Source organism: Meles meles, chromosome 11 (genome assembly GCF_922984935.1).
Source record: "Meles meles chromosome 11, mMelMel3.1 paternal haplotype, whole genome shotgun sequence".
Taxonomy (NCBI): Eukaryota; Metazoa; Chordata; class Mammalia; order Carnivora; family Mustelidae; genus Meles; species Meles meles.
Genome location: NC_060076.1, coordinates 6,059,062 through 6,196,406, shown reverse-complemented (window position 1 = coordinate 6,196,406; position 137,345 = coordinate 6,059,062). Strand labels below are relative to the sequence as shown.

At 57.1% G+C, this 137,345-nt stretch overlaps 5 protein-coding genes across 14 annotated transcripts; 2 read left to right on the top strand and 3 right to left on the bottom strand.

Annotated features, from left to right (window-relative positions):
- Window positions 1-19,894: 19,894 nt before the first annotated feature.
- Window positions 19,895-26,635, bottom strand: C11H9orf50 (chromosome 11 C9orf50 homolog). Its single transcript, XM_046022923.1, has 8 exons — window positions 26,140-26,635; window positions 25,797-25,887; window positions 25,581-25,694; window positions 22,292-22,455; window positions 21,507-21,627; window positions 20,621-20,782; window positions 20,269-20,442; window positions 19,895-19,934 (listed from the first exon to the last, which is right to left on the bottom strand). The coding sequence occupies exons 1-8, from the start codon at window positions 26,633-26,635 to the stop codon at window positions 19,895-19,897; spliced, it is 1,362 nt and encodes a 453-aa protein (XP_045878879.1).
- Window positions 26,333-38,785, top strand: NTMT1 (N-terminal Xaa-Pro-Lys N-methyltransferase 1). 9 transcript variants are annotated; one of them, XM_046022926.1, is made up of 6 exons: window positions 29,843-29,987; window positions 34,763-34,995; window positions 35,305-35,545; window positions 35,873-36,076; window positions 36,821-37,073; window positions 37,900-38,785. In XM_046022926.1, exons 4-6 carry the CDS (start codon window positions 35,915-35,917, stop codon window positions 38,154-38,156), a joined length of 672 nt encoding a protein of 223 aa, XP_045878882.1. In that variant the 5' UTR covers window positions 29,843-29,987; window positions 34,763-34,995; window positions 35,305-35,545; window positions 35,873-35,914; the 3' UTR covers window positions 38,157-38,785. The 9 variants fall into 9 exon arrangements, with proteins under 9 accessions (XP_045878888.1, XP_045878882.1, XP_045878884.1 ...); XM_046022928.1 differs by having other exon boundaries at window positions 35,262-35,497; XM_046022925.1 differs by having other exon boundaries at window positions 35,262-35,545.
- Window positions 38,786-38,927: 142 nt separating this feature from the next.
- Window positions 38,928-44,941, bottom strand: ASB6 (ankyrin repeat and SOCS box containing 6). 2 transcript variants are annotated; one of them, XM_046022921.1, is made up of 6 exons: window positions 44,224-44,927; window positions 42,607-42,788; window positions 41,541-41,647; window positions 41,323-41,431; window positions 40,616-40,702; window positions 38,928-40,492 (listed from the first exon to the last, which is right to left on the bottom strand). In XM_046022921.1, the coding sequence occupies exons 1-6, from the start codon at window positions 44,334-44,336 to the stop codon at window positions 39,825-39,827; spliced, it is 1,266 nt and encodes a 421-aa protein (XP_045878877.1). In that variant the 5' UTR covers window positions 44,337-44,927; the 3' UTR covers window positions 38,928-39,824. The 2 variants fall into 2 exon arrangements, with proteins under 2 accessions (XP_045878877.1, XP_045878878.1); XM_046022922.1 differs by lacking the exon at window positions 41,323-41,431 and having other exon boundaries at window positions 40,388-40,492; window positions 44,224-44,941.
- Window positions 44,942-61,962: 17,021 nt separating this feature from the next.
- PRRX2 (paired related homeobox 2) lies at window positions 61,963-103,618 on the top strand. The gene is made up of 4 exons (XM_046023350.1): window positions 61,963-62,650; window positions 101,529-101,716; window positions 102,359-102,537; window positions 103,207-103,618. The coding sequence occupies exons 1-4, from the start codon at window positions 62,383-62,385 to the stop codon at window positions 103,340-103,342; spliced, it is 771 nt and encodes a 256-aa protein (XP_045879306.1). The 5' UTR covers window positions 61,963-62,382; the 3' UTR covers window positions 103,343-103,618.
- Window positions 103,619-113,560: 9,942 nt separating this feature from the next.
- Window positions 113,561-124,880, bottom strand: PTGES (prostaglandin E synthase). The gene is made up of 3 exons (XM_046024008.1): window positions 124,507-124,880; window positions 120,820-120,902; window positions 113,561-114,109 (listed from the first exon to the last, which is right to left on the bottom strand). Exons 1-3 carry the CDS (start codon window positions 124,633-124,635, stop codon window positions 113,860-113,862), a joined length of 462 nt encoding a protein of 153 aa, XP_045879964.1. The 5' UTR covers window positions 124,636-124,880; the 3' UTR covers window positions 113,561-113,859.
- Window positions 124,881-137,345: the final 12,465 nt, after the last annotated feature.

The following is a 137,345-nucleotide window of genomic DNA, read 5'->3' as shown; positions in this document are numbered from 1 at the left end:
CGATAACACCTGATTAAGGCAAGTAAACAGTGAGAAGATGGGAAATGCCATGGGGGAGAAATAGAGCAGGGCGAGTGGGATAGGGGATGGAAGAGGAGTGCGCGCCGCAGGGCTCCAGCGCGGAGAGGCCTCTTTGCAAAGCTCTGAGCTCCCGGCTCTGCTCTCAACCTGCTGGCTGCTCAAGGTCGCGGGAAACCTGCAGACTTGGCATTCTCTGAGGAGGGTGGTCAGGAGGAGGGAGAGAAAGAGGAGGGAGAAGGCAGGATATGGAGCAGGGGAGTCAGAGGGGGGCCGGAGAGTAGCGAGAGTGCAGGCTGGAGGGGGGCCAGAGAGAAAAGGGCTGCAGACTGAGGGAGAAGGGAAGATCGAGTTCTGATGGCCAAGGAGTCTAGGACGGTTGGGGTCAGAAGGGACTCGGGTCGCTGACCTGTCCCAGCTGCGCTATTGAGGCTCAGAGAGGGGCAGGGGTCTGCCCTATGCCATTTATGTGTGAAGGACAGAAGTGGGCTACTGGGTCCAGTCTCCAGACCCTGGAGGGGAGAGAAAAGAGACTCCTGGAGGGGAGGGAGTGGTGATGCGGGGAGCAGCCCATAGTCTGGGTCAGGAAATGCTCCAGAGCCCTGTCCTGCCTCTCAGGGGCCAGCCAGAGCTTCCCTGGAGTTTCACTGGTTGTGTTAGCACAACTCCTACAACTTTGGAAGGATTCAGAATGCCTGGTTGGGGCTCAGGGAACCCCATCTGCAGACCAGATCCTCCCCCCTGCTCCCCGCCCCCACGGCCTGCCGGGCAAAGGCAAACAGGTTACCAAAATCTGACTGAGAAGTCCTAAAGCTTCTTGCCCACAGGGGTAGGTGAGCCAGGCAGGGGTGGGGACCCAAGGCTGCTGCGGGAGTAGGGGTGGGGCAGGACTCGCCCCCCTGCCTTGGTTTCCTCATCTTCAGCAAGGTCGGGCCGCTTGAGGCTCCGAGGCTCTGTCAGTCTTTCTTCCCTCCAGATTCCTGGCACACAGACCCGGCAAGGAGTTGAGAGCAGTGACTCCGCAGAAGTGAAAGGGAGATTGCTAGCAAGCAGATGAGGCTAGCCAAGGAGGGGAGTGCGGGGCTGGCTGGCTGGGACTCGGAACAGTATGGGGCTAGGCCCGGCCCACCTGTTCGTCAGGCTGTAGCTGTCTCCCCCCTACTTCATCCACCCACCCGGACACCCAGACACCCAGACGCTCAGCTCAGTCAACCAGCGTGTACTTAGTTCGCACCAGCTGTATGTGAGACCCTCTGGCGGGGAGTGGGCCTTAGGTCCCCGCCTGTCCCAGCCTCCTCCTCTCCCCACAGCCCCCACGTTTTCTCTTGAAGTGTGTTCATAGGAGCCCTGGATTGGGAGTCAAGGCTGGACTCAGGCCCCCCGTGGTGGCCGAGGCAGGCTCCTTGGGCTCTCTGTGCCCTAGTGTTTTGGGGCGCTGGGCACAGAACCCACAGCGGGTGAATGGTGCCAGGAACAAGCTGTGGTCGCGGGATTGCCCCCCTCAGTCCCTTCCAGTACAGCCCCACCCCGTTGCAGTTGTGCTTCTCCTCCCGAAGCTTTAGGTTGGTAGGGTCAGAGGTCCTGGTTACCTTGGCTGGGGGAGTGAGAGGGGAGTGCGGAAAACAGGAAGCCCAGAACAGGGCAGATCCCCAGGAACTCTGAGCAGGTGACTGCCATCTCACTGCTCTGGGGTCCTTGTGCCAGAGTTCAGCGGGCAAAGAAGGGAGTCACTGTTCAGGTGTGGGCAAGCGACCCCAGACGCAGCAAATTGTCTGCGTAAGGTCTTAGGGAGTCTGCAGGTAGCCAGCAACTTGAAGGGGACTCCGATGGCCTGGACCCCGTTGGAGGACAGGGACTGAGCTGAGTGCTGGGTCTGAGCTGAGTGCCACAAGGAGCAGAGAGAACATCTCCCCCGTGCATGACTTCAAACCCCTTAATTCACCCTGGGGCTTTCCAGATGCCCCGTGTGGACACCCTTCCGCGGCCCAGTACCCACTCAGCAGCCACCCAGCTGCGACACCCTAGGGGCCAACCCTTGATGGGGCAGGGGATGGAAACGGAGCCATGGGGTAAAAGCCTCCCCCTCTCTCTTCTTCAGGCACATGGTCCGGAGACATACTTCATAAAGAATCTCAGACAGTCCCGGGGGACCGGCCACCCAGACTTCCATAATGGCGAGCTCAATAATGTAGGTTTGTATCTGTTCTTTCCTGCTTCACTGGCCGCCTCCCCATCCCTTGCTCTTGCTCCTGGGAATATACTCGCAAACAAACTCCCAGGCCCTTCCTTTAGCCTGCTTCCAGGGAACCCAGACCAAAAGAGGCATCATGGACAGCATTGGGTCTCCCCCCCGCCCCACCGATCCATACGGTGAAGTCGTAACCCCAGCAGCTCAGAATGTGACTCTCTCCGGACATAGAGTCTTTAAAGAGGAAATTAAGGTTCAATGAGGTCATCGGTGGGAAGGGCCCAATCCAATACGCCTGGTGTCCTTTAAGAAGAGGTAATTAGGACATAGACACGCACAGAGGAAGGACCATGTGAAGACCCTGGGAGAAGGGGGCTGGCTACCAGCCAAAGATAGCGGCTTCGGGAGGAACCCAACTGGCCCACACCTTGATCGGGCACTTCCAGCCTCCAGAACTGTGAGAGAATACATTTCTGTTGTTTAAGCCCCCCAGTATGGGGTACCCTCGGCTGCCCTGGCAAAGTGAGACACGGGTATGTTCTGTCATCATCCCATTTTTACCACCAAAGAAACTGAGGCTTCGAAAGGCAAAGAACTTAGCCAGGGTCACACGACTGGCAAGGGGCAGGGCCCAAATTCATACAGGGGTCCTGGGCGGCAGAGGGCCAGCCTTTGACGCTAGGGATGGTAGGGAACCAAGGGAGACCGTCTGGCCCAGAAATCCTCCCCTCCTCTCCGGAGTTTGGGAAACCCCTCCCTCCCTCCAGGGCCCCCCACCCCGAGCTCCACTCCCACCCCCAAAACACAGGCTTTGATTGCACTGCCCTTGTGAAGGCCCCTGGAGCTCCCTGCCTCTGGGGCCTCTGGTTTCGCTGAGGCTGTAGTACTGAGCCTTTCCAGCTCATTCCTTTCCTCCCCTCCTCTGAAGGCTCTTCCACACCAGCTCGCTTGCTCACAGCACACACACTCACACACACACACACACACTCTCTCTCTCTCTCTCTCTCTCTCTCTCTCAGTGCTCACCTCCTGTTGGCAGCTGCTAAGGCTCTTTCTAGCACCTTCCCTAATGCCTGCTGCAGACTAGCTGCAGAGTGGCTTTGGGGGGTCCCCTGAAGACCACACCTTGTCCCTCCCTCTGCCCCTGGTGCCCTTGGGCCCTCTCCTGCCTGAGCAGCATATGCTCTACTGAGCTCCGTACTGAGCACCGTGGGGGAAGGGTACACGCATGGTCTCATTGACGCGCACCCCCCTGTAGCAGGGACCACTGTTGTCTTCATTTCATATATGAGGACCTGAGGCCCAGCGAAGGGCAAGGCTTTGCCTAAGGACACACAGCGCTGAGTGGTACGGCTGGGATTCATCCTGGCCAAACTCAGAGAATGGAATTTATCCAAAATGTCAGGGCTAACACAGGACCTCCCCTGAGAGCAGGCTGCAATTTGGGGCAGAGGGCAGGGCTGAGCAGTGCAGCCAGGGGCACCCCCCCCCCCCCCGCCCGCCGGCTGCCCATCACCACCTGCCTCTTTGGAGCTCCATTCCCAGAAGGACAAGTATGAACCTCTACCCAGTCCACACTCACTCCTCTGTGGCCACCTGCCCTTCAGGCCCCAGGGTGCTCCACAGAGACCCTCAAAGACCTCCATCCAGGAGGAGGGAGACTGGCCATGACCAAATTATGTGAGCACCCCCTCTGTGCCAAACTCTACTGGATGGGAAGGATGGAAAGAAAGGGGATGGAAAGAAAGGGGAGCCAAGCCCGGCCCGACTACTTGGTCTAGTGGAGAAAACACACCCTATAATCCCTCGAGCAGCTATCACTTTCTGATTCGGGGTGCCTGGGTGGCTCAGTCCTTTAAGTGTCTGCCTTGGGCTCAGGTCATGATCTCGGGGTTCTGGGATGGAGCCCCACATCAGGCTCTGTGCTTGGTGTGGAGTCTGCTTCTCCCTCTCCCTCCACCCCTCCCCCCGCTCATGCACTCTCTCTCTCTCAAATAAATAAATTATATATATATATACCTTTCTGACTCAACAAACGCTGGGAGGGATGAAGGCAGTCGATAATGGGAGTGGCAGGTCTGGAGGATGAGTAGAAGTTACCCAGGTGAAGAGCGAGAGAACAGCATGTGCAAAGGGCCTGTACAGAGAGGCTCAGAGAAGAGGAGAAGTCCTGTGCCCTGGAGCTGGTAGAAACTTCTGGAAGAGGCCGAAAGGGCTCCCCAGGGCTGGGTTGTTCAGGGCCCCCGTGAGCCACATTAAAGGCTCTTGACTTTATTCAGCAGAGATCTGTGTTTTGAAGACCCCTGGCCCGACTCTGTGTGATAGAGAATAGGGTCAAAGCATAGAAGCAGGTAGAAAGGCGAGAGGTTGGCTTGTGTCCAGGTGAGAGAGGGCTTGGGGAAGGAACAGCTGGCATGAATATTCAAAAGAGAGAGCGAGAGAGGGAGAGACCCAAGACTCCGCAGAGTAGCGACACAAACACCCAGCCTGGATTTCAAAGTGGGAGGGACCTCGGAGATTCCCCGTTTGTGGACACCTGGAGGCTCAGGGAGAGGAACTGTCTCGTCCCGGCGCAACTCTGCCGGTTCATTCATTGGACACTTACTGAGCACCTACTAGGTGCCAGGCCCTGTGCAAGAAGCTGGGGGTAGTACAGAGGTGAATAAGGCGGGTCAGGTCTGTCCTACTGTGCCAGCGTGCACCAGCACCAAAGGGCATGGTCCTGAGGGCTGGGAAGGAGGACGAGGGGGAGGGAAATGATACCGATGATGACAAAAATATCCTTACTGAGCATTTTCCGTTGCCAGACATTGTGTTAAGCCTTCTGTAACCATGATCTCATTAATCGCCGCGCGGCTGCAAGGAAACGCTGTTGGGCCATTGCACGGACGGCAGGATTAAGGGTCAGAGAGGTGCAGTGACCTACCTGAGGTCACACCAGGGCAGGCGGGGCCAGGCCCTCACCCCACCCTCCCACAGAGCCTGCTTTGCCTGCTTCTGAGCCTGACCTGAGCCCCTCCCAAGGCCCCAGACCTAAGGCTGGGGGATGGTGGGGGGAATGGAGGGACGGTGGGACAGAGGGGAATCCTGAAGTCCTTCCCCAGGGGAACGGTAGAGGCCCCTGTCCCTTCCCCCATTGGGTGGAGGGGCCCCGGGCCAGCTCGAGGTCAGAGGGAGGTCAGGGAAGAAGGAAGGAGAATGTGGGCCTCCTCTTCCCACTCACGCTGCTCCGCCCTCCCCTTCCAACAACAAAGCGACCTCAGTAAGTCCACTCAGTGCAGGGGAGAGGGGACTGGGGTGGGGAGATGCACAGTCTGGCCCCACCCCTGCTCCAGCCCCGTCCAAGGCACAGTCTAGGCCAAATCACTGCCCCCCTCCATCACCAACTGCGGGACCCGTATGTAATGGCAGCCTCCTAGGTCCTGAATCCAGATGCACGCACTCATTCATTCATTCAATAAAGTGTTCGGAGCCCCTGCTCTGGGCTGGACCCTGGGCTGGATGCTGGCAACAGGGAAGGACACAGCATTCCAGGTTCCTGCCGTGGGGCGTACCTGGCCTCAGAGGGAAGGACAGTCACGAGCCATAATTGTACAAGGTGATGCGGAGACCAGGGGTAGGACACAGGAGGGAAGGACCATGTAGTGAAACGGGAGAGACAATCACCCCAGCATGGGTGGCAGTCAGGGAAGGCTGCTTGGAGGAGGTGATTGCTTTCCAAGACCCAAAGATTGAACAGGAGCTAGTCAATGAGGAGGAGAAGGGAAAGGGGAACCAGGCAGAAGGACACAGTGTGACCAGAGGCCTGGACTCCCTTGGGAGCATGCCCCCCTCGAGGAATGGATAGGAGGTGGGCAGGGTTGGATCTTAGGGTTCACGCTGGGGAGTTGGGGTAAGGCTGAGGGGCTGCTGGAGGGACACCAGGCTGGGTCTTGGGGAAGATCTGAACTTCTCCCTTGGGCAATGAAGGCAGTGAGAGGGGGAGTGATGGGTGAAAGTGAATTTTGGAATGCTCACCCAGGCTGTGTACACACCTGCACTCACGTTCCCGTGCAAGCCTGCCCATGAGTGTGTCCGTGTTCACAAGGACCTGCACAGCCAGACACATACAGGGCACCCAGGCAGGCCCAGAGATGCACGTGTTGGCTCAATGAAACAGAGACTCCTGCCAGACAGGCTGGGGATGTCTCCTGGGGAAACAAGAGATGGAAAGTCCCAGATAAGGACCCTCGGATGACCAGGGGGTTCATGAAACCCCCCCTCCTGTCCCTTGGCTCTGTAATCCTTTACAGCGCAGGGTCACTCATATTATTTCTTTTCTTCCTGGAACATCAGAGTTGGCTAAGACCTGGGTAAGCTGGAGAAGATCTGCTCTGGCCCCTCTGTATCCTGTTGCTGTTGTAACAAAGGACCACCAATGCAGCGGCTTAAACAACACACATTTATTCTCTTACAGTCTGGAGGTCAGAAGTTCCAAAGTCAGACTGTGTTCCTTCTGTGGGCTCTAGGAGAGAATCTGTTTCCTTGCTTTTTCTAGCTTCTAGAGGCTGCCCATAGTCCTTGGCTCGTGGCTCCTTCCTCCTTCTTCAAAGCCAGAAGCAAAGCATCTTCCAATTTCTCTAACTCTGACCTTCCTGTCTCTCTTGGGACCTTAGAGAAGTGGCCAGGAAGGTGGGTCAGGAGCCTGCGGAGGTGAGGGGGTGGAATCTGGCTGGAACCTGGGTGACTGAGGCAGACTCAGCCCTGGAGGCCACAGCCCAAGTTCTGAGGCAGGGGCAAGGGGGGGAGCCCATATGGAGGGGCTCCCAGTCCATTTAGGGGGCACATGGAGACAAGAGCAAAATCGATCGGGTCATTCGCTCATCCTACAGCAAATCCTCCGTGCAAGCCAGCACTGCAGACATAGAGAAACACCAGCTTTGGAGCCAGTCGATCTTGGGTTCGAATCCCAGGTCTGCTACTTATCAGCTGGGGGGCCAGGGACCCCTGATTTGACCAATACTGCCCCCCCCAGTGTCCCCACCTTGAGTTACGGTGAGGATTAAGTGCATGACTTCAAAGGACAATACTAAATACGTATCTGCTTTGAGATGATGGTGACGATTATTACCTTTATGATTATTACCTTTATCCTTGTAAGCCGGGAGGTGGGGACAGGGTCTCAGGCCCTTAGGGCTCTTTTCTCGTCCTCTAGAAGAGGTCGTCAGAAGAAAGGGTGTTCTAGGCGAGTTCTACTTCCCCTGCACTTTGGGGCCAGCGTCTGCCAGCACACCTCCTAAAAGCCTAGCTTCCAGTTTTTCCATTTCCACCTCCTGCCAGGCCAGTCCGTTCCAGGAGGGGTCGGAAGTCCAGGCTGGGATTTTCTTCTGCCCCAACTTAATCCTTCCTGCTCCTGTGGGTCCCGCCCCCTGGGTCCCCTCACAGGAAGAGGGGGAGCATCCTGGGCTGGATTCTGTGGGATCCCGGGTCCTACAAGGTCCTGCTCCACCTGACCAGCACCCACCCACCACCCCGGCCTGTGTCGCACCAAACTGCCCCTCCCCGCGGCCAACAGCTCTCTCTCCCACTCACACAACCCTTCCCACTCACTGTGCCCTCTGCCCCTCCCACCACTCACTTTCCCCACCCCAGCCTCCGGTTGCAAGGAAGCCTTGCCGCTTTCTCCAGGAAGCCTCCTTGATGCCCGTGGCAGCATTAGAGCCTTTTCTCCGAGCTCCCCGTCATAGCCGCCCCCCCATCATAACCCGTATTTATGGGTCCATTTTGTGTGTTTCTCCCGCTCCATGATGAATGCAGCCTCCCACAGGCTGACACATAGTAGGTGCGCAGGAAACGTTTGTTAAAGGCAGGCAGTAAGGAGGAGGTTAGTTCAGACCTTCAGGAAGCAAGAGAAAACAGCCCAGAAACTTGATGGGGGAGGGGGTGGGGAGTCAGCTCTCAGCCTGCCGCCCCCCCCCCCAAAAGAGCCCTCTGTTCCCCTCCTCTCTCCCCTCGGACTGCTGAACCCCGCAGACAGCAGACTGGAGGCGTTGGGGCAGCGGGGGGAGTGGTGGTCGGGGAGCTGCAGACCGGGTACCCGACGGGGAGGGGGGACGGGCGGGGGGGGGGGGGGGAGAGACACAGCTGGGAAGGCTGAGCTCTGAGGTCTCTAGAAAAAAAGCGAGCTGGCGAGCAGGCCGGGAGGGGAGGCTGAAGCTCACATCTGGCTTTGCCCACCCAGGCGGCAGCTCCTGCGGGCCGCACAATCATCCCTGCATGGCTCCCTCCTCCTCCACCCCTGCTGAGCCCCGCTTCGCGGCTCCTCCTCCTGGGGAGGCCCTAGACGGCCCCTTTCACGGCTGCCCTTGGGCCTGTGAGCTTGTGCCGCCAGTTACACGGGCTCTGCGTGTGAAAACCTCAGTTCCTGAGGCAGTGGAACCAAACCGAGGTTCCTGGCCCATTTGCTCCTGCGTCTGACTTACGGAAGCCCCTCCCCCACCCCACCCTCAAAGGATGGTGCCTGGGCCGGCTCCCTCTCCCAGTCGCCTGGGTCCCACAGAGTCCTAGGATGGAATCTAGCCTGGGGTGAGGGAAGGGGGGGGGGGTCTTGGAGGCCTCGAAAATCAGCAGATTGGGCAGAGGGTTCGGGAGGGAGCTGCCCAGCGTCAGGGGACTCTGGGGCGGGGAATCAAGAGGCTGGAGGTTCCTAGCGGCTGTCAGTGGTTGATTCCAAGGGCCCTGTGCGGTGAGGGCAAGGCCCCGCCCGGAGAGAGGGAGAAGGGCCACCCAGCTTGGTATTCCAAGGATACGGGGAACCAGGAACCTGTGATGTACTCTAGGAGCCGGAATTCTCTGCGGCCACCCTCACGCTGGCTCGCCCCAAGGGCTTATGATGATCGTGACCGGTGTTACCCCTTTTCCCCCAGCACCTGCCCACCCAGGTCCAGGCAGGCGGCCGCGAGGGTGCCCTCCTTGAGCTCCCAGCTAGGGGTCTGCAGGTGGAGGATTATGGAGTCTGTGCTGCTGTGGGGGTCGCTGAGGCGGCGGACCTGGAAAGGAGACGGCGGGGGGGGGGGGGGGGGGCGGAGGAGTGGCAGGAAGCGGTTTCTGGGAAAGCCCACACCAAGAGCTGAAGCCCAGAGCCAGGAGCTGACCCCGAGGCCGGGTAGTCAGAGACAGGAAGGGTGTTTCTGGCAGCAGGATCATGAAGTGCTAGGGCCCGAGATGAGGCAATACCTGGGCACCACGGTTATTCTGTAGGAACCCAGCGGCCCAGTGGAAGCGTGGCAACGGGTGGCGGAGGCGGGGCACCCACGGGCAGGGCCTTGAACGCCGAGGACAGCCCGCTCTCTCGCTCCTCGGACCGACCTTCCCGCCCCCCCCCCAAACCGGCGCCCCTCCCTCCCCCCCGCCCCCCCGCCCCCACCCCCGCCTCCCGACTCTCTGCCGCCTTCGGGCGGGCCCGGGTAAGGCCGTGGACGGCCGCGGCTGCCCTTTCAAGTCGGCCTCCCCGAGGCTCCCGGGCCGGCCGGGCGCGGGGGCCGCTGCGCCGACATCAAAGCCCAGCGCCCCCAGCCAGATCCGGTTGCGGCAGGGGCGGGCGAGCCGGGGAGGGAGGCAGGTTTCGGCGGATTCCCCTTTCATCCCGTGGCTCGGCGGGCGCGGACCTCCGGGAGGTCCCGCACGTCCCTGTTGGGCAAGTCCGCGCAGGGCCGCGAGCTGCGCCGCCGGGTCGGGCGGGGCTGTGTGGCTCCGGGCAGGTCCCTGCCCTTCTCCGCGCCTCCGGCACCTTCCCTGCCCTGGAGGCCTTGGCGCGGGGCCTTCCTGGGAGGGGCGTTCGGGGAGACTCGGGAAGTTTGGCTCCCCGAGATCGGCCGGGGGAGCCGGGGCCGGCCGGGGCGCACCTGCACCTTGCTCCCACTCGGCCCCCCTAAGAGGGGCGATCTCAGAGACCCCCCCCTGCAGCGTCCCCGCCCCCGGCTCCCAGCTGAGCCGGCCCTGCCCTCTGGCCTCCGCTTCCCAGAAGCGGGAGGGAGCAGACCTTGCGCGTCCTTCTTCACGGTGGAGGCCGCACGCATCCCTTCTTGCGAAATGGCTCCACTTCAGTTTTTTTTTTAAGATTTTATTTGATTTATTTGAGAGGGCGAGACCAAGCACACGACCAAGGGGGGAGGGGCAGAGGGGGAGGGAGAAGCAGACTCCCCGCCGAGCCGGGAGACCGACGCGGGCTCCATCCCCGCATCCGAGATCGTGATCTGAGCCCGCAGCAGCCGCCAACCGCCTGAGCCACCCAGGCGCCCCATCGCTCTACTTTCTGATGTCACAACAGCAAGAATGACAATGGCCACACGCTCTCCCACCATAAGCCGCCCAGTGCGGTTGATTAAGAACAGCCTTTCTCAGGTGAACAGCCTGCGGCTCGGAGAGGGAACTCGGCTTGCCCGGGGTCCCACAGCCAGGAAACCCAAGTCAGACGCAGGCGCGGTGGACAGGATACACTTGGTTTCCGCGGATTCCGCCCTCCGCGGTTCCTGCCCGCTGTCACAGTATTGATCACAACACAGGCACGGAGCAGGCTGAGGCCAGGCTGGGCATAGCGAGAGCAGACACTGATTTGGCAGCAGGGGACGCGGCGTCTCTATCGCCCCGTTCTACAGACGGGGAAGCAGACACCGGGAGGTCATCTAAGGAGCAAGGCTGGGATGGACCTAGTTTTTTGACTCCAGGGAATTGAGTCTTAGCTACTGCGGGTGGGACGTGGTGAGAAAGGCAGAGAGAGCCCTTGACCCCCAGAGCGCTTTCTGGGTCAGCCCCAGGCCAGGAACCCGCTGAGTCAGCTGAGGGGGGGGGGGTGGTTGCTCTGTGCCTGCTGTTCCAACAGAGGGACCGGGGCACAGAGAAGTGAAGGATGGGCCACACCGGACGGGAAATGACAGTCAGACTTGGCTCACAGTCTGTCTGGCTCCCGAGCCCCAGTGCTCGCCTTGATAGCTTTGGTGGCAGAGAGGGGGACAACCATGGCCACCTTGCTCCCACCCCCGGAGGGCCAACCCACACAGTCACAGAGCCCTTGAAGGGCTTCTCTGGGCAGGGCCTTATCTGCCAAGAGGGGGCACTTTTAATGGGCCTCCCCAGGATGCCAGGTGCACTCAGGCTGGTGGGATGGGACGGGTGCCCGGGTATCAGGCAGATGCCACCCCAACCCAGAGATTTAAAATTCCTCCCTGGAAAATCAGATAATCAAGGAAGTCAAATACCGTGAAATGAGTGTGATCCTTGCCAGAAATCCAGAGGGAGCCTCAGAAAATCATCACATGGCAAGTGTGGGCCTGTGACCCACCCCCAACCTCGTTTCACAGGCAGAGAAACTGAGGCACAGACCCCACCAGGAAGAGTCTCAGAAAGAGGATCCCCTCCTTTTGCCCAGCATCTATTGAGGGCCTCCCTTGTGGCTGGCTGTGCGTTGGAGCCTACTGAGTGCCTATACTCCCTGAGTTCGGGGCCTGCTGAAAATGGTTCCTTGTGTGCCGGTAGTGTTACCATTATTCAATTCTGATCCTGGAGGGCTCCCCTGAGGAGAAAACATCTAAGCTGAGACCTGAGCTTAAGTAGGAGTCAGTGAAGCTGGTGAGAAGAACATTTCAGGCAGAGGGGGGAACATGTGCAAAGGCCCTGGGGCATGAAGGTGTTTGGCTCAGAAGAGTAAAGAAGCCAGAAGCCTGTTGCAAGAGTGGTGTTGGTGAGGGGAGGCACATGGATGGAGAAGTTAGGAAGGAGGCAGAGGGTCAGTATCTGGGGCCCGGAGGAGCCTGCCTAGGCCAAGTCAGTGCTGGATGTGGGAAGAGGCAAGCAGTTGGAGTCAAAGCTAGTGACCAGGAGTCCAGCCCACAATGACCACCCCAGGACTTCCAACCTCAGGAGAACCCTGGCTGGGAGCAGGAGAGAGGTGGGAGCTGTCTCCAGTCCTCCTGTTTTAAACCCTGCTCTGTGGAGCTCCTGAAAGAAAAAGGGAGATCAAAAGGGAAAATCTGCAAGTTGGATTTACCCTCAATTCTATTAAAGCACCAAAAGCTGTTGAAAAATAGTATTAGGGTCTTAACTTCACAAATGTTGGAAATCCCAGCCTGGAAGGCCCATGGAGGTCATGCCATTCCCTGTCCTCCCCCCATGAGGGAAGGAGGAAGGTGCAGCAAGAGGTCCCAGATTGGGCAACCCTGCCTAGCCTGGGGGCTCAGCTAATGTGGGCAAAGGGGCGGCCTCCCAGGGAGACCCCCGGGGGGGGGGGGGGCCCAGCCTGGGTTTGGGCTTCTCCCAAGTGTGAGTGCGCTGCAGAGAGGGTTGGACTATTTCAATGGCTTATGGGGGTGGGCAGATCTTATCCCTGGCCGCAGATGGGGGAGGAGGAAAAGGGAGAGGGAGGAAGCGGGGCAGAGAAAGAGAAAAGGGAGAGAGAGGGAAGGAAAGAAGTTCACGTGTAGCAATCACTACAACAAGCATCTCCCGTGTGTGCCCCCCACTGTCTGTTCCTCCCCTGATGGTAACATCAACTCCGATGACAGGGGGTGCCCCTGTGCTGGTCCCAGGCCAGGGGAATCTCCAGGTGGGTCTCAGCTCAGCTGACCCTCACAAAGTTCTGGACCCCAGTCACCTTGCTCGGACAGACCCCAAGCCTGGGCACTTAACCTGGCGAATCTGCACCCCAGTCCCTCTCTGGGTCTAACCCACAGGTTTACTCAGATGCCAGGCAGTGTGTGTGTGTGTGTGTGTGTGTGTGTGTGTGTGTGTGTGTATACGTGCACGGTGTTAGGTTAGCAGTGCAGACCGGACCATAGTGCAGGCTGGGCCTAGATCTCGGCTTAGCCACTTGTGAGCTATGTGACCTTGGGTGAGGGACCCAACCTCTCTGTGCCTTAATTATGAGGAGGTAATGAGATAATAATGAGAAGGCCCATACCATAGCCCCTGAAAAAGGCTGACAGTAAGATTCCTTTAGGAAGGGGCTCTAAACTGAAGGGAGAGGGTCTCAGAAGGTCCCTAGAAACTGTGGGAACCGACTGGCAAGCTTTGTGTGTGGGTATGTTTTTCGGAACAGAGAAGGTCCTTAGCTTTCATCACAGTCTCATGACCCCCCAAAAGCTGGGCACCCTTGAGCCAGCACTGACAGCCTCCCCTGTGCCCGGAGGGTCCCCCTTCATACAACTTTGGAGGGGCCTCCTGTTGCCTGGCTGCAGGTGGGTGGTAGGTTGTCCTGCAGACCCCCACGGGCGCCCACGCCTGGGGGGGGGGCACGTGTGCGCAGAGACAATGAGCGCCTGACTCGGGGAAGAATTGTTTCTCTGGCTGAGACATCGTCGTCGCACAGTCGTACCCAAACCAGCTCCTTTCTCCAGGATCGGGAGGCTAAAAAACAGGCTTCAAAGGCAAGCTCTGAATAAACAAAACACAATAAAAATAACTCTTGGAACCCAAATGCTGAATCACAGCCCCAGGCGCATTAAACCAGCTGATGCCAGCCCTCCCTGACAACAGGCACGGGGCCTTAGGGCTGGGACCTGGGGTGGGAGACATCCTGTGCCTTGCCCCCGAGCAGGTCACCCTGCCCAGTCCCGCCCTCCTGGCCTTCCCTGGGACTCTATCCCGGTGGCTTTCTCAGGCAAGAATGTCCTTTGCCCAATTCTTACCTGCCCAAGTGAGGGGCATCCCCATCTGGCATCGGGGGCAGGGGGATCGTCAGGGGGCAGTGCTGTCCTGCATAAGATGACCCTGCTCCTAGAAGGGAGTGTGGCTTTGAGGATTCCTATCTGGGTTGGGCTGTGTGACCCCAGGATGGTGGCTGTACCTCTCTGAGCCTTGTAGAAATGGGAATCACGCAGTACCCCCTCCCCCTTGCGGCAGTCCTGGCAATGAGGACAGGAGAGGGGCAGTGGGGGAGGCCTGGATATATGGCCAAGGCCAGGCGCTGTGCGTGGGTGACCTGAACACCCACACTTCCGGGGAGAAACTCAGTCCCAACTTCTTCATCTATAAAATTAAATGACCTTGAAAGAGCTTTTGATGACATCTCAGATTGTGGAGTGAGAACCCTAAGTGCAAAATAGTGTGTACAAGATAGGACGTAGGTAAGATTGACATTACAAAATCAAAATAGAGGCATGGTGGGCGTGGCGCAGTCGTTTAGGCTCTTGGTTTCTGCTCAGGTTGTGATCTCAGGGTTCTGAGACGGAGCCCCGCGTTGGTCTCTGTCCTCAGCACAGACTCTCTCCCTCCCTCTGCCCGTCTCCCCCCCTGCTTGTGCTCTTTCTCAAATAAATAAATAAATCTTTAAAAATACAAGCATGTCTGTGCTTCCTTGTATGTGCACAGAATATCTCAAGACGGTGCCCAGGAAATGGGGTTACCCAGTGGGAGGGGCCGTGGCCGGGTGGGTGTGGCTGGGAGGGGTTTGGGGCTTGTGCCTGTCCATGCTGTGCCCCACGCCTGCACTAGCTAGCCAGTCAGAGACACAGGGGTATTTTTTTTCTAAGATTTTATTTATTTATCTGAGAGAGAGAGCATGAGCAGAGGCAGAGGGAGAGGGAGAGGGAGAGGCAGGCCCCTCCGCTGGGCAGGGAGCCACTCAGGACTCCATCCCAGAACCTGGGGACCATGACCTGAGCGGAAGACAGATGCCTAACCAACGGAGCCACTCAGGCACCCCCAGGGGTATTTTTTTTTAAAGTCCTTTTGGAGCTTTGCTGGTCCCAATCTCCTGCCTGACACTGACCCAGCCCCCAGGGGGCTGCCCTAGGGGATCCAGGGACCCAGGACAGGGATTTGGGGTCAGGACAAAGCCCACTCCTTGGCATCATCTCCCAGGATCTGCTTCTCTGCCCTGCCTCACTCTGCCCGGCCAGCTGGAACTTTCCACAAGCCTTCCAACCTGTGTGGGGGGTGGGGGGGGGTGGGGGGGTCCTGCCTTCAAGCCAGTGTACCTGCTGGCGGCTCTAACTTCCTCTTGCTGGGCGGTCTAGGTGGCCCCCATGCACCATTTGCACAGTTTAATATCTGTGTCCAGGACCAGCCACACAATTAGCCAGGGCCCAGCTCGAAATGAAAATGCGAGGCCCCTTGTTTAAAATCAATTGACAATTTCCAGAAGACACCAGAAAACCATTAAACAGGGTGCAGGACGCTTCTCCTGCGGGGGTCACACATCTGGGAAGCCAGCCCCTTCTGTATCTCCCTCACCTTGGGAGGGCTCCCTGAGGTAGGAACACTGTCTCTCTTGTTCATAGAGCCCAGGACACAGCCTGGTATGCCGTAGATGCTCAATTAATGTGTTCTGGGAAGGAAAGAAGGAAAAAAAACCAGAGGAACTGAGGAGTGGCAGTTTACCAGCCACAGCCGCCTGTGTACGCGGGCTACAGCCCTGCTCTCTGGGCTGGAAGAAATCTGAGCCAGCTTCCAGGAGGAGGAAAAAGCTCAGCCTTGGAGGCGGCTGCCCTGTGCTTTCCCCCATCACAGCACTTAATCACTGGTTTCTTCTCTGGAGCTCAGCTGTGTGACCCTGTGAGAGTGACTTACCCTCTCTGTGCCCCAGTTTCTTTATCTGTAATATTGGGCTAGGGGCAATGCCTCGCTCGTCATAGAGCAGTGCCCTCCTTTCTGGGTGTTAGGCTTTAAAACTGGCAGTCTTCAGACCCCATCAGCATATGGTACCAGCTCAGTAATGTCCGTCATGATTCCTCTGGGATTCCTGGCCACACACTCAGCTCATATGGATTCCTGCTCACCCTAGTTAATATTACAGAGCGGCTGTGGCTGTTAGAAGTCACCCACGAGCCTGAGACGACCCGGGAAGGCATCGTTCCCTGGAGAACACAGTCTGGGTCCTTAAGGTGGCTGGAAAGTGCCTAGACGACAGGTTCCTGTAGGAAAATACTTTTGGGGGATTTGCCAGGGTGCTGCAGCCAGGAGAGCTGGAAGTCTGCCCAGAGCCCAGTGGGGGGCTCCCTGGAAGCTTGGGGGTATCACCACAGTCCCCAGAGCTGCCAGGTGCAGACAATAAACCAGGGAAATCCTGGTGGGTGAGTCATTAGTAGTCCCCAAGACCCCATGATGGGAGATGGCAGGCGGCTGCTCCTGGCTACTACTTCTGGGGTCTCACCATTCACCATTCTGGAACCATTCTGGGTTCCAGAGCCCAGCCTGGTGGGTCCAATCCCTGCTTCTGGGTTGGACTCTGCCCAGCGCCCAGCACCAGTCCCGGTGGGTCCCAGAGGGACAATGATCACCACCAGGGTCGCCCCTGCTTCTTGAGGCTGTTTATTGGGGACGTCGAGGCTTACACAGGGCTGCTTGGAGGCGGCAGCATAGCCAGTCTCTGTGGAGGGCTTTGATGGCCTTCCGCGGTGCCTGCTTGTGCGCCTCGGGCCCAGCATGTGCTCAGCACACGGTAGTTGCTGCGGCACAAGGAAAGTGGGCGAGTCTGTGAGGCAGCTCCTGCCCCCCGGAGCTCTAACCCCCACCCCTATTCCAAAGAAATCTCTGTCTCCCTGACTTTGCCCTGGTCCCCCCCACCCCCACCCCGTGCCCCTTGTGCTGGAGTATGGACCCAGGAAGGAAGGGTCCTCCAGATCGCCCCATTTTGCCCCTGGGGATGGGGGAGGACGGAGCCCACCCAGCACAGCTGTGTGTTGGAGTCAGTCTCCAGACCCCCACTCTTAATCTGTGTGACCTTGAGAAAGAGCTTAACCTCTCCCGGCCTTGGTTTCCCTCCACCACCAATGGTTATACTCAGCGTAGCTTATGAGAAGAGCTGGAAAGGCTGAACGCTGGGGTAGGACACAGGGGGACCTAGTCTCAGCTCCAGCTGCCATGTGTGTGCCAGCGGGGGCAAATCCCCCTAACCTCTCTGGGCTTTGGAGTCCTGATCAGCAAGCAGGGCCAGGGAGGGAGGGAGGGAGCTCTCCGGTGGAAGGAGTGGTGATTTTCCTTCCTGCCTCTCCATCACTTCCTTCTGCCCTGGGTAGGGAGTCATTCCTCCGTCAGGAACCAGCTAGACCCACTAACACAGATCAGCCCAGGTCTGCACAGGGCCCAGGGCGGGGTCAGTGGTTCAGGGAAGGAGAGGAACCCCGGGAACGCTCAGGGTGAGATGGCAGACAGGAACAGAAGAGCTGGGATGGGCAGGGGGAGGGGGAATACACCTGCCCTGCCGCACCCCCTCATGGGGGGATGTTGGGGGGGGGGTGAGGTGCCGTAGCCGAGGTTATGGGGGAACAGAAGCCACCACAACCACTTTCCTGGCCTTCCCGACATGCTGACATCCTGTTGCCTGGAGCCCAGGAGGGGCTGGCCACCTGCCAGCCCTGAGTGGAAATGTACCAGTAAAAAGGGCCCTATGGGGACCCCTGGGGAGAGGACCCTGGGTGCTGTCAGGGAGGAGTGAGAGCCCAAGAACCTGGGGACCGCTGGAAAGGGGTCCGTCCCCATGCAGCGCTCCCTCCCACCTTCCTTGTTGCTCACCCACGTTCAAGGACCCTCGGGTGGCCCAGGGGCACGGCTGGCCGACCGCCGTGGGGAATGCACGGGGAATACGGGCGCTGGGGTCGCTGGGAGGGTGCGTGAATGTGCTTCCCGCTGTGTGTGCTGTGGGTCTCCGTGTGCGTGTGCGGCGTCTCTGTGCGCTGTTTCTCTGGTGTCTGTACAGTGTGTCTGATGGTGTGTGTGTGTGTGTGTGTGTGTGTGTGTGTGTGTGTGTGCGCACCAGCGCGCTGCGGTGGCCTGTGTGCCTTGCGTCCAGGGGGCCTGCAGGCCGGTGTCCCTGGGTGTCCGCGCTGTGAGCGGCCGGATGGGAGGCTCAGGGTCCCCGCTCAAGGTCCTGCCGACACAGAATCCATGTTGTCGAGGAGGGAGAGAGGGAGAGGGGAGACAAGGAGGCGAGCAGGCCCCGGGAGAAGAGCCTGGCGCGCAGGGAAGGGGCCGGGGGAGACGGGGCGAGGCCGCAGGGAGGCCAGGAAGGGCCGACCCGGGGTGCAGGTCGCAGCGGGACGCCCCTCGCCCACCCCACATGTCGCGGGGTACGGTCGCGCGCCCCACCCCACCCCGCGCGCTGCACGCGGGCCTCGAGGTCCAGGCTCGTCGATCGCCGCTTAGTAGTTTTTGGCTCAACGGCAACAAAAAGCAGCGAGGAGAAGTTGCGGGGTGGGGAGCGGGGCGGCCCCCCCAGGCCCGCCGCGACCCCGGGGCAGGTGGAAGGCGGCGGCGCGGGCCCGCGGCGGGAGGAGGGCGCGGGCGGGAGACACGAGCGCGGCGCGAGGGGAAAAGTTTCCGACCGCGGAGCTGGAGGCGGAGAAGTTTCCGCCGCGCCGGGCGGCGCCAAAGCCAGGCCAACACTGCCCCCGCGTGGGCGCGTGGCGGCGCTGCAGCGGGCGGCGGGGCGAGGTCTCGCCGCGGCCCGTGGGGAGAAACTGAGGCTCAGAGAGGGCGAGGCTGGCGGCGCAAGGTCACCGGCGTGGGTGCGCGGCCGAATCCGGCCTCCTCTGAGGCCCGCAGACTCTCCAGGAAATGGAAATACTAGGGCGGGGTGGGAGGCTAGTGAAAGCGCAGGAAAAGGGGTGGAGGGGAGCCGTCCCTGAGATCGAAACCCCAGCCAGTCCCCCGGGAAGGGGAGTTGGAGCGCTGCCCCCATCCCATCCCCCACAGACTTTCTCCAAACTGCCTAGATCTGTGGTCTTTCTTCTGGAGGCAGAGCGCCCCTGCAGAAACAAGTCCTCCCCCATTCACTACCCTCCTGGCCCTAAGATTCCCACTGCCTTTCCCCGCGCCCAGCACCCCCCATCTCGCCCTTTCATTCTGCCTGGTGCCTGGGTGTGGATTCCGTGACTGTTTCCTCACTGGCCAGGAGGTGGCGATAAAGATCCGGATCCTCGGCGTGCCGAGGGGTTGGGGCCAAAGCGTTGCTTGGACAGAAGGGAGGGGGGCTTCAACTTTGTCGGGGAGATTGGAACCCAGGAGTGGGGCTGGCAATGCTGGGTCAGTGCAGCGATCAGACCAACGCCACCTGGTCTTTTGTCACCTCCCGATGTGATTTTGAACACTGCCCACCCTTCTTCCTGCCACCACTAGGAGAGAAACATCTGGTCCCCACCCATCCTGGATGCTTGCCCTCCAGGGACCTGGGGAATGCAGAAGACAAACGTTTGTCCACCCCGCTGGAGTCTGGACACCCTCATCCCACGACAGAAGTCAGCAAGTATGCTTTGGTTCCAGTCAAAGAGGGAAGCTGGGGCCTGGGCTCAGGACAGGAGCCTGTTACAGGTGTGGCTTGATCAAGGTTGACAGAGGCTTGGTCCCAGGTTTGAAGTGTGCGGCAGGGCCTCCCCGCTTCCAGAAGAGAGGTTCACCTAGAACAAGCCCTGGTCCCTGATGATGGCCTGCCCCCAACCCTCAGCCTCATCCTAGCCATGACTTTGTCCTCTCCCTCTCCTTGGCCCAGGACCCCTGGAGACCAGTAACCTGGCACCCAGAGAGGCTTGTGGGGTGAGACATGGTAGCAGGTCCCAGCCATCTAGAATGCATGTTTATTTGGGGGGGTGAGAAAGGCTTCTCCTCACCCCCTGGCCCGTGTCCACGCACGGGCCTGGGCTCCAGTAGCCATTCACCTGGGAGCCCCCTCCAGCATTGTGGAAGGCAGGAGAAGCTGGTAGCCCTTAGGGCAGCTTGGCTTCAGGACTGGGTGCAGCTCCAAGCTGGACGGGAAGGATTCCTAGAGAGACCAGGAGGACCCGCTGATGCCAGATGCTGTGGGACAGGCTAGGGGAGGAGCTGGGGGGGTCTGAGCCGGAAACAAGTCTCCCTGGGCCCTGGGGGGATTCCCTACCCAGCCCAAGGGGGCAGACACTGGAGTAAGCCCCACTGTACACACGTGGGGATGCAAACCCCCGAAAGACCCCAGCGCTTGCAAGGATGGGGCTGGGAATCCGGACCCAGCTCAGCACGAGAGCCCAGCCCTTAGCCACGTGCAGGGAGGCCTCATCTGGTACCCCACGGCCCCATTGCGCAGGAGTTCTCCGGGCGGCTGGCTGCCAGCAGCTGCTCACCAGTGTCTGGCCCCAGGAGTAGGGCGATGGCCCCCCTGCCCCAGGATGTCGTCCATGTCCCGCCAGGTTGGGAGGTCCCCTTGCAGCCTCCATGTGGTGGCCCTGGGGATGCCGGGCAGGCTGCATTTCATGGAGGCATCCTCAGGGAGGTGACCTGGTGGCTCCTGGGCAGACCTGTGGAGGACAGGAGCCTGTGAGCTGCGTGGGCCCTGAATCCCCCGTCCACCCATGGCTGGCAGGGCCCTCAAGCCTGCCACCCTTCGCCTGCCCACTGCTGGACGGGGTCGTCTACAGGATGAGGAGGGGTGCCTGGCAGTGCCTCTGAATCCTGTCCCCTTCCCCGAAGCCTCACAGGCCAGGGCAGTCCCAGCCGAACGAGACGTTGGCCACAGCATCCTCCTCGGACCTGCGCACGGGGTTATGGGCAAACTCTCTGGTCATCTCTGGACGCTCCTGAGCACCCGCTCCGATGTTGACCGGGGAGCTAGCCCATTCTCGGTGGTACCCTGCCGGACTGGAGGAGAGAGGGCTCCAGTGAGATCTCCACCTTGCGGGGGGGGGGGGGGCGGGGGGGCGCCAGCACCCCCCCTCTCCCCTCCTCCCTCTCTGGCAGGCAAGGCTGGGCAGAACCCTGTCTCCATGGCAACCCAAGGCTCCCCAGTGCCCGATGGCTGCCTCCAGAGAAGGCTCAGGTTTTAAAACTATCTTGCGTGACTGTTTCTGCCTTTATTACCCAAACTGTGCCCCCCCCCACCCCCCACCACATACCCCTCCTGCTGCAGCCCCAATGGGCCTCCTTTCCCATAATGGGAAGGCCAGTCAGGCCACTGTGGAAATCCAGAGACAATGGCGAGATCCTGCAGGGGTGGGGGGTGCTAGTCGGCTGCCTTCCTGGCTGGCCAGGGACCCCAAATTCCCCAATGGCTGCCTCAGGATGGAAAGGGCTGGGGAGCGGTCAGCCGAGAGCCCCGCTCTGGGGCCCTGGGACGTGACCACAGCTCCTGTGGCCACTGGCCCTCATGGAGGCTTCTCTCCTGAGCTAGCCAGCTGCCATTCCCACGGAACGGTCTCCCCCTGGGGGCCCCCAGGTCACCTGCTCTCGGAAGCCTTGGCTTGCCTGTCAAACCACAAGCCGCGGGACAAAACTGCAGCTTCTGTCTCCAACTTCCTATGACCCTCAGGGGCCCCGGGGAGGGTCCCTCCTGAATCAGCAAAGATCCTGGATCTTAGGGCTTTACCCACAACTAGGCTCTGGAGCAGCCACGTTTCCTGAAACTGCACACAGTAGTTGGTCAATAAACAGATGGAAGCTCTTGGAAGCCCTGGGGCTGCCGGTCCCCGAGAAGTGAAGAGGCCGGGCTGATGGAGAAAGGGGCGGGACGGGGTGGGGGGTTGGTAAAGGTTATACCAGAGCAAGGACACGCGTTCTTCCCACCTGCTTCTTGACACCCACTTCGGAAAACACTGGAAACTGTGCCAAGCAGACACCACCACATCCATCCCCAAGGAGCCGAGGGCAAAGTTGCATCTCAGAACCGGGGCCTGGTGGTTCCTAGCTTCTTTGCTGGACCAGTCAGTGCCAGCCTCCCCCAGAGAGAAGGTCTGATCTTCTGGACCTTTCTGGGTCTCTCCTCAGCAGGGCAGGCCTTTGGGTATATGGGAAGATGCTTTAGGTGACTTGCCAACTTCTTCAGCCTCCATAGGCCACGGAGGGGGCCAGACTGGGGGTCGGGAGGCTGTGCGTGCCTGTTCCAAGGCGGGCAGATCTGGCACTTGGGAACCAGTGGCAGTGAGAAGGCCTTTGGAGGTAGCCAGGCCTGGGCAGCCATCGTGGCCTCCACGGTGACTGCTCCCTCCTGATACTCCGGAGAAGCCAGCCCGGGTGCCGTCCCGGCAAGGTCAGTGGATTCCTGGCCTCTGGAGGTCCGCCCTGACTCCTGGGCCCCAGGGCCGAAGCATCTGCTCTCTGGACTCCAGGCTGAAACTTTCTGGAGGCCCGAGGCTCCCCGCGCTGTCCGCTTACCTGCACAGCTGCGCTCCCAGTAGCGGAGCGCTGTGTCCCGCAGGGTCTCGTCAGCGAATCGCACTCGGAAGGGGCAAAACCGCTTACGTTGCCCTGAGCTTTCTCCCGAGGAGCTGTGGGAGAGCACGGTCTTGAGCTTGGGGGCCTGCGCACCGTGGAGCCTGCTGAGGGTGACCAGAGGGGCAGGGGAGGGTCAGGACCTGAGCCCCCAGCCCCACACCCCACCCCTGCAAAACATAACCACGGGACCAGAGCTCACTGGGTATCCTGACACCCACAGTAGCTGGCCTTTTTGGGAAGTACTGCCTGCCGGCCAGACCTTGCAGCACCCGCGCACCATGCCTCAGCCTATTACACCCACACAACCCTGGGAAACACGACCCTTAGTCCCATTTTACAGAGGACCAAACTGCGGCACAGAGACGCTTTGCAACTTGCCCAAGGTCACACAGCCGGTAAAGGATAGAGCCAAGATTTTTTCTTTTTTTCTTTTCTTTTTAAAAATTTATTTATTTATTTATTTATTTATTTTTAGCTAAGATTTGAATCTTAGTTCCAGAGCTGACCGTCCTATATACCAAACAATTCAGCAGCGAGAAGGAGAATACGAACTTGAGAGTCAAGGAGGCCTGGGTTTCCACCCTAAGTGTTTGAAGCCTCACTTTCTTTATCTGTAAACTGGGCATCAACCTTGTGCCCACCACACGGAGTGGCGGGATGAAGCGGACGCCCTAGCACTGCACCCAGGCTGTGGGCTGCCCAGGGTAAGCATCTATAACTTCAAACTGTTCTTACAACCGTCAGTCTCAGCTACGCCTCCTCCCAGGCACGTGAACTTGGGGAGACCACACTTGAGTCCTCCATGTTGCAGTTTTCCCCTCTCAGCTATATATGATACAGTGTAGGCGTGATAATACCCCGCTGATAAAAGTTTGGTAAGTATGAAATAACTTACGGGAGGCATCTTGTGCAAGGCCTGGCATGGGGCCCGCCCTCAGTAAAGGGCATTCTGTTGTCGTTACATTTATTGATTTCAGCCTCAAGGGCAAGGCTGCAAGAGGGAGGGCCTGCTTGATCCATCCATGGCTGTTATTCGGAAACGCCACGTTCCACCTTAAGGACACATATATTGATGTGTCCCTGCATCCATTTCTCTGACTACATCTTTCTGTCTGTGTGGGCATGTAAGAGACGCTTTCATCAGCCCAGCAAAGAGCTAGGCAGCCGGGAGGTGTCCCAGACGGCTACAGGCATGGGGACCCAGGGATCCAACACTTGTCTGCTTATCAGCGTCTGGTCCGTGCTGGCCTCGGGGCCAAACACAGGTGCACCCGGTTCTGCCCGGGGGACTGAGGTCTCAGTTCTCCTATTAGAAGCTACCGGAGTCTATTCCAAGGTAGCCTGGTACCCCTCCCGCAGGGCCTACCAGGGGATCTTGCCCACCATGGGGTGCTCGAGTATTAGTTCTTAAATGTGAAACTCCGTGACTGTGTCCACCCCCGCTGTTTGTCTATTTGTCTATTTGTCTAATTGTATATTTGTATATTTGAGCTAAAGAGTTCCATACTTTTATTTATTCTATCTTGTGAGACGTAGTCTGTCGATTGGATTGATTTAAAGTTCCTGGCTTGGCAAATGTGTTTCACTTCTGGCGCCTTCTCTGAACCATCGGTGGTGTCTGCCTGGAGCACTGTGTCGGGGAGGGTTCGAGGCCCAGTGCGGGGACAATGACGGGATCACATAGTATGGTCAGCCGTGGGTCCAGAAGGACAAGGGATGGCAAGTATATCGTGTGTTTACTCTCTTTGGTTTTTAAACTCGTGGGCAACGCTCTTCACCGTTCGCCTCAGTTTAACCCTGTTAATGCCAGAGGAGCTTTTTCTGCGTTCTTTTCCCCCTTCATTAGAGCTATGGCACTGAGGCCCAGGAAGCTCTAACGTCCAGGCTCTTCTACCTGCATCCCTTATCTTATTTCCTCCAATTTCTGACTTATAACAAAACCTATTAAAAGCTAGAGGAAGAAACGGACAAATGAATGGTGGGATGGGTAAAAGGATGGAAGACTGGGTGGGCGGATGGATGGATGGATTCGTGAATGAGTTAATGAAAAGTTCTGATAGAAGGACTGGAAGTTAGGAGGATGGGTGTATGGATGGATGGGTGGATGAGTGCCTCTGTATATGGACTCGTAGATGGCTTCATGACAAAATTATAGATGGACTGTACCCTGGATTTACAAGTGCATGGAAGGATTTGTAGATGACCAGTCATTGGATTCATGGACAGATGGATAGAATCATCGGAGTTTGTGATTAGGAGGATGACTGGCTAGATGGATGGATGGATGGATGGTTGGATGGGTGGATGGATGGTTGGATGGATGGATAGATGTATAGATGGATGGATGGATGGATGGATGGATGGATGGATGGATGGATGGATGTTTGGGTGGATGGATGGATGGATGGATGGATGGATGGATGGATGGATGTTTGGATGGATGGATGGATGGATGGATGGATGGATGGTTGGATGGATGGATGGATGGATGGATGGATGGATGGTTGGATGGGTGGATGGATGGTTGGATGGATGGATAGATGTATAGATGGATGGATGGATGGTTGGGTGGGTGGGTGGGTGGGTGGGTGGGTGGATGGTTGGATGGATGGATAGATGGATGGATGGATGGATGGATGGATGGATGGATGGATGGATGGTTGGATGGATGGATGGATGGATGGATGGGTGGATGGATGGGTGGATGAATGGATGGATGAATGGATGGATGGTTGGTTGGATGGGTGGATGGATGGATGGATGGATGGATGGATAGATTCATGGATGTGTTGTAGAAGACCTGATTCACAGAGAAGATGTATGCAAGGATGGGTAGGTGAATGGGAGCAGGAATATCTGAATGGATTCATGGCTGGACTATGAATATGTTGGCAGAAGACCTGATGAGTGAGTGGATAGGTTCATAGATGTTGATGGATAATCCTTGGATAGGCTGGGAGGAGACCTACTCTGGGATAGATCTATGTATCGATAGGTAAGTGGATAGATGGATGGATGGATGGATGGATGGATGTGTGGATGGACAGACGGATGGGTGGATTCATGAATGTATTATGAATAGTTTGTCAGAAGACCTGATTCATGGATGGACACATAGACAGATGTACAGGTGGACAGATGGGTAAATTCATGGGTGAACGACAAAAGGAAAGAAAAGAAGAGATGCTCTTTCTCCCCATTCCCCTACCGCCAGTCTCCTGTAACTCACTGGTTGGCTTTCTTGAGGGTGAATTGTGAGTGATCTCTCCTCAGGGTCCCCAGGGCAGGTATCTGATGGAGCAAAATCTTCTTAAGACTATTCTGGATGTACGATGACTGGCCCCTTAAAGACAAACAAGCCACACCTGTTATGAGTGGTCAGGGTCGGCCATCCTCAGAGCACCGTTGGCAACCCTGTCCCCATCAGCGGGTAACTGACACTTACCGCAGGTCTGGAAGGAACCGACAGTGGGGACACTGGGGGGCATGGTGGCTGTGCTCTGACACACTCCTTTTTGGTCGTGATGCCCAGGATGCTGGGAGCCAGGAGGACATGAAAATAGCTATACGCCTTCGCTTGGGGCAGTCCTTACTAGGCTGTTCCTAGTTATAGGGCCTTGGGCCTCAGTTTCCTCAACTGTACAACAGGGGCAATGGCAGACCCATCCTCAAGGGATTGTGCCAGACCTTCCCCTCCCCACTAACAGTAGCTCCATTCATGACTCCGCCCCGCGCCTGCCCCGCCCCGCGCCTGCCCCGCCCCCTCGGGAGTCCTGTAGAGGCCTCACTCGGCGGCCGGGGTTCCGCGCACTCTGCCCCCAGGTGGTGCAGGAACTCCCGGAACCTGCAGGGGAGAAGCTCTCCTAGGAGGGCGCGCAGGGAGTCCGGGGCCTCCCTGGCCGCGCCCCTGCGGGGATCCTCGCGCTCTCCAGGCCCCCGGCGCCGGGGCGCGAGTTCCCGGGGCTCACAGGCCAGGAGCAGGGGCGGCAGCAGGAGCGACCGCAGCCTTGTCCGGTTCTGCGCCCCCCGCTGGGCCAGGGTGGGCAGGGCGGGTAGTCGCGGTGAGGGGTGCCGCACGTCTGGGTGCGAGGACCCGCTCGGCCACCACGCGCCGCCGCCCTCCGAGGCCCTCCAGCCGCCGGGGGACCCCGCGCCGAGGACGGCGCGGAGCTGGGGCAGGGGCAGCCTGGGCAGCAGAGGGTCTCTCCTTCGGCGAGCGCCGTCGCCAGGGAGCCCCTGGGGCTCCACCCGCTGGGCCCCGGGGTTGGGGGGACGCCGGGGCATGTCTGGCCCGGCGCTCAGCTCAGGGCATCCTCACGCCAGTTGGGGGTGACGGGGGTGCCGTGCGACCTGAAGACGAGGGCATAGGCCAGCCCCCAGGCCATAGTGCCTGGAGGGAGGTCCTTGTAGTTTTGGGGGGGTAACACCACTGCCTCGTCCGGCAGCGAGTGGCTTCAGGCCAGAGCTCGCCCAGCCTCTGTTTCCTCACCTGCCAAATGGTCACGTAAGAGTACACACCTTTCTGAGTTGCTGTGACGTTTAGGGGAGCCAGCATATGTAAACGGCCTAGAATAGTACCCGGCACGCTGTTCGTGTTCAGCAGAGGCTAGCTGCTATTACTGTCATCATCATCATCATCATCATCATTATCATTATTTTAGAATTATTATTATTTAGGATTTCGCCTGAGTCCCACTACTTATTAGCTTTGCGACCTTGGACAAGCCAACTGACTAACTTGTCAGTGCCCTTACCTGTAGAATGGGGATAACAGAGCACCTGTCCCTTTGTGACTTAGCCATTGGAGAGTTCAAGTCCTATTGGGCTCTTGGCACTCCCCTGGGAATTAGGAAACCTGGAACCAGTTTGGAAGGAGAGAACTGCCCACCAGTTGCCCAGTCCTGCTGGGGCCCCTTGAGGGGAGAGCTTGTTGAAAATACAGGTGCCCCAGATTCTGACTCCGTAGGTCTAGGGTGGGGCCAAGACCCATATTTTCTTTTTAAGATTTTTTTTTTTTAAATCTCTACCCCCAATGTGGGGCTCGAACTCACAGCCCTGAGATCAAGAGTGGCAAGCTCTACCAGAACTACTCAGCCAGGAGCCCAAGACACATATTTTTAACAAACTTGCCCTTCGGGAGACAGAGCCCCACGCCTGCCCCCAGCTTCTGACACGAGGTGGGGGCGTCTTGAGCCTGCTTTCTCCCTATCACACCCCACTCCCAGACTGTTGTCAGCTCTGAGCTGGCTCCTGGTGTCACACTCACCGCAGGGGACTTCGGGTGGGTCCAGAGAAGGTCCCTTGAGTTTAGAGCCCCCTAACCGGCGGGCTGGTCCTTGGGAGAGCCCATCTTCCCAGCCTGGTCCCTCTGGTGGACCCTCCCTGCTGCCTCCTGGGTCTCTTCAGGGTCATTGTGATCCGCCCCTCACCCAAGGCCATGTGAGGAGTCCCCCACGTGGGCTCCCAGGCCTAGAGACAGAAGGTGGGGCTTTATACTCGGGAAGTCAAGGCTGCACTCACAATGGGGTGGTGGGACACCTGACAAGAGCAGCCAGGCCCAAGCCAGAGGCGGGAGGGCCCAGGGGTCCACTGCCCTCTCTGGATCTGGGAGGCCCCGGTGGGTCAAGTTCGGGCTGGGCACCTCTGGAAGTACAACTTCCTCGGGAAGGCTGGGCAGCAAGAATGCAAGAAACTAAGCAAAGTAATTTCAAATCCAGGTTCCACTTCTGTTTGCTACGCAATGCTGGACGAGTTTGTCCATTCTTGGGGCTTCATTCTGTGACTCTTGGCTGGGACGAGGCAGGGGGAGAAGCTTGTACTGTGACACTTGAGTGGGGGAGGAGGGTTGTTTGGACCAGAAGTTTTGCTGGCATGGTGTCATGTTACAATCTGAGGAGTCTGCCTGGAGGAGGCATCATAGCTGATATATCCATTCTCTGCACATGCTCCTCAATGAGGAATGGAAGGGCAAACCTCCTTAGGAAGTTAGAATATTGAGTGGGAAAGGTGAACGTGTTTTATATTTATTCTAAGAGTACGTGAGTTGGTTTTTTTTGTTTGTTTGTTTTTAATGGATGAGGAACACTGGACTAACTAGATGATTTCCAAGGAGCCCTCCAGCTCTTGCCAGCTGCAAACATTTCTTGACCAACTACTGTGTGCAAGGCTTGGGAATTCAGAGATGCAAAAGGCTCTGAGGTCCGGGCTGTGCAGATCTGGAAAGGCCTCAGAGTCCAGGTGGAGGGAAGGGACTTTCTCTTCCACTGACAGGAAAAAAAAGGTAGGGGTGGATTTTGAGGCACCCTAAAAGAGCTGGGCTGAGAGCTGCCCCCAAAGGAAGATTACAGGCACGCCCAGCAATTGAGATTAGGACTTATCCCCTTCCCTTAGAGACATGGACAACAAAGCTTGGGAGAAGGGCCCAGGCCAGGGGAAGCAAGTCTGACCTGGAGTACTCTGGAGAGGATGCCATATACTCTATACGTAAACAGATTTGGGGGACTCAACAGCAGCCAGTCCCCCACCCCCCATAGCTTTTACTTCGTTAGAGCAAACACACTTTTTTTTTTTTTTTTTAATTTGACAGAGAGAAATCACAAGAGAGGCAGGCAGAGAGAGAGGAAGGGAAGCAGGTTCTCCGCTGAGCAGAGAGCCCGATGTGGGACTCGATCCCAGGACCCTGAGATCATGACCTGAGCCGAAGCAAACACACTTCTTTTTAAATTAAAGGATTTACTTATTTATTTATTTGACAGAGAGAGCGAGCGAGCACAAGCAGGGGGAGCTGCAGGCAGAGGGAAAGGGACAAGCAGGCTCCCCGCAGAGCAGGGAGCCCAATGTGGGTCTTGATCCCAGGACCCTAGGACCACGACCAGAGCCAAAGGCAGAGGCTTAACTGACTGAGTCACCCAGGCAACCCGAGCAAACACACTTTTAAGGACCTCCTGTGTGTAAAGCCCAGAGGAAGGCACTGTAAACCTAAGACCAGGGTGTCAGTTTCGGAAAACTCACAGTCTATCAAGGCTGTTTCCGGGACCCCTCCAAACTTTCTGTATATGGGAGGAGCCTATGAGAGGGCAGGATTTTTGGAATGGAAACCTCAAGGACTTGTTCTGTTTATTTGGGGTAACAGTGCCTTGGCACTATCAAAGGTACTTCTTTCTTTCTTTCTTGGATCTGTATATTATTTTCAGATGCAAATTGTTATGGGTACGATTTGTAGAGTAAGGCTTTCCCCCCGCCCATTTTTACCGAGTAGAAAAGCCACAGGACGCTCGTTTTTATAAGTCCAGCCTTCAGCCTCTAACCGGACCCGCGCACGTGCCGGAGACAGGACAGGCTTGGAGCTGAGGCTCCTTAAATCCGAGAGGTCCTTCCAGGGACCCAAAAGTCCACTGAGGTCAGCCGCCCATGGGGCGGAGCGAACCGGTCGCGGGGCGGGGCTAGCCTCGGCCCCGCCTCCGGGCGCTCGGAAGTGACGTTTACGGACAAAGGCAGCGCGCGCCGTGAGGTGTCGCGTTTGTCCGTGGTCGGACGGAGCTGGTGGTAGTCTGGTGGGTTCGTCGTCGCCGCTGCCTCCGACTTCCCTTCCTCTTTCCCGTCCTCTTCTCCCGGGTCCCGGGAGCCCCCGCCCGGGGTGAGTAGCGCGAGGCGGAGCGGGGGGCGGTGGCCGGCGGGGGAAGGGAGGCCCCCAACTGCCTCGGCGCCCTGAGGCCCCAGCTTGTCACGTGACCCGGCGCGAGCTGCCGGGCCCCCCCGTGTGTGCTCCGGGGTGGTCCGACCTGGGCCTCCGGTGGCGGCGGGTGGAGGAGGAAGGCCGAGGCACCCGGACCCTGGACGAGGCACTCCCCCGCGCCGTCCCGGGGCGGTACGCTAGACCCTTCCCGCTCTGAGCCTCAGTTTCCCCTGTGAGAAACGGGGATTAAGGCGAGCACGCACTCCGAGGGTAGGTGTCAGGATGCCGTAAAATGGTCATGTCAGAGCCGGGCACAGAATAGTGCTCGTGGCGTGGGAGCTGGTATCCTATTTCACCTTGGACCCAACCCCAGTTACGGCTGGCCACTGGTGCCGCCTAGAAGACAGCTCGCAGCCTAGAGCCCTTGGAGCCAAGGTCAGCCAGTTTGCGGAGGGACTGCCATGTCGAACGAAAGGCCCCGGCTCTGTTGCCCATCACCGGTAGGGTCTCTGGAATAGAAACAGCTGGTGTCAGAGGCCCTGACGGTGCGCTGCAGTGGGGCAGTCTTGCAGATGGGTTGGTCATTGCCAAGAGAGAGCGGATGAGCCCCTGGAGGACTAGGGCCTTGACTGTGTTAAGAAGTCCGGATTCCCTCCTTATGCTGTTCCTGATTTCCTGTGTGTGTTTGTGTTAAGGCACATCACTCCTTCAGTAGAGTGGTTTTCTGTCCCTCACCTGGGTTCTGGGGAAGGGTTGGAGGTACATGGGGACTAGAAGCCATAGAGTCACAAAGATAGCATCTCCGGAATCTCTGCAGCATTTCTGTGCCTGCACGGATGGGAAGCTCACTCTCCTCTCCCTCAGGTTTGCAGAGCTGTTTGCTGGATTGACCCCCAGCATCACTAATAATCCCTTAGGTGTGTCTAACACACTGAAGTTTATAGGGCATTGCACTGCATTTTTCCCGTTTGAGCCGTACAGATGGCAGAGAATTGATGAAAATCTCATTTGACAGAGATTTCTAAACTTGAGATAATACAGTGCCGACCACTGTACAGGTCACTGGATGCTTTCACACCCACCTTTAATCATCACAGTGTTCTTGTAAAGTCAGCGTTGCTGTTCCCATTTCATAGATAAACTCACTTAACTGGGGCTCAGTGTCTTAGGGAGCTTAACATAGCCAGAGAGAAGCAAAGCCAGGATTCACACGTGGTTCGTTTGACTCCACCAGAGTCTTTGTTTTTAAACACTCCCATCTCCCCTCCGCCCTCTGCCTTTTTAAGTCTTCTTTACTTCCTCCTTCCTTTTCTTTCTCAGAGAGCACCTTGCCATTCCCACGTATCCAGCTGCTGTCCCAGATCCAGGGCAAACAGGCCCTGTCCAGCGGGCTGCAAGAGGGAGGCGGTAACTTCAGGCAGGCTCTTGCCTCCTGTTGCTTCCAGAGTTTTTCTTAGAGGCTGGTCAATGAAGAGGGTGTGATGCCTCCCCAGAGCATGGACGGTGACAGTTGAAACACCATTCTTTCCTGTGGATCCTGGGAGAAGTAGTAGCTGGGGAGGCTGCCCACCCGTCCCCCTAAAAACCTTGGAGGGGAAGAGGAGGTGGCCAGATGACTGTGAATGCAGCATGACACGTTCCACCTGCTGAGGAGCAGAGTCCACGAGCAGAGGGCTTCTCGTCCAGTCCAAGGTAGCCGAGAGCGCACGCAAAGCCAGATTGTGCCCAGGCCCTTTCCCTCCCCTGCAGCCAGGTAGCTTCTCACCACATCCTGAGCAGAGTATACGAGGACTTAGTGCTATTTGACTGACAACCCCACTATTCCCCAATTCCTAGAGACCTCCTGCCCGCTCCAGTCTGGACACCGGGAGACAAAGTATAGACAGAGCCCCAAGGAATCATGTTTACTAATGAATCAGCTGTTGGAACAAATGTCAAAATTAGACTTGCCATTTCCCGGCCTGGATGTTCCTCCCCTGGCTTGTTCCTAGAATCTGCCTGTAAGTGGAGTTCTTTCTTGTAAATTAGATTATTCAGAGGACCTTGACATTTAAAGAAATCATCTTGTAAGGCTTTTGGTAAAGCAGAAAAATTACATTGTCGGTAATGGCCTTCAGTGTTACGTTTTGAGTGGTTGGATTTTTTTTTTTTAAGGTTTTATTTATGTATTTGACAGACAGAGATCACAAGTAGGCAGAGAGGCAGGCAGAGAGAGAGGGGGAGGCAGGCTCCCTGCTGAGCAGAGACCCTGATGTGGGCCCGATCCTAGGACCCTGAGATCATGACCTGAGCCGAAGGCAGAGGCTTTAACCCACCGAGCCACCCAGGTGCCCCATGGTTGGATTTTTGTAGGCTTTTCTCAAAAGTGGAAAATGTAGCCACACAAAGCTCATTCTTTGGTTTATTTGGCAACCAATGAGCAATTCCCCACCTCGTGTCCGGTGCTGGGCTAGTCGGGAATGAGGTCATGTCCCTGTCCCCAGGAAGTTTACCTCCTTGGGAGTGAAGGCACACGGACAGTGTCCTGCCAGGGGAGTGTGCCCCACACCTGTTCATTTCGTGGGGAGTGAACTTTTTGTTGAATCCTACATGGACTGCAAGAGAAATACAGTGGTACATCTCAGGTCTTGCCGCTGTTCAAGGAGCTCCCAGGCCAGTGGGGAGATAGATAAGAGGACAGATAGATAAGAGGACTGCCATGTCCGGTGGGCAGTGATGGGGACAGGGTCAGTGCTGCCGAAATTGCGTCTGAGTCCCGAGTGGAAGAGCCGGCTTTGATGCTGTCCTTCCTGGGTGATGGTGGAGAGGCTGTGGCGTGGTGGCTCTGGGGCCTATCGGCGGGGGTGGGCAGCCCCCAGACTGAGCTCCGTGGTGACATTGAGGCCGGTGGCCCTCTTTCCTGTCAGCTCGCAGGGAGCTACAGTGATGTCCACGCTACTGCAGCTGGGATTCCTGGGCACGGGCAGGTTTCTGCATCCTTTTGCTTTACTGTGTGACTCAGAGCGGTAATGAACATTCATTCTCGTTGCGCAGTGTGCCCCTTTCTCTTTTGGGGGTGGGAGGGGATAGCCTCAGGTGCTAGGACACTGGTGTGGGACATGGCGGCGAGCGAGGGTGAGGGGATGCTGTGTTTAGAACCAGCTCCCCCTGCCCCCTGGCCTGTTAACCCAAAAGGCCCTTTGATTGACATAGTAGTTGGAATTTGCCTTCACTGTGGTCCCAGACCCTTGTTCCTGGACGCGGAAGCTGGAGCATCAGCCCAAGAGCTGATTCAAGAATCTGAAGGGGGTTGGGGGACTCTGTCCACACGAAAGAAGGGCTCTAGAGGGCGGAAGCAATGACAGTCACAGAAGGGGCTGGACCTACTAGGACATGGAGATGCTGTCACTTCTCTTCTGCTTCCTCGGAGGGCCAGTGTGGCCTTGCCCATGAGCAATGTCCGAATCCAGGAAGGAGCCAGGGAGCGGGGAGGAGGGCCCTCCCCCGTGCCCCCGCTGGCGAGCTGGGTTCCCTGGAAAGGACTGACCATGGCAGAAGCAGGATTGCACCAGTGAGGAGCATCCTGAGTTGTTGGGCTGAGGTGGGCCTGCTGTTTCTGGAAGGTTCCTTGTCTTCTAGGGCAAGTTCAGAGTACAGTTGTGCATGGGGGCTAGTGACAAACGTGACTAATGAGAATTCTTCATCTCTTCTCCTTCTCTCCTTAGTCAGTCTCTAAATTATATATCAGGGGCTTTGTGCTTGTCCTCAAGGCATGTTCCTGTTTCCTATCTGATGACTTCTCTTGAAGCCTTTAAGGCATTCCTCCATCTCGGGGGTCTCTCACTTGTTTTTGAGCGTGATCCCAGGGTCCCACATGAAGCTTTCTGTGTCGCCCTGTGTTCCGGGAGTCAGTGGCTTAGTTTGCACCCAGTGGAGTGGTATAAAGGTGGAAATGAAACCCCAGGAGCACGGTCGTGCACAGTGTTCCTGGGGCGTGAGGGGACTTTCACCCTGCGCAGAGGGACTCCTGTAGGCTTGGAGCTGGGGTCACGGTGGCGAAAAGGCAAGGTCGCGCCTCTGGAGCCTCCATCCCGTGGAGGCTAGACAGTAAGTAAATGGTGTAATTTCAGACAGAAATACACATTCTGAAGGCAGGAAAGCGTGGGGATTGGATCTGGGTGTTGGAGAAGGCCACCTAACCGGGCTGGTCAGGGAGGGCCTCTGAGGATCTGAGCCCGGAGCTGAGAGCCTGCGATGGGAGCGTGCGCCTGTACCGTCTCCCCACAACGCCGCTGCTTCTTGTCCCAAATGCCACATGGCTCCTGTTGGTCCCACCGCCACTTACATCCTGGCCCACCTGGGGCCCTTCGGAAACTCTCAGCTGATTGGCTTTCCATTGCCGACAAGCCAAACCCCTGGCCCCCAGCCTGTCACTGGGGCCTCCCATGATCCAGGCCCAGGCTGCCTGTCTGAGCTCGTCTCCCATAAATACCCTCTTCCTCTGTCTGCATTCCAGCCGGCTCAGGCCATCATCAGGAGCGCCTTCTGGGTGGCACATGTGCCCTGCTCCTCTGATCCTGTTCGTGCCGGCACGCCCCCCTCCCCCCCCCAGCATCCTTTATCTTCCAGGGTCTGGCTCAGGTTGCCTTCTCTCGGTGGCTGCCCTGTCTGCCGTTCGGAAGAGTCATCCGTTCTTGGAGTTTCCACAGCACTTTGGGCTCAGTGGGCGTCCTCACTCTTTCTGCCTTGTGTTTTAGTTGGTTCCACTCGTTTCTGGCTCCCGCTGGACTGGAAGCTCCCTGAGGGTCGGATGGTTTCTCAGCAAAGCCTCGGGGCAACTAGGACAGCTCCTCTGTCCGGTGTGATGGTGCTGTGGGGCCGGTGCCTCAGGGCAGAGATGCGGCGGGGCTGGCTGGGTGTGCAGCTGCCAGGCCCTCCCCCTTCCCCAGGCCCTGGCTCCTGCCTTGTCGCCGGCCCTCCACCTGTCACGGTAACACCCTCTTGTGTCTGCTTTCACTGTCGCCCCAGAGCCCCCACAGCTGCCAACAGTCTTGCAGAAACACACATCTCTTGTCACTTCCTGCTAACCCTAGAGTAGTTCAAGCTCACTGCTCTTTAGTGGAGAGTCTAATCCCAAATGTGTGCCCCCACCCCGCGTTTCCAGTTGCCGGTGCTCTCTGTGTGCCTTTCATGCCCGTTGGAGGGAGCAGGCGTGCCCCGTTGGCTTAGTGAACTCTTCGTCGTCCTTCCTTTCAGCTGATGGGCGACCTCCTCGGGGATGCCTTCCTTGACTCCGCAGGGGAGCGTGTCCTCTGGGCTGGGCTGTGCCAGCATCTTGTACTTGTCTGCGGCCCCGAACGGTTGCCCGTGTGTGTGTGTGGAGCTGTCTGCCTGCCTCCTGGCACAGTGCCTAGCACCCAGTCCCGGCACGTTGTTAACCAAGGACCAGACCCCACAGCGAGCTCCGTTCTGTGCTCGCGAGTGAGTGGGAGGTGAGTGGGCTCCCCAGGCCCCTCCCAGCATCAGCCGGAGCATCCACGGTAGGAGCCTGGGGTTTCCTGCTCCATTTCCTCACGTGTCAGTTGGGGGTTCTCTACACTTTACAGTTAGAAGCCTTCAGGTCGGGTGTCATGTCCAATAAGGAAAGGACTAGAAGCCCAGGACTCTGGGTCTCCTCCTCTGATAAAAAGGTCACTTGGCAGAATGACTTGAATACGAAAGACAGGAGGCCCCGTCATCCAAGGGCTAGAAGCTGTTTTGGGGACACTGGACATTTCTCTGCATCAGGCAGGGTTGTATGACCTTGTGAAGCATGGGGTGAGACCCAGGCCCTCGACCTGGCTGATTTGCTCATTTTTGTTGTTCAGCTGCTGCTGTTTGGCGCCTGAGCTGCCTTGGCCAGTGACAGCATGACGAGTGAGGTGATAGAAGACGAGAAACAGTTCTATTCGAAGGCCAAGACGTACTGGAAGGAAGTCCCACCCACCGTGGACGGCATGCTCGGGGGGTATGGCCACATCTCCAGCATCGACATCAGCAGCTCCCGGAAGTTCCTGCAGAGGTTTTTGAGGGTAGGCAGGTCTGGCGTGCCGGCCAGGAGCAGAGGATGTGGCCCTGGTGGCCCGGCCTGGTCCGCACGGGGTGCCACCTTTTACACGCGCCATCATGGGGCCTCCGGTGCTTGGTTGGGGTCAGTCCCCCAGGCCTCGAGGGTGGGGCGGGATGGCGTGTGGATGGGGCCTCTGTCTCAGGCTTGCCACGTCGGGGAGCTGGCCGCTGTGCCGGGTCTCCCGGGACCAGAACGTCGGCTTCCTCTGACTGTTAAGATTTGTCTTCCCTGTCTTGCCATGTTTGCGGGCTGTCGGGCTGAGGGCAGGCTCCTCATTCCTCCCCTGCTCTGCCCCCTCTGTGCCAGGCTGGCGTGTCAGCATCAGAGGCTGGTGCTTGCCCCGCACACCATGGGGTGTCTCCCCACCCACTTTCTGCCTTCCCAGATCCGTGAAAATCACCACCGCCTCCATTTTTTCACTGCTTGAATTCTGTTCATCCTGTGGTTGTGCTGGGGCGTCGTGAGAGATCAACGCACCTATTCGTGAATCCCCTTTAAGTGGCCGTCGGCTTGCGTTTTAGTGTGTGGCCCAGGACAGGAATGTCTATGGTCCTCCCCATGGGCGACCCCCCGTGCCAGCCCCTGGCCTCTGCCCACTCCTGATTTGAGTAACCGGGAGCTTGGGAGGAGCAGCCCCCTTCTCGGGGACACGGTCTCAGGCTTTCAGAGCCTTCCCTCCTGAGCCTCTGCCTTCCCCACTTCTCAGGAAGGCCCGAACAAGACGGGCACCTCCTGCGCCCTGGACTGCGGAGCCGGCATAGGTAGGATCACCAAGAGGCTGCTGCTGCCGCTCTTCAGAGTGGTGGACATGGTGGACGTGACGGAAGACTTCCTGGTTACGGCCAGGACGTACCTGGGAGAGGAGGGCAAGAGGGTGCGGAACTACTTCTGCTGTGGCCTCCAGGACTTCAGCCCCGAGCCCAACTCCTACGATGTCATCTGGATCCAGTGGGTGATAGGTGAGCTTTCCGCGGCCCTCTGTGCCTTCCACAGACCTCCCGCACGCCCCCCACCGCAGAGGCGGGTTCCGGGCCATGGAGGCCGCCGGCCAGCGCCCCCAGGGGGGTTTCTCCAAATCCTCCTCAGGCTCGCCTTCCGGGCCTTGTCAGTACCGTTATGACCCACTCCGGTGCAGTCTTTGTTGAAAAAATGTAAACAACCAATAACTACACTCAGAGAACGTGGAAATGAGTTTTAAAAGTGTTTTTTAATAAGAGGAGAAAGTGAAGCCTTGGCCGCCCCGCTGTTCACAGCGAGGGAGCCATGCCTTGCCGCCCCATGGTGCACCGGCTCAGCCCCGCAGCACACGCAGGGTGCTCTTCCCTGGCCGCTGAGCTGGCGGGCGGGCGGGCCACTGTACCAGCAGCTGGCCACCCACTCCACAGCAGACACCGCAGCCCGGCTGGGTCTGGCCCTGTCCTTTGTGGTCCCTCAGAGCCAATCCAGAGATCTAATTAGGAAAGGAACAGGTTGGTAAGAACCCCTAATCCAGGCCTCAGGGCAGGGGGATGGCTGGAGCGTAGGTGTCAGGCAGGGCCCAGAAGTCACCCAGTCAGGGTGTGGTCCCAGCTTCTGCTTTGTGACAGCCCGTGGGTGAGTGACTTCTGAGCTGGCTTCCTCGTACACAGAACGGGACTTGGTAAGCATCTCTGGGCTGCCCAGCGCTGGGGAGGCCCCGTGTGTTTAGACAGAGCAAGTCTGAGCGGAGGCTGAGAGACACGCCAGTGGCATGTGCATGCTTGGCACCACTCTCTCCCTCGTGACCCCAGCCTCTGCTGTCCCCAGGCCACCTGACCGATCAGCACCTGGCCGAGTTCCTGCGGCGCTGCAAGCAGGGCCTGCGCCCCAACGGCATCATTGTCATCAAAGACAACATGGCGCAGGAGGGTGTGATCCTGGATGACGTGGACAGCAGCGTGTGTCGGGACCTCGACGTGGTCCACAGGATCGTCCGCAGCGCGGGCCTCAGCCTCCTAGCCCAGGAGCGCCAGGAGAACCTCCCTGATGAGATCTACCACGTCTATAGCTTGGCCCTGAGATGAGCAGGGCCCATCAGGAGAAAGGGACTAGTGTGGGGTGGGGGGCTGGCAGCCGGGCAGGACCCAGAGGCTCCCCAGCGACGGTCTGGGAGTGTTGACCGAGACTGCCACATGTACCTGTCTGCCGTCCGTCACTAGACTCTTTCTAAAGGCCTCATGGGACCCAGTGGGGAGGGGCGCCCCTGACCGAGCACTGAGGCTGCAGCCTGGCTCTGCTGCTGTGAGAGGCGGGGACCAGACAGTGCAGACCGCGGGACTCCAGGGTCCCTGGTGCTCCCCGTGTGGGAATACAGTGATCCCCTCAGAAACGGAGAGTTTCTGGTTCTCCCTTTCCACCACCCAGCCTTCCAGCCACAGGCCTGGGTGCCTTAAGAGGAAGAGAACTCTCGGTTGTTGGGACTTTCTCCCCTCGGAGGGAGGCGAGGAGCCGGGCCATGGAGCCTGCAGCTGCCGGGGGCGACCGTGTGCTGAGGCCTATTTGGCGATGAGCCCTGGTGTCCCTGACGCGATCATCACCGAGGTCTCCAGGGAGGGGGTCTGCGGCTTCATTCTTGGCTGTGCCTTGCAGCTCCTCCTCGGTGAGCGTTTTCATCAAAGAATAAAAGGGTGACTCCTGTGCTGGGAAGGCCCTAGCCGGTCTGGACCGGTGCTCTTCTTTACTGGGCCTGCAGCGCGTGCTATTTGGAAACCGTCCCCACTAGATGCCGCCGTCCCCTCATGCCTCTCACTTCTCGGTGGGAGCCTCGGTCCTAGGCTGGGGAAGGGCGGGGAGGGAGCCAAAATGTCATACAAGGACCTTCACGGCCAAGAGCAGGATTTTACTGTATCACATATCCTTTAGTTGCCTCAGCTCGCCTCCCCGGCATCCACACAACTCACAAGGACCCACGGGACTGGGAGCGGGAGCGTGCGGGTGTGGCGTGGACAGCGCAGTCAGCCTGCAGTATTAGTAGCTTTCATCGTCAGATGAAGCCCTCACACGAGACATTTTGGAAAGGGCTGTCCCTGGTCACACAGGATTGCTTTTCAGCAGAAGGCACGTCCCCTGAGATCCTGGGTTTGGCACAGAGCTGCTGCCGGATTCCAGTCCCGCGCCTTGGGCCGGGCCATGGGTAATCTGGCCCCAGAGCGGCCAAAGGCGGCAGAGTCAGCTCAGCCTTCTCCCTAGCCCACCGAGAGCACTTCTGCAAGTGACCTAATAACCTAGTGTGGGGAGAGACGGGAGTGATGGGCCTCAGCGGGGTTGTGCCCCCACAGGCCCAGCACACGTCCTCCCGGCTTCAGCGGGGCCCCATGCAAGACAGACCAGCTCCCTGCGGCTCTCAGGGGCCCGAGAGAGCGACCCTGCCCCATACTCCCCGCAGAAGAACAAGGTGTACACTTGTCCCAAGTCTAAACCCGGTCCCTTTTCCCAACGTGGTTGAGACTTGGGGGTTCTGCCAAACAGAAGGGGAGTGGTCGCCCTGGAGGAACAGGGCCCTTTCCCACTGCCATGACTGCGGCTGCGGGGCTCCACCTGGCTTTCCTGGTACACAGTAAGGATCAAGTTCTGTCTCCCAACCTCGACCTTCCAACGGAAGGCCAGAAGGTTCTCCCCTAAGGCTGCTGCAGGTACAAAATCCACCAGCAGGCAGAGCTGCCCAGACCCTGCTCCCCTCGGTCTGGGGGTGGTCAGATGTCCTCGTCAATGGTACCGCTGTGCTCACTAAGGAGGTACCACTTCAGCCTGTCGGGTAGAGGCAGGGCTTTGACCTTCACGTCCACGGGCCAGGGCTGAAGATAGAGCCGGATGCAGACGCGACACAGGTGCTTGAGGGACGGAGGGTAGCTCTCCAGCTGCCTCAAGGAGAAGTGAAGGGCCTGGATCTTTTCTGCCAGGCTGCCCACGGGATGGATATCGAAGTTTTCAGGCAGCTGAAGTTTCTGGGAATTAGTCACCATGAGATCCAGGACGGTCTCGGCCTTGCGCAGGAGGTCCACGTGGCTCTCGTCTTCGGCACAGCCTGGGTGGGAGCAGAGCCTCTCAAAGACGACGTGGAAGCCGGACCAGCAGGACGCCCCGTGCAGCGAGCAGTTGTAGGCAGCCCCGGACTCCAGCAAGAAGCGCAGGAGCGGGAAGTGCGGTTTGAAGCCCTGGAGGCAGATGTGTGTGAGGGACTCGTGGGCCGGGCACTCGCTGGGGTCGGCCCCGTGGGCCAGCAGCAGCTGCGTGACTTGGAAGCAGAAGCGGCTGATCATCTGGGCCTCCTCTTTGTCCCCTCCCACGGTCTCCCCGAGCAGGAAGATGATGCAGGTGAACACCGTGTCCCCATCTTTGGTGGTGGCCTTGACATCTGCCCCTGCGAGAGCCAGTCAGGAAAAGAGAAGACGGCGGGAGGTCTTAACCCCTGCAAAGTAAGGCCGCCTGTGTGATGGGGGGAGGGGAGGGAAAGGCCTGGGAGCAGGCGGCAGGCGAGCCTCACCTCCTTCCAGCAGGAGCCGGATGTTCTCAGTGTTGTAGATCTGCACGCCGTCGCTGCTGGCCAAGGCGTGGAGCAGGGCGGTCTTTCCTATAGAAGGAAGAGGAGGAGGGGGAGTGGGGACCAGGAAGCCGCGGTCAGGACAACCCCAGAGGTGCAGAGGAAGCCACTCGGGATGAGAAAGTGAACTTCGTTTTTTTTGTCGTTTTTCCAGGATTTTATCTTGAAGTCATCTCTACACACAACGTGGGGCTTGAACTTGTAACTCTGAGCTCAAGAGCTGTGTGCTCTACCGACTGAGCCAGCCAGGCGCCCCCGGAAAGTGAACTTTAAAAACGATGGACCTTTCAGCTGAGGCTAAGGGTGACCGGTGTTTGGTCACTCTCTTTCTAACCACACAAAACCAGGAGCAGAATGGGCAGAAGAGGTGGAATTTTTCAGGACACTCAGACGCTACCTGAGATCCAAGAAGATAGTCGTGGCTCGCCCTCCCAGAAATACGGCCGCATGCACACCCTACTTCCCCCTACAGACAGACCTCAGGGGGCTGGCGTGGGGCCAACGGCTGCATCACTTCCCGAAAGCCTCTGCAGGTCGGCAAAAGGCACCTGCGGGCCTGGCCGCGCTGTGTCATCAGGCCTACCCACCATCCTGGGGGGCTCTGGCTCTCCCTCCCGAGGCGGCCGGCTTTCCCCGGGGAAGGCACCCACCATGCTTGTCAGCCGCATTGACATCTGCTCCGAGGTCCAGGAGGCGCTGCAGGCAGGGCAGGCGCTCGGGCTCCTCACTGGCCAGGTCCAAGGGGCTGCTCTCGTGGATCTGAGCCAAGAAAGCACAGCACGGTAGGCCTGGGGGGCTGGGGGCCCGGGAGGCCGCTCACGGCCACCCACCACACCCCTGCTTCTGAGTGGGCCAGACCCGCTCTTACCCGGTCCCTCCGGTTGATGTCGGCCCCGTGGCGCACCAGCAGCTCTACCATGTCTGGCTGGTTCCGCAGGACGGCGATATGCAGGGCCGTGTAGTACGTGACAGGGTCTGAAGGCACAGACACGGCTCGTGTCAGTCCTGCCTGTCCCCACCTGGCCTCCGGCTCAGCCCCAGCCCTCCCAGCACAGGGGACCCGGGCTTCTGGCACCACGAGGGGTCAGGACGGAGCCACTCCCCCCAGGAGCTGGAGCACAGGGGCTGGAGTCAGACATGGGGCGGGTCCCGGGGCGCAGGCAGCCCCTCTGTCTGGACTGGAGTCTCTTCTGTAAAACGGAACCATAAGACCGGGTGCCTCTGCTCAGGCTGCTGGGAGAGGGACCCCAACTGACGGCACCTGAAGCCGGGCAGTAACAACCACATTCCCAAAGCCAGTCTCCAAACCACAGACTTCAGAACGGCCCCGCCCCTCAGCTCTGCTGCCCTCCAAGAGCCTAGTGGCCTCTGAGCCTGTCCTCACGTGGGAGCCGAGGCAGGCCTGGCCACATCCCATGTCAGCTCCAGGACCCGCACTGGTCACAAGTCAGCCCTGCCCGTCTCCCGGCTGACCCTGCCCTCCCCGGTGAGAAAGCCAGAGAGGGAAGGAGAATGGCTCCATCTCCATCCCCGGGCACCTCCAGCCCAGAAGCCGACCGCGCCCTGCCACGATTTACACCCAGGGCTGCTTCTGTGCCTCCCTGTGGCATGGGCAGAAACACGAGATGGCTCAGAATAAGTGGCAGAAAACTGCTCTCCCTGAGCTCTGGGCATAGTGCCAGCAGCCGCATTTTCACGTTCACAGAAGCAGGGATTTAGCTGGGAAAGTTTGCTGATCAATCACATGGTAGAGGCAGCGACCAATTTTCTCTCGGACCAGCGGGGTCAGAGCCCCTCGAAAGCCCACAGGGGGACTGGGTTCCGCAGTCGCCACCCACGGAAGAAATAAGGGAAGCGCCTCCCAAGAGAACAAGAAAGGCAGAGCCACACTTTAAGCCACGTGTCCCCCTTAGCCCCTCTGGGCTCCAGCTGACCTTCGAAGTTGAGGCTGGCCCCGCTGCGCAGGAGAACGGCGGCCGCCCGGGTCAGCCCCAGCTCCGCCATCCTCAGCAGGGCACTGCTCACGCCTTCCTGGTAAAATGGAGAGTGGGCCTTTCTCTCCAGCAGCTCGGTGAGAACAAGGATTCGGCTCTCCTCGCTGGCAACATAACCGGGCCTGGGGCAGCAAAGAGGTGGATCGGTTGGCGGGGGGTGGGGGAGCAGCTGTGGGACCAGCTAGCCTGGGCACCCTGTGGGTGGGCGGTCTCCTGCTGTCATCACCCCCCCCCAAGGTAGGGCCCTGGTTCTGTGGGGCAGAAAGTCTCCGAAAAGGCCTGTGGTTGCAAGAGAGCAAGTTGCATCTTTTAACTCAAGCTGACTCCTCGGGTTTGCTAAGAAAGAACTGGGGCTGTCTCCAGCCTCCTCCCCAGTTGCCCAGACAATCTGGTCCCGCTCAGGTACAAAGCCTCACACAGCTGTGCGGCTGGGCCCGAAGGGAACCGTTGCAGCCCAGAGCAGGAAGCGGACACTGACAACCCCTCCGCGGACACTGAGCATCCCTGAGCTGCCGAGGGCAGCCAGACCAGACCAGACCAGACCAGGCAACCCCCAGGCCCTACTGCCCCCCCGCTCACACTCAAGAGACGCTTAACCTCCTGGTCCCCAGAAGGCTGAGCGTACACAAGGCCCTTCACGCCCCAGCCCCCACCCCACCTGCCCGCCAGCAGTGACCTCCAGAACTTCTGTAGCTTTCCACTAGAGCTCAGGCCCACAGACAGCTCTGTGAACCTGCAATTACCGGGATCAAGGTGCCATCCTTACTGCTTGGGCAGGATTCCATCTCCTTCCCCAGCCCGGGAGGATGCCCAGGGCACCATGGATACAAAGCAAAAATTCTGGAACTACAAAAAGGCATGTCGCACCCACTTTGCTGCCCTGCTCTCAAGCCCAGAACAGCCTCCAAGTTAAGGAAACCCCTTATGCTGTTTTCAGAACACGCCTCCAAGTGAACAGAGCAGTGATGAAGAAAGCCTGTTTCCACCGAAGACCCTAGAGACACGCATAGTACCCACTGCCTCTGAAACACAGCCCTACCTCTTCTTTCCTCTGCTCTTGCCTCCATTGCACCGAATGTACATACACCTGACTCACGCTCGTGTGTCTCTGAAGCACAAGCATCGCGGACGCTGGGGGTTTGTTTAGCTCACTGCTGTAGCCCTGAACACCCTTCCCACAGGTGCGGGGATACACCGGTTCTTGTCGTCAAATGCAGACTCGGCTACAGAGCTCATCTTCGCACCGTTCTGGGGTAAAAACCGAGGCCCTCGCAGACTCCACCCTGCTCCCTCGCAACCCGCAGCAGGCACGCTGGGCACTGGGTGGGGCACCGAGGCCGGCCTCCCTGCGCGGGCCTGGAACACCCTCCGCCCTGCAAAGGGCAAGATTTGGGCGGGGTGCAGGGGCTCCCGCTCAAAGCAACCCAACTCCGGCCTCCGCCTGCCCCTTCACCTGTCCACTGGGGACACAGCCACCCCCACCCCCACCCCGCTTGTGGTGACAATTCAAGGGAAGCAGCGCCAGCTCGGCCCGCCCGCGGCAAGGAAGCTAGTTACCCGTCCAGGGGCTCCTGCCGCTCGGGGTCCTGGATCCCCAAGGAGCCCAGAATCGCATCCACCAGCGGCTGGTACTCGAAGATGATCCTCCGGAAGCCGTGCAGGAACGGCATCGCGGCGGCCTGGGGCGCGGCAGGACGGCCGCACCTTCGGGCGAGGCAGAGAAGCAGACTGAACGCTTTTCCGAGGCCACGGGCTTGACCCGGCTTCTGCTGGTCCGGCCCCCGCGCCCCGCCGCCCACCCCGCTGCTCCGCGCCGGAAGTGACCCTCGCACTTCGCACTTCCGGCCCGCGCCGGCCGGGGAAGCCACCGATGGCGACAGCGCCCCCTTTGGGGTCGGAGGACCACGGCGGGCCCCCAGAGTGAGCAGTGGGTAACCCGGAGGTGTGCCCGGGGGGAGTGAGTAGAGCGCGCGGACCACCCTGGCAAACCGGATCCCGGCCCAAGGCGGGCCCGTCTCTGCCAGCCCCAGCCCGGCCCGGCCCTGCTCCGCCCTGCGATCCCGCCCGCGGCCGCTGGGCGCCGTCCGAGCTCCGCCGGCCTCTGTCCGAGTTCCCCGGGCGGTGGAGGTGACTCGAACCCCGGGAGCTGCCGAGCTCCCTGGACTCGGATCCGACCCGGGCTCCTTCGGGCTTCGCCTGGCTCTCGCCGTCCCCCACGCTGAGTGGACGCCCACCAGCCCCGCCGGGCGGCGGGGCAATTCCTTACTTTCTGTCCCCTGGAGCTCCTGGCCCTGCGGGCTACCAGCGCCTTCCACTTTTCTGCCTTGATGGACTCGATGAACTTTAATTTACTCATCCGTAAAACGGGGGTAATCGCACCCACCCAAGTTCTTGGCTCAAGAGCTCTGTTAGTGTCAGGGACGTGGAGTCTACAAGGAAGGAACCCAAGTCTGGGGCCCCTCTGGGGCTTAGACATCTTCCCTTAGCCATCCGCTGGAACCTCAACCACCTCGAGTCCCCACATCCGAGCCCTGATGTCTTCATGATTCTGGAAAGTCCTTTCTGAAGAGGCGTGGGGGTCCCAGCGTTCGCATCGCGCCTTGGCCAACCGCCCCCTCCCCCCCCGCCCCCCCCCCCCCCCCCCCGCCACCGCCCCACTCCATGCGCCCCTGGGAAGTCTCTCCCATCTGGCACCTGCCAGAGATGAGAGCTGTTGAGGGAAGGAGAAAAGGTCTAGAGAGGCATTTGAAGACAATCCGATGTGTCTGTTCGGCTCCCCCACCAAGAACAGAACAGATCCAAGAAAGCCAATCCAAAGCACTCCCCCCAGGTCTGGCTCTGGGGGGGCCCAGGAGGGGCTAGCGGGCAGCAGGGGCTGCATAATTCATTGCTGGCTGTTATTGTTGTTAAGTTTACAAGGTTGTCTGCAGATCAAATGACAAGCTATAAAAATCCCCACCGGGCACTCAAAACACCTTTATGCCTCTACCTCTACTGCCTAGAAGGGCCAGAAGGAGGGGTGGGTGGGCAGCTTGGGCTTGGCAGAAGGGACTGCAGACCCCCAGTCCACGGCTCCCAGTAAGTGCCTGCCTGGGTTCTCGCTCCAGGAAAGAGAAATGTCTTCTTCCTTCTCTTCCCCGTCTCCTCTACCTCCTTTTTTTTTTTTTTTTTACGATTTTATTTATTTGAGAGCGAGAGAGCATGAGCAGGGTGAGGGGCAGAGGGAGGGAGAGAAGCAGATTCCCGGCTGAGCAGGGAGCCCGATGCAGGGCTCCATCCCAAGACCCTGAGATCATGACCTGAGCCCAAGGCACATCCTTAACTAACTAAGCCACCCGGATCCCCCAAGGGGTGTCTTCTCAAGTGACATTGGGAAATTCTGCCCACACTGATACGGATCTTTCCATCTTATCTTGTAAAATCAGAAGATTGGGCACCCGGGACCCAAACTCCCATCTGGCAACAACGAGTATCAGAATGGGGCCCTTGCTTCAGTACGCCTCAGTCTCCCCAGGGTTACCCTGGAGGGGGTGCTTGGGCATGTCTACCCCTATTTGAAGGGTCCACACCCTGCTTCTCGATCCCAAGGTCCTGAGTGGTGTAGCAGCCGACAGGCAACCCAAGGAGCTTCTCAGCCCTTCCCATTTGATTCAGGGTCACTAGCCCCATAGCACAGGTCAGGGAACTGGGTGCCTCTGGGCACGTGGTGAGTAACTGGAGGAGGCCTGTTTAGAATGGGGTCCAGGACAGACGTGGGGGTACCACCTGGGCTGAGGCTTGTTTCTGCATGGTTCCACCCGTTTCCTAAGGCTGTCATAACAAAGCATCACAGACCAGGCAGCTGGAAACAACAGAAATGGATTCCCTCCCAGTTCTGGGAGCCGGAAGTCTGAAATCGAAGTGTCGACAGGCAGGGACGGAGCTCGGTCCAAAGACCCTAGGGAAAGTTCCTTTCTTCCCTCTGCCAGCTTCTGGGGGCCCCAGGCGCTCCTTGGCTTGTGACAGTTCCACTCCCATTTCCACGCCCCTCAGTGTTCACCTGCCCTTCCTCCCTGTGTCTGTGTCTCTGTCCAAATCTCCTTGTCCTTTCTTTTTTTTTTTTTAAGATTTATTTATTTATTTGACAGAGAGAGAGATATCACATAGGCAGAGAGAGAAGGGAAAGCAGGCTCCCCGCTGAGCAGAGAGCCCGATGTGGGGCTCGATCCCAGGACCCTGAGATCATGACCCGAGCTGAAAGCAGAGGTTTTAACCCACTGAGCCACCCAGGCGTCCCTCCTTGTCCTTCCTAACTGACACCAGTCATGGGATTTAGGACCCATCCTCATCTGGTAGGAATTCATTTTAACTTGATTATATTTGCAAAAACAATAACAAAAAGCTCTATTTCCAAATGAGATCACAGTCAAAAGTACCAGAGGCTAGGATTAGAACATGTCTCTTTGGAGGACACGGTTAAGACAGCTCGGATGGGTGACCCCGGCACGTCCCTTCTGGTCTCTGGGTCTCAGTTCCTTGAACCCTGTAACCTGAAGGGCCTTCAGCTCTGAGAGTCTCGAAGCCAATAAAGGGGTCCTTGATGTCGCTGGTGGGCTCTGCCAACAAGAAAACTCTAATTGTCTTGTGGCCAGGAAAGGAACAGTGATGACTTAGCTTTTCTTTACTGAGCCTTTCTGATGTGCCCAGCACCGGGCTAATCTTAATGAACCCCATTAGTAAATGATGGTATTATGCTATTTTTCAAACGAGGAAAGAGGCTCAGAGAGGTTTGGAGGCTGGCCCAATGTTGCACAGCTAGGTTGAGACTCCAGCTGAGGCCTGGACGTGGCCTACATCTGGCCTTCAGTGTGGAGTGTCCCACAGCTCCTCTGGGTGTGGGCCCAAGAGGGTCTGCCCAAGCAGGAGTAAGGGGCTGACCCCTGCTCTGTCACAGGCCCTGAGCAGTACACTGTGGAGCCAGGGCCTGTCGCCTGCCTGTCGCCCAGGCTCCTGTCTTTAGAAAACTCCTTGACCCCTGACCTCCCTCCTGTCAGCAAGGGCAACCTTGTTTCCTCCATCTGTCTCCCATTAAGCCTCTGTCACTCAGAGCCTCTGATTTAAGTTCGGAACCTTCTCTCTTCTTTCCTTGCCATTGCCTCTCCCTGCCCTGCCAGCCTAGCCACTTTCCGCCACCGAATTCCAGGATTCCCAGGCAGGTTGGGGGGTTCTGGAGCCAAGCACCCAGTGCTCCGACTCTGGATGGGTCTGCCCCTGCCCCAGGGAGTTTGACTGTCCAATGTACAGAGAGGGATAACCTTAATATATAAAGAACTCTAAAAATCAACAAGAAGAAAGCAAAAACACTGCCAGAAAAATGGGCAAAGGACATGCAACAGGTGAGTCCCAAAGGATGAAAAACTGTTAACAAACACGAGGGGAGAAGTTTAGACTCTAGCTGTCCAGCCAACAGTGGTAATAACCAGCACCCTTCACACAAGATTCTGCCTTATAGCAGTTCAACGAAGCGAGTCAGAGAATAGTAGGTACTATATGATTCCCACCGAGGGAAAAGTGGTGTTTGTATGTGTACCCATATATGCACGGGTCCCTAAGCAGGGGTCGCTGTTGAGGGCCACATACTATGTTCGTGGTGGCTGATCCTGGGTGCTGGGATCTGGGGCACTTTGATCTTCTTTGTGTTTCTGTGTATTTTCTATCTTTTTACTAATGAGCGTCTTGCCTGGGACTCAAGACGCTCAATTAGCCACAGGCAGGAAATCAGGCCGTGCACACTCCTCCGTGCACACTGCCTAGAGTTGGAGGGCAGGCCGTGAGCGCCAGGGCCAGGCCCCGTTCTGTCCACAGAATCTAGCTCCTTCTAGCACACAGGTCACCTTCCCAGCATACAGGTCACTTGCCCTGGAGGGCCCCCCAGTCCCCAACCTCTGGGCCCTCCCAGCCTGGATTAGCACATCATTCGTTTGCTTCCCCGGTCCTCTGGGACACCACAGGGCCCAGCCTGACGATGACTGATACACGGAGAACAACGGCAGCCTTTGGTCGAGTACTTCCTCTGTCCCATGAATTAGATTAGAAGCTCGACGTGCGTGATCTCATTGACGAGTCATAACACCCAGGAGGGACGCAGGGGCAGGATTCCCGCGTCATCCTCTGAGGCTCAGAGACAGGACTGGCCCACTGGGGGCCGGTGAGCTCCCGGGGTGGGGGCAGGGAACCCAGTCAGAATTCACACCCAGAGCCTGGCTCTTGACCTTGGAGCCCCCGCTCAGGACGCCTGCCACCCCCACCCCGCCCCCGGCTCTCACACGCTCACACACACTTGCTCTCACACTCAGACACGCTCACGCCCCTACCCAGACAACAGACTCTCCCACGTCATCCTGAACGCTCACACGTGTGCGTTGGTCACACTCACAAGACATTCTCACACCCTGTCACACTCCCGCCAACATATTCTCACACACACCGCCTCTCTCACGCCAATGCATACTTGCTCAGACACGCCATCGTGCACACTCACGCCCTCTGTGACTCTCTCACGCACACGCTCCCACGCAGGGCGGGCGGCCCCGGGGAAGGGCTGGTCCTGCCCCATTCCCAGGACTTTCCCCCTCCCCAGACCCCTCTCAGCAGCCAGGTCGGTCCCTTATAAGGCCCTTGAGGGGAACGTGGGGGGAAGGCCCCCCTTTTATTGCTCCTCTTTTGATTTGGCTGAGTTTCCATAAAGTGAGATATTTGGACAACATGGCAGTCCGCCATAAGGAATATTCTTTTCTCTACTTGGTGGACGGCCTCCAGCTTCAGCCCCTGGCACGTCCCAGGGGCACTGAGGCGTGGAGATGGAGGGTTGGGGGTATTTGTGAAGGGAACGGGACCGGAGCCCCCCTCCTTCCCCAGCTTCCTCCGGTCTGCACTTCTCCTTTGGCCCCCCTCTCCCTTCCTCTCCTTCCCCCTCCCCTACACCCTGACCCCAGGCTGACCCCTGACCCTCATGACCTGAGCCTGCTCAGCCCTGTTTGGCAGGACAAGGCCCCAATTCTCTGATCCCAGAGGCCCAACCCTCTGTGGGCTCAGGGGGGAAACTGAGGGACCGGGAGGCCAGGAGGAGGAGTGGGTGATGGGATCTTGGTTGGGCTGGGGAGGACTCTCCTGGCCCCTCCTTCCTTCCATCTGCTCCCCTCAGAGGCCCTGAAGAGCATTTTGGGGACCCTGACTCCCAGGAACCCTGCCCCTGCTGGCCAGAGCCCCCTGCTCTAAGGGCAGCCAGCTCCCTGACATGGTCTCCGCTCCACACAGTCACTGCCAGGCGGTCCTGGTGCCAGATTCTTCCAGACCAGGTGAGTCCTCAGGGCCTCAGAAGCCCAGGGGGACAGGCTGAAAAGGCACTTGGAGCCTGTCTTAGCTGCTCCTGCCGCCATAACAAACTACCATAGCCTGAGGGACTTAAACAACGGCCATTTATTCCTCAGCGTTCTGGATGCTGGGGAGGGAGTCCAAGATCAAGACGCCAGCAAGGCAGGTTTCATCCGGAGGCCTCACCATTGTCTGGCTAGGGGCTCCCCTCTTCCTGGGGGGGCCGCTGATGGCGCTTCCTCTTCCTGGAAGGGCGCGGATCCCATCCTGGGGGCTCCCCCTCGTGACCTCATGGAACCTCATGACCTTCCAATGGCCCGACCTCCTGACATCATCACCTTGGAGGTTAGGGCTTCAACATATGAACTTGGGGGACACAAACGTTCAGTCCCTCAGACCCCTCACCCCAAGACAGGAGGCCTCCGGGGCTCAGGCTCTGGCCTGGCCCTTTCTCAGCCTCACTGGCCCATCTACACAAGACAGTGGTGGTCTTGGGGCTTGACTCCATGCTTTCTTGTTCCAGAAATCAGGGGCCTACTGAAAGTGACCTTTAGCTTTCCATGGGGGAACCATCCTGAGAAATAGCGCCCCCCTTTCCCTGGCTTACCCTCACCTTGTAAATGCTGGTCAGCCTGCCTGTGTTTCTCCTGTCCCTGGCAAGCGGGTCTGTGTGGTCTTGGCCCTGGCCTTGCCCTCTCTGAGCCAAATGGGGTGTGGGGAAGGTCCCCAGGAGGTCTGAGCCTGCCCCATCTCTGGCTGGTCCATGAGCCCAGAGTCTTGATCCCAGAGACTATCCCGTCGTCTGAAGACGGCTGGTGCCCAGTTGGCCTCAGTTCCTGGCAGGCCAGCCCAGAGACAGAGAGCTCAAAGGAAGGGACCAGTGGGCCCCCTCCAGCCACTGTAGCCAGGCGTGGTCAGGCTCTGCCAAGGGAGGGCTCAGAGCCCTGGGGGAAGGAGGGAGGGCAGAGGCGGGCACAGCATCCTTCGTGCCCCCCCCCCCCCCAGAAAGCCCTCCACTCCACCCCCCCGGCCGTGCTTGGCAGAGCGGACGCAGGAAGAATCTGGTCGGCCATCCGTCAGGGAGACAGAGTGGGCCCGCTCGAGGAGGGGAGCCGGGAAATTTGATCATTAAGAAACCCTCCTGGCTGTCTGGGGGAATTTAATTAAATTGCTGGAGAAAGCTAGGAGAGAAGACCACATCTGGAACCAATATGTGGGCTTTGATTTTTTCCTCCTCTCTCTCTCTCCCTCTCTCTCTCTCCCGCTCTCTCGCTCTCCTTCCCTCCTTCCCTCTTCCCATCTCACCACGTAAAAGGAACACAGTTGAGCCCTGGAGTACTGGTTCCTCTGGGACAGGATTCCTGGCAGAGGCGGAGAGAAAACCACAGGCGGGGACACAGACCGAGGGGAGGGAATAGAGATGAAGTCTGAGACGGAGATGGGGCGGGAGAGCTAGGGAAGAAGGGGTGTGGGGCCAGGCTATGCCTTGAGATTTGGCTGTGGAGGTGTGAGCAGTGATAAGAGGTAAAGGCCCACTCTGTGGACCAAGAGAGTAATTCCGGAGGATTCCAGAAATCAGCACACCAGGCCAAGAGTCCTTCAGGCAGCCAGCATTTATGAAGGCCCTGGCCTGCTTGAAACACCCACTGTGGGGTGAAATGTCCCCACACCCTGAAGCGTGGATCCCCCAGTTACAGAGGAGAGGGAAGGGACTGGCCTAAGGTCACAGGGCACGTGAATGGCAGTGTCGGGAGGAGGGACTCGAACTCAGGCCTGTCTGGACGCCGTCGAGATGGGCTGTGCGAGCCCCTCTGACGGCTCTTACTTCACTCAGTGGCAGCCGCGTGGAAGGCGGGCAGGAAGCTCACTGGGTCCGGGAGGAGCAGAGGCGTTGCGGTGTCTCAGTTGTCCCTGTGGAGCAGGACCCCCAGGCCCCAGGCCCCCGCCCGGAGCTGGGCCAGAGTGGGTACTCAGAGGTGTGGGGATGCGTGGGTAGCTTCCCACCCTTGACCCCATGACTGAGCCATCGGCAAGGGCCTAGTCCCCTCTTTCGGCCACTTTGGCTCATTAACAAACCTGCCCCGGGTCTCAAGCCTACCCCGTCCTGCAGGATCCCAGAGCCCTCAGGCCCAAACAAGGCTCCCAGAGGCTCCTGCCAGCCAGGGCTATAGAAGGAGAACATGGTCCCCGGCTCTCGGCAGGCAAACTCTGGGGTAATTCCCTTCCTACCCCCAAACCCAGCTTCTTCCCTATAGCCCACATAGTGTGTGTTTGGGGGAGGGGACATCCCTTGATCACACCCGCCTCAGGATACCGAAGTCCTACTCACATCCAACATCTATTTCCCTCTCCCTCTGCAGGCAGTGAGCCCTGAGGGTGGGAACCGGCCTGTCCCTAGAGTAGCCCCAGGCCCAGGCCTGAGCGCTGGCCCAGGACAGAGCGGAGGCACACATTTGTGGAACGGGTGTCTCATGACCTCGGTGCGTGCAGGGGAGTTAATCACTTAATTCAAGCTCAAGAGCTTGGCAGGGAGGGGAAAGTGAGTCACAGTGAGACCAAAAAGGATGCTGTGGCAGGGCTCAGGTCCCTTGGAACCAGTCAGGTGGGAGGCTGTGTGGGTTCTCCCCACAGGCTGGGGCCCCTGCCCGGGTATCCTAGATCCAGCCGCCTTTCTTCTGCTGGATCCTGCTTGTGCCTCAGGAGTCCACTCAGTGCTCCTTCCTCTGGGAAGCCCTCCCTGCCTCCTCCCGGCCATGATCCCATGGTCCGCAGATCTTGCTGCTTCTCTGTCTTCTCTCTCTGGGCTGTCTGGGTCGCTGCTCTGTCCCTGTGCCCCAGCCCGGCCCCAGCCCCGGAAGGCACTCAGTGAAAACATGTCAGGGGGTACTGAGCCCCGCATTCAGGTGCAGCTGGCTTGTGAGCTGGGGGCGGGGCGGGGGGGAGCCGTGGGACAGGCCGATCCTGCCCACAGCCTCTGCTCTAGGTCTGGGGAAGCAGGAACAGTGGTGGTGACCGTGGGCTGCAGCCACAAGTGACGGCAAGTCCTGGGTGCCGGGGACCAAGCACATGCGAGGCATGTCCGGCAGAACCTTCCTACAGTCTCGGGGTCACCCCAGGGGGAGGGAGAGCGGGTTGCTCTTGTCAGCCCCATTTGGAAGATGAAGAAGGGAAGGTTTGGGGAAACTGGGCAGGGTTGGAGGCGGGGCTGGGACTGGAATTCCGTATTTCTACCTGGTGCGGGCAGGAAGGCCTCCTGCAGCCAAGCGAGCAGCACTGAGCCTGGGGTGAGGCAGGTGGGTGTTGGGGAAGGGAACGGACCCAAGGAGGCCGAAGGGCTGTACCGAGATCTGGGTGACTCGATGGGGGTGGGGTGGCAGGTCAGGGGCACAAATGCAACTTGGTCAAGACCCCAAGGGAGCAGGAGACCATGGCCCGCAGGCCATCCGGGGCCCCACTAATCTGAAACAAACACAGAGGGAGACGGCGGCGGGGTCCCTCTTGCCGGCCCTGACAGGGTGATGATATACAGAGTTTTAAATAAATGTATCTCATTAGGGACCTATTGTCTGGCAGGAGAAAAATGATGCCCTTCCCCACCCCTGCCTCCCCTCTTACCCCCCGAAAAGGGGGCAGGGAATCCAACGCTACAGCTAAAAAGGAAATTGCGTTAGTACAGATTGTTTTATTTAAAAAACCTTGACCTCCACTTCAAAAAAAGTCATTAGACATTCTCCTTCTCAAAGGCCGCCGGAGCTGTTATGGGGAGGTCTGTTCATTCTTCAATGACTTACTGTTCCCGCGCTGGGGGAAATGTGTGAGGGTCCGGGGGAGTAATTTAAGGCTCCCTGCAGAAAGGTGTGTAAATCTTTGCATGTCTAAAGAAACTTTACCAGACCACTAAGCCAGAGGAAAAGAAAACGGGCAGAGTCGCCCCCTGCCCCGAAACCCACCCTTTTTTCCGTTTCTTGCCTTTGGAACTCTGATCTCTTTGATGGTAAAAATGGTCATATTTCACCCCCAAAATATCAGCAATCAGCGAACGAAGGAAGTAGAAGCCCATGGGGAGTTTCACCGCCGATTAGGCCCTTGGTTTAATTATTTAACGCCTGCCTGGATTGTGCAGGCTGTGAACACACTCTGCTGGCGTGGGTTCAAGAACAAGTTATAAATAATAATAACCATTATAGCCCCAATTAAGCTGGTGAGCTGAAAGCCTCGTCCCCGCCCCCCTCTCTGCCTTCCTTCCCCGCCTTGTCCTCACCCGCTGCCTCCACCTTTGAGGCACATGCCCCCAGCACCCCCCCCCCCGCCATGCTGTGTGCTACGAGGAACCCCACACGCCTCACCCCGCTCACCGCAAAGTAATCACAGCAAGCTGGTGCGGGGCCCGGGAGGGAGCCAGGACAGGGCCCGAGGGCTCCGGAAGCCTTTGTGAAGGAGGCTCAGGTCTCCCTGGGCCTCGGCCTGTGCCCCCGGCCCCAGGACACCCTTCCCCTGACTCCCAGAGAAGGCGAGACAGGCGTGCTAAGGACAGTGTTCCAGAAGACAGCTGCGGCGAGAGACCGGTCCCCAGTTTGGAATTGGTCATTTCCCTTGTGAGCCTCAGTTTCTCTACCTGTAACAAGAGGGAGTTCTCCATCGGGGTCGCAACTGGTTGTCCCCGGGGTCCCAGCAGTCCAGAGCCCACGGCTTGGAAGAGGTGTTTGTTGGAACAGAGTGGGCGGCCTGTCCGAGTCTATCTAGGCCTGGGGTGCTTGGGCTCCGCGACTGGACAGCACGTCCCCAGCCTTCAGGGCCTTTTCTTCACACCCGTGGACGACGTTTGTCAATTTCTTCCCACACGCCAGGCCCACTCTGCCGGTGACGTAGGCCCTGTCGTTGCCTCCGGCCGACAGACCAGGGAACCCAAGTCCAGAGAGGGGAAGGGGCTTAAAGGGACCCATTGGCCCCACTGGAAAGTGTCCAACACAAGGCCACTGCATCCCCCAAATCTAAAACCGAAATGGAAAAGCAGGAAGGCCACACGGAAGCTGGTCTGGAGGTAACGGGGTACTCTGTTTCAGCCAACCACAGTCGAGCTCCTTGTTTCCCCTCTTCTCATGACTGCATTTGGCTAACCTTAAAAAAAAAGAGGGGGGGCCTGGGTGGGTCAGTCATTAAGTGTCTGCTTTTGGCTCGGGTCGTGATCCCAGGGTCCAGGGATCGAGCCCCACATTGGGCTTCGTGCTCAGTGGGAAGCCTGCTTCTCCCTCTCCTACTCCCCCTGCTTGTGTTCCTGTTCTCACTCTCTCTCTCTCTCTCTCTCTCTCTGTCAAATAAATAAATAAAATCTTTGGAAAAAAATGCCATGTGGAAGGAGAAGAGAAGAGAAGGTAATACACTGACTTACCATAGGGGCAGATAAAGTTGCTGTGACTTTGTCTTCCAAAGGCAAGGCAAAAAGGGAAGTGCAATGATTGGCCAGGTCTCATTATTTTGTTTGTTTGTGTGTGTGGTTTTTTTAAAGATTTTATTTATTTACTTGACAGAGAGAGAGAGAGAGAGAGACAGAGTGGGAACACAAGCAGGGGGAGTGGGAGAGGGAGAAGCAGGCTTCTGGCTGAGCAGGGAGTCAGATGCGGGGCTCGATCCCAGAACCCTGGGATCATCACCTGAGCCAAAGGCAGATGCTTAATGACCGACCACCTAGGCACCCCCATATTTGTGGTTATTGTTGTTGTTTGTTGTTTTCTTTTTTAAGAATAGACCATAATTCTTCAAGGGAAACACTAAACTTCCTACTCCTAAATTCTCATAGAACAGCTTGGCACAGTGGTTAAGAGCCTCACAAATCTAGTGGGACACAGAGTGTAAGCTTTCTGAGCCTCAGTTTCCCCTCCTGGCACGGTATCTGTGAGGATGTTGCAAGACCGTGTGGTCAGTAGATCGCCTGGCTCTCAGAAACGCTCGTGAGATGTGAGCCCCTCTCTTAGAGGGAGTGTCTCTATCTCTGGATTTCCAGGTGAGGCAGAAACATTTTTCAAAGGGGCATAATATTTCAACCCTTGCCAAGAGCTGAGAACCAGTCACTTCAGCAGGATATCCCGGCCGGGAGATCCCCCAGGGAGGAAACTGAGGCTTGGGAAAAAGTCTGGGCAGCGAGCTGAGGGAGCGAGCCCGATGTCCTGCCCCGTTGGGCTTGGCTGTACTTCCCACGGGGTGGACAGGGGTCTGGGATGCGCGGGGAGCCCCGCTGTGATGGCAGCCTGACACAATATTTACAGAACCCTGCCATCTGTCACGGTCATGCCTGGTCACGTCTGAGTCACATCAGCCTGCAGTGTTTACGATTCCCCAGACGCGCAAGAGTGAACACTGCTGAGCCTGTGTGGCTCTGTGGGCCGTCCCTGAGAAACCATCTCCTTAAGAAGAGGCTCCTGGGTTTGTGGCCACTGGAACCGATCAGGTGACCCGGAAGAGCCTCAGGATTCCATGTCGTCCCTGGTCTCTGCTTACCCATCTGTGAAATGGGCCTGGTCCTTGAGTGATTGACAGCCAACGGTCTTGCCAAGGTTGTTGTGACCAAGGAATGACATTGATATAACTCCGGGAGAAATAGGAAAGCATTGCAGTAGAAACATGGGTAGTGACCACAAACAGAAATTTTCGAAATGAGAGATGCAAAAGGTCATTAAATACCAAAAATCTGGGATGCCCGGGTGGCTCAGTCAGTTAAGCTGCTGCCTTTGGCTCAGGTCGTGATCCCAGGGTCCTGGAATCGAGTCCTGCATCCGGCTCCTTGCTCATCGGGGAGCCTGCCTCTCTCTCGCCTGCCGTGCTGCCTGCTTGTGCTTTCTCTCTCTCTTTCTCTCTCTCTGACAAATAAATAAAATCTTAAGAAAAAAAATTTACCTTCAGCAATAATTCAATGTATGCAGGTTGAAACAGGAAATGCCTTTCAAAATTGAGAATAAATTATTATTACCCCTCTGGCTCAGCCCTGCTTACAAAAAGGGGCAGCCATCAACACCCGGGTGTCACGCTGCCCTGGGACCCGTGGTGAAGTCCAAGATCATCACAAAGAGAACCAAGAAGTTCATCTGGTCCCAGGGAGACTGATAGGTCAAAATGAAATGTAACCGGCACTGGCCAGTTGAATTCACTGGATTCAGAGATGGCTTGGGGGCCAGTTCTTGAGGCCCAGCGGTGCTTATAAGAGCAACAAGAAAACAAAGTGCATACCACCCAGCGGCTTCCAGAAGTTTCTGATCCACACCATCAAGGCGCTGGAAGTAACGATGGTGCTGGCGTGAGTCAGGCACCCATCCCAGCCCCAGGCTGCACGGGGAAGAACACGAACATATTGCTCACGTGCACGTTTTATTTGTGTCCAATAAATCCAGAAAGACATTGCTGTAAACAAACAAGCAAACCAGCTCACGTTAACCGGGGCCGCAGAGACCCAGGAGTAGACATTGATACAACCTTTCTTGAGGCGATCCGGCAATAATGATCAAAAGTCTTAAATCTTTGGCAGCATCTTTGACTCAGGGTGTGAGTTCTGTATTTGCTGCTGTAACAAATGATCCCAAGCCTTGTATTTTAAACCGATACGAATGCATTAACTTTCCAGCCTAGAGATCAGAGAGTCCTGGGCTGAAACAAAGTGGGGCTGGGCAGGGGTGCATTTCCTTCTACAGGCTCTGGGGAAGACGACTCTGTTTCCTTGCTTTTCCAGCTCCTAGAGGCTGTCCACCTTACTTGTGGCTGCTTTCCTCCTTCTTCAAAGCCAGTGAGTTTTTCTCACATTGTATGGCTCTGACCCTGGCCCCCTTACCTCCCTTGTCCACTTTAAAGGACCACGTGATTACACCCTGTAATCTAAAAGGATCTCCTTAACTTAAGGTCACCTGAGAGGCAAGCTTAATTCCATCTACTACCAAATCCGCGAATTCCGGGGATTATGAGGTGGACATCTTTGGGAGGCTATTATCAGCCTACCATATTGACATCCTAGGTATTTATTATCAAGAAAAGAAGTATGGACGTATAACAGTAGGGACTGATGCGTCCCTGGGCTTTCATTAAAGATAGTGGTGGACGAGACAGTCAGCAACTTACAAAAGGTTGTTACATTGTAGTTCGACTTACAATATCTTGACTTACAAGATGATCTTTGTCTATCTAGAATATAGATAAAAGCTAGAAAGATATACTCGAAAATTATTTTTAGCTCATTCCTTTTCCTTGTCGTATTGCTTTCCTTGGCCTTCAATATTGAATAAATACAGCGATTATCCTCAATCTCTCTCCTTAAACCAACTTTAAAAATTTTTTTTTAATTTTTAATTAACATATAGTGTATTATTAGCCCCAGGGGTACAGGTCTGTGAATCACCAGGTTTATACTCTTCACAGCACTCGCCATAGCACATACCCTCCCCAGTCTCCATAACCCCACCACCCTCTCCTGACCCCCCTCCTCCCCCACCCCCCGCAACCCTCAGTTTGTTTTGTGAAATTAAGAGTCTCTTATGGCCTTAAACCAATCTTTAAAAAGTGTATTGAGTACTTACTCTGAGTCAGAGAGCTCTTACAATGGGATATATGTGATTTTTATTTCCTTAATTTTATTTATGTTTTCTAAAATCTCTAAGCATCTTATTTCTGTGGTAAGAAAATTAACTCTTTTTTTTTTTTTTTTAGCACATTAGCTTTTGAGACTCAGGTAAATATGCATTTCTTTTTTTTTTTTCTTTTAAAGATTTTCTTTATTTATTTGCCAGAGAGATAGAGAGAGCGGCAGGGGCAGAGGCACAGGGAGAAGCAGGCTCTCTGCTGAGCAGGGAGCCTGACGCGGGGCTCAATCCCAGGACCCCAAGATCATGACCTGAGCCAAGGGCAGATGCCTAACCAACTGAACCACGCAGGTGTCCCAAATATGCACTTCCACTCATGGTCAGACCTAGGATCCCCCTTCCAACAGACCCACCAATTAAGCATCAGCTTCTTCTCCATGGAATCTTCTCTGGTGAGCCAGGATCGTCTCTCTCCCCTTTATTTCTCCCCATCCCAGCTGCCGGGAGCAGGCCTGGTTCTATAAGCCCTCTTCGAACCAAGGTTCCCAACTGGGATCCTATTTACCCCTCATTCCCCGCTCTGAGTTAGCATCACAGCATTGATCTGTATGACCATGGAAATTATTTCTTTTCTAGCCGTATCCCTTTGGGGTAATGAGTTCTGTCCTCTTGGGGTTAACTGGAGTTTCCTTGGGTGCGTTTCCTTGCCACGACAGGCCTGGAGCTCTCTCTTGCTTAAAGCCTGAGCTTTGGAAAGAGGCTATGCCTCTCCTTCCCCACTCTGCCACGCCCGTACCACCCCGGCCCCCAGCCCCAGGACTGGTGAAGGTAGCAACAACTGAAGGGCAACAGCAGTAATAATAATAATAATAATAATAATAATAATGCCAAATTCGCAGGAATTCTTTGGGTTGGTCCCTTTATGATCCCCATGTACAGATGATGGGCCAGCCTCGGAGGGAACCAGTAAGTGACCTCCCCAAGGCCACACAGCTCGTAAGTGGCGGGGAAAATATCCAAACCCATGCCCCCCCCCCCCCACCAACTGCCGCTCCAGAGTCTGACTTCGCTACCACTGCCCTCCACTGCTCCTTGGAAGAGAAGTGTGGGAGTTTTTTTGTTTTGGTTTGTTTTTTTACGATTTTATTTATTTATTTGTCAGAGGGAGAGTGAGAGAGAGTGAGCACAAGCAGGGAGAGAAACAGGCTCCCCGCTGAGCAGAGAGCCTGATGCAGGACTCGATCCCAGGATCCTGGGATCATGACCTGAGCCAAAGGCAGATGCTTAACTGCTGAGCCATCTACACATCCCTTGGAATAAATGTTTTAGAAGTGGTAATTGTTGGGGCACCTGGGTGGCTCAGTGGGTTAAAGCCTCTGCTTTCGGCTCAGGTCATGATCCCAGGGTCCTGGGATCGAGCCCCGCATCTGGCTCTCTGCTCAGCGGGGAGCCTGCTTCCCTTCCTCTCTCTCTGGCTGCCTCTCTGCCTACCTGTGATCTCTGTCTGTCAAATAAATAAATAAAATCTTCAAAAAAATTTTTTTTAAAAGTGGTAATTGTTGACACAGTGCTCACTGCATACAAGGTTCCCCACAATATATAGATCGATCTGTTGACCTATTGATCTATATCTATATCAACTTACTCAATTCTCCTAACAGCCCATTTTACAGATGAGATAACTGAGAGGAACAGTGTAAAGAGACTTCTAAGGTCCACAGCTAGGAAGATCAAGGCCTGGATTTTAACCCAGAAGGCTGGGGCCAGACCATCCTCATCGCACAGAGATCCAGGACATAACCTCTCTGTACGTGTAGGATGAGTGAATGACCAAGCTGACGGAGGAAGCCGCTGTGACTGAGACTCACTCACTATACCTCCTGGCCCTGGGCCTCACTTTACCCACCTGTTCAATGGAAGAGCTTGGACAAAACAATCTGGTTCTCCGAGCTCTAGAAGGAGCCTCTGCCTTTGCTGCCTCAGTTTCCTCATCTGTCATCCAAGGGAATGGGACATAGACCATTTCCTGGGCCCTTCCCAGGTCCACAGGCCCATCCTGACAGTACCCTCCCTGTATTCCAGGCCCTGGGCCCAAGATTTCACCTGCAGAATCCCCCTAGTGCCCAGGAGACTGGTACTTCTTTCGGCGCAACCTATGGGGGAGAAGCTGGGGGTCAGGAAAGGGAAGGCGACCGGCTGGAGGCCAGCATGAGACAGAGCTGAGCCTGGAACCTGGACTCTGACACCGAAGCTGTTTGAGACACTCAGCAGCCCTTTTCCTGGGATGAGCCCCCACTCTTGGCTTGGTGGGCGATCCAGGAGGGCGGGGCACTCCCAGCAAGTTCCCAGAGCCGGTAGCTGCCCCATTCTGCTCGGTCCCTCAGAAAATGGTTCAGCCACACCCACTGTGTGCACTGCCCCTTCTTTCGCTGGCTTTTCTCACTGGGCACTCCTTGGGGGGCAGCTTTCCAAGAGAGAAACACCATAAGCTCCGAACCCTCAATCCGCCCATGTGTGCACCTCTGAGGACTGCCCCGGTTGACACCATCTGGGGGACACTCAGCCTCATTTTAGGGGTTTTTCCATTGTCTCTGGGGGAAAAATGTGACTCATGCAGAATCCACTCTGCTGGGCTGCAGGCTTCCAGGGAGGGGCCCTGGGCTGGGTCTCCGTGCAGAAGCACAGAAAGAACACCCTGAAGGCTCGCTCCTGGTGGGCTTGTTGCCGTGACTCCGAAAAGATGGCTGTGCAGGGACAGAGCCAGGTGGCCCAGCAGCTGCCTGCGGAAAGGCCCGTGGCACCCGGATGGCTTTCAGTCTCAGTTCTGCCACCAGAGGCATCTTTTCCACGCTCTCCTTGAAAAACAAAAACAAGAGCAGAGACCCAAGCCTGCCTCTCTCTTACCTTGTCCCCCATCTGTCAGTCTGGCTGTCGTCTGGCTGTCTATCCTCTCTGTGTGTAAACTAGGGATTCTGGAGGGGAAAACTCTCTCCTACCGGCTTGATTTTCCTTGGGGAGGGCCTGGAGCTTCCTGGAGGTGGGCTACCAGGGGTGCGTGTTGGGGTGCCGCGCAGTGTCTACGCCCCAGAAGCTTGAGAATGAGCTGCTTCCTGGATGGGGGTGGGGGGGAGGCAAGTGGAGTGACCAAGGTGGACCTCGGCTTCTTTCCCGCAGATGAGGAAGGCATTGGGGTGCGTGGGGGAATGAGGGTGGAGTTAGGCTCTTCGCTGTCAACTGTCTCAGAGTCGCCCCCCTTCACCCTTGCGGAGGAATTTGTGAATGGAAGGGGCAGTGGAGGGGGGAGTGTGTGCGCTGCTAATCCCTCCACGGTCGCTTCCCACCCCCTCCCCAACACGCACACTTGTTGGGGATTTAACCAACCCCAAACACTGAACTTTCCTACTCCTTATGACGGGGGGGAGGGGTGGAGGGAGGACACCCCTCCTTCCCCCTCTCCCCGCCCCCAGCCTCCCGCCGGACTCGGCGCGGGACCCCCTCCCCGCCCCCCGCAGCCGCAGGGTGGGGGCGGGCGAGGCGCGGCGGAGGGAGGAGGAGAGGCAGGGGCGAGGTCGGCTTCAAGAAGGGGCGTGTGGCCCGAGGAGCTCGCGTTTTAGCAACTTGGAGCGAGCGAGGCGGCGGAGGGGAGGGCGAAAGTTTGCTTCCCCGACGTCAGCGCCGGGCGGGCCGCGGCGGCCGGGGGGCGAGGAGGCGGCGGGCAGCGGGGCCCGAGCGCGGGGCGGCCGGGGCGCGCTCGCTCCGACCCGCGCCTGCCACCCGCGCCGGCGACGCCGGGGCCCTCGCGGGCATGGACAGCGCGGCCGCCGCCGCCTTCGCCCTGGACAAGCCGCCGCTGGGCCCGGGGCCGCCGCCGCCGCCGCCGCCCTCCGCGCTGGGGCCCGGCGACTGCGCCCAGGCGCGCAAGAACTTCACGGTGAGCCACCTCCTGGACCTGGAGGAGGTGGCGGCGGCCGGGCGGCTGGCGGTGCGCCCCGCGGCCAGGGCCGAGGCGCGGGAGGGCGCGGCGCGGGAGCCGTCCGGGGGCAGCAGCGGCAGCGAGGCGGCGCCGCAGGACGGTGAGTGCGGGCGCCGGGCAGGGCCGCGCCGGGGTCGCCGGGGCCCCGGGGGCGTGGGAACGGAAGCGCGGGGCCCGGGGCCGGCCGGTGGGGGGAGCTCGGGGTAGGGGGGGAGAGTCCCGGGGCGCGGGCGCGGCGCGGGACCCGCTGCGGGGGGGAGGCTGCCGGGCTGGCCCCGCCGCGCCGCGGGACGGTGGAGGTTGTGTGTCCGCGACCCGTGATCGCGTGGGCGGCGGGCACCAGGGGTCTCGACCCCGGGGGAGGGGCCCGGCCGCCTTCTGGCCAGAGCCACCGCCGCGAGTCGTGGGAACGGCGGGGAAGTGGGCCGCCTTTGTGCCCGGGGCGGGGGCGGGGGCGGGGGGCGGGGGACAGCCCTGGGGCCGCGCTGCCGGATGAGTCCCCTGGGAAGTGGGTGTGATTATTGCCGCGGCACAGCTAGGGAAACCGAGGCTTGCGAGGGCCAGAGCATCCAAGCCACACAACTGGGTTCCGTCCGAACTCTGCCCGCCTGCCTCCCATCCCACTCCAGCTACTGCTAGGTCCTCGGATGGGTTCCCTGGCTGGGATAGGGATGCCGGCCCCCACCTCCAGTCTGCCTGCCCCAGGAGCAGCTTCCTCGGTGGAACAGCCCAAGCCCAAGGAGCCAGCTAGGCCTCTCTCCTCTGCCGAGGTTAAAGGTCATCAGAAAAGGGCTTTAAAAACAAACAACCCACCCAAGTGGCTTTTTTTTTTTCCCCCAGAAAGTCACACTGGATCACAGGGGCCTGAGTCCTTGGTGAGAAGGGGGAGGGGAGGAGGAGCCAGAGCGGGAGAAGATGAAGATAAAGCCCCGGTCCCAGGCCCTGGCTGGTTTGGGGGGTGGGGGGGGAGGTCAGAGGAGTCCCGCCTGCTCACCCACACCCTGTGGAGGAGATAGGGTGGCTGACACCACGGTCCCCGCCCCTAGCTCCGGAGAGCAGCCTGGCCTGCGGGAGGACCACTTCCCACTCCTGGGGACCCCCACGTCCTGCACCAGCCTCCAGGTCTCAGACAAGAGAGCCCCCGGCTGGCCACATGCCCTGCTTTTCCCGTGCGAGAAGGTGCAGGGAAAGCAGAGGTGACTTCAGCCTCATCTGAAACCTGGTCCAGGAGCACGTGCGGACGCGAGGCACGCCTGACACGCAGCTGCGCCTCGGTACCCAGCTGCTGCCAGCTGCGTCCGGCGGTTACTGGCTCCCTCCCAGGGGCGCCCGCTGCCCACCAGCCACGGTGGACCGGCGTCTCTCTGCTCCCTCCAGGGTGAGCATGAAGCCGGCCGACCCACCCCCGGGAGCTGGGGTTTCCCTGAGGGAAAAGCAGAAGGAAGGTGTCTGGTTTGGACCAGGGGTTAGGTGGGGGACCTGCTGGTTCAGGAGGAGAGGGGCTCTGTCCCCCTGAGTTTCTTGCAGGACCTCGGGTCTCCTGGGAGGAGCACAGCTGGCTCAGAGCTGGCTTCCCGTAAGGGGAGAGGAGAGGGCTCTGGTGAATGCGGGACCCCCTTGGCAGTGGGCAGAGGAGGAGCAAACTGAAGGCGAAGCCAAGAACGAAGGGAGAAAAGGAAAGGAGAGAAGAGAGGAGGGCGGCAGTAACGAGGGCGGAGGGAAGGAGGCACAGGCGTTCTCTATACTCAGGTCCTAGCCAGGGGCTGGTGCCGGTCTCCACCCTGGCCCCCAGCCGTGGGGAGAGACAGTGGAAGGCATTGCTTCTCTTGGACACAGCGTAGAAGGTTTCCAAACCCAGGGTTTTTCTGGGGAGTTCCAGAACAGCTCATGCCAACTGGGGACATTAAGTGCCTGGACCGGGGGGGGGGGTCTCTGGCAGCCCCCCAGGCAGCTTGGTGGGTAGTGGGCCTCCCCAGCGGCCCCCTGGGGCCTCGCCACTCTCCACTGAGCCCTGGAGGCCTGCAGGGCCTTTCCGGAGGTGGGGCTTCCACACCCCAGGGGTACGCGGTACTGGGGACAGAGAAGGCACTGGGTGTGCAGGCAGGTGGGACGGGACTAGAGCAACATCCCCCACAGACTGGCGTCTCCTTCCCCTCACCAGTGAGGGACAAAGGGCTGAAGGCTCAAGGAGGGGCTCACGGCTGCCTCCTACCTTGGAATCCCCGCCCAGCGCTGCTGGGTCTGGGCCTGCAGAGAGAGGACAGAAGCCAACCACCCTGCTCTCCTTCCATAGCCTGCCCTCTCAGGCAGGTGCCCCCCGCCCACTAACACTCACCATGGATGCGTGTCTTGGTCTTGAGGTCTCCAAAGTGGGGGAGAAGGAACCTTTCCTCCCCGCATCTCACTGGACCCCTTTCCTAAGTGGCCAACTAAACCTCGGGGTGCCAGGACTCTGGACCCCAGGCCAGCAGGCATGGGCCCTGGGCTGCGACTTCTGCCCCCTAGTCCTGGGCCTGCGGGGAACGCTGGTGCCTGCTGGAGATCGGGACGTGCTCAGAAGTGGGTTTTCGTGTGGCTTCGGGAGCGGTTTCTGGGCCCAAAGAAAGCAACTGACATCACAAAGAGATGGAGGACCCCGTATTAAAAATGAAGGGTCTGTGGGGAGACTCATGCGTTAAGAAAATTGATCCATTTTCAAATCTGCGAGGGTAGCAAGGTTTCACGTTTTTAATTTTTTAAAATATTTTTTGCTCTTTTGTTTTCCCAAAGCCACCAGTACATGTACCCTACGCTTGCCAATGATTTTCCCAGAGCAGGCGCCCCCGGAACTGGCCGGGAAGGCTGTGGCTTCGCTGGTGACTCAGAGCAAACCGGGGTCTCGCGTTCCTCCCAAATCAAACGCTGAAGTCTGCGGCCGGTGCTGAGCTATGCCAAGCACGTTAGGAAAATAAACCCTCGTTTGCTGCCTTTGCAATGACTTACAACAAAAGAAACCACATTAATAACTGGGATTTTCTTTAAAGCATTCCCTCCTGTGGGCAGGGCGGAAACAGGGATGCGGACACACTGGGAAAATAAACAAAGCTCCTGGGGCCGGGCTGGAGAGCCCCACCCCACCCCAGCCAGGGAGCCCCCCCGCCTCCAGCCTCTGGAGGGCTGGTACCTGTTTCCGAGACCTCAGGACCAAGAGAGTCAGAGCAGCCCCGTGCTCGGAAGCTGGGGGCACAGGCTGAGCCAGGGTGACGAGAGCCCTGGGGTGGATTGGGTGGAGATCGGGGGCTCCCTCCACAGAGCCGATCCCTCAGCCACAGCTGCTAATGGGGGTCCAGGAAGCCGAGCGTGAGCCTGGTTTGGGGTGGGGACCTGCCCCTTCCCCTTGCCAGTGATGGGCGGGAAGGGCCGAGTGTCTGAGCGGAGGACCTGAGGGGACCATCTAGGGCTCAGCAGAACTTGCCTCTAAGTTCTGAAAACATTTATTGTGGAATATACCCAACGGAGGGTTTACCCCTTGTACCATTTTTTTAAGCACACAGTTCAGGGGCATAAAACACATTCACCTTGTCGGGCAACCATCAGCAGCTTCCATCTCCAGAACTTTCTCATCTTCCCCGGATAAAACTCTGCACCCATGAAACACCGACTCGGCATCCCCCTCCCCGCCCTTGGCACCCACCCCTCTCCTGTCCGTCTCTGTGAGTCCCACGACTGCAGGGACCTCATGGAAGGGAAGCTTGTCACATTCGTCCTTTGCTGTCTGGCTTATGTCACCTAGCGTGACATCTTCCACGTTCCGCCACGTGGCCCGGGTGTAGGGATCTCCTTCCTCTGGGGGGGCTGAGGAATATTCCAGTGCACGTGCGAGGGTGACGCCGCGTCACAACTCTCTGTCCCGCTGCTGCCGGACACCTGGGTGTTTCCGCCTCGAGGCCGCCGTGACTAATGCCCGTGAACATGGGTGGGCAAATACCTCTTCCCATCCCTGCTTTCTCTTCTTCGGGGTTTGTGCCCAGAAGTGGAACGGCTCCTGGGTCACGTGGCAATTCTAGGTTTCATGTTTGGAGGAAGCGTCACACTGTTCCCCGCAGCTGGCCACGGGGTTCGGCCACCTGCCTCCCCCAGCTCGCTGTGACAGGTGGCCACGCAGCCCCTGGGCCGGTGATGGCAGGAGCCCGGGAAGCGGGCGGCCGGGACAGCACAGGCTGGTGGGGGAAAAAGACAAGAAGGCTTTCTTCCGCGAAGGGCCTTTTTCGGATTAAACCTGCTGTTCTTCCCTCTTTTGCTTCTCTGCCTCCATTTCCGGGAGGCGGGGAGGGGGGTAAAGTCTCCCCTTCCACGGGCGAGGAGCCCTGGCTTTTGCTGCCCCCTCCCTGCGTGACCTTGAGCATGTCCAATCCCTCCTCGGGGCTCAGTTCCCACCTGAACAGTGGGAGGCAGGACGCAGATGTTTGAGAGGCCTCTCCTGTCCTTCATCGCGGTCTGACCAGGCTGAGAAGATGCCCCAGGAACATGGAGTCTCCGGGCTCTGGGTCCTGGTGAGGGCGGCCCTTGGCACCCGCCCTGAGCAGGAAGAGGAGGCTGAGGGAGAGGCTGAGGAACCAGGTCTGGAAACGGCGAGCCCAGGGTATTCAGCGGAGAGAACTGCCCGGTCCACCAGGGTGGCTGGTGGGAGGGGTGCCCCTCCGGCTTTTTCTCAGAAAGCCGGGCCCTCGTGTTAGTTCATTGTTCTCGGCTCCAGGGTGGTCATGCAGATCATCTGCGTGGAGCTTGGGGCTGTGGCACAGGAGCCTTGGACCCGCCACAGCACCCCATGAGGGCCCTTCCCCATGGGCAGAAGCTCAACAGGGCTGGAGCTGTCTCTCTTCCCTCCCAGAAGACTCTGGAAAAGTAGCTTGGGAGCAGCAGTGATAACGCCTGTCTGCACACCACACTCGAGGCCCAGAAAGCAACCCGAGGCTCAGTGTTGCCATCTGTGAAATGGGCACCATGGACAGGGATGTCCCTCTAGGTGTGGTAAGCCCCGAGTGGGTGGTGTCCACAGCTGCCCTGTGAGTCAGGCAGGACTAGTGACATGCCGTCCCTATTTTTTGGAGGCCCAGAGAGGCAAAGCCACCGGCCCAAGGTCTCCTAGCTGGGAAGGGAGGGGTGGGATTTTTTGGGGAACCAGAGGGGACAGAGAGGCAGGAAGGGATCGGCCTGGAGGGCTGCACGGAGTCGGGCTATTACACGGCCCTGTGCCGCACTGAGGGCTTCTAAATGGGTAAAGACAAGAAGGAGGGGGTTTGGTGGCCTGTCCTAGGCAGGAAGGTGAGGTCAGATGGGATAAGGCGAAACTTGACAGGCTCACGTGTTGTTCAAGACCCAAAGGACAGTGGCTGACCCCAGGTGCAAGTGAATCTTGGGGGTGATTTAAGGGAGAGCCCGTAGGTCCCCTGAATGCATCCTCCAAATGGCACATCAGGGTTGGAACCTGGCCAGGGGCTGGGCTTGGAGGCTGTGGGAGGGGACAAGGGACAGGGGTCATGCCAGGGATGCAGGGAGAGTGGCCAGCGGCCTTCACAGGCTTGTTAACTGGGCGCTCGCCGTGTGCCCCCCAGGACTCCACCTACCTGCCTGAGCCCTGCTGTCCTCCCAGCACGGAAGTGGGTCCTTCCATCATCCCCATTCTACATGGAGGGAAATGAGCCCCTGGTCGAGGTCCCATCTTCCTGAGGATTTAGGGTTCCAGCCCAGATCGGTCCTGTTCTGAAGCCCTTGTTTTCTGCTACTCCCCAAGGCCATCCCTGGAGCCCCTGGGATGCGCGCTGGTCTCCCAGGCAGTTGTGGGCTGCACTCAGGGGGCCATGAGGCAGCCCGCCGAGGGGGTCCCCTCAGCGGGATGGCCTGAATCACAGGCCCATGGGAGGCACTGTCGGGGTCTGCCCAGCTTGGGTTTGGGAAGGTGTGAAGTGAGTGGTGGGGGGTTCCTCTACCCCGTCTGTCTAGAAATACCTAGAATGGTCTCCTTCTGCCTATGCAGGCCCGTCTGCAGCCTCCCAGACCCAGGAGAGCAGCAGAGGGTGCCTGACTCAGGAACATCGACAGGGCGGCCCCCTTGCTCCGTCTGGCTCAGCTTCCAGGCTAAGTCACTCGCTCACTCCATGGCCCTTTCCCGAGGGCCGACTGTGTGTCCGGCCTCGAGCTGCTGCCACCTGCGCAGACCAGACCCTCAGACCCCAGGCCCCGGTGAGGTTTCCAGGGGCTGAGAGCCACAAGCACGGGCAGGGGGGGACGATGGCGAGAGTTGCCCAGAAAAGCCACTGACTCACAATCACCACCGTCCCGCGGCCGTGGCCGTTCATCCGAGAGAGAGCCCTGCGGCATCTCGGAGTCAAGGCTGGTCCTCAAAACTGACTTCATCTGGCTTAACACAGCCACAAGTTGCCTCTGTTTTTCTCGTCCTGTGGTAGGTCACTGAAGACCTTGTCACGGGCTGGCATTTTGGGGACCACGTGATGGACTGTTTTTCCCAGACACACAGTCAGAGATGCACTCCCACGCACAACCCCCCACACACCTACGCACACTTACACACACACCTACTCACACACACAAACCCCTCTCACTCACACATGCACACACACGAACCCACTCATGCTCACACATACAACCCCACTCACACACACACAAACCTACCCACACACACGCACACACAAACCCACTCATACTCACACACAACATTCCCAAATGCACACACAACCCCCCCCACACACAAACCCTTTCACCATCGCCCCCCCCACAGCCCAGTTCACACACTCACACCCACACAAACCCAGTCGCTCACACACACACACCTTCATCAGCACACGCTCACACGCACCTGCACACTCTCAACACCCAAACCCGCACCCACACACTCACGCCCCTTCAGCAGGGCTCCAACCGGGGCCCAAAAGATCAAGTCCAGGCTCGGAGTGGGCAGGGGGCCGCAGGCAGCTGGTGAGCGGTGAACGGCCCCTAAGACTCCGGGATGGGCCAAAGGGTTAAGTGGCTTTTGTGAGGTGGTGAGTAGGAGAGCACCGGGGAGGGCGGCTTCCTGCCTAGACAGAGGGGGACGTTATCCGGCCTGCTCCCATGCTGAGCAGTCAGGGTGCTCCAGGGGCCAGGAGAGGGCCTGGGGGCGGGGGCCACGCGGCAGGGGGCTCCTCACCCGGGGGCTCCCTGGTGGCAGTGGGGGCAGAGCTCGCCCTGGCCAGAGGGCAGGAGTCGTGGAATCTCAGGTTCGCTAAACAACCCAGCTGCTCTCACTGCCCCTACGAGGCTGTGTCCCTCCCACATCTGGGAAGCTGCCTGTCCCCAGCCTGGCTCCGAGCGCCACCGTGATGACAGGCGCTGTCCACATGGGGCACTTTACAGCCAGTGATATCTTTTATTAGATCCTAAAAGACGAAGCAGGCTCTGGAAGACATTATTTTTGGTCCCTCCTGTGATCCATTCTGCTTTTCCGTGCATGGGAGGGGCAGCTGGGACCTTCCGGTTGGCGGGGTGCAGGGGGGCCTGGGGGCCAGGAGGTGGACAGGAGCTGCCGGGCAGACTGGTCTTTGGGGGACGGTCCTTGGTGTGAGGCAGTGAAAGGGTGGGGGGCCGGGGCAAGAAGACTGGAAGCTTCCACAGGGGCCTTTCCACCCCAGAGCCGAGCACGCACCTTGTAGCCTGAGAGCCGACCAGGCCAGGGGTGTCACCTTTGTGACGCTGCTCCCCAGGAGGCCGTAGGTGGGGCCCCGGGCACGGCCTGTCGCGGGTCTGAGGGAGTTTGCACCGTCTGTTCATCCGCACGTGGTCCCAGAAATCACTGATGAGAGTCACCGGGGCAGCCGGTTGAAATGCGTGTCCTAGGGCCGCACCCCAGCCCGCGGCATGACGCGCCACGGGACCTGGGCATCTGCATTACGTAGGTTCCCATCATCTTTCTGTGCATGAAGGGGTGAGCACCCCCGGACTGCCGCAGACCCTCCAGCTGCCAGCGCTGGGGCATGGCGGGGGCGGGGGCCCTCTGCCTCTCCTGGCACGGCCAAAGCCCCCTCCCAGCATCCTGCCCGCCCGCCGCTGTCCCGTGGGGTCCCCGGGGCCGGGCTGTCTGCCGGCCCCAGGTACTGCCCCCCGGGCCCCCCATCCCACCTCCTGGTCCGTCCTCCCTCCTTGCCGTGGGCGCAGACGTTTCCACACCAGAGATGGCATTATTAAAAGTGACATTTAACCAGAGCTGGAATTACCACGCGGATGACTGCAACCCGCGGAATCAAAGCGGGAGCCGCCCGGCACGCCTGGCAGGGGCCCGGGGCCTCTCCTGTACCAGAGCTCGGCGCGGGCCTCCCATATAAAACCCCCGCAGAACGCCGAGGTCTTGAAAGCCAGTGCACCTCCTTTCATTAGACTAACAAATAACACGTAACAGAAAACATCTGTTAACAGCAGCCCCTAATGCTCTCAAGATGGTCTTGCGGGCGGCCGGTCCAGCCAGCGGGCAGCCAGGCCGCGCGGGGCCCGGGGTCTGGCTGCCCCCTCCCCAGGGTGGGTGCGGGGCCCTCGGGGGAGCCTGGCCCCCGTCCTGGTCTCTCCTGGGCCTCCTGCCTCTGCACCCCTCACCCCTGCTGAGACTCTCTTCTTGCTGATGACAACGGGTCAACCGAGGGTCTGTTTGCGTGGGGACCGTCCACACCGGCTGTGTGACCTGCGCAGGTTTCTTCCTCTCTCTGAGCGCCTGGGTCGGCAAGGGGGAGAGGAACCGTGCCTCCTAGCAGAGCGGACAGACGCAGGGCGGTGCTGGAGTACAGGTGGACACGGGTGTCTGCTGTTAGGATTCCAGTGCGGGAGCAGTGCGGGAGAGGGCAAGCGACTCCCCCCAGTTCCACGGCGTGTAGAGAAGCGAGCCTTAGAGTCTCCCAGTCCACTTTTTTTAAGATTTTATTTACTTATTTGACAGACAAAGATCGCAAGTAGGCAGAGAGGCAGGCAGAGAGAGAGGAGGAAGCAGGCTCCCCGCTGAGCAGAGAGCCCGATGCGGGACTCGATCCCAGGACCCTGAGATCACGACCTGAGCGGAAGGCAGAGGCTTTAACCCACTGAGCCACCCAGCGGCCCCCCAGTCCACTTTTCCACGATGCTGAGATGCACAGAGTGAAAGGCGGCCGCCTCCCTGCAGCTAAGGGCAGAGAACGAGCTTCTCTAGAGAGCATGGGCTGACCCGGCCCTCACTGAGGCCCCACGTCCCCTCACAGCCCCCCACCCCTCACCCGGTGGGCTGGCAAGCCAGAGGGGCCTCCCGATGCCACGTCTTCCCAGCTGGGGGCCTGGAGACCTGGCTTCCTCTCTGGGACCTGGAGACGGAAGGGCTGCCTCCCACACATGGGGCCGGCTGGCCGGAAGGACATCCCAGGAACGGGACAGAAGACAGCTTGGCACTTTGTCCCCTGTTTCTCCTCAGGGTGAATCTACAGAAAACAGGCCTTTTGCCTTCCCCTGAGAGACTGCTCAACTCCTTCCCCTCCCCCGCCAAGAGACACCTTGCCTTGGGGTTCCAAGAACACTGGATGGGACCCCTTAATTTGCTCATTCATTCGGTGCACACGTGTGTTGTTTTGAGACACCGTGCTGGGAAAACCCAGGGGACAGGCGCGCTCTGGCCCCTGACCGGGGAGTGGAGCACGACGGCAGTGTCGTTTGCTTGCTGCCCGATGTCCTGCCCAGCCTTTCCTATCTGCCTGCCTCCCCTCTTACAGATAAGGAAAAGGAAACTCAGAAAGGCCGAGTGACTTGCCCAAAGCCAGAGTCTCGGGGCAAGGCCGACCACTCCATGCCGGGCCCCCAGATGGCCAAGGAGTCACAGTGACCTCTTGCTGGAAGCGTCCTGGGCCCTGCCAGGGAGAGGCTGTGCCTCCCGCCTTCCCAGTTCTCATCCGGAAACTTCTGCAGTGCCCTGAGGAAGGCACGGCTTTTCCAGGACCCCCTCGTGCAGGGCCTGCCCCCTAGCAGTCAGGCAGGAGGACCCCAGGGCTGTGTGGGGCCGGAGGGGACCAGGGGGGGCTGGGGGCTGGGGAGGGACCCCAGCCTTTGGGACTCTCGTGTTTCCAAGGGACATTGTGGGGGTTTTTTTTAAAGCAATCTTTTTTTTTTAATTTTTTAAGATTTTATTTATTTATTTGACAGAGATCACAAGTAGGCAGAGAGGCAGGCAGAGAGAGTGAGAGGCAAGCAGGCTCCCTGCCGAGCAGAGAGCCCAACGCGGGACTCGATCCCAGGATCCTGAGATCATGACCTGAGCCGAAGGCAGAGGCTTAAACCACTGAGCCACCCAGGCGCCCCGGGACATTGTGTTTTAACTGAAAGGCCAGCCTCTGCCACCTAACCGGCCGCCCAGCCAGGGCAACTCCGGGCCCAGAGAGTGTCAGGGCTCCAAGCGGGAAATGGCTGGAGACAAGAAGGAAAAATGGTCTGGTTTCACTGGGAAGGAATGAAGGGAAGGCGAAGATCTAAGTGGCCGAAAGCGAGGTCACTATTTCAGGCAACTGTTGCTGGTGCAGTGAACTCAGGGCTGGGCTGGGCAGGGCTCCCAAGATGGTGACCTTTTCAAGGGGCTGACGTCGGTCTCACGGGAGGAAGGACGGGGGAGGCATCCCAGGGACGCTGCCCTCCTTCCTTCCTTCCACAGATATTTCTTGAGCACCTGCCCCGTGTCAGGCATACGCTGGATATCGGGGTCCCAGCTGGGATCAGGGAAGTGCGGTCCCTGCCAGGAAGGAGATGTCCTGGTTGCTCAGAGAACAGGCCCCCTACTTGGTCTGGAGGGTCAGGGAAGGCTTCCTGGAGGAGTGAGCCAAAAGACGAGGTGGTGAAGGGTGCTTCAGGTGGCGGGATGAAGAGATGCAGAGGCTCAGAAGTGAGAAAGAGACTGGCCGTTCCAGGAGCAGAGGGACGGGAGGGAGCGAGGCAATGAGCGAGGTCTGGTCCAAGACTTGTCCTCGTATTATCAAGAGCAGCGGGAGTGCCTTCTGCTCGTCTGTGCGTGTCCGGAGTCTCCAGACCGCCCAGGCCCTCTCCGGGAGCTCTCTCGGTGAGCCGGTATTCCCCGCCGTGTGGGAAGTGAGTGGCTACCTTGGGAACCATGTCCTCAGTAAGGCGCTTGTCCTCGACGTATTCCTCAGCCTGGCTGGCCCAGAGCCTCTGCGGCTGTGCCCACTCCGGCCTCACCCAGGCTCTCCGGGCTTGCCCAGGAGGAGATGGACAAGGGGCGCCGTGATGCTGGATCCGAGGCTGGAGCTCGACCCACGTAGGTGCCCAAGATCCTGGAACAGGGACAATCTCCCTGGTCCCCTGTGCAGCTCAGTGGCGGCACTGGTTTAGAAACAAAGCTGGCCCCAGAGAGGTCCAGTGGGTCCCCTACCTTCTCGGGGGCAGGACATGCTGCTGATAGGGCCTGAGTTGGCTGTGGGATTCTGGCCCCAAATGCACCCCCGATTTCTGACGATCTTGGGAAATCACCTCATTTCCCTGAGCCTCAAGTTGTGCATCAGCAAAATGGGCATAGTGGTAGCTCCCGGAGCTTGGGCTGTTGGGAGGAGCTGATGAAATCAGGCAGGCAGGGGCTCAGGGCTACGCCCATCTGGCCAATTTATTTTCTCTCTCATTCTCTCTGACACTTGGGAAGAGGGGGCAGACACCCAGCTCAGGACCGCTAAGCCCTGTTTCCCAAGACCCCACTGGAAAAGGAGCTGAGGTTAGGACAAGAGTTTTGGGCCCCAGGAGCTTGCTAGCTCTAGTGGCCTTTGCTGGTACCTAACTCTGCTTTCCAAAGAGGGGACAGATTATCCAGCCCTGGGCACCCCCCCCATCCCCACACAACCCCGCCCAGTGACTGGGGTCGCCTCTCTGGAAGGATGGCATGGACCTGCCGCAGCCCCAACCTGGCTGGGACGGACTGCTACTCCCAGGCAGAACAAGCATCTTGCTTTATTTTCCACGGCCCAAACTGTAACCATGTATAATTTCATGACAAATACCGCCTATAAAACACAACACAACTATTTTTATAATGTGGCATTTGAGGTTAAAAATTCAAATTAGAGATTAATTGCAACTTCTAGAAGTTCTGTGGATAAGATGGTTCAGGGAGAAAGGCTGAGATATTCAGATATGCTCCCTCAGGGATCGCAGACGGGTTCTTACCACATAATGAGAACATGTGCGTGCTCACACTCACACGCACGCGCAAACACACACACACACACACCACACTCAGTGATCCCTGGGCTCCAGCAGATCCCAAGTTTAGACATGGTGTTTGCACTCATGGGAAAGCTGATCTTGATGCTGGTTCCTTTCTCTGCCTGGGACCCCAATGTCCAAGTGGCCATCAGAAGCAGGTTCCATGTGGATCTGGGTTTGTAGGCGGGTGGCAGTGGGGGGGGGGAATGCACAGAGCTTGGGGCACCAAGAAAAGAAGTGAAGGTACCAGATTTGCCTCCACTGGGAGCCAGCTCTCAGCTTCTCCCTAAACCCTCTCCTCCCTCTGCCTCTCAAAAACCAGAACCAGATGGGAATCTAATAGGTCTGTGGACAGGGCAGACAGCGTGGGAGGGAGCCCCAGGCAGGGAGGAGGGAGAAAAGCTGAGGAAGTCCCATTCCAAAGAGATCAGAGGTGGGCTGTATCTCCTTTGGCCCCCAGGGGCCGGCCTGGAGGCCCCGCAGGAGAAGCTCAGGGTTCTGGAGAGCTCTGTAGCAGCTTCTTGGGCTCCGCGGCTTGTGGCGGATGTCGGCTGCTTTCTGCAAACCAGTGTCCTCTGCACAGCAGATTTTCATCTACAGGCAGGCCTCTGAGAGGGGGCATGGTCCCCGTGAGGAAGGCAGCAGTTCTGAGGAGTTCCTAACCAAGGGCTGGGGCCTCGTGGCCTTGGGTGTCCAAAGGGTGCCCACGGAGAAGAGGTCCAGAGTGGGGCCAGTGAGTCGGACCCAGCCCAAGTGGTTCCCTGGGGCAAATCTGCCTTCAGGAGCTTCCCGGCAACCTTTGACAGGTTGATAATGACAGCTGATAATGACAACAAGTAATGGATTACAGTGCTAGTAAATTCCACCAAGTTGAGGAGCATGGGGCCCCCTGGGGCTCAGAGACAGGCGTTGTCATCCCAAGGCTGCACAGCCAGCATCCGGCAGAGGTGGAGTCAGATCCCGGAGCCCTCCCATCCCAGCTCTCCCCACGGTGCAACGCTCTGTTTGTCCAGAGCCCCCCCCCCACCCCCCAACGGGATGCAAAGACCCACATCCCAAATCACTTGGGAGACGCGACCATGACACCACATGCATCAGGGGCAGGGCTGGAACAGAGGAGGCAGGATGACGAAGGCCGGCCCACAAGTCCCTGGAGTGCTGTACTTGGGGGAGGGGGTTCTCCTAGTGGGGGCACCCGTTCTAGTTCTGCCAGGGCAAGGGCGAGGGTCCAGGTGTAGGTGAGGCTCCAGCTGTGTGTAGTCAGTGCTGTCACCTACGACGGAGAGAAAACCGGCCCCAAGTGGCTTAAGCGGAAGTAAAACCATGACGCGCATCACTAAAAAATCCAGGGCGGGACTTCAGGCACTACTGGATCCAGGGCTAAACCGAGCAGCCAGCTTCTCTCCCCCGGTCTTGCTCTGCTGGGATTGGGTCCCTGCCCACCTTCGAGCCAATCACAGAGGAGCTGCGTGCTGATTGGCCGAGAGCGGTTGTGTGGGTTGGGCTTCAGCCAACCCCTCTGACCTGGACCCAGGGAGGCTCCTCTCCAGGGAGTCGCTGCCTGGCGTCGCAGAGCTTACGCTTATGAGGAAGATTCCCCCAAATACCACCGGTGCCTGCTTTACGTGCTTTATACGTATCGTCTCCCCTAACACAGAGGACCTTTATATGCCCTCTTTATAGATGAGGCAGCGGAGGCTCCGAGAGTTCGAGTGACTTTCCCAAGGTCTCCCGGCTTGTAGGTGGAGGAGCAGGAACCCAACCATGACCCTCAAAGCAACCAACGCCCATCCACGTGGCCTGGGCAGCTGGCCCTGGGACCACTCTTCTGCCATCTTGTCCCCTGCCACGGGGGCAGACTGCCATGTCCCTGAGACCCTGCACGCCTCTCCTCCGGGGCTGAGTGTGTCCGTTTGGCCCCGTGGGTCTGTCCAGCTTCCGCAGAGTCTGCGCGGTCTGTGTCCTGGGCTGAAGGCTGGTGGCAGGAAGCCATGGAGGTAGCTTCAGAAGGGGGTGGTCCCTGCCCTTGCGGTGGAGCTGAGCATGGGACCCCCTCCCAGTAGCAGTGACCCCCTCCCATGACGTCAAACCCTCCATGGCAAATGCACTTTCTGCACAGCGAAGAGTGACAGTGGCTCTGGGCTGCTCAGCGGACGTGCCGTCGCGTGTCGCCAGCATGTCATTACCTGTTTGTTAGTTACCCTTCCGCAGTGTATTCTGGAACCCATAAAAACTGTATTCCTATAGGAAGTGGTGCCTAAGGTGGGAGGTGAAGAACTGGGCTGGCTTCAAAGCAAGGTGGAAAAGTGTTCTAGCCAGAGGGAACAGCATGTGCGAAGACAGGAGGTGACAGAATGCAGCTGGTGGGAGGTTTGTGGGGGGCGTGTAGGGAACGAGAGGAGGTTCTGGAAGAGGGAGTAGGTCCTGAGACCGGGATTCAGACTGGTCTGGCATTTTGGCTCTTCTCTGGGTCTCGGTCGGGACCAGGGAGAGGAGAGTGAGGAACTCAGGGTGCAAAACATCGGGAGACGCTCACTGGCGGGGCTGTGCCGGGGGAGGGCGGACATCTGAGAGGGTGGCCCACCCTGGCTCAGCGTCTGCTCACGCGCAGAGAGGTCCCGGCTCATCAGGAGCCTCAGACTCTGTCTTCACAATCAGCAGCCCCTCCCCACCTGCCCTCCGCTCTGCAAACACTCCAGCGTCCTGATTTGTGAGTGAGGGGCCTTCTTCGTGGATCTGGTGGTGGGGGAGGGTCTCAGCAGAATGCTAATGAAATCAGAGCTGCCCAGGTGGGGGCCAGGCCCTGGCTAGGGGAGAATTAAGCAAATGTGCCCAGCCTGTTGCAGACTCTTTTCCATACTTGATTGGCGCCGGCTGAGGGACACCCACCCGCAGCGCAGCCCCCCGCAGAGGGGGATGGGGACATATGACTGTGGGGGAGCAGGTTGCTCCCTCAGTCCTGGGAGCCTGCCAGGCGTTGGACATTAAGAGACGCTTCATAGAAGGGAGGGGCAAAGATGGGCCTCGTGGCTTGGCAGGGAGCTTGGCCAGTACAGCCCGCCCTCTCTGGAGAGGTGAGGCGTACAGGGGGCCCACATCATGCTTGTCAGCCCTAGTGACACTGTGAGTCCCGGATCTTGACTGCTTTCCAGATGTCATCCCTCGGAGCCCTCACAACCATCCCTGGATCACGTGTGATACAGACAGGGAAACTGAGGCACGGAGCAGTGATGTGATTTGCCCAGGCTAGCCTGATTTGTGGCCCCTTTTGTTCATTAGACCCGAGTCCCTGGAATCATCATAACAACCCGGTGGGGAGGGTCCTCTTATTATACCCCCTCGAGATTTGGAAGGAGACAGGTGGCATGGCCCAGGAGCTAAGGGCAGGGAGACTCTAGCTGAGATTCCAGCTGGGCAAGATTGGGCAGGCCACATGGCGACTCTCTGGACCTGTTTCCCCTCTTGAGAAGCAAGTTAACAACCGTATTCCCCTTGCACCGTCTCTAAGGGTGGGTGAGAGAGAGTTTTGAGGGTGGGAAGGGCCCCCCGATGTGAAGGGGAGTTGTCTGAAGAGCCCTCCTCTACCCAGGCTCCATGGCAAGGGCACAGAGCGTGAGCTGCCCACCTCCCGCTCTGCCTCTCCTTCTTCCTCTCCCTCTGTGCCTTCCTCCCTTCCCTCTGTGCCCCCTCCCCAAACACCTGCAACAGCACACATCAACCTCACCGTTTTCTTGATGATGCACCATTGACATCAGGACAAGGTCTAACCGACTCTGAAGGAGAAAGGCGGGAGGGCTCCCTGGGTCCATGTTTCAGCTGCTCCGTCTACCTCCGTTCAATCACACGGGGCCCAGAGAGGCAGCTGGGAGCTCACAGCCTTGTAGAACTTGGGACAGGGGCGCAAGCATAAAAGTGAGTCACGAGAAGGCAGAAGCAGACATATGCGCAAGGCGTTCCGGGCTTTTCACGTGGGGTCTTGCTGGATGAGTAGGAGCTTGTGTTCACCATTCGCGCCTCACCACCCTCGGCCACCTGGCTTCAGATCGAGCAAACCCCTCCTTCTCATTCATAGAACGGAACAGAAAGTGCCTGGTCTGCTGAGACTCCCCAGAAGTTAAGGACAATGAGGGTCTCCCAGGAAGGAGGTGAGGTATGCATAGAGCAGGGGTGTTCCACCTTGTTCTTTTCCGAGAAGCCCATGGCTTAGGGCTGCTGGGCCCATGGCACAGGGAGACACTCCTGTTCTCCTTAGCACACCCCTACCTGCTTTCCAAATCTCTCCTCTTCCAGCTTTCCCGTCTTCTCTGAGCTGAAGCCTGCCCGCTCTGGTCTGAATCCTGACTCTGCCAACCAGCTACCTGGGTAACCTCGGCAGGTCCTCATTGTTCCTGAGCCTTGGTTTTCCTGCCCGGAAAAGGGGGATCAATTAGAGTGTCGATCTCCCAGCACGGTGCATGGGGCTCAGCGCCTGGCACACGTGTGCAGACCGATTCCAGCATGTCTCGTTCTCCTGCCTTATGCCCGGTACCGGGATGCTTGGTTACCTGAGTTACCACCTGGGACAAGCCACTTTGCAGGTGGAGAAATAGGTTTATTTTGGCTAAGTGGCCTGTGGCCACAGTACAGGGGCTCGACTAGGCGAGTTGGATGGCCCAAGACTATGCACTTGGCATTGTCAGGAAGTGGTTCTCGACCCCCCCCCAACTGCACAGTGTGAGTGCTCGATGAGTGCTCATGGCCAGGCTCTGAGCCTGAGTCAGACTCTGGAGGGCGGAGTGTTGGGGGAGGGGGGGACTTGGCCTCTTATTTTAAAATCTCCACCCAGGGACTGTGCTGAGCAGCTACCGTGAGAACCCCAGTTCTGCCCTGCGGCCTCCATCCCTCCCACCATGCCCACCCCATCCTCCCCTTCCCTCTCAGCTTCTGCTTGGGGGGGGGATGCACCCCCTTCCCCTGATAATTGGTAGGAAATCTGAGTTTTTCTCCGTAAGGACTTTTCGGCCATCTGGACACACCCTTGAGGGTAATGAGTCACTTTAGAAAGACCCCAGCGTTCAGCGAGGTTTTTGTTAGACACACAGGTTGCATCAAGTCACTGGGAAGGGCCTGAAGCCTGGCGAACACGGAGCAGGAGGTGGGGGCTTGACAGGCCCCCCCCAAGGGCGGCAGTTCTGGGGGGACAGACGGGCTATCACCATCCATACAATTTGGTTTCCAAATCCAAAATGATGCTGCCGCTGACAAAACCCTCCTCCTGCACGTGGACAGGGATTCGCGGAAATGGGCAAAACAGACCACCTCCCTTGGGTGCTCAGAAACCGCAGGGGCAGGCCAGCATTCGCTTGTGCTGCCTCACGAGTGCCCGCCAGGAGGCTGCCCGGGATTTTGGAAGCTGGTTGCCAGAGACAGATGTTCTCAAAAGTTAAATGAAATAAAGTTACAATGACACAAGCTGTCTTGAAACAAAGGCAATATATACTGGAAACTCACCTCTTGCCAGTTGATTGCATTGACTAGGATTTATAGGCTTGGGATTCTTTGCATTTATGGTATCTGGATGGTGCAAATACTGTATCCCGGGGTGCTTCTGTGCCTGTCCTCCCAATCTGGACTTCGTTGGCGTCATGTTGTAGCTGGAAATTGGCCGTGGTGGAAGTATTTATACCCCAGAAATTGACAAACATATATCCAGGGTCCCTCCTCACAGAGAACCGACTGTTGAACATCTAGCAGCACAGGCTGTAATTAATTCTTTTCCTTTTGTTTTCCCTTTTATTTATTTATTTATTTAAGGATTTTACTTATTGATTTGACAGAGATCACAAGTAGGCAGAGAGGCAGGCAGAGGGGGTGGGGGAAGCAGGCTCCTCGCCAAGCAGGGAGCCGGACGTGGGGCTCGATCCCAGGACCCTGGGGTCATGACCTGAGCCGAAGGCAGAGGCTTTAACCCACTGAGCCACCCAGGCGCCCCTTGTTTTCCCTTTTAAATAGACTTTATTATTATCATTTTTTTTTTTTTTTGGAGAAGTGTCAGGTTCGCAGCACGACCGAGCAGGAAGTACAGAGAGTGCCCATAACCCCTCTCCCCTCCCACACAACACACTGCACCAGACTGATACGTTTCTTACAACTCACCAACCTAAATTGTTGCATCATTGTTACCCAGGCCACAGGGTTTGGACCCGGAGGTAATGACAGACATCCCCATGCTAGTATCGAACAGAATCGTTTCTCTGCCCTAAAAGTCCTGTGTTCCACTTGCTCCTCCCTCTCCTGGCTACCAACCCCTTTTTACTGTTTACAGACTTCTGCCTTTTCCAGTGTCATATCGCTGGAATCATGGCCTTTTCAGATACACGTGGCCTTTTCAGATTGGTTTCTTTTACTTAGTAGTGTGCACTTAAACTTCCTTCATGGCTTTTCATGGCTTGATAGCTCATTTTGTTTCTTTGTTTCTTCTTCTTCTTCTTTTTTTTTCCCAGAGCGAGAACACAAGCAGAGGGAGGGGGAGAGGGAGAGAGAGAATGTCAAGCACACGCTGCTGAGTGTGGAGCCCGACTTGGGCCTCTGATCTCAGGACCCTGAGACCATGACCTGAACCAAAATCAAGAGTCAGACACTTAGCTGGCTGAGCCCCCGGGGCGCCCCAAGGGCTCATTTCCTTTTTTTTTTTTTTAAGATTTTATTTATTTATTTGACAGAGATCACAAGTAGGCAGAGAGGCAGGCAGAGAGAGAGAGAGAGGGAAGCAGGCTCAATGCTGAGCAGAGAGCCCGATGTGGGGCTCGATCCCAGGACCCTGAGATCATGACCTGAGCCGAAGGCAGTGGCTTAACCCACTGAGCCACCCAGGCACCCTGGCTCATTTCTTTTAACACTGAATGCCATTCTGTTGTCTGGCTGGACCGTGGTTTATCTGCTCGCGTCCTGGAGGACCATCTTGGTTGCTTCCCAGTTTGGGTGATTATGAGTAAAACTGCTATAAACATCCACGTGTAGCTTTTGGTGTGAACATACGTTTTCAGCTCCTCTGGATAAATACCAAGAAGCCTGACTCCCGGCTCCTATGCTAAGAATCGGGTTCGTTTCATAGGGAAACTGACAAACTCTTCCAAAGCGCCTGTGAGTTTTGCAGGCTCCCCAGCCGCGAACAAGAGTTCCTGTTGCTCTGCATCCTTGCCAACATCTGGGGTCGTCAGCGTCCTGGCTTTTGTCCATTCTAGCAAATGTGTGCTGGAGTCTCCTTGTTCTTTTAACTTGCAATTTCTTTTTTTTTTTAAGATTTTATTTATTTATTTGACAGACAGAGATCACAAGTAGGTAGAGAGGCAGGCAGAGAGAGAGGAAGGGAAGCAGGCTCCCCACTGAGCAGAGAGTCCAATGCAGGGCTCCATCCCAGGACCCTGAGATCATGACCTGAGCCGAAGGCAGAGGCTTTAACCCACTGAGCCACTCAGGTGCCCCTAACTTACAATTTCTAACGGCACATAACGTTGAGCATCTTTTCCCGTGTTTATTTGCTATCTGTATCTTTTCTGTGATGAGGTGTCTGTTAAGGTCTTTGGCCCATTTTTTTAAAAAATCAGGTTGTTTCTAACTTAGTTTTGTGAAAGAACTTTGTCATGGTAGTATCTTAAAAATAATGATTCTCTCGGAGCAAAACTTGCCTTGCTGTCATGACCCAGCTGTGTGAGATTCCTGTGCGAGAGGTGGAACATTGCCCCTAATATAAATACATCAAAGGAGGTGGGATGGTTTCTCTTGCTTCCACTGAGGTCCTGGACAAGGGTTTGCTTCCTGGTCATGCCAGAATGCTACTCGTTCACTTCCTTAAAGAGGCAGAACTGAATATCTATTTCTTCAAACGTACTTCTGTGACCTACACGAAACTTCCCAAAGGAACGTGTCAGGGGCCAAGGGGCATCGGGATGGTGGCACTTTGCAGCCCTGCTCTTGAGGTAGAAAACGCCCCGAGGGGAGCAAAACCCATGTCCCCTCTCCACCTTTGTTCAGAACTCTCCCAGAGCCCTTGAGCAAGTCATGCCTCCTTTCTGGGCTCCTATCTCCTGCATTTATAAAACGTGGACATTGGAGCCAGGCTCAGAATGGACAAACACTTTCTTGTCGAAATACCCCCTTCCCAGACCCGCGGCCAACAAGGCTAATCACCCAAGGTTCCTCAGACTCTCTCTTAACACAGTGTTCCAAGCAGCTACTAGCAGATGATCGGAAGAGTCAGCCGTGGTCTGCGTGCTCCCCAAAGCCCCTTGTGACGTCTGTGCGGGCTGCTGCCTGGGCGAGGAGGGATGCGTACACTCAACCATGCCAGCAGGAACACCGACCCTGTCCCACCAGGAGGCAGTACGGTTCAGTGGTTAGGAGCTCTGGTGCGGAAGTCTGGTGCATGGACTGGGGCTGGGGGTAAGTCCCTGATTCATCCTCCATGAATAGGCTGTGTGACTTTAGAGAAGCTAGTAGGCCTCTCGGATCCTGTTTCTTCATCTGCCTGATGGGTCAGTGATGAGGATCTGTTTCCTGAGGTTGCAGGCGTGAGGACTCTGCAATGTCCTCTGTGTAAAGTAGCCGGCACATAGGGGTCTCCAGGGAGGGCCGCTGGGGGAGCTCCTTCCAGAATCGGGATAACTAGTGTGGTGTCTGGGCATGGCTCTGGTAGTCAAGCAAAAGCCTTTTGGCTGGGCCAAGCCTCTGGCAGGGGGGCGTGGAGGGGGGTCATTGCTCCTCCCCTCACCAGCCACCCCCCAGCCCTCTGCATATCTGCAGCTTCCAGATGAAAGGGACTCGCCATACAGAAGAAATGGGCCATGCAACCAGGACACACAGAGAGGGCTAGGTGCAGGGCCAAGGCTCCCACCACTCAATCTTTGGGGTTACCCAGCACCCCAGGGAGGAACTCAACACTGCACAGACCGGTGACTGGGCTTGCTTGGGGCCAGAGCCTCACAGAGTCCCAGGGCCTGAAAGTTCTGGAACTCCCACCTCCACCTCCCACCCAGAGTAATGGATGGGGCACCTGTAAACGGCCACAGGTTTCTAGCTAAGGAGGAGGGAGCGGAGGCCACCGATGGAAGGAAAGGCAAGCGGACAGAGTTCAGTGACCAGAACCTGCCACCAGCTCTTGTAGCAGGAGAAACCACCTTGGTAGAGAGACAGGACGCTGAAATGGCAGATGCTTGGTAGAACCGGCTTCCCTCCAAGTCCACGGTCACTTGCTCAGGCTCTACTTGGCCAGTTTGCTTTGATGGTTTGGTTTTTACACCCGGAAGCAGTGTTGGGTTTGTCCTGGCCAGTGGCCTGCCCTTCACCGGCTCCCAGGCCCACTCAGCATGTCTTACCAGGGGATGGGAGCGCAGGGAGGGGGGTGTCTCACCACAGGAGGGCGAAGTAAGGGCTGGGAGCTGGGTTAGGAGTCTCCAGTTTGCTGGCACTTCCCCCTTCCTGCACCACTCTGCTCTTCTCCTGGCCCCGTACTCTGGGTGGCGAGGCGTGGGGTGGGGGGCAGGGAGCCCCCCAGCCCAGAACTTTTAACATGAGACTTGGCTGGAAAGTTAAAACAGACAGGCTTCCAATGCCAGGACATTCACCAAAGCCATTACAGAGCCTATTACCTTCAGCCTGGGAACTTTTTTTTAAGTGGTTTTGTTCTAAAACCCAGAATTTCTGATGCCCCAGGTTAACAAGCCCCCCAAGTGAATTCAGAGGGTATTAACAGGAAAGTTCTGAACAGAAATCCTCCGTGGTGTGAGCAGCTCAGAAAGAAAGAAAGAAAGAAAGAAAGAAAACAAACAACTATTCTCCTCATTTAAGGGCAAGTGTGGTACTTTGATGTGGGTCCGTTTTCTTATAAAGTCCCCTCCAAGGGGCGGGGGGATGCTAAAATTTAACCTGGAGCCAGCAAATTACTTGCAATTTGCAAGCACACGTGCTTACCCCTAGAGGTTAAAGGCATAGTGTGTGTATGTATGTATGCATGTATAAAGTCCGAGAGAAACCCATGACCACTCACTAACCCGTTTTAACCCACTCAGATGGAGATCCTTTAATCCAGAATCCGGACAGTTTCTAAAGATCATAACTTCCTTTCAAAAGCAAAAGTAGGGGCGCCTGAGTGGCTCAGTGGGTTAAAGCCTCTGCCTTCGGCTCAGTTCATGATCCCTGGGTCTTGGGATCGAGCCCCTCATCAGGCTCTCTGCTCAGCAGGGAGCTTGCTTCTCCCCCCCCCCCCACCTGCCTGCCTCTCTGCCTACTTGTGGTCTCTGTCTGTCAAATAAATGAAATCTTAAAAAAAAAAAAAAAAAGCAAAAGTATGTCGTGTCATACACCCTTGAATAATAATAATTTTTTTTAAAAAAGGAGGTTCCAAAGCAGAGCGGTTCCCATGGTTCCCAGAGCAAGAGTGGGCCTGGAGTGCACCCTTCTGTTCCCGGGGCAAATTCTGAATGAGGGGCTGTCTTGGAACCTTGCCAGGAGAAAGAATCCACCCACATTGCTGGGGAGTCCCCAGAAGTCACCGCCTCCAGATGCGTGGGTCGGAGGACCTCAACTAAAGGATCTGGGGCGCAGCTGAGGAGAGGTTCTCCAGGGAGGGGGGCGGGGTCTGGGGGGAGGGCGCCCCCCGGTAAGGGTCTGTGTTGCCACCGATTTTAGGTGACTTTGGGCTCCGAGTGTGTGCGTTAGGAGTTGAGGAGGGGGCAAAACCCGGTGCGGATCTGCCTGGGCGTGGAGGGGAATGATGGAGTCCAACGGCCCAGTTGAAGGACAGCCCTGTTGCCTTCTCGCTGGGTGACGTGGGGCGAGTGACCGCTCCAGCCTCAGTCTCCCTGACTGTGAAACGGGCGGGCGATGGCAGCAGCGTCTCGTCTCCTAGGGCCATCGGGCGCGGAGCTGCGCTGCGCCCTCGCCGCGCCCAGCCCAGCGCCTGGCTCGTGCGCGCCGGGCCAGCGGGCATTGCCTGTCGCCAACTGGGAAGGGGGTGGGGGGTGGATTTCCGTGAACTTGGCTTCCCGGGACGGGCAAAGGCAGTCGTGGTTCCAAGCCGGGACCTAGCGGAGGCTGGGGGGCGGAGGTGGGAGGGAGGTGTGGGAGCGGGAGGGCAGCGGGGCGGCTGCAAGGGGAGGGGGGAGGGCGGGCGCAGCGCCCCGGCCCCCGCGCGCCCCGCGCCCACCCCTCCCGCGCGGGCGGCCGCCTCGCACTCCCACTGAGCAGCTTGGCGGCGGCGGGCGCGGGCCGCGCGGGGCTGGGCGCGCCGATCTATTAACGTCTGTGTGTCTGGGCCGCGGGTCTGCGGCGAGGCAGGCGCCAGGGGCTCGCCTGGAACCAGATGTGCCGCGGCGCCGCTCTGGCCGCCACCGGCGCGGCGCGCTCGCACGCACGGGCTGGCGCGCACATGGCCGGGCGGGGCGGGCGGCGGCTGGCGCGCCGGGCCCGGCAACCCCCCTTGCTTTCGGGTCGACCCGCGACCCGCGGGTGCGCACCGGCGACCCCAGGCCCCACCCGGCAGCCAAGAGAGGACGCGCCCCGCCGGGCGGGGAAAGCGACCCCCGGGGACGCAGGGCTTCCCCGGGTGGGGTCCGCCCAGCCCGCTGGCCCGATCCCCAGGAGGGAATGATGGCTTCTCGGAAAGCCCAGCCCCCACCCCCACCCCCACTCCGTAAGGACCGGGGACTCTTCCCGCCCCCACCCCCAAGTTTGTTTTCTTAAGTTGGTGTGTAAGATTTTTTAAAGTTCTGAGTCAGAGCTTCCCCTAAGATGAGGAGTTTGGGCCATACTGAGAAATGCCAGAGTAGGGGGGAGGGGAGCAGGAAACGGGGCGAAGGAAATGTAAGGGTTGGCGACTTTTAAACGCGTGGATTCGCCAGGGGGCTTTTTCACCCACCGGGGTAAACACAAAGATTTCTTTGAGGCCCGGAGCAGCTTGGCACCCAGTCTGGGTCAACCACAGGGTGGTCTTCAGCCCAGGCTGTGAGTCAGACCCTTGCCCCTCCCCCACCTCCAGGGCAGCTTGGGGTGCCCTGCTCTGCCGGACCACCTCCCCCCCCCCATCCCCTACCCCCTGCTCCGCCGGCCTCCGCTGGGGTCCTCTGGTGAGCAAGGGAGCTGAGCTGTCCGTCACACCGCACTGGCTACCAGGCTCCCAGGACCGCCCTGGCAGCCAACGCTCCCAGCAGGAGAGGACCCCTCCCAGCAGCAGGGTTGAGGAAGATGGGGGGTGGGGGGGGGGATGGAAGCCACACTGAGAGCGGAGAGGAAGCACAGAACGCGGTCGCGGTGTCCGTCCGAGCCAGCCCAGTCCCCCTGCAGAAGAGGCGGCCTCACCCAGGGCCTTGGGGTTTGGGGTGGTCTGCTTGGTTTGCAATCCTTCCCAGACTTGTGGGAAGAGTGCTTCATAGAAAACCTTTGAAGATATGTGGAAAGAGTGGATGTTTCTGGCTTTGCAGCCTTCCTTGTTCTGGAAGTGGGGAGCTGGGATGCTGAGTAGGGGAAGGGAGCGTCAACCCCATACACATGAACCTGAAAGGCGATCCCCTTTAGGTGTCTGTGGGGTGGGGACTCCTGCACCATCTTCCGGGGCTCTGGATGGCGTCGAGGGGGTGACACCTAGAGGGCCAAAGCTCTGGCCATTGGCCAGAGCTGCAGGGGCTGCTCCCTCACCCTGTCGGAACACATCCCACGGCTCATGAAGAAACCGAGGCTCAGAGAGGAGCAGTGATGAGCTCAAGGTCACAGAGCTGGGAGGTGGGATGCCAACCCAGGCTGTTGGACTGTGGAGGTTAAACTTTGGGCTCTGGATCAAATCTCCTTTGCATTTGGGGTCTCAAGGCACAAAGTGGTCCCCAAATTTTAGGAAGGGAGGATGCTGGACCCCATTGGAGAGGACATCGGGATAACCAGCTGCCTGCCCCTCCAGTCCAGCCTTTCAGGGCAGACAGACGTGGCTGCAGCCCCCCACTAACTACCCACCTCCCCTGCGAGAAGAATGATGCCCCTGTTGCTTTGACCTTGAGTGCAGGCAAAGCTAGGTTGAAGCCTTTCCCTTTGGAAAAGGGATTTCTCTGAATCATGCTCTGCCCCTAAATTTAGGGAAACATAAATAAATTAAGTTTCTACAGATAGTAGGGTCAGGAAAGTGGGAAATCTTGTAATACGTATCCCAATCTGTAGTGCATAAAAGTCTTCACGTGTTTGGGTGGGCACAGAATTGGGACCCAAAGTCCGTTCATACATTCATGCTTTCGTGCCTTCAGCTGGTCATATAGTTTTTCTTTCAGTATTTATTGAGCACCTATTGTGTGCCAGGTGCCGAGACTAAAGAGACAAGTTCAGTCTGTGACTGGCAGGGCTTCCTGCTGGATCCAGCCCAGCTTCTCTGGAAGCATCCATGAAGGACAGACTCCTGGGGCAGCTTCAGGGCAGCCCCTGTTCTGTGTGTGGGTGTGGGTGTGAGCGTGTGTGTGCACTGGCGGCTCTGGGGAAAAGGTGTCTTACAACTATTGAGAGCGTGCCTCTCAGTAACCAAAGTCTCCATGCCACAGATACAAACGTGAGGTTCAGAGAGGTTAAGCAACTTGCCAAAAGGCTGCACAGCTACTACATGCTAGTCTGGGACTCAAACCTAGACCCATCTGACTCCAAATAAACACACGAATGGCTAACGTGATTTAGCACTTAATGAGTCCCAGGCACTGTTTGCAGAATTTTATATACATTAACTCACTTAGTTCTCATCCCAGCTCTGTGAGGGATATATTATTTTCTCCATTTGCTAGATGGGAAACTGAAGCACAGAAAGGTTGTAACATACTCGGGGTCACACAGCAGTGAAACTGGGATTTGAACCCTGGCAGGCTGATTCCAAAGTCCGGCTTTTAGCCAGTGTGCTGGGAGAACCGGCCTTCACAGTTGTGTGGGGAGCCTATTCTGGCTGACCGGGTGGCCAGAAAGAGCCAGAAGGTCTGGACAGAGAGGAGGGGCTGTGAGGACTTCCCCTGAAGTAGGCGGGGTTTGGAAATCCAGGGGAAGGACAAAGAGACAAGCCATTTCCACATCATTTACAGTAGAGAAAAACTGTAAAGAACCAAAATGTCCCACAAGAGGGGAATGAAGAGTTAAGCGGTTTTGGTGTCCCCACTAGGTGACTTGAGGCACAGATGGATGGATCCTGTGAAGAGGGAGGAGATTAAGCGAGTATCAACAACCCGTGCTCGGCCCTGGGCTGTGCCACTGCCAGCAAAGGGCACTTTACCTGCCTTATGTCACTGAATCTGCCCCCATGAAATTGTGAGGTAGAGGGACGCCTGGGTGGGCTCAGTCGGTGAACTGTCTGCCTTCAGCTCCGGTCCTGAGCCCGGGGTCCTGGGATGGAGCCCCACATCAGGCTCCCTGCTCAACGGGGAGCCTACTTCTCCCTCTGCCCCACCCCCTGCCCCGCTTGTGTTCTCACTCTATCTGTATCAAATAAAATAAATACAATCTTTTAAAAAATCGTAAGTTCGTAATAGTCACCAGCATAATAGCGAAGCGAGTCACGTCCTTCCTAGGTACCAGATATTGCCTAAGCACTTTAGGTACTGCGGTCCCCATTTATAGTTGAGGAAACCAGACTCAGAGAGGTGAAGCCGCTTGTCCACAGGGCTCATGTAGCTGGTGCAATGTGAAGCCAGAAATTAAATGCAGCTGTTTAGAGAAAGCAGGTATGGTCTAAAGGGTTACTCACTGCATAACTAGAGGGGGCACCAGCTACAGTACAATCTGTGGGGATGGCGCCCTTGGAGTTGTGCAGTGCACAACCTGTGCAACCATACATGCTGTCCCCAGGTATGTCTGATCTTAAAATCCTGGCCTTTTCATCAATGTCCCATCCAAAAAAGGAAATGATTTTCATGCACACTCTACGGAGATTCACCTGCAAGCTGGATACATGTGGACATGAGCTAAAAAGTCCACAAAATAAAAATTAAACAGATATGTCGACATGGTGGGATTGAGGGATGATTTTTCTCCTCTCAAATGTCCTTTAGTGCTGGTCCTTATTGTGGTTGTTCCCTCTCCATTAAAAAAAGAAGACGAATGGACGCCTGGGCGGCTCAGCCAGTTAATTGGCTGCCTTCAGCTCAGGTCCTGGGATTGAGTCCCGCTCAGTGGGGAGCCTGCTTCTCCCTCTCCCTCTGCTTGTGTTCTAACTCTGTGTCAAAGAAATAAATAAAACCTTTAAAAAAAAAAGAGAGAGAGAGAGAGAAGAAAACCTGGACATCTAGAGAAGCTCCATCTGATAGGACTTTCTGTAATGGTGACTGTTCCCTGTCTGTGCTGGGCGGTGTAGTAGCCACGAGCCACGTGTGGCTACTAAACCCTTGAAATGTGGCTGGGTGGACCGAGGAACGGGATTTATAGGTCAACCTTCGAAGCAGTGCAAGTTTAGAGTAGGCGCTACCACATGGAACAGCGCAGAGCTAAAGCAGGCATCAGTATTTTTCCTGTCCAGCTGTGTCATTCCTGCTTTGCTGTCCTGAAGCCCACTGCTGGATTAGAATCCCGCGGGATGGGATGGGAATGTCTGCCTTCCTTCCTTTCTTTTTAAAGATTTTATTTATTTATTTGAGCAGGGCGTAGGGGCAGAGGGAGAGGGACAAGCAGACTCCCCACTGAGCAGGGAAACTGACTCAGGGCTCCATCCCAGGACCCGTAGCTGAAGGCAGACGTGTAACGGACGGAGCCGCCCAGACGCGCCTGGGAATGTCCATTTTTAATAAGCTTCCCAGAAGTTCTGAGGCGAACTGCCAGTGGACACCCCTGTGAGAAATTAGGAAGATCTGGTGCCGGTCCCACCACGGGGCACCCCAGGGGAGACGAGAGGGGCCGGCAGGTTCCCAGAGTCATGCGTGGAAAAGGCATCGGAAGAATTGCCTTCCAGCGTCAGCAGCCCTTCTGCAGAAGAGCCCCCAGACAGCGGCGGGGACCCACAGGGAGATGGATTACGGCTCACCATAGCAGAGGACTTTCTAGAGTCAGGGTTGGCATGAGCAGGAACACGTTAGTGGTGTCGCCCATGGCTCTGGGCCCGGGTTCTGAGTGTGCCCGCTGCTGGAGGGACCGGTGGGTGCTGGGGTGCAGACAGGCTGACATCCGGCAGGGGATCGTCAGCCTCGAGGGCACCAGGGCCCGGGACGGGGAGCGAGCGTGGGCAGAGGGATCAGTTTTGTTCCGGTCAGAATCCAGGAGGCCCTCGGGGCTCTACATCAGGAGAGAAAAGCCACCTGGGCCCTTAGTAGCAACTTCACCCCCGTCTAGAAATGGTTAACCAGAGCCGCTTTCCTCCAGAGACCAACGGTGGCTTTGGGGACAGACAGCCTGGCTGTGTGACCTGGGTCAGTTACTTCACCTCTCGGAACCTCACTGTCCCCCACTGAGAACAAGGCTTAATGACGGTGCCTTCCCCATTTCAGAAGGCAGGACTTTGTAACCCAGTGCCAGGCACGTAATAAAGCTGAGTAAATGGAAGCCAAATAGGGGGGGAAAAAAAAGAAAGAAAGAAAGAAAAGAAAGGAAAGGGTGGGGGAGGAGTCCTCTGTCCTCACCCACAGGCCCAGCTGTGGTGAGGAGACAGGCTTGAAAACTCCAGAAGGCCCTGGGAGCTCCTCGGAGCCGAACCTCAAACACATTTTCCAGCGTGGCTGGAACTCACAAACTCACAAGCTGGAACTCCAGCGACACTTTAAAGGTCAGCCTCTCGGGGAGCGCAGCGTGGTCCCAAAGCCAGGGCTCCCTGAGCCCCGGAGGAGGGGCCCATAGCCTTGGCCTCGGCCTTGGCTGCTGGCTGTGGGGGTGGGGCCCCTGGGGACCCCCAGAGGGACAGGTTCTTCTGGGGCCAAAGAAACTTGACTTTCCACGAAGCTGACTGTGCAGGGTGGGGTCCGTGGACAGGATTCAGCGAGTCTATGAATCACCCCGAGTTCCACGTGAAATTGTACGTGCACCTGTGTTTTCCTGGGGGAAGAGCCCACAGAATCCCTCAGATTCCACGAGGGGTTCTCACCGGCGAAAGAGGGGAAGGCCCCGTGAGCCAGGACCTGGGTTTCGGCTGGCAAGAACACTAGTGCGGAGAACGGTTGTCTGCGTCAAGTCCCACCGTGTTTAGCACGTTCTCAGGAAAGCCCCGGACGGTTCTGTCCTCTCTGGGCCACCCTGACGGGGAGGAATAGTCACTGTTGTCGCCCCATTGCACAGACGGTGGAACTGAGGGCCCAAGAGGACGGGGGAGGGGGAGGCAGTCATTTGCTCTCTGGGTGGGCTGCTGGTTGCCTGCCCCCCCCCCCCGCCGCCCCCAGGCATGCCCAACTGCTGGGTCAGGGCTCAGCTCCTAAATCCCCCACCCCAACCCCAACCCCAGCGCAGAGGGAGCAGAGAGGAGGCAAACGTGTGTCCTCCGGGTGGGACTGTCGTGGGTGGAACTTGGGATCCCACGGCCTTGCTGGGAGCCCTTGGCCAGGTCAGTGTCCCCACACCCCATGCCTCTTTCCCCATCTGCAAAAATCAGGGGCTGTAAGGTCCCCTCAGGTCTGAGTCCTTGAGAAGACAGGAGTCACGGGCTTGAACCCCAGAGCCTCGGCGGGTTGGCTGCAGAACCGAGCTACGGCGAGTGAGAACATCTCTCTTCCTAGCCGCGCGCGCCCACCCTGACTCCCAGCGGGTGCTGACTCCAGGCCTCGAGAGGCCCTCGGGCTCTTCACTAGGAGGCAAAACCCCACGCTGGGCCCCGAGCAGCGACTTCACTCTGGTCTGGAAATGGTTAACGAGGGCAGCTTTCCTCCAAATACCAACTCCTTATTAAAATGTAGGTCTTACAATAAATTTGGCATTTGGCCACCAACCTTAGATTCAAACCAGACGGACAGAGGCTAACCTCCTTCTCAGACCCAATTCTGAGCCGAGGGCTGCCCTTCTCCCTCCTGAATCCCTCCCAGGCTCCCATCCCCCCTGGGGCCCCACTTGAGCCAGGTGCCCCCACTTTCTGGAGGTGGTTTCAGGGCCTGGGGAGTAGAGAAGACTGGTCGACGCAGATGTGGCCAGAGAAGCCTGGAAGTTTGAACAGTTGGGCTCTTGGGCTGCTGAAGCAAGAGGCGGTCAGGCCCTGGAACCCAGAAGCCTTGGGTGGGGGGCATGAGGGAAGGCTCTGGAAACCCAGAGCCTATGAGCTGGCCTTGACCTCCTGGCCCTTTTCTCTGCCTGAGAATAGGACACAGATATTCTCTGCCTGGTAGCTTTGTCTCATTGGGCCCAATGACCCCATTTTTCAAAAGCTTCTCCCGGAGTCCCCTCACCCCAGCTCAGGGAGGCTCCTCTCCTTGCCATTCTCTGCCGTTCCCAGAAGCTCTCTCTGCTCCCCCTGCTTTTTCCTGTACTTCTTTTTACAGAACGATTTATTGAGATGTAATTCACGTACATTTGAGTGCACACTTCAGTGATTTTTAATATATTCGATTGTGCAACCATTACCACGATTTTAGAGCCTTTCCATCAGTCCCCCAAAACCCCTGTGCCCCTTAGCATCCTTCCCTCCCCATCCCGACCCTCCCCACCCCCAGGCCTTAGCAACCACTGATCTCTCTCCATAGGTTTACTTTTTCTGGACATTTCTTTTCTTTTCTTTTTTTTTTTAAGATTTTATTTATTTATTTGACAGAGAGAGATCACAAGTAGGCAGAGAGGCAAGCAAAGAGAGAGAGAGAAGAGGAAGCAGGCTCCCTGCCGAGCAGAGAGCCCGATGCGGGACTCGATTCCAGGACCCTGGGATCATAACCTGAGCCGAAGGCAGAGTCTTAAACACCTGAGCCACCCAGGCGCCCCCTGGATATTTCTTTATCTTTTTCTTTCTTTCTTTTTTTTTTTTTTTGAGGTTTTATTTATTTATTTGACAGAGAGAGAGAGATCACAAGTAGGCAGAGCGGCAGGCAGAGGGAGAGGGAAGGGAGAAGCAGGCTCCCCACCAAGCAATGAGCCCAAACTGGGGCTCGATTCCAGGCCCCCTGGGATCATGACCTGAGCCAAAGGCAGACGTTTAACCAACTGAGCCACCCAGGCACCCCTGGACATTTCTTAAAATTAGAATCATCCATTATGCAGCCTTTCATGGATGGCACAAACTTCTTCCGCTCAGCATAATATTTTTAAACATAAGTAATGTTTTTAAGAGTTCGTCCATGTCGTAGCATGAATCAGCACTTAATTCCTTTTTACAGTCAAAAAGCATTCCCTTGTGTGGACGGACCACGGTTTGTTTACCCAGTCATCAGCTGATGGCCATTTGGGTTTTTTCCAAGTTTGGGCTGTTATGAGTAATGGTCATTCGTGTGCAAGCTTTTGTGTGTGTGTGTGTGTCTCACTCCTCTTGGGATATACCTATGAGTGGAATTGCTGGTCAGATTGTCACTCTGTGTTTACCATTTCGAGGACCTGTCAGATTGTTTTTCCGAGTGGCTACACCATCTTTCATTCCCACCAGTGGTGCAGGAAGGTTCCCATTTCTCCAAACACTTGCCCACGCTTGTTATCTGTCTTTCAGTGTGAGCCGTCTCCTGGGTGTGAAGTGGTGTCTCATTGTGGTTTCGATTTGCATTTTCCTGATGACTAACGGTGAACATCTTTCCGCATGCCCGTGGGCCATTTATTTATTTGGAAAAATGTCTATTCAGATCCTTTGCTCATTTTTTTTAAAGATTTATTTTACTTGTTTGAGAGAAAGTGCACAAGCTAGGGGAGGGGCAGAGGGAGAGGGAAAGAATCTGGAGCAGACTCCGGGGCTGAGCGCGGAGCCCAACAAGGAGCTCGATCCCACGACCTTGAGATCGTGATCGGAGCCGAAATCAAGAGTCAGACGCTTAACTGACTGAGCAACCCGGGGTGCCCCGATCCTTTGCTCAATTTTAATTGGATGACTTGTCCTTTTATTGTTGAGTTTAAGCGTTCTTAAGATCTTCTAAATACAAGCCCCTTACGGCACATGTGATTCTTTTCACTTCCTTGACGGTGTTGACCAAAGTTTGAATTTTGATGAAGTCCTCGTCATCTTGCTTTCTTTAATTGCGCATCCTTTGGGTGTCACATCTAAGCAACTGATGTCTGGCCCTTCGGAGGGGAAGGCAAACTGGCTTTGGGTGTTGGGACTTCCCATTGTTTTCTGGAACGAGACATTCCTTCATATGTGTATGTCCAACGTGAGTACCAACCTCAAGGAGGCCGCACACCCAGGACAGCAACCCTGAGCCCTCCCAAGGACCGGGCCCATCCGGTGGATAGAGCCAGAAAGACCCTTTAGAGAAAGGCTCCGTCCTTCTGTTTTGTTCACCGTGCCCAGGGCTGGGCGGGGGGCTGGGGCTACCTCCTCCTTCCCTTTTCTCTGGCAACGGGCTACCAGGGATGTATCAAGAAAAGAACAGGCCAGGAGGGTGGGCTTTCTTTGCTGTGTGACCCTGGGTAGGTCGTGGCCCCTCTCTGGGCTTCTCCCTGTCTTCTCTCTAGGTCAGAGACAGCCCTGTCTTCCCTTCTTGAGACTGGGGGGGGGGGGCGGGGGGCTCCAGGGAGGTGATGCTCGGAAGTCTGCCTGTGTGATCTCCCCAGAGGACCTGAGCCCCTCCTTTGTGTCTTACGCCTGGTCGCTCAGTGTCCGGGACCAAGGCCAGCTTGGCTGGACATGAAACCAGCTCTTACGTCCCTTGCCTGGGATCCTGGGTGGAGTGGGGCTGGCCGCCTCCGGAGGGCTCCAGGGACCATGCTTCACCTCCTTCCTCTTGTCACTCCTTCCTTTCTTCCTTCTAACTTTGCTGGCCTGACTCAGGGCCGTGCCTGACCCTGGCCCTGCCCTGGAAGATCTCACAGGCTGGGCAGACCTGCACGCCTTTCCCTCCTGCATGCTACTCCAGGCCCTAGCTTGTGTGCCCGGGAGCTCCAGCACGCACCCCACCCAGCTCCGGAAACACCCTTGGGTGTATCATCCACCCTAAGCCCCTGGAGAGACCCTCAGAAATCCCCCTGCAGGAGGAAGGGCTGCCCCACACCAACGGGGTGCTAAGAGCCTGGGCTCTGTGCCCACTTGCAGGTTCAAATCCCAGCACCGGCCTTTTTTTTTTTTTTTTAATTTATTTATTAGACAGATCACAAGCAGGCAGACAGGCAGGCAGGCAGGCAGAGAGAGAGGAGGAGGAAGCAGGCTCCCTGCCGAGCAGAGAGCCCCATGCGGGGCTTGATCCCAGGACCCTGAGATCATGACCTGAGCCGAAAGCAGACGCTTAACCCACTGAGCCACCCAGGCGTCCCAGCACCAGCCTTTCTTAGTCAGATACGGCTTTGGCATATTCCTTAACCCTGGGAGCCTCAGTTTCCTTATCTGTAAAATCAGGCCAAGAGCCCCCGTGTAGTGTTAATGAGGAGTTCCTTGTTGTTCCCATTTTTCTTTTAAAGATTTTATTCATTAATTTTGACAGAGAGAGATCACAAGTAGGCAGAGAGGCAGGCAGAGAGAGGAGGAAGCAGGCTCCCTTCAGTGCAGAGAGCCCGACGTGGGACTCGATCCCAGGACCCTGAGATCATGACCTGAGCCGAAGGCAGCGGCTTAAACCACTGAGCCACCCAGGCGCCCATTGTTCCCATTTTTCAGTGAGATGCCTAGGACCGGGGGTGGGAGCAGGGGCGGGGGTGGGGGCAGCGGGGGTGGGATGGGGGGCTCTTTCCTCCTTAACCCCTGGGCAGTCCGGCCTTTCCCTTCTCCCTCCAGGAGGCTGGAGATTACCCTCAGCGCCTCCTAGTGGCGCTCCGTGGCAGCTCAGGGCAGTTTGCAGAATTCCTGCTGGAGCCCGACAAAGGAGAAGCACGGGTCCTTCCAAGGAACCCTCCTCTCTTCCAGGAGACGGGGAGTGGGGGCCGAAGCCTTTGCAGGCCCCTCCGGGCCCTCCACCTCCACTTCCTTCCTCAGACTTCCCTGGCTGTAAATATTTCTGCCGCTCCGAGCTCCTCTAACGAAGGCCCCGGTGTTAATTTGTTAAATCCACATCAAGGTCCTGGGGACCCGCTGTTTATTTTTGTGAACGTGTTGGCAGAGATCACGTTGGAAGGGGGGAGAGGGGCTGCTTATTTGGTCAGAATAAATGCTAATTAATAAAAGTTATTTATTTGGGTTGGAGCTCGCCGCGGCCCCGGGGTCAGGCGCAAACTGACTTTTTGAAGCAAAAACAAACAGCGTCTCTCAACAGCTTGAGAAAGGCAGAAACGAAGAGGCTGGGTTTATTTGTCTTAGGAAGAATTTGCAGTTAATTCCCTCCAGACTGTTTAGACCCTTAAATTACACGGAATAAGAAAAAGCCTGGGTGCAGGGGAGAGGAGCCAGGAACACTCGATCAGTTGGCCGAGAGCAGAGTTTTTAAATGTCTTTGGCCCGCATTCAGCCAAATAAATGGTACGTGTGAAATAATTTAATGGCAGAAAACTGTGCACAAGTCATTTTTTTTTTTTTTTTTTTGTATCGTAATGTAATCGGGGACGGAGTAATTTGGTTTTAAGGGAGAGAGAGCATGGCAGGCCTCCCCCCGCCCCCCATCCGAAGACGTGTCTCTCTCCCCCGATCCAGCCCTGTAATGGCAACGGCACCAGGGCAGCCCGTGTAAACGCAGGCGGGTTCGGGCTTAATTTTGAACCCCCGAGAAAAGTGGGACTTTTACTGAACAAAAGGAGATTTGGGGCACAGCCCGACTTGGAAAGAGCCGGGGCCCCAGCAATCGCTGGCTGAAGGCTTAGTGAGTATTTCTTTCTTTTCCAAGTGCTTGCAAGTCCTAGCGCGGAGCCCCCTCCCTGGAGGACACACGTGACCGCCGCATTCGGTGTCTCAGGAAGGGACGCGGGAGCTTCAGGTCACAAATATCCAGCAAATCCGCTGGGCAGCAGAGGCCGGCCCGTGGGTTCGAGGCCTGGGTCACCTACAGGATGCTGCTTGAGGTGTCCTCAACCTCGGCGGCTTCTCAGCCTCTGCCTGCAGCGAGGACTGAAGGGCCTGGGGAGAAACACCCTTGACCTCGGGCACGAAGCCGCTTGCACAGAAGCAACAATGCTAAAGACAGTGACCGTTTATGGAGCAATTCCTCTGCTCTCTGCTCCTCATAGGAACTTCATGGGACCTTGGGCGAGCCATTGTCCCTCACAGCTCCCAGAGGGGAGCTCTTCCTTTGGAACAAAGAGGTGCCGATGGACCGATGGACAGACATACATACAAGACATACAAGATATGTCTTCCCCCACCCCTCCCCGCCCCCGCCAGGCCAGGCTGGAGATCCAGGGGCATTTCCACACCAGTGAGGAGCCGTGACCCTGCAGGCCGGGACTGAGATGGCGACAGACCCCTGTGTCACCTTCCCTAGGAGCAAGGTGGGCGAGGGAGGAGACCCCCACTGCCGCGGCCAGCGGAGCCTTCTGACCAGCAGGAATTCCAACCCAGAGGGACAACCTTGGCCTCAGTTTCCCCGTGTGTGAAGTGGGGTAACACCTCCTGGGGCGGGGAAGGAGATCTGGTGGTTGGCAGCATGGGCGACGCTTGGCATCGCTCGTGGCCCGAACCCGCTTTGGCCGAGCCTGCCCCATCGGAGCTGCCTTGATGTGACCCCGGAGACAGCGGACCCCAGACCCGCGAGGAGACCAGCTGGGGTTGGTGTGGGAGGCCTGGGGTTGTCGGGGGGGGGCCCGGCGCTAAATGCCTTCGCGTGAGGGTTTCGGCTCCAAGTAACCACACAGTTTAACTGGTGAAAGAGCCGAGTTTCTTCCGGCGCCCACTTGGCGGGGCTAAGGCTGCAAAATGGTTTTCATTTAAACACCCTCCGTTTTGAATTGCTCAGAAACTTCTCGAAAAAGTCTCCTTTTTTGGCTGAAATGCCTCCTGCGTTGGGTGTGTGCCCAAACAGCATTGCCTGGAGGGGGGCGGAAATCGTCTCTGGGATGGCTGGTGTTCCAGAAACTTCCATCCTGCTTTCGGGCCATTGATCGCCACCCTGTTTTCAGCTCGTGGGCCTTTGTTGTTTTTGGTTTAGGTTTCTTGCCGCTCCAGGGGACAGGGATGTGGGGCAGAGAGACATTTGCAGGCACCAGACATTCTCATCCATCTTCGCCTTTTCTTGGAGGAGAGGGGTGAGGAGAGAAGGCTGGAGCCCAGCCAGGGGATGAGGCGGCTCCCTTGGGGCCACTCGTGTTCCCGGCCACCCCCCGCCCCCACATGTGACTCCTACGTTTGCAACAGTCCTGAACGTCCTGCTAGACCAGCGCCGTGAGCACGGTGAACGAGAGAATTCTTTGGTGTGCGGGCCTGTCCTCGTCCTGTGTATCAGCGCCGAAGGCTCTACCCGTTCAACCGTGGCACCTCCCACCCCCAGTCCTGACCATCAGAAATGTCTCCAGGGTGCCTGGGTGGCTCAGTGGGTTGAGCCTCTGCCTTCGGCTCAGGTCATGATCTCAGGGTCCTGGGATCGAGTCCCGCATCGGGCTCTCTGCTCTGGAAGGAGCCTGCTTCCTCTTCTCTCTCTGCCTGCCTCTCTGCCTACTTGTGATGTCTGTCTGTCAAATAAATAAATTAAATCTTAAAAAAAAAGAAGAAAGAAAGAAAAAAAAGAAATGTTTCCAGACACTGTCAGGTGTCCCCTGGAGGCAAGATTGTCCTCCACTGAGAACTACCCATCCTAACCCAGCTGCGAGGTCACCTTTTCCCAGGCACTGCCCTGTGCAGGCCCAGCTTCGCCTCCCACAATCAGTATCCCCCAGTCTCATGGAAAGCTTCAGCCTCAAATCCAACCCGTTGGTTGCTCGAGAGTCAATAAATCCTGCTAACGTGGGAGCATCTTTGAAAACAGGGATCGAGTGGTATTCATCGTTGGGCCTGGAACGTTCTAGAAGCTCGGGAGAGCAAATACCCAGCATTGTGTGTGTTAAGGGAACGTGTAACTGGGAAAGCAAAAATCCAAGGTATGGACTTAACTCCAAAAGGTTGGCAGTATGTTCTGTGGTCCAAACTGAGCAAAACAGGCCTTCCCGTACACCGCTGGTGGGAAGCCTTATGGGGGACTCTGGCCACCTCTAGCATTTTTCTCACTGGCCCAGCAATCCCGCTTCTAGGAATCTGTCCCAAATATGTGCTGGCCAAAAATAGAAAATCATGTCTGCATGAGCTTCTTCGTCGTGGCATTCTTTTAGTGGCAAAAGATTGGAAACACGCCAGGTGCCTGTCAATAGGGCTCCAGGAGGATAAACCACAGAGCAGTCCCCCAGCTGAGTGCTTGGGAAGTGTGGATGATTTCTGTGCACTGGATGGAGGGATCCCTGGCTTCTCCTGCTAAGTAGGAAAAAGTGAGGCGTGAGCTGTACATGCTATACTACTTTTTGATAGAAGAGAGAAAATATTATACATATTTTATTATATTTGCAAAAAGCTATGCTGGAAGGATAAAACAAAAACTGCTTTAAAAAATAAGTTCCGGGCACCTGGGTGGTTCAGTCGGTTAAGCGTCTGCCTTCAGCTCAGGTCATGATCCTGGGGTCCTGGGGTTGAGTCCCGTGTTGGGCCCCCTGCTCAGCCAGGAGTCTGCTTCTCCCTCTGACCCTCCCCCGTGCTAGTGATCTCTCCCTCTCTCTCTCTCTCTCTCTCTTTCTCTTTCTCTCCCTCTCCCACTCTTGGATAAATAAATAAAATCTTAAAAAATAAAAATAAAAAATAAGTTCCGCCAGGCGGAGGGAGGGAACATGAGAGAAAATAGAGTGTGGGGCGAGCAATCCACAGAAAGAGGGTTATGTTTGTTGTGCCAAGGCAGAATGGTGTCTGGAATATTATCGAGGAATAGGCAAGTCGAAGCACCGGGGTGTTCAGCATGATCTCATGCTCGTAAATTTTTTAAAATGTACATTTGTCATCTCGTAAAGCGTGGGGAGTGGAGCTGGGGAGAGGGGAGTGTTTTGTTTTACTGCTGACCCTTCTCTGGTATTTGAATGTGTTACTGTGACAAGCAGTGACATTACTTGGTTATTAAAATATACATTTTTAATAAAATCAGAGGCACAAGGAAGTGCTGAGTTTGGTGGTGTGGCGTGGGGGGGGGGGGTGAGTGTAGCAGGGGATCTCAGGTGGTCAGGAGGGCTCCCTGGAGGAGTGGGCAATGAACTGGGCCCCTGTGGAAAAACAGTCAAGTCCAGTTCTGCCCCTCAATAAAATGGAAATGTGGCAATAATGGCTGTTCACCCCCTGGTCATTCCCACCTCTTGTGCGTTGCCTCTAACACCTTCTCTCCCTCCCTCTGCTCTGATTGGAAAATTCCTGTACATCCATCAAAACCCATTTCAAGCACCACCTCCTCTGAGGAGCCTTCCCTGATTGTCTTCAGGTAGCTGGCCAGAGCTGAGTATCCTCCTGCACCCTGGTGTTCCCTTGGTCCCACATCACTGGGCCTCTTATTCTGGGGCCTACCTCCCTGTCTGCCCCAGCTCTTTCCAGTAGCCGGCACAGCCCCTACCACATAGTAGCTGCTCAGTTAGTATGTGTGAAAGGGTGTGAGCTCCCGGGATCTGCTCCTGCTCTGGGGCCGGACCGTCCATCCAGCAGTGGGGGACACGCGAGGAGAGCACACAGGGCAAACTGCCAAGCTAATGCCCAAGTCGTGACCCCCTGGGTGAGCCACCCACCCACCTGCTGACCCTTGGCCCCTCCGCAGGTGAATGTCCCAGCCCGGGGCGCGGCGGCGCCGCCAAGCGCAAGAAGAAGCAGCGCCGGAACCGCACCACGTTCAACAGCAGCCAGCTGCAGGCGCTGGAGCGCGTGTTCGAGCGCACGCACTACCCCGACGCCTTTGTGCGCGAGGAGCTGGCCCGGCGCGTCAACCTCAGCGAGGCGCGTGTGCAGGTGAGCAATGCGCCCCTGGCGGGGGGACTGGTAGCCCGCCGTGGGAGCGCGCAGCCGCCTCTCCGGAGCCTCTGCGGAGGGGAGGCCTTTGACCCCAGGAGCATCCGAGGCCGGAGGACTCAGGTTCAAATCCATGCCCTGCCCCCTTACCAGCGGTGAGGCCTTGAGCAGGTTACTTAACCTCTCTGTGTTGAAGGTGCCTCCCTGGAAAGTGAGGACCACGTGGGTCTCTTTTATAGGGTTCTTAGGAGAATTAAAGGAGTTAACAGATTTGCCAAGCGCTTACTTAGAGCAGTGCCTGGCGTGAAAGGTTTCGTTTAAAAAAAGTTGCGTTAAAGTGTTAAGGGCCGCTCTGTGCCAGCTGTGGGCCCGGTGCTCAGCACGCCCCTCTCCAGTTGCAACCTTGTAACAGCGAAGTGCTCGTGCCCTCGTTCCTCCGTGCGTTCCCTCGCCCTTTCTCCCATGCTCACTTACCCCGCGGTAGAGTCATCCCCGTTTTACAGATGAGGAAACCGAGGCCCAGACAGGGGAAGCTGCCAGCCCACAGCTGGTGGCAGAGCGGGCACGCGCTGCTTCCAAACGGACGTGGGTCCCCTTTGCCGCCTGCTGCACGCGGTTCAACACCCCTTCCCTGCCCCCCAGGTCTGGTTTCAGAACCGCCGGGCCAAGTTCCGCCGAAACGAGAGGGCCATGCTGGCCAACCGCTCCGCCTCCCTGCTCAAGTCCTACAGCCAGGAGGCCGCCATCGAGCAGCCCGTGGCTCCCCGGCCCACCGCCCTGAGTCCCGATTATCTTTCCTGGACAGCCTCGTCCCCCTACAGGTGAGAGCAGGAACCCCGGTCCGGCCAGGAGGGGGCGGAGCCCTAGGAGTCCCCGCCCCCTCCCAGGATCCGCCCGAGCTGTGATCCGTGCCCAGGCGCCGCTGAAGCCCCGGTCTGCGGAGTAGTGCGTGGGCCAGTGGGTGTGTGCTCATGAGTGTAGGTGTGTGTGCGTGAGTTGCATGATTGTGAACACGTGTGCACACGAGTGCTTGTGTGAGGCACTCTGCAGGAGCCCTGGTCTTGTGCGAGGCGAGATCCAGCAGGTCGGTCCGTGGGGTCAGAACCCCTGTGACGCCCATGGTGGCCAGCTCTCCCGCCCTGTCCTTACCTAGGGAGACCCACCCAGAGGCATCTTTCCGAACAGGTGTGTGTTCCTTCCTCCTCCATCCCAACGTGCGCCTGGCCCTGCGGGGGCACTGAGAGTGAGCAGGACCCAGGGAGGCTGCTCCGCGTCGGGTGGGGTTTGTGCTTGTCTCTGACTCCTCCCCAGAGCCTGCAGCCCCAGCCATGCCCGGCCCCTGCGGAGAGGGCTTCCCAGGAGAGTCAAGGGAGGAGGGGAGGCAGAAGGACCAGAGGCTGGGGTCCAGGCCTGGCAGCCGGAAGTGGTCAGCTTTGCGCGGCAGGCCAGCCAGAGCCACATGTCCTTGTGACTTCTGTCGCCCCCCCCAGCACGGTGCCACCCTACAGCCCTGGAGGCCCAGGCCCTGCGACCCAAGGAGTCAACATGGCCAACAGTATCGCCAGCCTCCGTCTCAAGGCCAAGGAGTTCAGCCTGCACCGCAGCCAGGTGCCGACGGTGAACTGATGACCGGCCCCCCAGGACCCCGCCGCCTCCCTGGTCTAACAACAGCCAAGAGGGCAGACATGAAAGTGACCTTCTCCTGTCTGCTGTCTCCAGGGCAGGCCGATTGGGCTCTCCTGGCCCCTCTCTCCAGTCCAGACTGCTGGGCCCAAGAGGCTGCTGAGATGCTGGGAGCCCTTTGTCTTCAGCCGTGGGAGACCTTGGCCCATGACCTTTGGAGGGGTTGGGCCAGAGATGGAGAAGGAGCCCACCAAGGACTACATTTATTTTGTGTATTAAAACCGAAAAGCTTTTTTCTTTAAGAAATAAAAAAAAAAAACAAAAAACAAAAAAGAAAAAAAAAACTTTAAGCCCCAAAAAGTTTGAGGGAAGGCAGAAAAGGTCAGCAAAGCAATTGAGTGGATGGCCTTCTGGGGCCTTGCTCTGGCCTGCACCCCTCATGAGGACTGCCCTGGGCCCAGCTCAGCCCAGCCACCATGCCAAAGCCAGATGCCCTCCTGTCTGAGCCTTCTTACGAATGAATCCCTCCATCATCCAGCAGAGTCCCACGGGTGGGGAGTCGGGTCAGAGGACAGAGGCCTGCCCTGGACCCCAACAGGCACCTAGGTGTTTGGGAGAAACCCCGCTGTGTGACTCTGGCCAGATCCCTTCCCTGTCTGGGCAGAGAGTGTCCCCTCTGCCCTATGGTTGGGGGCAGGGTGGGTGACCATGGATCCCTGGGCTGGCGGGACTGTGGGCGGAGGGCAGATGCTGGAATGAAGTCTCTTATCTCTGGGCATGCAGAAGGTGTGGGACACTCCTGGGGCCTAGGCAAATGACCCGGGAGGCAGGGGTGCATAGTGGCGGTCCCATGCAGCTTGGAAGGACAGAGGAGTGGTCCTAACAGCCGAGGATACTGGAAGCCCTCATCCAAGTCCACCCGCCTTTTTGCAGACGGATACCTGCGGTGACGGAGGACACACACACCACCAGCTAACGACATGACTTGGCAGGAAACCAGGGTGAAGGCAGTGGTCGTAGCCAGCCCCTTCTGCCCAGCCCCCTCCAGCCTCTTCTGCGGGGCATATCCTCCGGGGAAGTTCAGAGTCATTTCTGCCGATAGTGACCTCAACCAGTCCCCAGCAAGTAGCACAGCACTCCCTGACCCCCAGAGGGCATAAAGATGACCAGCCCCTCCTGGTGATGCCCTCGTTGTGACACAGTGGTCACACCCCGATGCAGCCAATCAGAGGGACCTCTTCTCCCGGTCCACACGGTAGCAAATGCCCCAGGTGTCCGCTGTCCCCCGCCCCAGGGGCTACATCTCCTAGGTGACCTCAAACAGGTCAAAGCCTCGGAACAGTCCTTGCGTGGGGGACGATCCCCATTTCTGGGTTAGAAGGTATGTAAGGATACGTCTGAGTGAGGGGAGGACCCCTCCCCATTCTCCCGCATTTACCCCGAGACCTTCTCCCTGATACTTTGTCTGGGATTTCACCGTGAACACAGGGTTCTTGGGCACTGAGCTCTGCCCTTTCCCAAGGTGCACACCAGCCCCAGGACACTCACCGTGTGACTTCCTCGTGGCTGGACAGTCGGAACTCTTGTCAGCCGGAGAGTGTGGGGCATCAACGAAGATGAGGGAGGCGTGGGCTCTGGCTGAAGGCGTGGGGAGGGGGCATTCTGCTGTCTCGTGGGGCTCAGGTTCACCAGACTACGAGACCCAGAGCAGGGGGAGACAGCTGTGCCCTAGATGGTGTGTGTTGGGGGGAGGGGGCTTGTCTTGCTCAGCTTGGCCTCTGCCTTGGCTCGGTGATTTCTGGGCCTCCATTGACTCGTCATTCACTGAACAAATAGGACACACTTGCTGTGAGCCAGCGCCCTGAGAGAGCAGAGAACTGACACGGGGTCCCTTGCTGCAGAGGCTACGTCCAACACAGGGAGCCCCAAACTTGGTCTGAGACATCTGTGCCGTCTTCCTGGAAAAGGCGTCCTGGAGGGATGAAGGGTTGGCCAGACAAAGAGAGTGGGGGAGAACAGTGCTTCTGGCTAAGGGAACAGCATGTGTGAAGGCCCTGGGGCGAGCCAAAAGCTATCTTTGGGGGGCAGTGGGGAGAGTTCCAGGGCTGGATCTCCCAGTGTGGGATGAAGGTGGAGAGAAGCTGGCTCAGGTGGGGCGGTGTGGCCAGATCTAGAAGTCTGGATGTCATCCTGGCAGTGGGGAGCCACGGAGGGGATTGGCTTGGTGGAGGGACATCCCCGCCCGTTTCTGTATGGAGAAGTGGCCATAGGACTAAGCGTGGAGGCAGGGAAGACTCTGCAGAGGCCAGGGCAGCTGTCCAGAGAGGAGCGGCAGCAGCCTGGACCAGATGTGGGCAGATCTGGGAGGTGTTCCAAGCACATCGGGGGCAGGGGTTAAGGACAGGATGATGGGCTGAGGGAGATGAGGGAAGCCAGGTGGTGGCCAGGATTTGGCTTAGGCACACGGAGGTGCCCGGGAGGAAGAAGATCCTGGAAGAAGGACCTGCCTTGTAGAGGTGTCAGGAAGATGCTGGCCTGCCCTTCCACCCAGACCAGAGCTGGGGGCCATCCTGGCCCAAGCAGCCTCCTCCCTCATGAGGGGCTGACCATTCCTGCCCCCACCCAAGGAATCTGCACCAGAGAAGGCCGTTGGCCCACGGGGGGCCAGAACAATGCCCTCTTGGCAGGCAGGCAGGCCTCTTTCCTCCACAAGGCACTTAAGCGAAAGCAAGTGACAGGCGGCCCAGCTACTGGCCCGAGCTCAGCGCTCATATGGAACCACGGCGGTCTTTCTATTTCCTATCCAAAGAGAGGGTGCCACGAAGCATCACCAGGTCGGGGCAGCCCGTGGCAGAGATTGGGTCACGCTGGGCGGCAGTTGGGGCCTAGAAGGGGGGTCCCAAGAACACCAGCTTCAGGAAAAGCTGGCAGCCTGTTTCCCACGGAGGCGCTGGCCCTACCATGGACCGCAGGATGTCAATGTCCCTTCCTCCCAAGCACCGTGGAGAAAACAAACAGGCTCAACCGTTCACACGTGCGGCTCCAGGGACCTGAGGGAGGGGGCACGGCAGCCCTCCCCGGATGAGGCTGTCGCTCATGTCCCTCTAATTGCAGGGCTGTGTGGGCAGCCCCCTGGGCACCCGTCCCGGGTTAGAATTTTCCATGAGGATAAGATTCCCAAGGCCCCATCCCCTGCTGGGAGAACTTGGAATCTTTCTCTCTCCGAATCCCTCTGCCCATTTGGCCACGCAGGCTTGGGAGAGGACATTGCATAACTTCACTTCTGTTTTTTTTGTTGTTGCTTGAAATAAAAGAACCTGATTGAAAGAAAGAGAAAAGGCAGTCTGGGCTCTCGCAAAACCCAGAACCTGAGGGATAGAGACCGGTTTTACTTTGGGCCAGGCACCTCTACGAGCCTCAGTTTCCTCCTCTGTGAAATGCGGCTAACAACAGGGATGCCTGGGTGGCTCAGTGCGTTAAGCAACAGCCTTCGGCTCAGGTCATGATCCCGGGGTCCTGGGTTCGAGTCCCACATCTGGCTCCTGGCTCAGCAGAGAGCCTGCTTCTCCCTCCCACTCTGCCTGCTGCTCTCTCTAATTGTACTCTCCCTCTCTGTTAAATGGATTAAAAAAAAAAAAAAAAGCTTAAAAAAAATGGGGTTAACAACAGGTAATGAGAACCGAAGCCACCTCATGGGATTGTGGGCACAGAGTTCCCTTCTATAAATGGGCACTTTGGTGTTTACGGTTGAGGGGCACAGAGTAGACTTGGAGGAAGTCAGACTACTTCCCATCCTGGGGTGCAAGAACACGTCTTCCGCCCCGGGCACCCAGCACACACGGGGCCTCTTCCCTCTGCCCCTTCCCTGCCCGAGCAATAGGGCATGCGCAGCCCCTGCACCTCTGTCACCCGCCCCTAGAGGGCGCTGTGCGGCCGCTGCTGGGCGCCGAGCCTGTCCACCATCAGGTGCCTGCCCCAGTCTTCTCTCCAAAGACAAAGAAACAAGCAAATCCCAAATCACCAGCGCGGGTCCAGCATAAACAGGGGCACTTGCCTTCCTGAAAAATGTCCCAACAGTCGTGAAAACGTTCACATGCTGTCACCACCAGTAATTCCATCTCAAAGTCCCACTTGGAGAAGGAATCCAACATGGGGGAGGGGAACCAGGATGTTCTTAGCTGTTTGGCACACATTTGGTCCATGCGATGCAAAAACTCTGGGACGAACACAAACCCAAATGTAAATATTGTCGTCTAAACTTTCATCGTGGCTTGTAATCTGCTGTCTGTGTATTCTCTGTCCTGTGGCTAATAACCTTACAGAGAAACAGAACGAGCAGACCAATGCACTCGTCTCAACGGCATAAAAAGCTCTTTAAAGATGGAAAATGTGCTTGCTCCCCACTGTGTCCCCTGTGAGGGGGTGACCCCCTTCCGGAGCTGTCCTTCACTGCCTGTGGCTCTACCCTCGGTCTCCCAGGTCCGGAAGCTTTGTGGTCGTCAGTAACTCTTTTTTTTTTTTTTTTAAAGATTTTATGTATTTACTTGACAGAGAGAGATCACAAGTAGACAGAGAGGCAGGCAGAGAGAGAGAGGGGGAAGCAGGCTCCCCGCTGAGCAGAGAGCCCGACGCGGGACTCGATCCCAGGACCCTGAGACCATGACCCAAGCCGAAGGCAGCGGCCCAACTCACTGAGCCACCCAGGCGCCCCAATCAGTAACTCTTGCCTATAGTGCAAAGAGTGTTAGAGAGCTCCTTAACCATTTGTTCACACCATTGAAGGACTGAGCTCGAGATAGGGGGGTTGAGGGGGCACCTGGAGATCAGAAGGAGTCCTCAGAGGGGAGGTGAAGGACTAGGCAGCATCCTAAAATGGCCCCGTGATTCTCACCCCAAGGTAGTCTCCTCTCCTTGTGTGAGTGTGGGTGCAAACTCCAACTCACTTTTCACCAAAAATGAAAGAAGTTAGCCAATTTAATTAAGGTCCCTAATCAGATGACTTGACTTGATCAAAAGGGAGATTGGTTATCCCGGGTGGGCCTGACCTAAGCAGGTGAGCCCTTTAAAGGAGAGTTGGGTCTTCCCTGAAAGAAGGGGTTCAGAGCACAGGGATGCTCTCTTGTCTGCCGGCCTTATGGCCCAACAGCCCTGCGGTGGACTGCCTGTGGAGGGGCGACCCCAGCAGCAGAGGGCGTCAGTCTTACAACCGACTGCACAGAACAGGCTCTGCCCCATCTGAATGAGCTTGACAGGACACTGAGCTCCAGGTGTGGCCTCAGCCCAAAAGCCTCTTTGACTGCAGCTTGGTGAGACCCCGAACAGAGGACCCAGTCAGGCTGGGCCCTGACTCCTGACCTATAGAAACTGTAAGATCACGAGTGGGTGTTGTTTTAAGCTGTTACGTTTGTGGCAACTGGTTGCGTGGCATAGGAAAGGAATACAGGTGGAGAAGGAGCTTGGCTGCCCACCTTGAGCTTGGCCTTCCTTTGCCCATGGCGTACCCGACAACCCCAGACCCACTACAGAGGAGACACAAAGCCTTTGCTCAAATTATTTTCCAAGCCACAGGGAGATCCTCCTGTCTTAACTCCTTCCAGGCATTCTGCACAAGCTGGCAGATTTCTTGCCCGAAACCCAGCCTTGATCTTACCCCCCACCACCACCGTCTAAAGCCTCCTGTGGCTCCCGAGGGCTCTCTCGACAACATCCCATCACCCAGGCCAGGTGTTCGAGGTTCCACCATCTGGCCCGGCTCTCCCTGTCTAGCCTCGATCCCCCCTTACTCCCTGCCCCAGACTCTCCAGATAATCCCGCCAGACAGTCCCTTTTCCCTGCCACGCTCCTTCCTCAGCTCTTCCCCTGTGGCCTTGAACATGCATTCCAAAAAGGGTTACAATATTGTGTCAACTTTTTTTTAAAAACTAAGCCAAATTCTAGATAGTCAGCAGATAGCTCTGCATGTCTGGGGGATTTGCGTGTAGCTTGAAAGAGAATAATTCAATGTTATAATTTATATTTGGAAATGGGAAGAAAACACCTCTTGTTTTCATAATTCACACTTTAGCATTTTTTTTTAAAGATTTTATTTATTTAGTTGACAGACAGATCAGAAGTAGGCAGAGAGGCAGGCAGAGAGGGGAGGGGGAGAAGCAGGCTCCCTGCGGAGCAGAGAGCCCGATGCGGGACTCGATCCCAGGACCCCGGGATCATGACCTGAGCCAAAGGCAGTGGCTTAACCCACTGAGCCACCCAGGCGCCCCATAATTCACACTTTAAAAAGTGAAGTTACTCAGAATCTTCTTGGCAGGCACAGATACCAAAAAGGGCGACCTTTGTCCCTGGGATGGCCACACGGCGGGCACTCCAAGGAGCAGAGATGAGACACACGACCACAACCTCTTTTGGAGATAAATACATGCACACACACTGATATGTAGTGTATATTTTATCTAGGCATATTAAATACATATAAGTGTTATGTGCATTTAAATGCATATTATGTATCTAATATGCCTAGATTCATGAATACATTATGCCAATTACCTATCATATACATATACATAATATGCATTGTAAAAAAATCTGGAAAGTAATCAACCATAACGTGAACAGTGATTTTCTCAGAGACGTGGGATTGTGGGTCGTCTCTGGTCTTTGTATATACACTTGTAAATTTCCCAACGTGGGTCCTAAAACTTGACAAAACTCTTTTTAAAGTCCCATCCACACTGGAACCATCTCTTTGGAGGACAACATATACCGCAAACCTCAAACATGCCTTTCACTCAGTAATTCTCCTCCCAGAAATGAACCTTCGAGAAATGGATGTACACAGAGATTTCTGCTCCAAGATGCCCGTGAAGGCATTGCTTATGCTGATGCAGCCTGGAAAATTAATTTCTCCAACAGTAAGGGCAGATTAAATAAATGATGAGGTTATCCAGGATGATGGAACACCAGCGAGCTGTTAAAATTCACGTTATTGACCATCGAGAGCCCCGGGAGGAAGGGCAGAGGTGTCATTAAGGAAAATCTCGAGCGATGACAAAGGGGCCGGTCTGACCTGTTGGTTGCAAGCCCGTGAGCCACGGACACCATCCACACCCAGGACGCACCGTGTCCCCAGTGCCGAGAAACCCTTCCCAAACGCTTGTCGTGGAATTCCACACTGGATAAGAGCCGTCCTGAGTCCCCATCTCTGTTACGTGTACACACACACACACACATTCATCTTACACACCATTCGTTCACTTCATAGAGACCTCCTAGGAGCCAGGTGCTTTTCCAAGACCTGGGGACACGGGCACAGCAGGAAACAGCAGGGACCCAACCCCCCGACTCCCACAGGTGCAGAGTCTGGAGGAAGAGACCAATGGTGAAGATCAAGGAGAGGCCAGCCTTTGGAGAACACAGCCTCCTGGGGACATACACTGTACACGCACACGGAGGCTTCTATGTGTCCCGTGGGAATTGGACTCTGCTCCTGCAGGGGGTCCCCAGATCCTGTCTCTGTCCCTCCAGCACTGTGAAATCAGGCTTTTTCGCCCTGTGCCTTGCTTGTGCAACACTTGCCTGTGTGTGCCTCTGGGACCCTCTCACACCAGGGAAGCTTCTGGAAGCCTTGAACCAAGAAATCCACTGGATGAGGGAGCCCCAGGAGTTCCCAGCAGGGGCCCTCATGGGACAGAGACCACCAACCATCACCTGTCCCGGGCTTCCTCCGAAGCCCACTGCCCACACTTCACACCACCCCCAATCCTGGGGCAGGAGGGAGGAGGCAGTTCCAGAGAGGGGGCCCACGTCTGGTTGGGCTGGCGGCAGGCATGTGGACTGCGGACAGAGACCAGGGCAGGACAACTCGCACCCAGTGCCTCTGGCCAGCTCAGCAGATGTGCTCCGGTCTTGAGGAAACTGCCCGGCGTGTCTCGCTGCTGTAGGAAACGGGTGCTGGCTTCCCTGGGCCTGGGTGTACAGCTGCGGGGTCAGCTGCTGCCAGGAGACGGCTCCCAGCCCTCTCCCCATCCTGGACTGTGTCTGCCCAGGGAGCAGGAGCAGAAGCAGAACAGGCTTCTGGGTGTCCTTTTCCCCTGCAAACCGCTGCACCTCCTGCCAGCTGCCCCTTGACAGCACGTGGGCGGGCCCCTCCCTGCTCTCCACTCACACCTGCCTCTCCCCTGGGCCCTCCTGCTCCTGGGCGGCAGGCAGGGTGCTCAGTCCATGGCACTTGGCGAGCAAGGGCCACTGCCTGGCTGTCAACGCCACTCTGCTGGCTTTCTCAGAGATGCTCTTAGGACACAGACCCAACTACACTGATCCCCCTCTAAGGTCCCCAACAGGGCCCCAAAGCCTCAGATGAGCCCCACCCACAAGACCCCAAGAGACTGAGCTCTGCTCAGCTTTGCCGCTCAGTTTCCTCAGCTTGGATATCCCCCCTAAAACAAATCCATCTTATCTCCATTCTCAGGTGAGTGGCTGCCTCCCCCTGGAAGCCCCCCACGCCTGCTCCCACTGCCCCATCTCCCCCATTAGGGTGCTGGCACTTGGGACTGTCACTGTTGTCCCTGTGTCCCCCCACACTGTTGCCGCCCCCGCGGCCACACCGCATCCAAGGGGATCCCACAGAGGTGGATGAATGGTGGGACGAGGCACAGGGGCTCCGCGGGACCACCCGCTTCACGCAGGTCCCCCGGTTTACAAGGTTCCCGTGGGTGTCGGATGCCCTCCTCACCCAGCCCCACACTTAGCACTGTGTCCCCCTCATCCCCTCCTTCCCAGGCAGGGAAAACACTGCAGTATAAAAACACATACTGGGTCTCTGGCCTTCACCGTATCCCGGCTCAGGAACGCTGGGCAAGCGACTCCTCCTCTCTGAGCTGTACTTCCCTCTTCAAACACCAGTCATACCTCCCCGCCTGGATCTGTTTAAGGATCAAGTGAAAAAAGACGCTCAGTACCGCCCCCAACCAAGGCTTAGCAAACGAGCTGAGGCTCCCCGTCCTGTTCCAGACGCGCGCGGCCGCCTGAGACGAGACGCTCATCTCGCCACCAGGGGGCAATGTTGTCCACCCCAGCTCTGCGCTCGCAGCGCGGTGGGGGGGCAGGGAGAGCTGGGGATCGCTAGTGAGGCCAGGGCGCCCCTGCGTGCCATGAGGCCCCCACCCAACAGGCCCATCAGCCCCCAAGGGGAGAAGTTCAGGGGCTGCTGGCGGTTGGGAGGGAGACGTGCCCAGGGGCTTCCCCAGATCCCGGGGAGAAGGGGCAGCGGTTGGGAAAAGGAGGCAGCAGGGGACAGTGGCCAGAGTAAGGGTTTCAGAAACTGACAGGCGGATGCAGAGCTGGCCCCGCGCCTCGGGTGACCCCTCCTGGAGCCTCAGTGTCCTCATCCGTAAAAATGGAATTGATAAAGCATCTCCCTCACCGAGGGAGGGGGTGTCTGGGTGTCCGATCAGCGATCAGCGTACTCGCAGCACGGCTAAGTACCCCGATGGGGTGTGTTTGTCCGAGACCAGATCCTGTCAGCTTGGCACCCCCTTCCACTCTAATAAAACTATCCAGCGAAAATGGCCAGCCTGGGGCAAAGGAGTGGACCCCAGGAAGAGGCAGCCAAGATGTCACAAGGTGGTGGCCGAGCCAGACAGACACTGCATTTAAGGACTGAAAACCACACCGATCTCAGAACGAGAGTCGAGAAGACACACACACGCGGGCGCCCATTTGTGGTTTTCAAACCTTGCAGATTCTGAAGGAGCCCGAAGGTTCCTTTTAGTGATTGGTCCTTTAAGCCCCACTGTCCTTGCTTGACAGCCCTTAGGAGAAGCGAATTGTCCTGGGGCGCCTCCTATCGGCACCTGCACTTGGGAGAACCCGGTTCACTAAAGGAATGAGGATGCGGCGCAGGCCGGGGCAGGCCGTGTGGACCAGACACAAAGGAACAGAAGCCCTCCCCCACCTCACTAAACTCCCACCCTAAAAGACAACGCGAAACCACACCCTACCCTGGGCCCTGCTTCTAGAGGGAACAGGCAGGGACTCCCAGGCCTGGCCATCACTGGGACATGGGGGAGCTTTTTAAAAACCCAGATGTCCAGTAGCCCCCTCCCCGCCGGAACTAGCAGACGGGCCTCCTTGGGGTGGATCTAAGAAATCTGCCTTTATTATAGGCCTGGATCTGGCGGGTCCTTTAGTTCAGAAACCTGGACTGAGTCTCTGCTCACTCTTAGCGACAAAGAAGAAATGTGGTTTTTAATGCTCTGGTACTTCTATCCATCTTGACATCTCCACATGGTCCAATCAGCTACTCCCCCCCCCCCAAATCCAAGAGGCACACGTGTACACGTTCGTGCACACACTTATGCAAACACACCCAGGCCCACGGTGCCCAGCATCCCAAGTTCAGTGGGTTGCCAAGAAGCCAGGTCGCCGGTGCCTAGCACAACCTCGAAGGGACGCCCAGTCCCCCAGGTACAGTCACTGCGGCTCAGGGCCAGCTTTCTGGTGGCCGAGGAGGCGTCGGCTGCAGGTCACAGGTGGCGGGCTGCTTCCCAGATGATCTGCAGGGCCATGGAGGCGCAGGGCAGCTGGGCCACGGTGTAGGCCAGGGAGCGGGTGGGCGCCCGCAGCTTCCCCAAGTAGGCCACGGTGTGCACCACGCGGCCCAGGAAGAAGACGAGGAAGTGCATGTGGGCGACGAAGGGGTCAGGCCCCAGGATGGAGTAGACGAAGCCCAGGAACAGGAAGGGGTAGATGGTCTCCATGTCGTTCCGGTGGGCTCTGGGAAGGCAAGGGGAGGCAGTCAGCCAGGGGTCCGCCGGGGCGCCCTGCCCTGGAAGCCCCCCCCCCCAACCAGTGGGGGATCGTCTCAGGATGCAAGACTCAGGTCCGTTCACGGCCACGACGAAGAGACACCACAGAGGCGGGAGAGACAGCGGCTGAGGAGAGGGGACCCCACTTCGGGGCCAGGAGCCACCACAGGCTGCAGGCTGGGCTTTCCGTGACAAGCCCTAGGGCTCCCCAGGACGGGGCCCTGGCCACGTGCCCCACCCTCTCCCCCTCTAGCCTTGGACACCAGGTGGGAAGAGGGGGGCTCCCAGGGGTTGAGAGCTGGGGTGGTCAGAGCTTAGGTCGGACTCGAACCCGTGCCCTTTACCACCAGCGCAGGCTTCTCTGAGGGAACCCTCCTGCGTGCAGGTGCCTGGGCCCTCCTGAGTGGCATGGGTTTGAGCCCAAGAGCATGCATCCGAAATCCTTGCTTGCCTGTCGTAGTCTCCCCTACACCCCGGCAAACCCCCTTCCCCTCTCAAGGATCATGACGACAGAGCCGTACTGGAGCCGACCCATCGCTGGGCACCGGTGAAGCTCTTCCTCCCATCCACGCTCTCCTGCTCCCTTCTCGCTGTGTTTTGCTTAAAGTGATCAAGTGTGTGAGTCTGTGCGGCAGTGTGGGGTCGGGGGGGAGTGGAAGGGCGGTGTACAACCCCAGCCGTAAATAAATGACCGAGAAAGAAAACTCAGCCACTTCTGCTAAGAGTGGTTCACATTTTCCATGACTCCTGCTCATGGGCAGCTTCCTTGGGGCGAGGTGGGAAGGTCAAGTCCCGTAAATTAGAGACTGAGCCAGCGACGGAGGGCCTGTTCGAAGGATAAACAAGATCCCAGCACCAGGGCTGTGACCTCCCCCAAGGCCAGGCCACACGTGTGGAGGCATGAGGACTCTGCTGGGACCAACCAAAGCCCCTTCTTCTGTTACTTCCCCTGGAAGGCGGCTCACCGACGCTGTGCCAGGAGGCCAGGTCCGCGCCCAGCAGCTCCTGTGTGAGGAGCCCAGCCACACCGCCCTCCGCTTCCCTCCCACGTGCAAGGGCTGACCTGGGGCGTAGGGAATCGGGTGGGCTGCGCCGGGTGGCGAAGGAGGCCTTCTTTGGCAGCCCTGTGCCGGAGGGGGTCTCAGCCTTGTGACTGGGGCAGAGACCAGGGAGGAGACATTTGCATCAAAGCCTGAACGATAAGGGGTCAACCACAGGCTGCCCCTGTAGCGGAAGAACTTTCCAGGGAGCGAAACTGGCAAGTGCGAAGGTGGAGATGAGCGTAGGGTGTTTGAGACGCAGTTAAGTGACCCACGTGTCCGGAGCGCGGTGGCATGAGAGGGAGCGAGGCAGGATGGGAGCAGGACAGGGGTCTGGTGGGCTGGGGTCTGGAGCCGGGGGTTCAGTCAGAGCGGATACAAGCTCCCGTGAACCCAGGGGGGGCCTGGATCTTCCTTAGGCCAAACTCAGGACACGGCAGTTAGCGTCTGTCCCCACATCCTGGAGCCAAGACGAGCCCTTCTTTTCTGAATCTCCACCGTGGGGGCCTGGAAAGCAAGTCTGCACCGGGCAGGTCTCCCCGGGCTGGGGGGAAGGCCGTGGCTCCCCCGTGCTCAAGAACGAGAGGCCTGGGAAGGGACAAGAGGGGGAGACTGGGCCCCGGGGAGGGGGGGTCCCGCTCTCTGAACAAGCAAGTCACGCAGCTTACTCCTGAGGTATGAATGAGGGAGGACGCTGCGGCATTTCCTCTAAACCCACTCACCACTCTACCCTATGGGAACGGGGCTTGGTATCCCAACATTCCCCCAAACATGGTTGGAGGGACACCCTTGGAAAACCTACTTTAAACGGAGTTTGTGGGGCACCTGGGTGGCTCCGTGGGTTAAAGCCTCTGCCTTTGGCTCAGGGCATGATCTCAGGGTCCTGGGATCGAGCCCCACATCAGGTTCTCTGCTCGGCGGGGAGCCTGCTTCCCCCTCTCTCTCTGCCTGCCTCTCTGCCTGCTTGTGATCTCTGTCTGTCAATAAATAAATAAATAAAACCTTAAAAGAAAAAATGGAGTTTGCGTGTCCCAGAATGTGGTCTGCCTACCACAAGGGACCCACCTGGATGAACGTTTTTGTCACACTTTCATCACCGAGTTTCAGGGAAAGGCTCACGACCAGACGAATCCCACTCATTCAGATGCTTTTCTTTAAAAAAAAAAACAAAAAACTGCCGAGTGAGTCCGTTTTCGGAATGTTGTTCACGGAGTCATCACCAAACCCCACAGAGCAGATGGAGAGGACGGTAGGACGAGCAAGGTTCGCGGCAGGTGGGGGCCCCTTGCTCTGTACGGGGAGGCTCAGTCCCCCCGGAAAACCAACCGTGGGGCTGGACCCACCTCGTAGCTCCAGCATGGGGGTACGGGACAGAGGGTCCCAGGGTCACCAGCGAGCGGGGAGAGGTGGCTGGGACTAAGGAAGCCGTGAGGCTCTGACTCCCAGTGCCCGGCGCTGGCCCGGCTGTCGTCCCTCCTCCTTTGGGTAGGTCCCAAACCACAGTGGGGGGGGCCCCCCGCGAAGCCGCCAGTGGGGCCAAGGGCAGGGAGCAGTGGGGAAATAGAAGGTGAGGCAAGAGAACTTCCCCGCCCTTGAGCCCGGATATGTCCTGACAGACATGGAAGGAGTCACGTACCAGAGAGACGCTTGGGCAAAACGTGTCATTCCAATAATAACCGCTTTTTCAAATAAAAGTCACCCAAAGCCAATCCCCACTGCGAGACTGGGCTTGCCGGGACTTCTGGCAGCTCCAGGCTGCCCCGCCCCCTTCCCAGACATTGCAGCCACTAGCGGCAGGGGTACGGGTGGCCGGTGGGGAGAGGGAGACCCCGGCTGGCAGGGACAGCTGCGGTCTGTCCTCTTCCCTGGCCGCCCTCCCTGCTACCCACAAGGGCCGTGTCCGTGAACACAGGTCCGCGGTTGCTCCATCTCAAAGGCAGGTAATAAAGCGAAGTAAACTCACGTCCCTGCATAGCCCGGGCTCAGAGGGCCTGGGAAACCCACTCAGCCACCAGACTCAACAGCACCCTCGTGGGGAGGCAGCTGGGGGCCCCGGGGGTTGGCATCTACAAAGCCCTTGGAACGCTGCTGTCCCCAAGGGGCTGTGTCTCTGATTCACCTGCCATCTTCCTCGATGCCCTCGCTGCTATCACCAGCCTCGTCCTGGACACGACTGGTAACGCTCATCTCACCGTCTCGGTTTTGCCAGCCATCCCGCCACCCCCGGGGGCAGGAGCTTGTGGTTCTGTGTGCCATTGACCTGCTCCTGGGCCTCGGGGCACTGTCCACAAGATACGAAATGAGGGATGCCTCGGTGGCTCAATGGGTTAAGCCGCTGCCTTCAGCTCAGGTCGTGATCCCAGGATCCTGGGATCGAGTCCCACATCAGGCTCCTTGCATGGCAGGAAGCCTGCTTCTCTCTCCGCCTCTGCCTGACACTCTGCCTGCTTGTGCGTGCTCTCTCTCTCTCTGACAAATAATAAATAAAATCTTTTTAAAAAGAAAAAAGATGCAAAATGAATGCATTGGATGACATCTACGGGCCTTCCAGACTGCGACTTGGGGACCCGTCTCCCAACAAACTGCTTCGGTGGGATCAGGGCTGCACCCCGCAAGTAATCAGAAACATGGCAAAGTGTGGGTCAAGGGTGTGTCTTCCTTCTTTGGGGCCGCTCAGATACTTCCTCATTGCAGTTTTGAACACAGACGGGGATTTGGCCCGAATACGCATCACTAGGAGACTCAGATAGGGATCGCGGAAGGTTTGGTTTACCTCAAAACCTGGTTCCTGACTTCTCCCAGAGCTGGGCTCATGAACCCACTCTAGCCGGCTGCTAACTTGGGAGGAAGATTTATCCTCCAAGAACCAAGACCTGAGGGCTTTCCTGTTTGTGCGGAAGGGTGATCCTGACCGTGAACTCTGGTCTAATATTTAACTAAGTCCTGGTTCCAGGGCTTGTGGCCTCAGGTTCCAGCCAGTTCTCCGGTAGTGGGTAATGGAATGCGTGACCATTCCGAGCTCTGCACCCCCAAGGCACCGCGATGTTATGTGATGTCAGGGGAAAGGAGAGGAGGAGCCCCAGGGGACCAGGAACCCCCCAGGTCTGGCATGGTAAATCCCCAGTAAATACCATCACATGGCAGTTTCCCCTCCCAATAAACTCTTGCTGAGTGGATATAAAACATTATTTGGTAAGACGTTCTGGAGAAGTGCTCAATTGAATTCCAGCCCTTTGAGCATCAAGACTGTAGATAGTGGGTCACTTTGATTGCAAGAAAAAACTGTATCACATAGACGGAAACATCTCGGCCCCCCTGTGGGTCTGTGGTCTCCCCTGGCTTGGTTACAGCCACTGAAAAGAAACCAAGTGTTTGGAAGCTCATGTAACCCCTCCAATGTCACAGGTAAGCTCTGCAACATAGAATCCTGGAACCCTGTTGAGAAGCTGGGCACACCCCCTTGGTAGCTGCTGGGAATCAGCTTGGGCTACCCACTGTCGTGGCAGCCTGCTGCCTCAAGGAGACTCGGGTCCTTCTCCTCTGCCCCGGAGAGTTAAGCCCACCAGGGGGAGGCTGGGGTACGGGTCACCAGGATGGATTTGTGCATGGGTAAGGCTTTGGTCCACTAACGTACAACCAGCGCCTTGCATACAGCAGGTGCTCATTACCTGTCTGAGGGACGGACGGATGGACCTCACAGGAAGTACTAGACTCTGCAGTTACATTAGAAAGGATGGAACAGGGGCGCCTGGGTGGCTCAGTCGGTTGTACATCTGCCTTTGGATCCTGGGATCAAACCCCGCATGGGGCTCCCTGCTCAGTAGGAAGTCAGTTTCTCTCTCTCCCTCTGCCCTAGCCCCCTGCCTGTCCTCTGTCCCTCTCTCAAATTAAAAAAAAAAAAAAAAAATCTTAGGGGCGCCTGGGTGGCTCAGTAGGTTAAGCCGCTGCCTTCGGCTCAGGTCATGATCTCAGGGTCCTGGGATCGAGTCCCGCATCGGACTCTCTGCTCAGCAGGGAGCCTGCCCCCCTCTCTCTCTCTCTCTGCCTGTCTCTCTGCCTACTTGTGATCTGTCTGTCAAATAACTAAATAAAATCTTTTAAAAAAAAAATCTTAAAAAAAAAGGGTGGAGCAGTAAAGAATTTTACTTCCTCCACTTACTTTACACATTTCTGTAATTTTTTAAAACCACAAGTATGTAATGATTTTCAATGGCCAAGACAACTAAAAGAGAAAAAAAAAACCCACTCTCTTTCAATAAAAGAATCTCTATTATTCATACCACAGCGTCCCACCCATCTCTGCCCGTGCTGCAGGGGAACGCACTGAGAACTGTGCGATGTTTGTCTCCCGTCTCCCTGTTGTGCGGCCATGCATCCTCCCACGACTCCCCCCAACTCCACAGACAGTCCCTCTCCCCTGGAAATGCTGCCTCCTCACCCTTCAGCCCGCCGGTGTGACCTGGAGCCGACTGCCAAAAACGAACCATTCGGATGGGCGACATGAAACTAACATCGTGCCTCCTCCTCCGATGGGATTTTGTACATCTGTCTCTAAAGAGCCATTTCTTGAGTCACATTTACTCACCTAGAAAATGCTCACCAAATAATATTAACTGAAAAAAATCACAACCCCCAATTGGGTAAATGATGCATACCTAATTTTATGAAAAACATTAACAGAGAATCTGCGTGAAAATAGTGTGAGATGTCAGCAGGAATTAGAATCGAATTAGAATCGGGACCGGAGTCCCTTTTCCCTCTGGGGGTTTGCAACAGGACCCAAACTGTCTGCAATGGTCGGCAGTTCTGACTTTTATAAGGAGGAACATTGTTTTTGATTGACTGGGGTATGCGAGGCATACCAAGTGATATGTTCGACTTCATTCCAAATAAAAGAAATGCAAAGGAAAAACTAAACGTGACATGGGGACATTTTGGCCCATCGCCCTGGCAGTGAACCCCTCCCAAGGGGAAGCTCGGAGACAGCAGATACAGGGGAGACCTTTCCCACACCAGCGGTGGAAGTGGATTTGTGCACCACTCGGCAATATTTCTTACCGCTCGAATGCATCCTGCGGTTTTGCTCACACACGCGCGTGAAGGCAATGGGAGAGGTTTGGATGCACTCTGTTCATAACCGAGGAAGACGTGAGACCAGCCTAAATGCCCATCGGAGGGGAACGGGTCAGACAGCTAAGGGCCATCTGCCTGAATCCCACAGCGCTGAGCCCGTGGGCGAGACCCCGCTGGGAGCAGATGGGGAACAATCCCCCTGAACGGACCAGTGGGCGAAGGCTGACCCTTTGGGGGCAAAAAGGAAAAAGCACGCTGGGAAGGTGCAGAGACACGGCATTCTCTCTCAGAGCGTAGAGCTGGGTAGGGCTGGGTAGGGCCGGGAGGTCGGAGCCAAGGGAGGGAGACGGAATCCTCGCTGAGCAGCCCTCTCCAGCTCTGGAATCCTGAGTCATGGGCGTGTGTCACGTTTCCACAACTGATTAGAAATTTGATCCAGAACTGTCTGAGGGGCTCAGGAAGGCAGAAGACCTGGGTCCTCTGGGTATCCCCCAGGTCCCGTGGTTCAGAGCTGGACCTGCAGGGGGCAGACCACGGCCAGGCTGAGGTCTATAGCAGTACTTGCCTGAGGCAGCGATCCACGTCCTGGTCACTCCGGCAGTACTGGAGGCCTCCGTGTCTCAGGGCATCCTCAGGGTTGGCAAAAGCCTGGAATATATCAGCCGAGAATGCCTGCTGGAGCTCCCGCTGTGTGCCAAGAGCTGGCACTCGCCGCGAACAGGGTTTCTTGGCCTGAAGGTTTGTGTGCTCCGCAAACTCGTATGTTGAAAGGTACACTCCAAGGAGACAGGATGAGGAGAGGGGGGGGTCTCCGGGGGGTGATTAGGTCATTGGGATGGAGCCCTCATGAATGGATTAGTGCCCATTCAAAGAGACCCCCCCATAAAGCTCCCTTGCCCCTTCCACCATGCGAGGACAAAGTGAGAAGATGGCTATCTGTGAACCCAGAAGCGGGCCCTCACCAGACTCAGAATCTGCTGGCACCTTGGTCTTGGGACTTCCCAGACTCCAGGACTGTGAGAAATAAATCTGTTATTTACAAGCCCCCCAGTCCAAACTATGTTGTTACAGCAGCCAGAATAGACTAAGGCCCTGCTCTTGGGAAATCACAGTCTGATCGGGGAATTGCCTATGAACAAGGGAAGAAAAAAGAGAAGACAAGGTTGGCCTTGAGAATGTTCACAGGAGACCTGACCAAGTCTGGGGGTCAGAGAAGGCTTCTCTGAGGCAAGGACATTAACAATGAGCTTTGAAGGATGCAACAATATTAACCAGATGAAGGCAGGGTTGGAGAAATAGCACTGAAGGTATGCAGAACAGCAATGTGCAAAGGCCCTGGGGTCAGAAAAAGACAGGCATGTTTGAAGAAAAGAGAACCAGTGTGGCTGGAGTATAGAGAACAAGGCCCAGAGGCCCAACATGAACTCGCTGGGGTCCTAGAGGCACGCTAAGAATTTGGACTTTGAACTAAGGGAAATGAAAGGGTTTGATAGCCAAGGGCAGAGAACCCCAATTCTGTACTGACTAGCTGCACATTTCATTTAAAGATTTATTTGAGAGAGAGCAAGCATGTGTGCATGCGTGCGTGTCTCTGTGTGTGTGTGTGTGTGTGTGTGTGTGTGTATGGCAGGTGCAAGGGGATGGGCAGAAGGGGAGAGAGAGAATCCCAAGCAGACTCCACCGAGCATGGAACCCAAGGTGGGGCTCAATGTCACGACCCCAAGATCATGTCCTGAGCCAAAATCAAGAGTCAGATGCTCAACCAACTGAGCCACCCAGGCGCCCCTAGCTGCGCACTTCTGAACTTCCCTGAGCCTCAGCTCCCTCCTCTGGGAACTCTGAATCAAAGGGAGCTCATTTCCTACGTGGAAAGTGAAGGAGAGAACTGGAGAGGCCTTTGCATGATGCCCGGCACCAGGAAGACTGGCACGAGGAGGGCGCTCCCTGAATGGTCTGTGGACGGCAGAGACTTGAGTTCACACTTCAGTCACCAGAGGCAGGCCCACGCCCCACGCTCTGACAAGTGCCTCTGACAAGACAGGCCCCACGAACCCCACCTGGAGCCTGGATCTCAGCGGCAGGCTTTCTGACGTGCTAGTCTGATGGCCACTCCTGCTGTCTCTGACTTATGAGCCCTGGGGCCCTCTGCCCCTGAGCGCTGCTTTGTCCCTCCACACCCCCCTGGGGCTGCTCCTGCCCCACCCCAGAAGTGAATGAGGATCAGAGCCCCGTGCCCAGAATTCCTCTCCGCCTGCCCTTCAGTCCTAGAATCACCGATCTGGATGGCTCAGCACTGGGTCCCTTCGATGGGGGTCCTAGCATTCCGCAGGGAGCTTTACTGGAGTTCAGAGTCCACGGTAGGGGGGGTGGGGCAGGGCTCTGGACGCTCTCCCACATAGGAGCATGTGGCTTCTGCCCCCAACTATGAATAAGTAATGAGAACTAACATTGCTGATCCGTCCTGCAGCCAGGCCCTGCCTTCTCCTGGCCCTACCCTGACGTCCCTGGTGACAGATGAGGAAACTGAGCCCCCAGACTTCCCAAGGCCCAAAGCCGGTGGGCGGAGGAGCCAGGGGCCCCCATCCCAGCCCTTCCAAGGTGTGGCTCCCTGGCTCTCTCCTGGTTGACAGAATACAAAAGCAGAAACCGGAGGGAAACTCGCAGACAGTTAGGAGCCTCTGGGGACAGCCCAAGGGAAGCTGGCTTCCTCGGCTCCTCCCCAGCGAAGAGGGAGAAAGGCCTCCTCTGGTCTCTTTATCTCCGAAGTTATATTAAAAAGGAAGCTCCCGGCGCCTATCCCCAGCTGTGGAGAACTCTATCCACCTCCCCACCCCAGGGCAGGTTGTGGAGCAGGACACCCCCCCTCCCCACACCCCTGGTTCAAACCCTGCTTTGTGGCCTTCACAGGGAAGGTCTCCTCTCAACCCAGGGTCCTGGCCTGGAAAACGAGGTGAATCTCGTTCCAGCCTCCTCCCCCAGAGTTGCGGTGGGGATTGAGCTCTCAGCTCTAAGGAGGGCCTTGGGGACTCAATGGGTGAACGCAGCTGTCCCCGTGGGGTGCCTGAACCCCACATCCAGGATGGACCTAGGCAGGGGGAAGGCAGGGGCCGTCTGTGGGCCTGTGGCTCTGGATGTCATCTGACCCCGAAAGCTGCTCGGCCGCAAGCCGGCCTGCACCTGTACCGGGGCTGGGTCGGAGTCCCCAGCAGGATCCCGGCGCCCGGGTGTCCACCCCGCCCCCCACGCAATGCCAGAGCCAGCCTTGCCTTGCCTTGGAACTGGACAAAGGGGGACAAAGGGGCACAGTTTCCAGAAACGAGTCTTCTACTGAATAACAGGACAGAGGCCAGCGTGGCCTGAAACTTCTTGGGCTCTGGCTGTCCAATGCGAGAGCCGAGTTGATCTCTGAATGGGCCATCCGGCCCAGCGCCCCCCCCCCCCCCCCCCAGGGCTCAAACCTCAGCCTCTGTATTGTTGTTTTGGCTCTGGGACTTGGATCAGTGTGGGGGAAACTCCTCCTTGAAAATTCCAATGGAGGAGCCTCTGGGTGGCTCAGCTGGTTGAGCATCTGACTTCAGCTCGAGTTGCGATCTCAGGGTCCTGGGACCCGAGAACCCTGGGCTGCCTCAGCGGGAGATGGGCCTCTCCTACTCCCTCTGCCCCTTCCCCACTCATTCTCGTTGTCATTCTCTCTCTCGCTCTCCCTCTCTCTCAGATAAATAGATAAAACCTTTTAAAAAAGAAAATTCCAGTGGAGTCTGGCCGAGACCCGGCCCCTGGAGGCTGGAGCTTTGGAAGCGCCCTTGCCAGTGAATTGGGAATTTCCACTGAAGGGTTTCTCGGACTCCTGTGTCGCCAGTTCCCACTCCACCCAAACACCCAAATATCAGATCTCCTGTGCTGGGAAGCCGCCAGCTCGGAGAGAGGCTTTACGCTGTCAGGCTCCGCCCTCCGGGACCGGTTTCTCTCTAAGACCGGGTAGACATGGCGCACTCACAGCCAGAACCCACCTGGAGGCCCAGAAAGTGAGTAAATGCTCTTAAAACAGAGGACGGGAAGGTGCAGGACCTGCCGTCCCAAAGGACTGGGAGAGGCCCCTAGGTAGCTCCCCCCGCCCCCGCACCCCTCCCCAGGTCCCCCACACTCCAGCCGGCGAAACACCTTGGCCAAGTTCCCCAGCCGCACACCTTTCCAGCAGGGCAGTGAGAAGCGCACGTGGGGATGTGGGGATCGGGGGTCCCAGGCAGCGTACCTTCTTCCGAAGTCTCACTTGGCCCGTAATGACAGCCACCACGTACATCTTGATGACCAGCAGCGTGCCGCAGAGCAGGAAAGCTGGGAGCGCCTGGCCGCTCACCAGCGCCAGGACCGGGGGAGGCATCCTGGAGGGCCGGCGGGAGCGCTGGGAAGACGGCAGAGCAGGCGTGCGGCTGTGGGTCCGGCAGCGGAGGAGGGGGAGAGAGCTGCCGGGAGGCCCGTCTGCGCTCACAGCACCCGCCCACTCCCAGCAAGCCCGCGGCTTCCCCCACCCAGACGCTGCGAGAAGCGAAGCGAAAAGGGCTGCGAGGTGTCTGTCCCTGGTCCGGCCTCGGGCTCCAGATGCTCGTCTCCGGCAAACTTTTAAATGCCTTCTAATCTGTTTCCTCATCTCTGAAGTGGGGGTTTATGGCTGTGCCCGCCTTCCGGGGGTGTGACAAAGCTCGCGCCTGGCAGGACCTCCACAGGCGGTCCATGTTGCTGATTTATGCCCATTTCCCAGGTCAGGGCGGGTGGTCGGCATGAGCACTGTGCCATCTGTCCCCACTCTCAGCCGGGACATAGGAACCACAGCCATACCTCCCTTGATGGGACTTTGCTTTTTTGTAGTAGGTTGAATACTGGACCCCCAAAGATGTGCACTCCCGGATCCTCAGGACGTGGGATGATGTGACCATACCCGACAAAAGGGACTTTGCAGATGGAATTAAGATCTTGAGGGGCACCTGGGTGGCTCAGTGGGTGAAGCATCTGCCTTTGGCTCCAGTTGTGATCCGGGAGTCCTGGGATCGAGTCCTGCATTGGCTCCCTGCTCAGCAGGGAGTCTGCTTCTCCCTCTGTCCCTCACTCCGCCTTCAGGCTCTCTCTCTCTCTCTCAAATAAATAAATAAAATCTTAAAAAAAATAAGAATCTTGAGACAGGGAGATCATCCTAGATTATCTGGGTGAATCCAGTTCAATCACAAGGATCCTCCTCAGACAGAGGCAGTAGGGAGAAAAGACAGAAAGACAGGGAAGAGATGTTATACTGCTGGCTTCGAAGGGGGGGAGGGGGCCATGACCCAAAGGATGCAGGGGACCTCTACAAGCTGGAAAAGAAATTCTCCCCTAAAACTTCCAGAAGGAAGCAGCCTTGGGATACCTTGACTTTTCATCCACTGACATTGATTTTGGACTGCTGGCCCGCAGAACTCCCAGATAATAAATTGGTCTTGTTTTAAGCCTTGGAAGGTGAGGTAAATGGTTACAGCCAGCACGGGAAGCTAGAGAGCACCCTTCTGTTTTGTTCTGCAGCCTCTCTGGGCAGGCATGCCTTGGAGATGTTGCGGGTTCGGTTCCCAACAACGGCAAGAAAGTGAGCGTCGCAACGAAGCGGCTCCATATTGGATTTTTTTCGCTTCCCAGGCCAGGTGGAAGTTACGTTTACGCTGTACCACAGTCTGGTAAGTGCGCAAGAGCGCTGTGTCTAAAGAAGAGGATATGTACCTTAATTTTTAAAATATTTTTAAAATATTTTATTTTATTTATTTATTTGATAGAGAGTGAGAGAGAGCACGAGAGCAGGGCGAGGGACAGAGGGAGAACCAGACTCCCCGCTGAGCAGGGAGCCAGATTTGAGATTCCATCCAAGGACTCCAGGACGATGACCTGAGCCGAAGGCGGACACTTAACCGACGGAGCCAGACAGGCGCCCTTAAAAAATGCTTTATTTATTTTTTTAAGATTTATTTATATATTTATTCATCTGAGAGAGATACAGAGAGAGCACGAGCAGGGGGAGAGGCAGAAGGAGAGGGAGAAGCAGGCTCCCCTCTGAGCAGGAAGTCTGACATGGGGCTCGATCCCAGGACCCGAGGATCACGATCCCAGCCTAAGGCAGAAGCCCAACTATCTGAGCCACCCAGGTGCCCCTAAAAACATTTTATTGCTACGAAATGTGAACCATCCTCCTAGCTCTCCCTGAGTCATCCTCACTGATCTGAGATCACCATAACTGACATGAGAATAATGAAAAGTTTTGAAATATCATGAGAATGACCAAAATGTGACACAGAGACTCAAAGCAAGCAAACGCTGTTGGTAAAGTGGGGCCCACAGACTTGCTCAACAAAGGGTTGCCACAAACCTTCAATTTGTTAAAACACACACACACACACACACACACACACAAATAAAAAATGCAAAACCCCACAGTATCTGCAAAGTGCAGTAAGGCAGAGCGCAGTGAAACGGAGAACGCCTGTCCTTTTCTGGGAGACTCCCAGGCACATGGTTTTATTATGTACAGAACTTCCCAAAAGGTCCATCAGCTTTTCAACAAAAAACATCACCAGTTTGTGCTTCCAGATTCTTTTGAGTCTCTTGCTTCCGGATCCTCACCTGGCTGTGCCTCCTCCCCGCCCCCTTTACCTGGGTTTGGGGTAGGACCTCTACAAAGGTGTGAAATCTTGTCCCTTTTGTTTTGCCAGCGCGTCTTGCTTTGCAAGGAGGTGCCCTGGGGCAGGGGGTGGGTGGGAGGGAGAAATCAGTCTTCCGGGTCTTCTCCACCCTGGGGCCTGCCTGGAGGGACAGCAGTATCAGTCTGGGTGGGTCCTAAAGCAGCAGAGACCGAGGACTGGCTGGGGGGCAGAGACACTGGCCAGGGGCTCTGGAACCAGACTCAGCTGACACTGAATCCCAGAGCCAGCCCTTGGTGACGCCCGCTGTGTGGTCTCCCGCAAGCAGGTTCCTTCTCTGAACACTTTTGGTCTCACCGCTGATAAGTCACTGGGAACAGCAGTTGAGAGAACTGGAGGGAGTCGGGTCTAATTATTAAGCACCAGGCACAGAGTAAGCCCTCTTCTGTATGAGCCTCGGAGCCTCAGTTTCCTCCTCCTCAAAATGGGGATAATGTTTGGGTTGCCAAGAGGGAGGCTCTTGGAAACTCCTGTCCTTGCGGCTGGGGCGGTGGGTTGGGGTGTGGAGTGGGGTGGGGGAAGGATTGCTTATCCATTGGCTATGTACCAAGCCTTCCATTATCTGGACAAAAAATGTGCTTGTAAACCTACCCCCATGTTTCTGAAACTTGGGCTGCCGGCCCGGGTTGTCCCAGCCCCCCAAGATAAATGAGAGATCAGGATCAGGGGCGGGTCATAGAAAGTATGGGATGTCCTGAATTGTGTTTTATCTCTGCCTGTACGTTTGAATATGGGCTACACCACTCCCCAAATCATGGACCACGGGCAGCCCAAGAGGCAACCCTGGGGACCCAGCCTTCCTTGGACAGGCAGCGCGCTCTGTCCTGCTTGTTCTTCTGGAACCGGACAGACACCTCACAGGCAGAGGCTGGGAAAACCAGTGCGGGCGAAGTGTGGATTACCGTCCTCTCTTACCTGGAGCCAAAAATAAGAGGGACTTTGTGGGGAAACCCTTCTGAGTGACGTGCATAACTTCATGGTAGGAATCTTTTCCTCATCGGCTGCTGAAATGACCCAGCTAAGCCAGGACCTGGCAGGGAGGGACAGGCCCTTCTCTGATCTCGGGCCAAGAATTTCCCTAAAGCCTCCCACAGCCAGTGGAAGCTGCCGCTGTTGTTTCGGTGCTACTGCTGCTGGGGGTGATCCTTCTCTCAGAGCTTTGCCTGGACGAGAAGTGCCCCTACCCTTGCAGGGGGTGGGCCCTCCTGGAGACGGTGTGTGCAACGCACTGGGTGGGGATGAGGGGTGCCTGTCTGGGCCTGGCCAGGAAGCTCACGGGAAATACACCAGGGAAGGCGAGAGAAGCCCAGAGGCCGCCCAGGAGGAGGCCTCCCCGGGGGTCAGAAATGTTTATATCACCCATTGGTGACAGTCATGCGGTGACTATAGACATAAAAAGTCGCCATGATGGGTCTTCAGAATTTGTGACTTTACTGTGTTAAAAAAAGAACAATAACCCAACCCCCCCCCCAAACCCCACAAGAGTTCTCTGTCACAGTGTGCAATTCCAGAGCCAAGAGGAGCGGCTTCGTGAGAGCCGCCAAGTGGCTCCTTCCAGCTCACCCTCCTCGGCATTTCCTGAGGATCAGAGACCCAGCTCTGGGGGCTGTTTAATTGTCTGTGACTTCAGAGGAGCTTAAGAGAGAGGAGGAAGCGGCCCCACCTCGGCCACGGGCTCCTGACCTCGGTGGCTGCTGCTGGGGCTTTCTCCAGCCGGGCGTCCCCGGGGAAGGGCTGTGATAAAGTTACTGTGGCTCCAGCGACCTTTGAAGTCAGATCCCTATGGCAGGCGTCAGGGCGGCCTCGACCACGTCTCCTCATCCTGGACAAGCGGTGCTTGTGCAACGCGGTCTGCGGTGTGCGTCTGCGGTCTACGGTGTGCGTCTGCGGTCTGCGGTTTGCGGCCTGCGGTGTGCGTCTGCGGTTTGCGGTCTGCCGTGCGCGTCTGCGGTCTACGGTGTGCGTCTGCGATGTGTCTGCGGTTTGCGGTCTGCGGTCTGCGGTGTGCGTCTGCCGTCTGCGGTCTGCTGTCTGCAACTGCGGTGTGCGTCTGCGGTTTGCGGCCTGCGGTGTGCGTCTGCGGTTTGCGGTCTGCCGTGCGCGTCTGCGGTCTGCGATGTGCGTCTGCGATGTGCGTCTGCGGTTTGCGGTCTGCGGTCTGCGGTGTGCGTCTGCCGTCTGCGGTCTGCTGTCTGCAACTGCGGTGTGCGTCTGCGGTTTGCGGCCTGCGGTGTGCGTCTGCGGTTTGCGGTCTGCCGTGCGCGTCTGCGGTCTGCGATGTGCGTCTGCGATGTGCGTCTGCGGTTTGCGGTCTGCGGTCTGCGGTTTGCGGCCTGCAGTGTGCGTCTGCGGTTTGCGGTCTGCCGTGCGCGTCTGCGGTCTGCGTCTGCGATGTGCGTCTGCGGTTTGCGGTCTGCGGTCTGCGTCTGCGATGTGCGTCTGCGGTTTGCGGTCTGCTGTCTGCATCTGCGGTGTGCGTCTGCGATGTGTGTCTGCGGTTTGCGGTCTGCGGTCTGCGGTTTGCGGTCTGCTGTCTGCATCTGCGGTGTGCGTCTGCGATGTGTGTCTGCGGTTTGCGGTCTGCGGTCTGTGGTCTGCGGAAGGGTGCGGTGCAAACAGAGACTAGTGCGGGCTTCCCGTGGGGCATACATTCCCCCCCCCAACGACCCCCACAGACCGGACCCCCTGAGGAGTCCAGGAAGAGCAACTCAAAGACCGACCGTTCTCCGCGGCCAGCTCACCTCTCCTTCTTACCTTCTTCCGGGAAACCCGCAACTTTCCCGTCAAGAACTGGACCCCAGCTGGTGCGGCCAGTCCCAGAGCTCCTCTTCTCCGGATGGGGTGGCCACGTGGTCGCCACGTGGTCCCTGGAAGCCAATCACAATGTCCCTGGCATCGGGCCACTGGGATTGGTCCAAGCAGAGCCAATCAGAGACCTTCCCTGGGAGTTTCTATTACGCCCCCACTGGAAAGACCCGGTTGGCTGTAGGGCTGAGTCCCGGGACTGCAGTGGCCTGAAGCCACGTGCCACTGTTTCCGTTCCCTGCGCCGTGGGGGGAGCCTGTATTCTGGAGGCAGCAAGGCCCCAAGGCCCCAACCTCTGAGTCACCCCGGGGCCTGGGAGTTTAGGAGTTTCCTACTTTGCTTAAACAAAACATCAGTCAAATCATGCTTGTCCTTGGCTCCAAACTGCAGCAGCTCCCATCTCGCTCAGAGTAAAAGCCAGAGTTTGGACAATGGCCCGTGGCCCCATCCCATCTGGTCTCCATCTGGTTCTCTCCGGATTCCTTCTCCACTCACTCTGTCAGCCCAGCCACACTGTGCTTGATGGCCCTCATGCACGCCACGCACTGTCCTTTCTCTGGGCCTTCGCGCTGGCTGGTGCCTCTGCCTGGAATTCCCGCCCCCTCCCCCATCGACACTCAACTTCAAGTATTGGCTCCGATATGGGCTCCTCCAAGCCCCTCGACCATCTTCAGCCGTTCCACAGCCTGTCCCCACCCGTGACCCTTCTGATGCCACTTTCCTGCCTCTGCTTTGTCTTTTCTTCCCATCGCTCATTTCACTCGATGACACACCATACAATTTATTTAGTATCCTTACTGTCTAACATCTGGCTTCCTAGCGCCAGGGTCTCGGTTTTGCTTGCTGATAAGCCACAAGCGTTGGTCCCATGCCTGACATATAGATCCAACTGTAATGTATTGACTTGAATTAAGCTCCTTTGGTAAGGATTCCTTTCTCTATAACCAAAAGAATCTAGACCAAGAGAAGTAAAAAGCTCCCAAGTTAGGTTCTGCGTCCTGACTCCTGCATGCCTACTTCCTGGAATGCCCCGGGGGAGCCTGGCCGCCTCTCCTGACCGGTACAGAGCCAGGGAGGAGGCCTATGTGTGTCTGAGTGCCACCGGCTGCCAGGCAGGCTGGGACCAGAACAATATAACCCGCCTCGGGTGCCCAGTCGGTTAGGACTAGAAAGACGATGTGATTTTAAATTTAGTTATGCTACACATTGGCAGCGCAAAAACGTTCTGCCCTGACGTTCATCCGGCAGGGCAGAAACACAGCCGCTAACATTTATTGACAAGGATAAATGGTGAACACGAGAAGCTGCCCATCAGCAAGCCGGGCTGATTTGGGGTTTCATGTCAGACTTCTTCCCGGGACTCTCAAACCCAGTCTGGCCCCTAAGCCCATTCCTGTGTTGGGCGAGATGGCCTTCAGGGATGGTGACATCCCACCTAAGAACACAGTCGGACAGGGTGTTTTGCCCTCGGGATTGCTGGTCAGTGTTCTCATACCCAACGCTTGCCTAATCACATGCTAGTGGATTTAAACCTCCTGAAGGAGATAAGACTCTTAGACCCATTTTAGAGGTATGAGGCCTGAGGCCCAGGTGGGTGATTACACTGACCCCAGGTCCCGCAACTGTGCGTGGGCCCAGAGGCTGTGCTGTTCTACCTGAGGGGCTATATGGGGTAAGCACTCGGCCGCAGACTTTAATGGGTAATGTAGGGTCCTTCTGCTTTCAGTATGCCTCCCAGAGGCAGGAAACTCCCAGGGAGCTCTTCCCCTCCCAGGAGTGAGGAATCGCAAGGTTGCTCAGCTGGAAAGCCCAGGGGTGAAGAAAGACAGGGAGTCACCCAGGAGAACATTGTTCTGCCCTCAGAAGGATGGATGTACGAACACATGCCAGAAATGGATGAACCCGCGAGACACGATGCTAAGAAGCCAAGACACAAAAGGCCGCACAGCATTTAAATTCTATTTATAAGAAATGTCCAGAATGGGCAAATCCATGCGAATTGGTGCTTGCCAGGCTGTAGGTGGAGGGGGGATGCGAGTGACCATTTAAGGCCCATGGGGCTGGGGCTTTCTTTCGGGAAGACGAGAAAGTTCTGGACATGATGCTGAGGGTCACACGGCAATGTAAATGGACGCAGTGCCACGGAACTCAGACACTTTAAAATGCTGACTTTTATGTGGAAAAGAAAAAGAGAAAAGAAAAACTGGGCTGCTAGCTTCCTCACCCCTGTGTGCCCAGCGAGTGCCCGGTGGGGTGTCCGCACAGAGACGTGGTTCCTAAATATTTATTGAAAGATGGGCCGCCTGAATGTGGGCCGGAAATGCTGTAAATTCCGGGGCCATCCTCTTCTCTGGTCTCAGCGGAGAGAAACACCTTCGGGGCTCTTCCACACTCTGGCCCTGCGCTGGCCCTTGACAGAGCCCAGCTGCTGCTCCCTGACCCCCAGGCGCGCAGAGCTGCGGTCAGGCAGGAGCATTTCCTGGATGCTTTTTGGGAACAGCACGCAGCTGACAGCAGAGGAGCACGGGGGACGAGGAAAAGATCAAATGTGTGTCTCAGCACAAACCCCTGCCAAGACATTTCCAGAGAAGCTGCGGGCCTCGCAGGGGGGCTCTCTTCAGAGGCTCAGGGTCGGGGAGCGCCAAGAGCTGCCCAGGCCCAGGCTGTGGGAGCATCCAGCACCCCCCCCCCCAAACGCGCACTTGCTGCCCCCGGATGCTGCATTTCCCCTGGGCATTTCCGGTGTCCGGCTCTCAGACACAGCAGGATCCCATTTCCTAGGAGGCCTGGAGGGAAGCTCTGCATTCCCGGGACCAGGGTTCATCCAGTGGTGGCTCAGGGGACAGCTGGCCAGGGGCTTTCCCATGCAGGAAAGATGGGAACCTTCCCTGCTCTTCAGCGGCTTCCCAGACCCCAAAGTTCCTCAGTTTCACAAGAAGCGCCACCCTCTATCCATCAGGCCTTTGTCCCAAAGACAGTGTTTTATGACTGCGGGGTTTTCAACAAGTCATCCAAATGTGCCAGAGGCCGGAAGGGTTAAGGGGGCAAAGTGTGCCCTTCCTCCATTAGCTCTGATGCTGGGGACATCTCTGCAACAACGGGATGGCCCGTCTCAACTTGAACCCTGCCAATCAGGGAACTCACTACTTTCCAATACTACTACTACTAATAATAATAATAAATAACAAGGACAACAGCAGGCAGCTATCGCGGAGGTAGACACAATTAGGCGCTTTCTGTATAAACCTGCCTTGTTTTATCTTTAGTATCCTCACCTGCATCCTGGAGAAATGGGCTCGGGGCTACGAATGACTTCACCCAAGGACACAGATCTGGGCAGAAGTGAAGCTATCTGCAGTCAGAGCCTGGGCTCCTCACCCCCCAGGCAGAGCCAGGTTTTGAAGTCAAGCCTGCTGTTTCCTTCTTGCACAACTCTTGTGCGGAACTCCTTCCTGGTGCCGAGCTGGATCTGTCCTTTGGGGTCACAGGGGACACGCATGCTCCTTTCTCCTCCCCCACGGCCCTTAGAAATTGGAAGACACCCCCAGGCCGACCCTAATTCTCCTCTTCCAGGCAAAACCCCAATCAGCTCATTCTCGGATCCCACGTGTTCCCAGCCCCTCATGACTGCATTTGTAAAGGTCCCTCTAGGAGGGACCTCATGTGTGCCACGGACCGAGCGCAGATCCGAGGGGGATATCCCTCCTTACTGGAGACTCCTCATTGCCACAAGCACAGAATGGGCTGTGACACCAAGCAGGTCTGGCTACATAATTTGTGGGGCCCCGTGCGACATGCAAATGCAAAGCCCCTTGTTCAAAAGTTATTGAGAGTTTCAAGCTGCTTAAATGAAGCACACAGGACCCGGTGTGACTCCACGGGCTGGCCCCGATTCTGAGCTCAGGGTCGCTCAGCATGAGCTGAGTAAGGAAGGCATGTCTGATTCAAAGCCAGAGGAAGGATAACATCAGAGCTCGGTAGAACTTTTCGTCACCTCTATCTAATGTAATAGATGACAGCGTTTCTCCTGTAACAACAGGGACAACAACAGCAGCTCCCCCAACCCAGGCATCATGCGGTACTGTTTGTTTTGTTTAAGATTCATTCATTTATTTGACAGAAAGAGTGAGAGAGTGAACACAAGTGGGGGAGTGGGAAAGGGAGAAGCAGGCTTCCCGCTGAGCAGGGAGCCTGATGCAGGGCTTGATCCCAGGACCCTGGGATCATGACCTGAGCCGAAGGCAGACGCCCAATGACTGAGCCACCCAGGCAACCTGTTTATTTGTTTTATTTTTTTTAATTTATTTTTTTATTTTTAAAGATTTTATTTGTTTATTTGACAGAGATCACAAGTAGGCAGAGCAGCAGGCAGAGAGGGGGGGTGGGTGGAGAAGCAGACTCCCTGCTGAGCAGAGAGCCCGATGTGGGGCTCGATCCCAGGACCCTGAGATCATGACCAGAGCCGAAGGCAGAGAGGCTTAACCCACTGAGCCACCCGGGCGCCCCTCGTTTTTTTTTTTTTTTTAAAGCAACACTAGGACAGGGATGCCTGGCTGGCTCGTTGGTGGAGCATATGACTCTCAGTCTCAGGGTTATGGGTTCAAGCCCCACGCTGTGGGTAGAGATGACTTAAAAAAGAAAGAGGGGCTCCTGGGTGGCTCACTCAGCCAAGCAACTGCTTTCAGCTCAGGTCACGATCCCAGGATCCTGGGCTTCTCCCTTTGCTTCTGCCCCTACCCCTGCTTGTGTTTTCCTCTCTCTCTCAAATAAATAAATAAAATCTTTAAAAAAGAGAGAAATACTTAAAGAAAAGAAAGAAAGAAGGAAAACACTTGTGTAATATTCTCTAAGTTCCTGGGAAATGATAACAATCTTCAACATCTGGTTGAGAAAGGTAATATGATTCTTCCCACCTCCCAGATGAGAAAACTGAGATACGGAGGAGTTGCGTAACTCACGCCGTCACAGAGCTCGTAAGTGGTCTCCTGCCAACACTGCAGGCTAAGTCCCTTACCTCCGGTTTGCAGAGCGGATTACTGAGTTTCGTGGGAGAGGAAGCAACCATAGTAAAGAAGTCACGGCGGGTGGGTGGAGATTGAACCCAGGACTACATGGTTATGAGACAGAGACCTTCTGCAGTCCAGTCTCAACCAAAGACCCAGGTTACAGGCTTGTGGTGTACAAGATAGCGCCCCCCAAAGAGATATGGCCAAGTCCTCACCCACAGTATCTGTGAATGTGGCCTTACTTGGAAATAGGGCCCATATTAGTCAGGGTTCTTTAGAAAAACAAAACACAGATCACAGCAATACGTATAATCGTGCGATTACAGAGGCTGAGAAGTCCCCCGCACGCTCTGCCATCAGCAAACTGAAGGTGCAGGAAAGCCAGGGGTGGCACTCAGTCTGAGTCCAAGTCCCGAAAACCTGGGGGAGCTGATGGCGTGAACCCCAGTCCAAGGGCAGGAGAAAATGGGAAGAGATGTCCCAGCAGCACAGAGAGGCCGGCTGCTCTGGGTTCTGTTTTCTCCCGGGCGACTGATGGGCTGATGCCCAACCACCCCAGGAAGGGCAGTCTCCTTCAAACTGGGTCTGCTGATTCAAATGCTAATCTCTTCTGGAAACACCCTCCCGGACACACCCAGAAATAATGTTTCATCCAGGCGCCCCGCGGCCTGTCAGGCTGACACCTGAAATGAAGCACCTTTGCAGAGCTACTCAAGTTGAGGGCCTCGAGATGAGACCATCGCTGAAAGTGAACTCTGAATCCAGCGACCCTTGTCTCTAGAAGAGGAAGGGGAGGGAGACTCAGACACACCGAGGAAAAGGCCATGTGGACACACGCCCGCAGCCACCAGAAGGGAGCCACGAAGACCATCGGCCACCAAGAGGATCACGCCCTGGGGAGCTTCCAGAAAGAACCAACCCAGCCGGCACTTTGCTTGCTTGCAGATCTCTGGCCTCCCGGACTGCAAGAGGACACAATTTTGTTGTTCGCAGTCATCCAGTCTGTGGTCATTTGTGACAGCAGCCCGAGGACACACACATGTGCCTTCTTGTGTTTTTAGGCGGATTTCTGTCTCCGCAGAACACACGTAGCTCCTGGTGGGATCTCCAGAGAGGGCTTCCAGATCTTCATAGTATTCAGCCAAACGCTGGAGATTGATTCAGCTGATACTGCCAATTTGGAAATAAATCTGCGGGGGCACCTGGGTGGCTCAGTCGGTAAAGCATCTGCCTTCAGCTCGGGGTCATGATCTCAGGCTTCTGGAATCGAGCCCCGCCTCGCGCTCCCTGCTCTGCGGGGAATCTGCTTCTCTCTCTCTCTCTCTCCCTCTGACCCTCCTCCACACATATGCTCTCTCTCTCTCAAATAAGTAAAAAAATAAAATTTTTTTTTTTTAAAGTTACAAGAAACTCAGTGACTTAAAAGGACAGAAATGCAGTCTTTCACAATCCGGGAGGTCGCAAGTCCCAAACCAAGGAACTGGCAGAGTGGCGTTCCACGTCACAGCGCCCAGGGAGAGACTGTTCCTCGTCCCCTCGGCTCCGGGTGAGGCAGCATTCTTTGGCTTGTGGCCACACGGCTCCCGCCTCTGCCTTGTCCCTGCTTCCTCCTCTTCTCCAGGTGCCTGTAAATCTCCCTCGGCCTCTCACTTATAAAGATACATGTCATCAAATTTAGGGTTTACCTGGATAATCCCGGATAATCTCCCCACCTCAGGATCGGCAACCACATCACAATGGCAAAGAAGGGCCCCCTTTCCCTATAAGCTAACGCTCAGAACTCCCAGGAATTGGGAGTTGGTATCTGTGGGATATTATTCAGCCTAGCCTAATAATCTGTTTTATTTAACCCAAGTATGATTTTAACATGTAGCTAATATTTTAAAATTATGAATAAGAGGTTTTACTTTTTTCCATATTAAGTCTTCTTTTTTTTGTTTAAGATCTTATTTATTTATTTATTTGACAGAGAGACACAGTGAGAGAGGGAACGCAAGCAGGGGGAGTGGGAGAGGCAGAAGCAGGCTTCCCACCGCGCAGGGAGCCCGATGTGGGGCTCCATCCCAGAACTCTGGGACCATGACCTCAGCCAAAGGCAGATCCCCAAAGACTGAGCCACCCAGGCGGTCCTCATATAAAGTCTTTAACAATCAGTGTGAGTTTTGCAGGCCTGGAGCTTCTCGGTTTGGACTGAGCACATTGGGGGAGCTCAAGGCCCACATCTGGCCATGGCTGCCACCGTGGCCTGTGCCGCTTCCCATAAAGAGATGGACTAACGTCATTCACCTCTTGCTGTGCGATAAAGTCTTCTAGAACCTTCTGTTGTTGTTTTTTTTTTTTATCTCTTTAAGACACATGACGCAAAGGTCGCAGATGCGATTAGAAGCTCCGATGAAAGGCATACACGTTTCAGTTCGATCGCATGGCCTGCGAATCAAGACGTCGGAGCTGTCCTTGAGGTACGTGCCCAAATCGTGGGCTGATTCCGAGCAAGCTGGACCTAAAGGTCAAGTCTGCAAAGTCCAATTTATTGCTGGAAGAACAGGAAAACTCCTCCCACCTGTGAT

What these genes read in the sequence shown, in the direction of transcription:
- C11H9orf50 (XM_046022923.1), bottom strand. Translation starts at nt 26,635, where the DNA reads ATGCCCCGGCGTCCCCCCAACCCCGGGGCCCAGCGGGTGGAGCCCCAG. An exon ending in CGGTTCCTTCCAGACCTGCG is followed by an intron (nt 25,695 to 25,796) that starts GTAAGTGTCAGT and finishes TTTGTCTTTAAG; the next exon opens with GGGCCAGTCATCGTACATCC. An exon ending in GGCTGGGACTGCCCTGGCCT is followed by an intron (nt 20,443 to 20,620) that starts GTGAGGCTTCGG and finishes TGTCCTCCACAG; the next exon opens with GTCTGCCCAGGAGCCACCAG.
- NTMT1 (XM_046022932.1), top strand. Translation starts at nt 35,915, where the DNA reads ATGACGAGTGAGGTGATAGAAGACGAGAAACAGTTCTATTCGAAGGCC. An exon ending in TCCTGCAGAGGTTTTTGAGG is followed by an intron (nt 36,077 to 36,820) that starts GTAGGCAGGTCT and finishes CCCACTTCTCAG; the next exon opens with GAAGGCCCGAACAAGACGGG. An exon ending in CTGGATCCAGTGGGTGATAG is followed by an intron (nt 37,074 to 37,899) that starts GTGAGCTTTCCG and finishes TGCTGTCCCCAG; the next exon opens with GCCACCTGACCGATCAGCAC.
- ASB6 (XM_046022921.1), bottom strand. Translation starts at nt 44,336, where the DNA reads ATGCCGTTCCTGCACGGCTTCCGGAGGATCATCTTCGAGTACCAGCCG. An exon ending in ACATCAACCGGAGGGACCGG is followed by an intron (nt 41,432 to 41,540) that starts GTAAGAGCGGGT and finishes TTCTTGGCTCAG; the next exon opens with ATCCACGAGAGCAGCCCCTT. An exon ending in CCGGCTCCTGCTGGAAGGAG is followed by an intron (nt 40,493 to 40,615) that starts GTGAGGCTCGCC and finishes TGGCTCTCGCAG; the next exon opens with GGGCAGATGTCAAGGCCACC.
- PRRX2 (XM_046023350.1), top strand. Translation starts at nt 62,383, where the DNA reads ATGGACAGCGCGGCCGCCGCCGCCTTCGCCCTGGACAAGCCGCCGCTG. An exon ending in CGAGGCGGCGCCGCAGGACG is followed by an intron (nt 62,651 to 101,528) that starts GTGAGTGCGGGC and finishes GCCCCTCCGCAG; the next exon opens with GTGAATGTCCCAGCCCGGGG. An exon ending in ACAGCCTCGTCCCCCTACAG is followed by an intron (nt 102,538 to 103,206) that starts GTGAGAGCAGGA and finishes CGCCCCCCCCAG; the next exon opens with CACGGTGCCACCCTACAGCC.
- PTGES (XM_046024008.1), bottom strand. Translation starts at nt 124,635, where the DNA reads ATGCCTCCCCCGGTCCTGGCGCTGGTGAGCGGCCAGGCGCTCCCAGCT. An exon ending in AAGTGAGACTTCGGAAGAAG is followed by an intron (nt 120,903 to 124,506) that starts GTACGCTGCCTG and finishes GATATATTCCAG; the next exon opens with GCTTTTGCCAACCCTGAGGA. An exon ending in GACGTGGATCGCTGCCTCAG is followed by an intron (nt 114,110 to 120,819) that starts GCAAGTACTGCT and finishes TTGCCTTCCCAG; the next exon opens with AGCCCACCGGAACGACATGG.